General features: G+C 43.8%; 1 protein-coding gene across 6 annotated transcripts; it reads right to left on the minus strand.

Moving 5' to 3' along the window:
- Nucleotides 1-11,853: 11,853 nt before the first annotated feature.
- LOC122943227 (dimethylaniline monooxygenase [N-oxide-forming] 2-like) lies at nucleotides 11,854-120,476 on the minus strand. 6 transcript variants are annotated; one of them, XM_044300811.1, is made up of 11 exons: nucleotides 120,165-120,476; nucleotides 117,906-117,956; nucleotides 77,972-78,111; nucleotides 76,403-76,591; nucleotides 75,253-75,415; nucleotides 47,632-47,688; nucleotides 46,069-46,211; nucleotides 33,112-33,308; nucleotides 17,963-18,318; nucleotides 17,773-17,845; nucleotides 11,854-13,928 (listed from the first exon to the last, which is right to left on the minus strand). In XM_044300811.1, exons 3-11 carry the CDS (start codon nucleotides 78,101-78,103, stop codon nucleotides 13,577-13,579), a joined length of 1,662 nt encoding a protein of 553 aa, XP_044156746.1. In that variant the 5' UTR covers nucleotides 78,104-78,111; nucleotides 117,906-117,956; nucleotides 120,165-120,476; the 3' UTR covers nucleotides 11,854-13,576. The 6 variants fall into 6 exon arrangements, with proteins under 6 accessions (XP_044156746.1, XP_044156744.1, XP_044156745.1 ...); XM_044300809.1 differs by lacking the exon at nucleotides 117,906-117,956; XM_044300810.1 differs by lacking the exons at nucleotides 117,906-117,956; nucleotides 120,165-120,476 and adding an exon at nucleotides 111,476-111,592.
- Nucleotides 120,477-144,179: the final 23,703 nt, after the last annotated feature.

A 144,179-nucleotide genomic window follows, 5' to 3' on the forward strand; every position in this document is an offset into this window, starting at 1 on the left:
GCGCACCTTTCACTCTATGCCCCGCTGTGTGGCCGTACAGTAGTTTACGGCCACATATTGGGTGTTTCTGTAAACGGCAGAGTCAGGGTAATAAAGATACAGTCTTGTTTGGCTGTTAACCCTTGATTTGTTAGTGGAAAAAATGGGTTAAAATGGAAAATTAGACAAAAAAATGAAATTTTCCAATTTCATCCCCATTTGCCAATAACTCTTGCGCAACACCTAAAGGGTTAACGACGAATGTAAAATCAGTTTTGAATACCTTGAGGGGTGTAGTTTCTTAGATGGGGTCACTTTTAGGGAGTTTCTACTCTAGGGGTGCATCAGGGGTCTTCAAATGGGACATGGTGTAAATAAACCAGTCCATAAAAATCAGCCCTCCAAAAACCAAACGGCGCACCTTTCACTCTACGCCCCGCTGTGTGGCCGTACAGTAGTTTACGGCCACATATTGGGTGTTTCTGTAAACGGCAGAGTCAGGGTAATAAAGATACAGTCTTGTTTGGCTGTTAACCCTTGCTTTGTTAGTGGAAAAAATGGGTTAAAATAAAAAATTTGACAAAAAAAAGAAATTCTCAAATTTCATCCCCATTTGCCAATAACTCTTGTGCAACACCTAAAGGGTTAACAACGTATGTAAAATCAGTTTTGAATACCTTGAGGGGTGTAGTTTCTTAGATGGGGTCATTTTTGGGTGGTTTCTATTATGTAAGCCTCGCAAAGTGACTTCAGACCTGAACTGGTCCCTAAAAATGTCGTTTTTGTAAATTGCTGAAAAATTTCAAGATTTGCTTCTAAACTTCTAAGCCTTATAACATCCCCAAAAAATAAAATATCATTCCCAAAACAATTCAAACATAAAGTAGACATATGGGGAATGTAAAGTCATCACAATTTTTGGGGGTATTACTATGTATTACAGAAGTAGAGAAACTGAAACTTTGAAATTTGCTAATTTTTCCAAAAATTTGTTAAATTAGGTATTTTTTGGTGCAAAAAAAAATATTTTTTTGACTTCATTTCACCAGTGTCATGAAGTACAATATGTGACGAAAAAACAATCTCAGAACGGCCTGGATAAGTCAAAGCGTTTTAAAGTTATGAGCACTTAAAGTGACACTGGTCAGATTTGCAAAAAATGGCCTGGTCCTAAGGTGTAAAAAGGCTGTGTCCCTAAGGGGTTAATAGGGATGAGCGAACCCAGACCACAATGTTTGGGTTCGTACCATTACGGTGTCCGGTCACCCAAACATGGACATTGGCGCAAAAGTCTGTGTTCGTGTTTGTTGTTTAACCGCTTTAAGTCCGCCCATAGGATATAAACGTCCTATGGGTGGACCTCTATTTCTGAAAGCACGTTTTAAAACGTCCTTTCAGAAATAGCAGCTGCACGCTAATCGTGCAGCTGCTGATCGGGTTGCCCACTGTCAGTGACAGCAGGGCAACCCAGAGAGAAGGCAGGGACAGTGCCCAGGTGTCCCTGCCTTCCGGATCGCTGCAGACACAGCGCTCACCGAGCGCTGTGTCTGCAGAGTAGGAAGCGCTATGCGCTTCCTGTTCCGGCCTGGCGGTCATGTGACCGCCGGGACCGGAGCGTGCAGGAGCTGTGTGAGGTCTCTCACAGACCTCAATCAGCCCTGCACTGAGGCTGTACAGCGCCGAATCACGCTGTACAGCCTCTCTGGGGGGTGCATTTCCACTGTAACTGGGACTACTATGTCAGCCCCAGTTACAGGAGAAATCAACAGTGAAAAAAAAAAGAAAAAGTGAAGCAAATGTCCCCCAGAGGTCTTGTATGACCTTATGGGGGACGAAAAGTGTAAAAAAAAAAAAAAAAAAGGGTTGAAAAATAAAAAATAAAAAAAAGTTTCACATGTAAAAAAAAAGGTCCCCAAGTAAGGAATAAAAAAAAAAAAAAAAATTGAAAAAATAAAATAAAATAGACATATTTGGTATTGCCACGTCCGTAAAAACCAGCTCTATAAAAATATCACATGAGCTAACCCCTCGGGTGAACACCGTAAAAAAAAAAAAAAAAAACGGTGTCAAAACAAGCAATTTTTGTCACCTTGCATTACAAAAGGTGCAACACTAAGTGATCAAAAATGCGTATGTCCAACAAAATGGTACCAATAAAACCGTCACCTCATCCCGCAAAAAATGAGCCCCATCATAAGAAAATCTCTGAAAAAATAAAAAAACTATAGCTCTTAGAACATGGAGACACTAAAACATCATTTTTTGGTTTCAAAAATGCTATTATTGTGTTAATGTAAAACAAATAGAAAAGTATACATATTAGGTATTGCCGCGTCCGTAAAAACCAGCTCTATAAAAATATCACATGAGTTAACCCCTCAGATGAACACCGTAAAAAAAAAAAAAAAAAAACTGTGTCAAAACAAGCAATTTTTGTCACCTTTCATCACAAAAGGTGCAACACCAAGTGATCAAAAACGCGTATGTCCCACAAAATGGTACCAATAAAACCGTCACCTCATCCCGCAAAAAATGAGCCTCTACATAAGAAAATCTCTCAAAAAATAAAAAACTATAGCTATCAGAACATGGACACATTAAAACATAATTTTTTTGTTTCAAAAATGCTATTATTGTGTAAAACTTTAATAAATGAGAAAAAGTATACATATTAGGTATCACCACGTCCGTAACAATCTGCTCTATAAAAATGTCACTTGACTGAACCCCTCAGGTGAACGCTGTAAAAATAAATAAATAGAAACTGTGCTAAAACAACCAATTTTTTGGTCACCTTGCCCCATAAAGTGTTATAATGAATGATCAAAAAATCATATGTACCCAAAAATAGTACTAATAAAACTGGCACCTTATCCCCTAATTTCCAAAATGGGGTCACTTCTTGGGAGTTTCTACTGTAAGGGTGCATCAGGGGGCTTCAAATGGGACATGGCATCTAAAAACCATGTGGAGTTCCTTTTCTTCTGCGCCCTGCCGTGTGCCCATACAGCAGTTTACGACCACATGTGGGGTGTTTCTGTAAACCGCAGAATCTGGGTAATAAATATTGAGTTTTGTTTGGCTGTTAACCATCGATGTGTTAAAGAAAAAATTGGATTAAAATGGAAAATCTGCCCAAAAAGTGAAATTTAAAAATTTGATCTCCATTTTCCTTTAATTCTTGTGGAACGCATAAAGGGTTAACAAAGTTTGTAAAATCAGTTTTGAGTAACTTGAGGGGTGTAGTTTCTACAATGGGGTCATTTATGGGGGTATCCACTATGTAGGCCCCACAAAGTGACTTCAGACCTGAACTGGTCCTTATAAAGTGGGTTTTGGCAATTTTCTTAAAAATTTGAAGAATTTCTTCTAAACTTCTAAGCCTTCTAACGTCCTAAAAAAATAAAATGACATTTCCAAAATGATGCCAACATAAAGTAGACATATGGGGAATGTTAAATAATAAATATTTTATGAGGTATCACTTTCTGTTTTAAAAGCAGAGAAATTGAAATTTAGAAAATTGCGAATTTTTCACATTTTTGGGTAAATTTGGGATGTTTTCATAAATAAAGGTGAAATATTTTTACTTAAATTTATGACGATCATGAAGTACAATGTGTCACGAGAAAACAATCTCTGAATGACTTGGATAAATAAAGGCGTTCCAAAGTTATTACCACATGAAGTGAGATATGTCAGTTTTGCAAAATTAGGCCTGGTCAGGAAGGGGGCAAATGGCCCAGATGGGAAGTGGTTAAGATTTTAAATAAAGCTTGTTGAAAGGCTGCAGTTCAGCCATGCAACAATCTTTTAAGCTGTGGTCACCACAATACAGTCATGCCTAGTATTGGCATGGCTGTGATTGGCTGACGCAGCACGTGACCCTGCATGCACAAATACCGGATCACATGTTGCGCCGCCATTGTGCTCTAATTAGTGCAGGGACAGGATGCTGCTGCACTGAGGGACAGTGTAAGGGCTTTAATGTTTTTCATAACTCTATAGATGACCGATAGGAATCTTTGTGTGCGCAAACAGGGGTTCACCACCAATGAGGCGAGGTGAGGCGATTGCTAGGGTCAAGAGGGGGGCAGTGGAAAGGGGATTTTCTGTTTTTGCATTATAGTATTGGGAAGCACAGGGGGCACAGTATGTGGCGCTGTATTACCCTGTATTTTTTGTAGCTCTGTATGTAATGTTTTCCTAGTATGTCTTTAACAGTAGGGCTGGGGAGAAGGGTTTAGGGTAAGAAATTGGCATTGGGGGATTGGGATGCTGTTTGAGTTTTTGCCTTAGGCAGCAGAAAGGCTAGGTGCACCCCTGGGTGCAAAGCAACACCTTTGCTCCAGTGACACAGAAATACAATAATGTATTGGGCTGTTAAGTCTGTGGGTGACCTAAAGCCATTTTTTGGGGTTCAAAGCTCCACCTTTGCATCCATCTTACTGTAATAGGACAGTTCATCAGTCTGTTAATTGTGTCAGTGACATAAAGCCATTTTTGGAGGATGAGGAGGATGATGATGAGGAGGATCCATGTTCACAGCAAGGTGGCACCCAAATCAGCTCACAGGCATCACTGGAGCTTGGCTGGGGGATACAGCCTGGCATACATAAGCGACTACATGATGCAGTGCCTGACCTGCGCAGCAACCTCCGAGTTGTCTTTATTCTTACCAGTGTTGATTACTGGGTGGCCACCCTGCTGGATCCCCGCTATAAGCACAATGTGTTATCCTTACTTCCATCAATGGAGCATGGTCAGAGGATGCACGAGTACAAGCGCACGCTGGTAGATGCACTACTGATGGCGTTCCCACCTGACAACTGGGGCCCAATGGAAGCACGAGGTGGAGGAGGAAGTCGCCAACGCAGTTGAAGCACCACCAGAACCTTTAGAAGGGAAGGTTAGCATGGTCGAAATGTAGAAAAGCTTTGACAGCATGCCACAACATCCAGCACCACCATCTAATACGGACCGCCTTAGCAGGAGACAGTGTTTCAGCAACATGGTGGAACAGAGATGTCTACACGTCTGCACTTACTGACTGCTGAGTTTGCCCCATTTAACTTCTGGATCTCCAAATCTCCTCCAACTCTTCCGCCTATGCTAACACATCCGCCTCGTCTGCCTCTTCTGCCTACACCGCTGAGTCTGCCTCCTTCTCCACTTCAGCGCACTTTGTGCATTCTCTTTGCTATTTCCCAATGTTTTGGGGCCTCCACTAACCAAAAAACAAAACAAAAAAAATATGTAAGAAAAAAATTATAATTATAATTGTTGGCTACCTCCTTCGGCTTGTCTGCCTCTTCTACCTTTACCGCCACGTCCACCTCCTCCTCCACTCGGACCTCCAACTCCTGGCTCAAGATTGTTATGTCTTGAAGTATACCTGTAGAGTAGTAGAGAAGTATACCTGCTGCACCCAGCCATTGTTATTCTCCAGCGCACTTTGTGCATTCTCTTTGCTATTTCCCAATGTTTTGGGGCCTCCACCAATAATTTTTTTTTAAAGAAAAACAAAAATAAACGAAAAAACTAAATGTAAAAATAAAAAAATGTGTTGGCTATCTCCTCTGCCTCTTTACACCTACACTGCCACGTCCACTTTGTCTGCCCCTTCACCCACACCGCCACATCCGCCTCCTCCTCCTGGCTCAAGAATATTAAGTCTTATACTGGCAGAGTAGAGAAGTATAGTGGTCGCACCCCAAAAAATGGTTAAGGGCTGAAGCACATGGCGTGGCCTGGCCGTGCCCATATTGCAGCCTGCAAACAGCGGGTCTGCAATATGCGGGCACTGGCCGTGTGAACCCTGCATCACGAGTGCGAACTCATTCACTTGTATGGGTCCGCAATCACTTGAATAGGTGTGGAATGGAGGCACAGAAGTGCTTCCGTGGGGTTTCTCCCTGTGCAGCCGCACCTCAAAAAAATTGAATATATTCTATTCGGACAGATCACGGACGGTTCTATCAAGTTGAATGGTTCTGAATCTGTCTGTGGAATCTGCCCGGATGCTGCCTGTGCATTGGGGAACGCAAATTGCGACAAAGTGCGACAAAGTGTAAAGATTACACACAGAATTCACAGAGACATTTAAAAAAACAAAACAGAAAGAGTGTCGGCTCCCTCCTCCGCCTCCTCCCCCTCTTTCACCTACACAGCTAAATCCACCTCCTCCTCCACTCGGATCTCCACCTCATGGCTCAAGATTATTATTCGTTATATTGGCAGACTAGAGAAGTATATCGGCCGCACCCCAAAAAAATGGCTATGGGTCACACACAGAATAAACTCACAATTTTTTTTTTTTTAAAGAAACTCCCCCACAAAAACAGCCTTGGCTGCCTCCTCCGCCTCTTTCACCTACACCGCCACGTCTACATCCGCTTCATCTTCCTACTCCACTTGGAACTCTGCCTCCTGGTTCAATATTATTATTTTTTATTTTTATTCCCTATCCACATTTGTTTGCAGGGCAATTATACTGCTCTTACCCCTATTTTGGTTCCTTTTGCAGCCATTTTTCAGCCCCAAAGTTCAGGTTCCCATTGACTTCAATGGGGTTCAAAAATTTGACTGAATATCACAGATATTTAGGATGCGCAAACGTAATACAGGAAATGTAGCGCAGGTAATGTCGCTGTCACCAGCAGCGATAAAATTAGACTGAATGTCACAGATATTTAGGATATGCAAACGTTATACAGGAGATGTTGTGCAGGTAATGTTGCTGTCACCAGCGCCAAACAATTGCGATGAATGTCACAGATATTTAGGATATGCAAACGTTATACAGGAGATGTTGTGCAGGTAATGTTGCTGTCACCAGCGCCAAACAATTGCGATGAATGTCACAGATATTTAGGATGCGCTAATGCAGGCATGCTCAACCTGCGTCCCTCAAGCTGTTGTAAAACTACAACTCCCACAATGCCCTGCTGTAGGCGGATAGCTGTAGGCTGTTTGGGCATGCTGGGAGTTGTAGTTTTGCAACAGCTGGAGGGCCGCAGGTTGAGCATGCCTGCGCTAATGTAACAGAACAGATGTAGCAGAGTTTGCGTCACTGTCAGCAGCGGCCAAACAATTGTACGCAATTTAGCACAGGTTGCGCTAATAATATATATTGCAGCCAGATAAAACAATAGTCCTTAAAAGGACTTTTGGGTCTCTAACACCTTTCAACACTAAACAATTCCTGTTCCTACACTATCTGTCCCTTCTGCTGCAGCTCTTCCTGACTAAGACTGAGCTGAACCACAAGTCCTCGGGTGCTATATAGCACCCGATGACGCGTTCCGGCCAGCCAATCACTGTAATTCCAGTAACCAACATGGCTACGGCATTACAGTAAGGGCCAGTACTTCCCCGCGCGTTTATTGGCTGCGTAGAAAACACTGCGATGTGCTGAGCATCGCGATACTCGAGTGAAAATGGTATTCGGCCGAGCATGCTCGCCCAACACTAGTCAACATCAATAAAACCGAGGCCCTCCCCCTCAATATACCTCAGGCGACTCTTGGCTCCCTCAGGCAAGTTTTCCATTCCAATCTTGTGAATCTTGTGATATTTGGGTGTGGACCTTACTCCCCGTTACACGGACCTCTACAGGACTAATTTCCCGCGTATATATATAGAAATTAGGGATCTCCTAGCCAAATGGCACACACTCCCACTATCCTTCCTAGGCCGCATTGCGGCGGTAAAAATGACAATCTTACCTAAGATCCTGTACCTCTTTGAGACCTTACTTGTTCTGGTCCCTCTCAAAGATTTGAGATCCGTTCAGTCCCAGCTCCTCCGATTTATATGGGCTAGGAGACGCTATAGGATCCCTAGATCTGTACTTCTGTCTAGCAAGTCTCAGGGTGGTCTGGGAGTACCTGATTTGGTCAAATTTTATTGGGCAGCTCAGCTACACTACATTACAGCTTAGGAATGTCTGCAACCTTATTGTATCTGGATGCAGATAGAAAGACTCTGGCTGGCTCCTACACACCCTAATTCTTTGCTATGGTCTAATCCGTATAGTACATCATCAACTAGGGATCTTTTGGGTCCCATGGCATCCACTAAATCCATTTGGCGGACCTATAGTGGTAGGTTTCCTAGGTTTCCTCCTTATATCATCCTCTACTTCCAGTGAGCCTCACCACTTCAGCAATGAGACTATGGTTTCAATGCGGCATCTTCCGCTATGCGGACATTGTAGACCTATTCACTAGGGACCTTTTACCCTTCTCAGCTTTTTAGAACAAATATGGCCTCCCCTCATCGACCAACTATTTCTACATTCAAATTAGGCATTTTGCTCAATTAATCTTCTCAGGGTTCAATGTCTCCGTTCTGACAGCATTTGAACGCCTCTGTAGAAGAGGTGTCCATGTGAAATGGCTGATATCTGAGCTATACTCCATCTTGCTGAACCCCTTCCCGGAACGGATTCAAAGACACTCTTATATGGTCAGATGGGAGGAATACTTGGGAGAGTTCTACCAGACGCACTGTGGGGCCTTATATGGAGGAGAGCAGTGAATTCCTTAATGTTAGTTCTCTGCCAAGAGAACCAATATATAACATCCTGATGTACTGGTATCATATTCCTGATCTCCTAAATAGATTGAATCCCGGCGGTTGTGAGGGTCTGTTGGAGATGCGGGACACATGGGGGTATGTTACGCCATATCCTTTGGGAATGCCCTCTAATACACCCCTTCTGGACCAGAGTCAGCACTCTCCTGAGTGACATTTTTGCTTCCAGTACACCACCTGACGCCATATCCTTCTTACTCAATATCCCTCCAGCAAATATAAGGAAACATTCAGTTAAACTGTTAATACAAATACTGACTGCAGCCCGCTGCCTTATTTCCCGCTTTTGGAAATGTCCTGACTCCCCAAACGTCTCCGACCTATATGCCAGGGTGTCGGAAATCCGGACTCTGGTATATACGACTGTAATGTTCCAGGACAAAATAGACCTATTTCATGCAATATGGGAAGGTTGGGACAACTACTGGGCTACTAGGCAACCCTAAGAAGAGTCAGTGGGAACGAAGTACCCCCACCTCCCCTCCTCCCCTCCCCCTGATGTGTCATTGCTTGTATTGTCTACATCTTTCTTTGTTCTGTTATCATAGTGTTATTCACATAGGTTTCAGCTAAGGCTACTTTCACACTGGCGTTTTGAATTCCGTTTGTGAGATCCGTTTCAGGGATCTCACAAACGGTTCAAAACGGCAGTTCAACCCCAATGCAATCTGAATAGATAAGGATCCGCTCAGAATACATCAGTTTGGCTCCGTTCCGCCTCCATTCTGCTCTGGATGCGGACACCAAAACGTTGCTTGAAGCGTTTTGGTGTCCGCCTGGCGATGCGGAGCCAAACGGATCCGTCCTGACTAACAATGTAAGTCAATGGGGACGGATCCATTTTCACTGACACAAAATGGTGCAATTGAAAACGGATCCGTCCCCCATTGACTTTCAATGTAAGTCAGGACGGATCGTTTTTTTTTAAAAGAATAATGCAAACGGATCCGTTCTGAACGGATACAAGCATTTGCATTATAGGTGCGGATCCGTCTGTGCAGATACGAGACCGATCCGCACCTAACGCAGGTGTGAAAGTAGCCTTAGACGACACATACCCTAATATTAGATCAATGTAGCTACTCCCTCACGAGAGTTTCTCATATGCTGGGACGTCATTGATAATTGCTTTCTTTTTTCACTTACTTTTCAGTTTTCTTATTGGTTTCTCAAGAATCTATATTTATTTAAGAAATGAATACGACAAGACACAGGTTTCTCTTGTAACCTTTATGGGTTCTTATCTGATTTACATTGCACATAAAATGTGAAATTATAGTACATTTACTTGTTGCATATTCGTACATATTGTTTTGTTCACTTTACCTTGTACAATTGTTCATGCAGATAAAATATTATTGTTTTGTATTTCAATAAAAATACAGTTATAAAAAAAAGAATTGAAGTGATAAAGCAGATAAATACAAATGTAGAAAATTGCTAATTTTTCCAAATTTTTAGTAAATTTTGCATTTTTTAATAAATAAAGGAGAATTATAGAGACAAAATTTTTTCACTATCATGAAATACAACGTGTTGCGAGAAAACAATCTCAGAATAGCTTGGATAAGTAAAAGCATTCTGAAGTTTTTACCACATAAAGTAACACATGTCAAGTTTCCAAAAAACGGCCTGGTCCTTAAAGTAAAAAATGGCAGGGTCCTTAAGGTGTTAATGGAGTAGAGTAATAAAGTATAAAGGTCCTTCTAAAAAAATTAGCATATTGTGATAAAGTTCATTATTTTCTGTAATGTACTGATAAACATTAGACTTTCATATATTTTAGATTCATTACACACCAACTGAAGTAGTTCAAGCCTTTTATTGTTTTATTGATGATTTTGGCATACAGCTCATGAAAACCCAAAATTCCTATCTCAAAAAATTAGCATATCATGAAAAGGTTCTCTAAACGAGCTATTAACCTAATCATCTGAATCAACTAATTAACTCTAAACACCTGCAAAAGATTCCTGAGGCTTTTAAAAACTCCCAGCCTGGTTCATTACTCAAAACCGCAATCATGGGTAAGACTGCCGACCTGACTGCTGTGCAGAAGGCCATCATTGACACCCTCAAGCAAGAGGGTAAGACACAGAAAGAAATTTCTGAACGAATAGGCTGTTCCCAGAGTGCTGTATCAAGGCACCTCAGTGGGAAGTCTGTGGGAAGGAAAAAGTGTGGCAGAAAACGCTGCACAACGAGAAGAGGTGACCGGACCCTGAGGAAGATTGTGGAGAAGGACCGATTCCAGACCTTGGGGGACCTGCGGAAGCAGTGGACTGAGTCTGGAGTAGAAACTTTCAGAGCCACCGTGTACAGGCGTGTGCAGGAAATGGGCTACAGGTGCCGCATTCCCCAGGTCAAGCCACTTTTGAACCAGAAACAGCGGCAGAAGCGCCTGACCTGGGCTACAGAGAAGCAGCACTGGACTGTTGCTCAGTGGTCCAAAGTACTTTTTTCGGATGAAAGCAAATTTTGCATGTCATTCGGAAATCAAGGTGCCAGAGTCTGGAGGAAGACTGGGGAGAGGGAAATGCCAAAATGCCTGAAGTCCAGTGTCAAGTACCCACAGTCAGTGATGGTCTGGGGTGCCATGTCAGCTGCTGGTGTTGGTCCACTGTGTTTTTTCAAAGGCAGGGTCAATGCAGCTAGCTATCAGGAGATTTTGGAGCACTTCATGCTTCCATCTGCTGAAAAGCTTTATGGAGATGAAGATTTCATTTTTCAGCACGACCTGGCACCTGCTCACAGTGCCAAAACCACTGGTAAATGGTTTACTGACCATGGTATTACTGTGCTCAATTGGCCTGCCAACTCTCCTGACCTGAACCCCATAGAGAATCTGTGGGATATTGGGAAGAGAAAGTTGAGAGACGCAAGACCCAACACTCTGGATGAGCTTAAGGCCGCTATCGAAGCATCCTGGGCCTCCATAACACCTCAGCAGTGCCACAGGCTGATTGCCTCCATGCCACGCCGCATTGAAGCAGTCATTTCTGCAAAAGGATTCCCGACCAAGTATTGAGTGCATAACTGAACATAATTATTTGAAGGTTGACTTTTTTGTATTAAAAACACTTTTCTTTTATTGGTCGGATGAAATATGCTAATTTTTTTTGATAGGAAATTTGGGTTTTCATGAGCTGTATGCCAAAATCATCAATATTAAAACAATAAAAGGCTTGAACTACTTCAGTTGGTGTGTAATGAATCTAAAATATATGAAAGTCTAATGTTTATCAGTACATTACAGAAAATAATGAACTTTATCACAATATGCTAATTTTTTTAGAAGGACCTGTACATGCACCCAAAGACTATGCACTCTAGGGCAAAACTCCTATATATGATCTATGGCGGTCATTTATCAAGATGAAATACACCAAAATTAGGCGTATTTCAGGCGCAGATTGCGGAGCAACAGTTAGTTGTGTCGCAATTTACGACTCCTCCCTGGTCACGCCAGGTCTAAAAGAGTGGGTGTGGTGTGGGCAGGGAAGGGGATGGCTGGTTCAGGCGTAGAAAAAAGGTCTAAATGCAAGACAGCTAAGAAGGTGTCTTATATTTAGAATCGGTGCTGGATACGCCAAAGCTATGAAGTGGCTGGCGCCTCTTCATAACTCCAGTTGATCCACTGCCCGGTATAGTGCTTATTAAGACTGGCGTCTAAAACGCCAGTCTTAATAAATGTGTCCCTATGTCCCTATATGTCTCTGCTCTTTGAGGAGTATCCTGGATATATGAGCAAGAGTCAATTACTACCTCCTAAGGTATAACATTGGCATTTTGTCTGTCAAAATGTATTAGAAATTTGGTAGAACCAACATAAGTGTGAATACAGCCTATGTGCCCTTTCATGTGGATCAAGGAACAGGACAATTATCAGGGATGAGTGTTGATTGGCTTGTTCCCAATAATTGCTCCATTTAAATGTGCCACCAATCATCTTTCATGTGTCACATAAAATCATTGTTTGTTGGCAGCACATTGCCCTATATAAACAGGGTTGTGCTGCTAGCATCCAATGGATCGCCATGAGAAGTGGGATTACAATAATGATCATTCATCCCCAACTAAATTTCATTATCTCGCTATGATCATGCAATTATTGAAAGTGTTTGGTTTCTTCCAGATAATTGCCTAAACATCGGCCCATGGAAAAGGACCTGACGATATATAAATGTCTATTAATACATTTGGAATCTTTGAAACAGAAAACAATTTGAAGTATAATGTATATGATGGCAGGATGTATGCAGGATTGTTTACACACTGTTATCTAGATGTTAAGGTGGGGGAATGGTAATGTATTTAGTGAGGTAAAACATGATTTCTGGTGCAATTTGTGCCAAAAAGGGTACTTTTAGGGTAAACACATATTCAAGTATCTTGATGCAATTTTGGACGCCAAAACCAGGAGTGTCCTTTATACAGTCTCTCCTTTTATGGCCCACTTCTGATTTTGGCTTCTAACACTGCAGTCAGAAACCTGAACATGTGGCATTATACTTAGATTGTATTAGTAAATGTTGGTCAATGTTTAAAGGGGTTATCCGATCCTATAAACATCCTCCAAAATACCCGGGGCCCTCATACAGAACATACTTACCTGATCTTCAACGTCTCCGTCCCTCCGATCCCTGCACAGCCGCCACTGCATCTCCCCATCCCCGAGATTACAACATCGGGCAACGGGTGAGGGTGGGGGTGTGTGCAGCCAATAGCAGGCTGCAACGTTGACTTGCTCCCCTGGAGTCACGGGTGACATCACACGTGATGCAAGGGGACAGGTCAGCGTCGCAGTCTGCTATTCTCTGAAACACTGCCCCCCCCCCTTCCTCCGATGTTGTGATCTGCATGATGGGGAGATGCAGTGGTGGCCGTGCAGGCATACGGAGAGACGCAGGTATCGGAACCATGTAAGTATGTTCTGCATGGGGGACCCGGACATTTCGGGGGTGTTTACAGGATCAGATAACCCCCTTAAGTTTTCATATTAGCCTTTTAGGACAACAGCTAAAAACAACACTCCAAGGAAAACGATCCAAGGTAACAAACCCCACGGTACTAAATCAGATTTTGGATTTTGCTTTACTACTCTTGTATTTAGGGGCCTTTCAATTCGGTGCCATTGGGTAAAAATTGCTTCTCGGGCTCCGTCCCATTTTCCTGGACCAGTCAGACGGAATTGATAAGAATTGCAGGGTCCAAAAACAACCTTCCATGCCAAAACTGGATCTGTTAGGAACAACTTCCATATGTTTAATTTCACTCCTATATCGGAGGCTATGTCATCCATGTATGTGATGTAATCTGTACGACGGAAATTATTTTCAGCTGTTGCAAACCTTATTGTAGAAAGAAAAGTGATAAAGAGAATCAATAATTAATGCTCTTATAGACATCACATAAATGGAATTCCACTATGTCTGACAAAAGGATTCTGTTTGCATTTATATTTTCACATTTCAAAGGTTATAAAAGAAAATCCATTTACAAATATACAAGGGAATTTGGAGTTAACATAGGGGGCATGTAAGGGTGGCACAACCAGTGTAGTATACAAGCACAGGAACCAGGCAGGTGGCAGATTTTACACAACTTTACTTCAATAATGAAATATATAACTCTGGGTTAGGCAGTGACATAAAATCAGTCTGTGAGGATCTCCACAAACCACGGACACAGGTCTCCCCTCAGATCTCAACGGACCCCTCTCAGTGGTAACAGTCCTAGCCACCAGTCTTAACCGCTGTGTTGTCTTTCACTCCGGTCTCAGTCTCATCCGTTCTCTCTAGATGCTGCTCTTTCCTCTAAGGGATCTCTCTCTAATCTTTCCAGACTTTCTCCTCCTAACTCTCCATAACACTCCCTCACATACCTACATCCTGTCTGCACCCATCTCCATCCCCTCCTTTCTAGCACCTTCTACAATGTCTGAGCATGCTCAGTACACTCAGTCACAATATAGTAAGACAGATAACTTAAAACCAACTTCAGTTACATATCAAACATAGTGAACAGTGGATTACAGCTTATACAAACAATAGGACAGGCTGCGGTATATACTACGGACATGTTTACCCTTCTTACAGGCACCCTATTCGGAACACCCACCTACTAAGCAGATGTAGAGCAGCTACAAAGAGGGTCGTTCTGCGGGACCCGGCACATCCCTGTCCTTGAGCAATCCATTGATTTCAATAGAGACTATGTATTGCTTGATGTGCTGAGTTCCAACACAAATTACAGCTAGGGGACATCTTGTTGAGGGTTGATCAGTGAAAAACAATACCCATGTGCATATACTTATTAAAATGATTGGGTCAGAATTCAGTCTGGATCAGGGATGTAGCTATAGGGAGTGCAGAGGTAGCAATCGCTGCTGGGTCAAGGAGCCTGAGTGGGCCCAAAGACCCTTGTGCCACATTAGAAGACACCGGTATTATAGAGAGCATGTAGGTCAAAAGTTACACCTCTGGCAGGAGGGAAGGGGTTAGATCAAGAATTTGGCATGGGGGGGGGGTGCAGTTTCAATTTTTGCCTCAGGCAGCATGAAGACTATGTGCTTCCCTGCCCCTGGCCACAAAGTACTGAGGGCAGGGGGGTCAAAGCTGAACTCTTGCACTATGGCCGATGAGCCGTTAGCTACGCCCCTGGTCTGGATACTGTCTGTATGCTATTAGCCTTACGATCAGGTCCATAAATATTGGGACATCGACACAATTCTAACATTTTTGGCTCTATACACCACCACGATGGATTTGAAATAAAACAGGCAAGATGTGCTTTAACTGCAGACTGTCAGCTTTAATTTGAGGGTATTTGCATCCAAATCAGGTGAACGGTGTAGGAATTACAACAGTTTGCATATGTGCCTCCCACTTGTTAAGGGACCAAAAATAATGGGACAATTGGCTTCTTAGCTGTTCCATGGCCAGGTGTGTGTTATTCCCTCATTATCCCAATTACAATGAGCATATAAAAGGTCCAGAGTTCAATTCAAGTGTGCTATTTGCATTTGGAATCTGTTGCTGTCAACTCCCAAGATGGGATCCAAAGAACTGTCACTATCAGTGAAGCAAGCCATCATTAGGCTGAAAAAACAAAACAAACCCATCAGAGACATAGCAAAAACATTAGGCGTGGCCCAAAAAACTGTTTGGAACATTCTTAAAAAGAAGGAACGTACCGGTGAGCTCAGCAACACCAAAAGACTCGGAAGACCACGGAAAACCACTCTGGTGGATGGCCGAAGAATTCTTTCCCTGGTGAAGAAAGCACCCTTCACAACAGTTGGCCAGATCAAGAACACTCTCCAGGAGGTAGGTGTATGTGTGTCAAAGTCAACAATCAAGAGAAGACTTCACCAGAGTGAATACAAAGGTTTCACCACAAGATGTAAACCATTGGTGAGCCTCGAAAACAAGAAGGCTAGATTCGAGTTTGCCTAATGACATCTAAAAAAACCTTCACGGTTCTGTCTGGAACAACATCCTATGGACAGATGAGACCAAGATCAACTTGCACCAGAGTGATGGGAAGAGAAGAGTATGGAGAAGGAAAGGAACTGCTTATGATCCTAAGCATACCACCCCATCAGTGAAGCATGGTGATGGTAGTGTCATGGCGTAGGCATGTATGGCTGCCAATGGAACTGTTTTTCTTGTATTTATTGATGATTTTACTGCTGAAATCAGCAGGATGAATTCTGAAGTGTTTCGGGCAATATTATCTGCTCATATTCAGACAAATGCTTCAGAACTCAGTGGACTGCGCTTCACAGTGCAGATGGACAATGACCCAAAGCATACTGCAAAAGCAACCAAAGAGTTTTTTAAGGGAAAGAAGTGGAATGTTATGCAATGGCCAAGTCAATCACCTGACCTGAACCTGATTGAGCATGCATTTCACTTGCTGAAGACAAAACTGAAGGGAAAATGCCTCAAGAACAAGCAGGAACTGAAGACAGTTGCAGTAGAGGCCTGGCAGATCATCACCAGGGATGAAACCCAGCGTCTGGTGATGTCTATGCATTCCAGACTTCAGGCTGTAATTGACTGCAAAGGATTTGCAACCAAGTATTAAAAAGTGAAAGTTTTATTGATGATAATTATTCTGTCCCATTACTTTTGGCCCCTTAACAAGTGGGAGGCACATATGCAAACAGTTGTAATTCCTACACCGTTCACCTGATTTGTATGTAATAACCCTCAAATTAAAGCTGACAGACTGCAGTTAAAGCACACCTTGTGCATTTCATTTCAAATCCATTGTGGTGGTGTATAGAGTCCAAAATGTTAGAATTGTGTCGATGTCCCAATATTTATGGACCCGACTGTATATTGTTCATAATATTTCAGTGTCATTTATGTTTTTTCTATTGTTATAAACATTCTTAGGCAGCTGTTATGTCTAACCTGCATATTTAGAGTCTATCCTATGTACTTTTTCTTTCCCCTTTCTGATTTCTGTAAATATACATTTCCTATCTCCATACATGCTTACATGAGCTGCTCCCCTATTCCAATCCCTGTCATGCTATCTCACTGGAACACTGAGTGACAAGCAGCAACTGCATTCCCCTCTTCACTCTCCTTATTATCTTTTTAGTGTTTTACGCTAGACTGATTTTTCTGGGGACTGAGGAGGTTTAGAGAGAAATTGTAGAGGGAAATGGAGAATTACATAGATAAAATATAAGTCAAAATATATAGTTTCATGCATTAACATGCATTACTGATTAAAAAATATAAAGATAGGCTCAGTTTAAAAAGGTAAACACATTAAGCGCACAAATATGCCAGGATTTAATAGCCTATGATTTAATGAACCACGGACAGTGGCGTAACTAGAACTGACTGGTCACAGCAAACTTTTCAATGGGCCCCCACAGAAACTTGTTCGCAACCCCCTCTCCTGAAGCTAGTCAAGATCATTCTCTCAGACTAGACCTGACAGTCGCTTTGTCTGTTTCCTACAGAGTCATTGTATATATTGTCACTGTATATAATTACATTTTATAATATTGTTGAGGGGGCCCTGAAAATCAAATCTTCCAGTCCTCCAATTGGGCAGGCCTCCTTCTGAGTTCCAGCCCCAAAGCATTCGCTTCCCCTATAGCTACGCCTCTGACCATGCATAATTAAGTACTTCACAAAATACATATTAAAATGCTATCTTTTAACTTACCATTTCTTTCTGAGCTGTTCATCCTTTAGCATTTGTGTTTCTATCCCTTCAGAGTCTGGAAGTTTGTGTAATCCTGAAAAAAAAAATATTTCATAAGAATAATTAATTTACATTTTTTCATGCCAACTATGACTTCCTTACTTTATGCTGATATTTCCTTGTATAGGTTTCCATTGTTCCAATTTCTTACCCTTGAAAAGTTTAATGGCCCATCGAGATTGAAGTTCAGCGACAACCATAGTTGGCCCAACTGGAAGGATGAATGCAATGAATGCTATTGTAGGCTTTTCAATTCCCAGCGGGATTATTTTTTTGTAAAAAGATCCTTTGCTGTCATCTTTTTTAACAATAGATTCATCCAGAAAAGGGAAACTGTAGTCATAGCCCGTGGAAAGCAAAACAACATCAAGATTGTCCACAACAGAACCATCTGCAAAATGGACTGCTGTCTCAGTGAACCTTTTGACATGTGGCTTGATCATAATTGATCCTGACAAAATACGGCTTGGAAGTTCCTCATTCACTAAAGGCTCTTTCCATACAGATCTATGATTAAAAGTATAATTAATGATAATAATTTAAAATACAAAACTACAGTATGGGATAACATGGAGTAAAATAAATAAATAAAAAATAATAATCAGCTCATCACCTTCTTATTTGCATACCAATTCCACCGGCTGATTCCCAAAAAGGAGAGCACGGCAGAAACCCGTTACATTCTCGGTTACACAAATCCAATAAAAGACTGAATCCAGCAAACTTCTGCACAAAACGTCTTCTTTAATGTTCTATATTAAAAAGCATTAACATGATGCAAAAAAATTTAACTCATGGTAACCCAGGCTACCCATTTCAGACATGTCTCATGTTTCCTTCTTCTTAACCATAAGGAAGGACACATGAAGTGTGTCCAATATGTATGGCCTTTTTTTTATTTTTATTTAACTTTTTTGTACTATGATGGTGTTTTTTTTTATGTGGAATAATAAAGAAAAAGGAGTTTTATGTTGAGAAGTGTGCAGGATTGAGCTTTTTACTGGATGACATATAGTAGAGCTTTCAAATATCCAGTAAAGTAGATTACAGCATGTTCGAAATATTCGCCTAAGGCCTCATGAACACGACCGTATCCATTTTTGCTGTCGTCAAATTGCAGATCCGCAAAACATGGATACCCCCTGTGTGCGTTCCGCATTTTGTGGATCGATATGTCCTGCCCTCTGTTAGAAATGCCTATTATTGTCACAACACAGACAAGAATAGGACATGTTCTAATTTTTTTATTTTTTCTATTTCCTGGATGCAGAGAGCCTTTATATTGGTTTAGAACACTGTGCCTTGCAGTAACACGCATAGGTAATCTGCTGTGGTAGTGAAATAATACTGTGAGTTAGTATGACATTCGTCAGGCATCGCTCTTAGATTTCTACAGAACCTGTTCTATTAAACACTTATACAAGTAGAGCCCCCCCCCCCCCCCCCCGAGAGCGGAGAGGGTTTCAGCAGTAAGTTTGTGTTGACGTTACTGATTATTTTTCCCTCCCTCTGATCCGTCAGAACAATAACCCCCAAAAAACAGATCCTGTCTGTTGAGCATCCGCCTTCACTCGATCAGCATTTGGTCAGTTTTCCATCAGTAATGCTAATGCCAAAAAAAGATAGGCGTGGATCCAAAATAGAGATGATACATGAATGGAATATTTGCATGTCTTTTGTGTTTTATACCCACTTCTGCTTTTGGCTACCAAGATCAGAAGAAGGGTTAAATAAATTATGATGTCAGCCAGCCCGAAAAGGCAAAATAGTGGCCTAGTCAGGAAGTGGGGAGGGTGGAAACAGCATGAGAAGTCCATAGAGTGGCCCTATAACATAGTGGTGAGGTGGAAGCAGCATGTGGAGACCACAAAGTGGCCCAATGACAGAGTCTGGAGGTGGAAGCAGCTTTAGGAGGAGGCCACAGAGCGGCACAATAACAGACTGTGAAGGTGGCAAACACAAGGTGCAACAGCACACTACAAACCAAAAGTAGAGTAAAGTATATTACATTGCAAATACTATGCTAATAACTTAGAGATGCTTAGCAAAAACATTTTGTACAAAATCATTTGAGCCCGTCTGCAAAATGGTTCAATGAAGGCCATTTTGGCTCCACACAGACGTAAATCAAGGGGGCCCAGCATGCATGTGGGGCTTGCACTCTCTGGATTCATGGTCGCAGTTATGACACCCAACAGGTGAGTTTTAGTGTTAGGACCCGTCTTATAGAGGTCGCCTTGGCGTTTGGCAGACGGGCTCAAATGATTTTGTACAAAATGTATTTGCTAAGTATCTCTAAGTTATTAGCATAGTATTTGCAATCTAATATACTTTTGTACTCTACTTTTGGTTTGTAGTGTGCTGTTGCACCTTGTGTTTGTCAGATGTATATTTGCAGCCACAAGCAACGTGCACCTGCGTATTGGGATGAGATGACCCCCCCTTTTGTGTTTCTAATGTTATATATAGGAGTAGTGGCTGACTCCTGTATGCTGGGTCGTGCACTCCCTCCTGCCCCTCCCCTGCCTCGCAGGCTGATTTTAATTCGACTGAGTATATAGTCTGCTCAGCATGCATGCTGGTACTTGTAGCCCCTGGATTCAATGAAGGCCATTTTGGCTCCACACAGACGTAAATCAAGGGGGCCCAGCATGCATGTGGGACCTGCACTCTCTGGATTCATGGTCGCAGTTATGGCACCCAACAGGTGAGTTTTAGTGTTAGGACCCATCTTATAGAGGTCGCCTTGGCGTTTGGCAGACGGGCACAAATGACTTTGTACAAAATGTATTTCTAAGTTATTAGCATAGTATTTGCAATGTAATATACTTTTGTACTCTACTTTTGGTTTGTAGTGTGCTGTTGCACCTTGTGTTTGTCAGATGTATATTTGCAGCCACAAGCAACGTGCACCTGCGTATTGGGTTGAGCTGACCCCCCCTTTTGTGTTTAGACTGTAGAGGTGGCAGCATTATCAGGAGGCCACAGAGTGGTACAATGACAATGTAGATGTGGTGGCAACATCATGAGGCACAATGACAGAGTGTGAAGGAGGCGGCAGCATTAGGAGGCTACAGAGTGGCCCAATGACAGAGTCTGGAGGTGGCAGCAGCATCAGGAGGAGGCCACAGAGTGGCACAATGAAAGTGTGGAGGTGGCGGCAGCATCAGGAGCCCACAGAGTGACACAATGACAGAGCGTGGAGGTGGCGGCAGCATCAGAAGGCCACAGAGTGGCACAATGACAGTGTGGAGGTGGTGGCGGCATCAGGAGGCCACAGAGTGGCACAATGACAGAGTGTGAAGGTGGCGGCAGCAGCAGTGGCAGCAGCAGCAGTGGCAGCAGCATCAGGAGACCACAGAGTGGCAAGGTGACATAGTGTGGAGGTGACAGCAGAATCAAGAGACCACAGAGTGGCAAGGTGACATAGTGTGGAGGTGACAGCAGCATCAGGAGACCACAGAGTGATCCAGTGACAGGGTGTGGAGGTGTCAGCAGCATGAGGAGACCACAGAGTGTCAAGGTGACATAGTGAGGAGGTGGCAGCAGAATCAGGAGACCACAGAGTGACCCGGTGACAGAGTGGGGAGGTGGGTGGCAATACGAGTACCAGTTGGAGATGGTGGGTGAAAGAAGGAGTACTTGGCATCACATATGTGGCATCAGGCGGGTGACAGCATCAGAATAGTAGCTAAGGCAGGTAGCCAGAAGAAACAGGTCTCTTTTGTCAAAGTGTTGGTGTAGCACCATGGATGATCTAGTCAGATGCATCAGGCATTGGTGGGTGGAAATCCTGGCTGATCCACACCTGATTCATCTTGACAAAGGTCATTCTCTCCACATCTTGGGTGGACAGGCGTCCGCTCTGATGCCACACTACTGGCCGGGCAGGACAGCTTTTCCAGAGCAAACTCTGCTAGTTGCTGCCATAAATCCAGTTTGGCTGCCCACTAGTTCAGCGGATATTCAATGTGGGGTGGCAGGGTACTGTCCAAGTATGCCACCACCTGCTGGTTCAGGTCCTGCTCCAGGTCTAGCTGCTGCTGCTGGTGAGTAGGTTCTTCACTAGGCGGGTGAAGAAAGCTGCTCATCAGTGACTCTAGACTCAGGTTGCTGCTGATGGAGCTGTTACTGCTTCTACTCCCCCTCCCTCCCACAGCAGCCATGGCAGAGGAATGTGAGCGCAGAGGGCCCTCCTGGTCAGACCTGCGAGAGGATGGACGATGGCGCAGATAGGCAGCGGCCAACTCACTACATAGGATGTCTCTATAGTAGTTCAGTTTGTCCTCCCTCTCAGCGGGTGTAAAAAAGGCCCCCATTTTGGACCAGTAGCAAGGGTCCAACAAGGTGGAGAGCCAGAAGTCATCCCTCTGCTGAATGGTGACAATTCAGCTGTCACTATGCAAGCAAGTGAGCATGCATCGGGCCATTTGTACAAGTGACTTGGAGGGACTCCCTGCCTCCTTCTCAACTGCATAATGCCACGGTGTGTCTGGGTCCTATGCCTCATCTTCCTCATCGCCCTGTAGCTCCTCTGGCTACTCCTGCTCTTCCTCTCCTATCACTTGTGTGTAAAAACCCCCCATCTTGCTCCACATTGCTTGTGCTTTAATGTCCTCCTTCTCCTCCATTTCAGCCCCCAAAGGGCTCATGTGGCTGTGAGATCGAGGCGCTACGTCTCCCGTCCACTGACCAGCCAGAATTACCAGCATCTGTTCCAGGACATGAAGCAGTGGAATGACGTTGTTCATCCTGTAGTCCTGGTGACTGACAAATAAAGTGGCTTACTCAAAGGGCCTGAGCAAACGGCAGGTGTCACGCATGAGCTGCCACTGGCTGACATCACAGTTACACAGAGAAGTACTCCTGTCCGTTTGGATCATCAAGAAATCTTTTATGGCCTTTCTCTGTTCGTATAGTCAGTCTAACATATGAAGGGTGGAATTCCAACAAGTGGAAATGTCGCATAGCCAATGTTGGAGTATGCAGTTCTGCTGCTGCAGCTCAAGGAGGGTGTGCTTTGCGGTGTATGAATGGCAGAAGTGCATGCAAATTTTCTTGGCCATTTTTAGGATGTCTTGCAGATGGGTGGAAGACTTCAGGAACCGCTTGACAACCAGATTGAACGTGTGCCATGCAGGGTGCATGGCTCAGCCCTCCTTGACGCAGTGCCGACACCATGTTCTTCCCGTTGTTGGTCACCATGTGACTCCGTTCACCCATGCAAACGAGGTGCAGAACAGTGTGACACCACTGTGCCCTGCACATGAGGTATGCTGAAGGGGCACTGTGAATTGTCCCTGCAGTGGAGGCTGAGGACACGAAGGTGGATAAGGAGGCAGAGGCAGAAATTGTTGCAGGACCAACGGCGTGACAACGTGGAGGTGGAAGCGGCGTCACCTGGCCAAGTTGCTGGTGTGGCTGTGCAGGAACCACATTCACCCAGTAGGCCATAAAGGACATGTATTGTCCCTGATCGTAGTTACAGCTCCACACGTGCCGAGCACTTTGGCAGACACCGACAGGCTCAAGGACTGGCCCAACTTCTGTTCTACATGTGTGTGCAGGGCTGGCACTGCCTTTTTGGCAAATAAATGACGGCTTGGAACTCTCCACCTCGGCTCGGCACAAGCCATAAGTTCGTTGAAAGGTCACTTGAAAAGGGAGGGACTGCAGCACCAGCAACTTGGACAGGAGCATATTCAGCTTCTATGCCGTTGGATGAGTGCACTCATACTATTGTCTCTTGGCAATCGCTTCGGTGAGCAATTGCAGAAGGATGACTGACGAGGAGGAGGAGGAGCAGGAGCATTAGGACCAGCAGATGATGGGAAGGACAGACAGCTTCCTTCGGCTGAGGTCGTGGAGCCTTGACTGCCTGAAACCTGGTGCGTGCCACTGGGTAATGCAGCGGTTGCTGCGGCAGGCTGGACCACCACATCAGAGCCATGGTTCTCCCAGGTCACTTTATTGTGACGCTGCATATGTTGACGCAGGGCCGTGGTGCCAAAATTGGCACCCTGGCCGCGCTTCGCCTTCTGCCCGCAGATTCTACATATGGCCATGTTCACCTCCTCCAGTGGCTTAACAAAAAACTGTCACACCGCCAAGTAGAAGATTTTACACCCAACACTACACACTGACTGACTGCTACCGCCGCTGCTTCCGTGAACCCGTACACCACTACTTTCTGGGCAGGTAGGCTTTTGGGAAGCAGTTGATCTACCCTGGGCAGGTTTGGCTACTAACCTCCCACTGCTACCACCCTGCTGACTCCCCCCTTAAATTAAGGGTGACAGACACTGGGTTTGATTAAGGGGGCAGGGGAATGGATAAGGGTGACACTGGGTATGATTAAGGGGCAGGGGACTGGCTTTGGTTGACACTGGGTATGATTAAGGGGGGCAGGGGACTGGGTAAAGGTGACAGGGTATAATTAAGGGGGGCAGGAGACTGTCTATGGGTCACACTGGGTATGATTAAGGGCCTCAATCATTCCCAGTGTCACCCATAGCCAGTCTCCTGCCCCCCTTAATCATACCCTGTCACCTTTACCCAGTCCCCTGCTGCCCCCCTTAATCATACCCAGTGTCAACCAAAGCCAGTGCCCTGCCCCTTAATCATACCCAGTGTCTGTCACCCTTATCCAGTCCCCTGCCCCCTTAATCATACCCAGTTTCTGTCCCCCCTATCCAGTCCCCTGCCCCCCTTAATTAGACCCTGCCCCCATTTAATGAAAGATATTCGGTAAAAAAAAAACAAAAAAAAAACCTATAAGAACAGGTACTCACTATTTGAAGTCTTCTGCTCCCTCCCTGTCTGCAGAGCACCGGCCGCCGCCCTCACACATTGAGCGGATCCTTCCGCAGTACTTGGATGCTGCGCCCCTAAGCTCCTCCTCCATGCTCCGGAACATGACCTGGCAGCTGCAGTGGCTCAGCTCGCCAGGCTCGCCTCACACAATCTCGGGCCTGCTGTAAGAGACCGACTGCGAGCTGTGCCGGGCTGTGTCTGTGTTCATGGGTTGTGTCTGATGAACCCACCAACTCTTGGCTGGGGGTGTCTGATGTCACTTGGGACGAAGTGGATGACCGAGTCAACCATTCAAGAACAGCTGGGTTGCTGGTCAAGACATGACCGCTAGATGACACTGGGAGTTCAGGCCTCTCGCTGCAACTCCTGCTGCCACGCCCTCTTACTCTGCTGCGACCTGTGCCAGAAAAATGTAGGCCTCTGCCACGCCCCTGTGCAGGGCCTGGCACTTCTCTGTCTGACATACTGTTAGATCAAATAAATAAATAAAAAGGAAATGAAAACACCCCAAAAAAATTAGTAATTTTCTCACTTCACCACACAACGGCTTATAAGCCCTTTTTTCCCACTAATACACGCCAAAAAGGGCTGTCATTTTCTCACTTCACCACACAACGGCAAATACTTTATTTGTGCCACTAATACACACAAAAAAGGGCTTTAGAACATATAACTGCACTGCTGAACGACAAATATATTTTTCTTTTGCCACTTATACACTCCACAAAAGGGATTTGGAACATATATCTCTACACCGCTAAACGGCAAATAGGCCTTTATTTTTTTTCCCACTTATACACGACACAAAAGGCTTTAGAACATATAATTGCACCGCAGAACAGCAAATATATTTGTCTTTTGCCACTAATACACAACAAAAAGGGCTTTAGAACATATAACTGCACCACTGAACAGCAAATACAGTTTTTTATTGTGCCACTAATACACGACAAAAAGTTTTAGCACTTCACCACACAACGGCTAATGAGCCCTTTTTTCCCCATTAATAGAAGCCAAAAAATGCTTTAGAACACATAACTGCACCGCACAAGGGAAAATAAGACATATAAATATTTCCTTGTAATAAACCCTATTAATGGCTGTATCAAACAGCTCTTGCACCCCAATAACAAGAACGGTTTGCTGGAATTGCAGAGCTGTATGATGGCAATTTGGATCCCCAGTCAGTGCAGCAAGGTGTAATAGGATTGTTCCTATTACCCAGGCTGTAACCTCCCCTACTGAACCCTGTTCAACATAAATGCTGTGGAATTATTCCTCCCTATTCTATCTCTACACCTTGAATAATCTTTCCCCGTACTTGTAAATGTTTTTTTCCCCACAATCAAGTCTTTCCTAGCACTGTCCCTAGCGCCTGCTGACGTCTCTCCCTGCACTAAGTACACTGGAAAATGGCAGAATCCAAGATGGCTGAGGCTATTTTCATCACAGGGCTGGCTGATGATTGGCTGCATGCATGCATAGCATTATGGGTGATCCCGCATTCCCAGAGTTCCTTGCTCCATGTCCTCACATGTGCAGCAGCCATTTTAGGAAAAAATGCGATACGTTACCACGAAGCGTTAGGAAATTTAGATTTGGTGCAAATAAATTTTTTACGGAAATTCGGATCGAATTCCACTTCGTCAACTTTGATTTGCTCATCTCTAGTCACCACTTTACAAAGCTAGAATACCCATTATTAGAACATTGCACTATGAAAGCCTGCAGTAGAAGCACCAATCATATTGCCACTAAAAGCTAGCCAGGTTCCTTCTATATAATAGTATGAGGCCAGCACACATTATCTACAGTATCTTTCCACTTTGCATTCCAGTACCACATTCAGTGTGCATGTTTGCAAGTGAACTATAAGTGGATTAATAGGGTCTCACTTCACTTTAACTCTGTGAGGGATACTCTAAAGCTATTTGCATGCCTTTTTATGCAGAATTATTTCTTCATAACATGTCGGATGTTGTAAATATGGTTTTCACAATGTGTGTAAAGCTGATTAACAACCTCTTTGAGCATTGTAACTTGTAGTTGGTGTAACTTAAAGTGTGCTAAACTTTCAGATAAATTTTCCATGTTTGTATGCATGTGTGTTGGCATGATCATTATATGACTTGTATCTGGATTTTTAGCAGTTTTCTCCTGTGCATGTCACCCCGGGGTGCAGTGACCTGTTGGTTCACTGCTAAAGGGTTAATGCTATGGTTCACTATTAAAATAGTTCACAGTGATGCTAACAGCTCTTTCAGTGGTATAAATGGCTAAAGTAACTTTCCTATGCACTGTGTATTCCAAATGTCTAGTGTATGGGTAGGAAATAGTTGACTGGAAGTCCCTAGTGATGGTTGCCAGGCCTTGGGTTAGCCCCAAATCCTTAGGTTAGGAGTTCCTGGCAAGTAAGCTGAAGTAGAGGAGAGGAAGTGTATGCTGCTGCTGGTGTGTAAGCCAGACAAGGTAACGCAGAAGAAAACAGTTCATCTCCAGGGAGACACCATCCCTGTGAGTGAAAAGGTACCAGAAGAGCAACTGTGCTAAGAACTAACCCCTAAAGGAGAAAATAACTGACTCTATAAAAAAGGGACAATGCTTGGACAAGAAAGTTATTGAAATGTAATGCTTGTTTACCTGCCACACTACTGAACTGGACTGGACAAACGTTTTAGGACTACACCCCGCATTAGGGCATCGCAGATAGATAATAAGAGAAATTGCATGGCTTTGGTCATTTAGAAACATTGCTTGCATCTAAGAAAAGAGACTCAGGGACAACAATCATACTGCGTACCACATATTCGTAGCCTTTGGGAAAAGCCTACTCAGTGTTATATTTTGAGACTATGCCTCCTACTTCAATTTGCACTGTTACACCCATCATCCACTCTGTAGAAGAGAGACTATACCGTAATTGGCATTAATCAAGCCAGCCTGGCCTTATGTCTCAATAACCGACATGGATGGGACTCCGTTCTCCTGCCTTGCTCCACTGCTCATCTAACACCAAGGGCACCACAACCACCAACTATAAGTGGAAGAAGGGTTATGCCAAGGGAACACAAGGGTGAAGACTACTATCATTACTAAAGCTAACATGGCCACTACCACCAATACTGTCCTCCAGCTCTTCTCTCCCGGGCCGGTTGCAGAGGCACTATATAGGACAATATAGAGATATACTGTGAAGTATAGAAGTGACTAATGCAGTGATGTGATATATAACACTTACTAGGTTCAAAATCTGCTGAATCATGCTTGTCTGCTTGTTTATCTATGCACTTCCTCCCACCTTTCCATAGACTTCTATTGGATGATGTAATCTCATAGTTTATTTGGGCTGACAGCCATTCTACGTCTCACAAAATTCAGAGAGAAGGTTTAAAAAGGAGGGGGGGGGAGTCTTTGGCCATGGCATTTTTCTTTGATAAGATATATTACAAAGTTTATATGTATATATATATATATATATATATATATATATATATACAGTACAGACCAAAAGTTTGGACACACCTTCTCATGAAAAGAGTTTTCTTTATTTTCATGACTATGACAATTGTAGATTCACACTGAAGGCATCAAAACTATGAATTAACACATGTGGAATTATATACATAACAAAAAAGTGTGAAACAACTGAAAATATGTCATATTCTAGGTTCTTCAAAGTAGCCACCTTTTGCTTTGATTACTGCTTTGCACACTCTTGGCATTCTCTTGATGAGCTTCAAGAGGTAGTCACCTGAAATGGTTTTCACTTCACAGGTGTGCCCTGTCAGGTTTAATAAGTGGGATTTTTTGCCTTATAATGGGTTGGGACCATCAGTTGCGTTGTGGAGAAGTCAGGTGGATACACAGCTGATAGCCCTACTGAATAGACTGTTAGAATTTGTATTATGGCAAGAAAAAAAGCAGCTAAGTAAAGAAAAACGAGTGGCCATCATTACTTTAAGAAATGAAGGTCAGTCAGTCTGAAAAATTGGGAAAACTTTGAAAGTGTCCCCAAGTGCAGTCACAAAAACCATCAAGCGCTACAAAGAAACTGGCTCACATGCGGACCGCCCCAGGAAAGGAAGACCAAGAGTCACCTCTGCTGCGGAGGATAAGTTCATCCGAGTAACCAGCCTCAGAAATCGCAGGTTAACAGCAGCTCAGATTAGAGACCAGGTCAATGCCACACAGAGTTCTAGCAGCAGACACATCTCTAGAACAACTGTTAAGAGGAGACTGTGTGAATCAGGCCTTCATGGTAGAATATCTGCTAGGAAACCACTGCTAAGGACAGGCAACAAGCAGAAGAGACTTGTTTGGGCTAAAGAACACAAGGAATGGACATTAGACTAGTGGAAATCTGTGCTTTGGTCTGATGAGTCCAAATTTGAGATCTTTGGTTCCAACCACCGTGTCTTTGTGCGACGCAGAAAAGGTGAACAGATGGACTCTACATGCCTGGTTCCCACCGTGAAGCATGAAGGAGGAGGTGTGATGGTGTGGGGGTGCTTTGCTGGTGACACTGTTGGGGATTTATTCAAAATTGAAGGCATACTGAACCAGCATGGCTGCCACAGCATCTTGCAGCGGCATGCTATTCCATCCAGTTTGCATTTAGTTGGACCATCATTTATTTTTCAACAGGCCAATGACCCCAAACACACCTCCAGGCTGTGTAAGGGCTATTTGACCATGAAGGAGAGTGATGGGGTGCTGCGCCAGATGACCTGGCCTCCACAGTAACCGGACCTGAACCCAATCGAGATGGTTTGGGGTGAGCTGGACCGCAGAGTGAAGGCAAAAGGGCCAACAAGTGCTAAGCATCTCTGGGAACTCCTTTAAGACTGTTGGAAGACCATTTCAGGTAACTACCTCTTGAAGCTAATCAAGAGAATGCCAAGAGTGTGCAAAGCAGTAATCAAAGCAAAATGTGTCTACTTTGAAGAACCTAGAATATTACATATTTTCAGTTGTTTCACACTTTTTTGTTATGTATATAATTCCACATGTGTTAATTCATAGTTTTGATGCCTTCAGTGTGAATCTACAATTTTCATAGTCATAAAAATAAAGAAAACTCTTTGAATGAGAAGGTGTGTCCAAACTTTTGGTCTGTACTGTATATATATATATATATATATATATATATATATTGCAGGGTTTGGCTCTGGTAGACAGGATTAGCGGACGCAGTATAGAGGCAACAACAAGTTCTTTGGATCAAACAGTTCAGTATTTTATTCACACTTTAGGCAAGTGACAAAACAAGCAGCACCAACCTGTTTTCACGCCAAACAGGTAGCAAGCCTTCATCCAGACACAAGGCTCCCAAATCCCAGCACAGAGACCTCGCTTCTGAACCAAGCTGCCTATTTAAGGACAGCCAGGTGCTGCCAAAACCCGGACCGGCACTTAAAATCCAGTCCGGTATTTGACCTCAACATTAGCTGTACCTCCTCAGATATGGCTTGTCGCCGAGCCTCAGGTACCCGGTATGGTTTTAATCGGACTTTTGCCTGAGACTCAGTGACAATGTCATGCTGGATTATAGAAGTGTATCCAGGGAGGTCCGTGAACACATCCGTGTTCCGACTAACGAACTCCCTGGCCTCCTGAGTTTATTTAGAGGAGACTCAGGAAGCCGGGGAGTAAATTCACATGGGAAACATGCTCTGGCTTTCGCCGCCCTGGCTGGTGTACCTTGTAGTTTACATCTCCAATTTTCTAGAGTACCTCTTAGGGCCCCTGCCACCTAGCCAGGAACCTACTGTCCATGGTCAGCACCAGAAAATATTAGGGGCAATTGAACATCTGAAGTTAAAGAGAGAGACACAATTGGTCTTGAGCAAAGTACTTTTTCAAGCTAGGCTCCTTATACTCAGGAAATGGATAAAGGAAGATCCTCCGACAGTGGGACAGTGGCGAGAAGCCGTTGTCAATTTGATCAAAATGGAACGGGTGACTATATAAAAAAATCTGAGAAACTTGATGAAATATAGAAAAAATTGTTATATTAGGGCTGGAAATGTTTTTTTTTTTTCCTTCTCGTCCCTCTTCCTAAGGCCTCTTTCACACGACCGTTTTTTTTTTTTTCGTTTTGAGGGCCGTTTTTTGCGTTCCGTATACGGTCCGTATACGGTCCGTATACGGAACCATTCATTTCAATGGTTCCGCAAAAAAACGGAATGTGTTCCGTATGCATTCCGTTTCTGTATTTCCGTTTTTCCGTTCCGATGAAAGATAGAACATGTCCTATATTTGGCCGCAAATCACGTTCCGTGGCTCCATTAAAGTCTATGGGTCCGCAAAAAAAAGGAATGCATACGGAAATGCATCCGTATCCGTTCCGTTTTTTGCGGAACCATCTATTGAAAATGTTATGCCCAGCCCAATTTTTTATATGAAATTACTGTATACTGTATTTGCCATACGGAAAAACGGAACGGAACAACGGAACGGAAACTGAACCACAACGGAAGCAAAAAACGGAACAACGCATCCGTGAAAAACGGATCCGCAAAACACTGAAATGGACATACTGTCGTGTGAAAGAGGCCTAAGGGTGATGGGTGGGTATTTGGGATAAAATAGAAGGGAAGGGAAAAGGAAAAAGAAAAAGGTCATTATAATATTTACCAATTTGTAATATGGATTTTTATTTTGTTGAATTGAAGTGTTTTGGGTATGTATATGTTTTTATAAAAATCGAAATAAAGACAAATGTTTAAAAAAAAAAAGAATTTTCCATAACTTTGCTTATCTCTAGTTGCCACCATAATTACTACAATTAAATGCTGCGGCTATAAAGTGTAAACAAGTACTGGAAAAATTAGAACAGTCTCAAATATTACTGTATTTGTATTACTGATGAAAACAGAAATATTAGCAGTCTTAGAATAGGCACTTAGAATAGTGGAAGTAAAACCTTTACATGAGCACTGGAATGAATGAATGAATGTGGATCATCCTGTCAGAGTTACATGCTCTATAAACATATATTTAGGCCTCATGCACATGACCATATTTATATTGCGGATCTGCAGTTTGCAGATACTGGTCTTACGCATGCTGCATTTTCCTATTGCGGAACATCTGCATTTTTTATGGACCCAGAAATGAACAGGTCCGTATGTGAGCTACAGAAAATGCAGATCACATGTGGACCCAAACAACAGCCTTAGGCTACATGCACACGAACGTTGTTTGTTTCCGTGTCCATTCCGTTGTTGTTTTTTTGCGGATAGTATGCAGACTCATTAATTTTAATTGGTCCACAAAAAATGCGGACAGCACACTGTGTGCTGTCCGCATCAGTATGTCCATTCGGTAGCCCCGCAAAAAAAAATAGAACATGTCCTATTCTTGTCAGTTTTAGGCATTTTTACAATGGATCCTCAAAAAAGAAAAAAACACAAATATGGCATATGGATATCATCTTTTTTTTTGCAGATCTACAATTTGCGGACCGCAAAACACATATGGTCGTTTGCATGTAGCCTTAGGTTAAGGGTCCATGCACAAGTCCATAGAATGGGTGCGGACCCATTCATTCTCTATGGGGCAGGAATGGATGCGGACAGCACACAGTGTGCTGTCCGCATCCGCATTTCCGGAGCGCGCCCCCGATCTTCCGGTCCGCGGCTCCAGAAAAAAATTGAACATGTCCTATTCTTGTCCGCAATTGTGGTGACGTCAGATCACATGCTCCAATCACATGGTCCATCACCGTGGTGATGGAGCATGTGATCTGATGTCACCACAGGTCCTTTAGCCCACAGCTCATCATTAAAGAAGTAAAGAAGAGACCGGGAACTACGCGATCAAGAGGAGAAGGTGAGTTAATTTTTTATTTATTTTTAACCCCTCCAGCACTATTATACTATGCATTCTGTATTCAGAATGCTATTATTTTCCCTTATAACCATGTTATAAGGGAAAATAATACAGTGAATAGACTGTCACCTAGAACCCATGCGTGAAAATCGCACCGCATCCGCACTTGCTTGCTCTAGATCAATTTTTGCAGGATAACATGCTGAACTGGATAGACAATTGTCTTTTTTCAGCTTCATGAACTGTTACTATGTGTCTATATTGCAGTCTGCAAACTACGGATCCATAAAATACAGATATGTTCCATGTGTAATCCTCATTTTTCTCACTCCCATTACTAGAAATTACCATTCTTATCTGCAGTACGGACAAAAATGGGGTATGTTCTATAATTTGTGGAATGGACATGCCTATGTGGACCCATAGAAATGAATGAGCCCATGGGCAAGCCACAAAAAATGTGACGCAAACATGAATGCAAAATACAGTTGTGTGCATGAGCGCGCATGATGCCTAAATCTGGAAGTGATAATCCACCTTATGGCACCACTAGAGGCAGTTTGGGGACTTACTGCAGATCCCTCATTACTCATATATAATCTCAATATCCAACTGTGCGATAGAATGTTACATAAATAATGTCCTGTAATTTACCCCTCAGGTTGTATGTTGTACAAGTCATGGTTAAATTGGTTATTCATGAACCTCCTTGTCATCCATCGAGACATGGCTGTTGGCATTATATTGTTCATCCAGTTGTAGTAACGACGTATAAATCCCAAATCAAAAGGAAGTCCTCCTTTTCCAAGCCGTTTAATAACCCATACCCCTTGTCTAGAACTGAGATATACCTGTAAACAAAAAATAATGGACCAGGTCAAATACTGTCATGTCAAATAAAATGTGAGCTATAAGAGTTTGGAAATCAGACTTTTCTCTCTTACAAACAAATCTGTGTCCTTTACTGTAACTGCCAGCATTGCTATTTTGTTATTTTTATGCAGGGCCACCATCAGAGTAGTTCTGATTGTACTGTAGTCAGGTGCCCCAGGCTGCTGGGGGCTCAGCTACTTTGGGTATCTGACATCCGCAGCCTCATTAATATTCACTTCAGTGCAGTGAATATGAATAAAGCAGTGTCTCTTGGTCCACCTGGTTGGGGGAGGGGCCCGCTCCCAGCACATAGACTTTTTATTAAAGAAACAAAAGGAAACAAATTTACAAGCCTCTGTGAGGATTTGAACTTCAGACCCTCCATATGGTAACAGAGATGGTTCATAGGACATGGGGGAGTGTCAGAGCTACATAATTGAGCTCCTGATTCTGATAGAAGAACTGCTTCAACACTGCTTCTGAAGAGCAGAGAGGCTCCTGTGTATCTGTAAATCTGATCTCCCCCTCCTTATCAGCTTTCTGAGCTCCCTAGAAAACAAATATAGTGGAAAGTAATGGAAGTGAGGTCACTGTGGTACAGTACTGGCAGATTCCATATAAGAGAGACACCCACTGCTTGTGAGAGAAATGCATCTAGCTATGCAGCTGAAATGGGATACTATGGCTGGGGAAGACATTAAGGAAGCCCAAACACCTTTTTTTTCAGTTAACGCCCAGTGCAGTACATATACGGTGCAACTGGATGTGACTTAACGCGCCTGCCCGATCAGCGGCAGGGGTCCAGCAGTCACTGATAGCCGGACCCCTGCTGTTTGCGCCGGCATTGGTGAAATCACCGATGCCGGCGAATTAACCCCTGCACGGCGATCCCTGCACGGGAGGAAGCAGCCATCGGGTTCCCACGCTGCTGTGACGGGGACCCAATGGCAGGGAAGGCAGCTCAATGCCTTCCTTAGGCATCGTGGCTGCCTTCTGGGAGAGCCTGTGAGATCCAGCCCCCTGGATCTCACAGGCAAGCAGGCTGTAAGTGTATTACAGTATGTAATACACTTACAGCCAACGCATCACAATACAGAAGTATTGTGATGCATTGTAAAGGGGATCAGAGCCCCCAAAAGTTGAAGTCCCATAGTGGAACAAAAAAATAAAGTGAAAAAGCTTAAAAAAAAAAAGTTTTCAATTTTTTTAAAGTTTCAAGTAAAAAAAAAGCATCCTTTTCCAAAAAAAAAGTTAAAAAAAAAGTAAAAAATAGGGAAAAAATAAAAGTAGACATATTAGGTATCACCATGTCCGTATCGACTGGCTCTATAAAAATATCACATGACCTAACCCCTCAGTTGAACACTGTCAAAAAAATTAAATAAAAACTGTGCTAAAAAAAAACATTTTTTGTCACCAGAAAATCACTAAAAGTGCAACACCAAGCGATCAAAAAGGCATATGCCTCCCAAAATAGCATCAATCTAACCGTCACCTCATCTTGCAAAAAATGAGCCCTACCTAAGACAATCACCCACAAAATAGAAATAAACTATGTCTCTCAGACTATGGAGACACTAAAACTTATTATTTTTTTTGTTTCAAAAATGCTTTTATTGTGTTAAATGTAAAAAAAATAAAAAAGGTAGACATATTAGGTATCACCACATTCATAACAACCTGCTCTATAAAAAATACCAAATGATCTAACGCCTCGGGTGAACACCGCAAAAAAATAAAAATAAAAAAGCTATTTTTTGACACCTTACATCACAAAAAGTGCAATAGCAAGCAATCAAAAAGTCATACGCACCCCAAAATAGTACCAATCAAACCGTCATCTCTTCCCACATAAAATGGTACCCTATCTAAGACAATCGCCCAAAAAATTAAAGAAACTATGGCTCTCAGACTATGGAGACACTAAAACATGATTTTATTTTTTTTTCAAAAATGATATCACTGTGTAAAACTTACATGAATAAAAAAAAGTATGCATATTAGGTATTGGTGAACACTGTAAAAAAAAATGGTGTCAAAAAAGCCATTTTTTGTCAGCTTACATCGTCTTCATTTTCCATTAATTCTTGTGGAACACCTGAAGAGTTAACAAAGTTTGTAAAATCAGTTTTAAATACCTTGAGGGGTGTAGTTTATAAAATGGGGTCACTTTTTTTGAGTTTATACTCTAGGGGTGCATCAGAGGGTCTTCAAATGTGACATGGCAGCTTAAAATAATCACAGGGAAATCTGCTTTCCAAAAACCATATGGCATTCCTTTCCTTGTGCGCAATCCGTGTGCCCGTACAGCAGTTTACAACCACATATAGTGTGTTTCTGTAAACTACAGAATCAGCGCAATAAATATTGAGTTTCGTTTGGCGTTTAGTGGAAACATTGATTAAAATGGAAAACCCAAAAAGTGAAATTCTGAAATTTCATCTCCATTTTCCATTAGTTCTTGTGGAACACCTAAGGGGTTAACAAAGTTTGTAAAATTAGTTTTGAATACCTCATGGGGTGTAGTTTCTAAAATGGGGTCATTTTGGGTGGTTTCTATTATGTAAGCCTCACAAAGTTACTTCAGACCTGAACTGGTCCTCAAAAAGTGGGTTTTGGAAATTTTCGGAAAAATTTCAAGATTTGCTTCTAAACTTCTAAGCCTTCTAATGTCCCCAAAAAATAGAATGACATTTACAAAATGATCCAAACATAAGTAGACATATGGGGAATGTAGCGTAGTAACTATTTTTGTAGTTATTACTATCTGTTATAAAAGTAGAGAAACTGAAAGTTTATACATATAAATGATTTTTTTTTTTACTCAATTTTACCACTGTCATGAAGTACAATATGTGATGAGAAAACAATCTCAAAATGGTCTGGATAAGTAAAATTGTTTTAACGTTATTACCACATAAAGTGACACGTCAGATTTGCTAAAAATGGCCTGGGCAGAAAGGTGAAAAATGGCTTGGTCCTGAAAGGGTTAAGGGTTAAGTTAATCACCCTGATGCGCGCTTAACCACGCAGAACAGATGGAATTTAACTTCCATGGGTACTACTCTCTGTAGCGGAGGCAACCGTCTCCTGCTCCTCCTCCTCCTCCGCCTCCTCATCTTCATCCTCTAATTTGCACTGAGAAGACAAACTGAGGGGGGTCTGGCTATCACTCTGTGTAATGTCTTCCCCCATTTCCACCTCTTCCACATGCAAAGCGTCGTACTTATTTGTGAGCAGCGAGCGTTTGAGTAAACACAGAAGTGGGATGGTTACGCTGATAATAGCATTATCGCCGCTCAGCTCCTCGCTTGTGAATAGCAGAAGCTGACTGGAAAGGCAACAACCATGTTGCAGCTGGTATTCCACAACTGCCCGCTGCTGCTCACAAACATGCGGAATGTGGAGTTCCAGCGCCAGTGAGCTTGCAATTTCCAGCGCTGCTGCAGCGTTGACAGACTGGCTGAAGCTGTCCATGACTTACGGAAATGTGCACACATGCAGCGCACCATCACCAGTAACTTAGGCAAATTGGGGTAGGTTTTGAGAAACCCCTGAACCACTAAGTTTAAGACGTGGGATAGGCATGGGATGTATGTGAGCTTGCCGAGCTCCAAAGTCGCCAACAGGTTATGGCCATTATCAGACTCAAGTGGACCTTCCCAGTAACTGCATTGGTCAGGGCATGTGTGATGTTATGGGACACATGTTGGTGTAAGGCTGCACGGCATACCTTGAAAAATAGTGGTGGCTGGGTACTGCGTAATGCGGGACGGCCGCTGAGAGGCCTCAGTGTCCACAAGCCTACATGGCAACATTTCCAGGGCCAGTAATTTGGAAAGCTGCACATTTAGTGCTATGGCCTGTGGGTGGGTGGATGGGTATTTTTGCTTGCGTTCAAAGGCCTGGGGTAAGGACATTTGGACGCTGCGCTGGTACACGGAAGTGGATGTGGTCGCTGATGGTGCTTGCGAAGGTCCAGGTGCAGGGCCGGAGGCATCCGGGCCTGCACATGCAACAGAGGATTGACCAGCATGTAACACAGGGGAGGAGGCAGTGGTGTGACCCGCAGACACAGATTGTGGACCTAGGCCTTCGTCCCACTTATTACGGTGCCTGGATGCCATGTGGCGGATCATGCTGGTGGTGGTGAGGTTGCTAGTGTTCACGCCCAGGCTCATTTTGGTATGGCAAAGTTTGCAAACTACTATTCTTTTGTCGTCCACACTTTCCTCAAAAAAGTGCCAGACTGCGGAACATCTACCCCTTGTCAAGGGACATTTGCGCACAGGAGCGCCCCGTGGAACAGTTGCGGGCCTGTTTGGTGTGGCTCGCCTTCTCCCTTTTTCCACCCCACTGCCTCTTCCAGCCTGTTGCGGTGCTGCAGATCCCTCCACCTTCTGTACTGCTGTCCTTGCTCGCTTTCCACCTTCCTAGGTTGGGTCAGTGACTTTATCGTCCACCACCTCCTCTTCCACTTCCTCACCCTGCTCATCCTCCTGACTTGTTGACCTAACCATAACCTCAGTGACAACTGTGTCTCATCCTCTTCATCAACCTCTTGAGACAGTAATTGCCGTTGACTTATTGGCAACTGTGTCTCATCATCATCCATCTCATTAAACAGTAATTACCGTTCCCCACCATCATCTTCTTGTGACTGTGGATGCTCAAGAGTTTGGGAATCAGGGCACAAGATCTGTCCCTCTTCAAGCGTGCTTGGCGAGAGGGCCAAATCAAGGAATGGCGCTGAAAAGAGGTCCTCAGAATATCCGAGTGTGGGATCACTTGTTTACCCAGACTCTCCATGGTGGGAGGAAGGAGGATCAGGGTGAGGATTGTGTTGAGCAGACTCTTGGCTACTGAGACTGGACTTGGTGGAAGACAGGGTGGTGCTTAACCGACTGAAGCATTATCTGCTGCAATCCAACTGACCAACTGGTCGAACTGCAAACTGGGACATGAAGCTAGGTATCGTGGATGATTGTTTTTTTTGTGCAATAGCAGCAGGAACAGTTTCAATGCGCTCTGGGCCACGGTCTCTTCGTGCACCATCAGCATCACGGCCACTTCCCCGTCCGTTACTGTTCGTCTTCTTCATATTAAATGTTATATATGCTTGAAAGTATGTCACACGAACAGTAGAGTAGGATTTGGAAGTGTAAGTGCAAACAAATTTAAAAAGGTATTTGGGATGTGGAAACGTCACACAGGAGATATCCCTCACATAATGTCACTGCTGTCACCAGCGGCTAATAAAAAAAAACAGGGATTGTGGCGCAGCTAATGTCACTGTCCGCAGCGGACACCGTCTACGGAAAAAGTACAGTGGATGTCACAGATATTTTTTGGATGCGCACACTTTTGGATGCGCACAGTAGATGTGGCACAGCTAATGTCACTGTCACGGACGTTCCCGTGGTAGAAACCAGGAGATCAGAGAGACTGGCAACACGTGGGTTAAATTGACAAGTTCCTTGTGGATCTTATTGTGTCTGTGTTTTGGTGAATGCCACACCCCTCACTTCAGGTGTTGCTTGTTGGTAATTTACTTTCCCCATAAGTAGCCGCTTCTCACTCTTGGAGGTGCGGTTTATAGATTTTCTTCCTGTCTTACTAGCTGGTTGGTTGTACTCTATGATGCTTCTGGAGTAGTTTTATACTTTAAGCTAAGTCTTGTATTTTCTTATTTTATTGTGTTTGTTATTTTCCCTGTTGTTTGTATCTGGGCCTGAGACAGAGACTTCCATTCGTCCATCTGGGGAGGAATGGGTTGTCTGTGGTCCTAACCTTATTCCAGGGCCTTATAGGGAAATAAGGGCCTAGGTATACTGCATATGAATATTCCTACCTTCAAGGTCTATTCATATTGATAGGTAGTTAGGGCCCGGATTAGGGTTGTTTAGGAGGTGACCTGTTCCTTCCTTAGTTTCCAGGCCCAGTTACTGTTCCCCTTCCCTCCTGTGTTCAGTGTGGAGTTTTTCCCCCACACTGACCGTGACAGTGACTGTCCGCAGTGGACACTGTCTACGTAAAAAGTACACTGGATGTCACAGATATTTTTGGGATGCGCACACTTTGCACAGTAGATGTGGCGCAGCTAACATCACTTTCTGCAGCGGATACCGTCTACGTAAAAAGTACACTGGATGTCACAGATATTTTTTGGATGCGCACACTTTACACAGCAGTTGTGGCGCAGCTAATGTCACTGTCCGCAGCGGACACCGTCTATGGAAAAAGTACACTGGATGTCACAGATATTTTTTGAATGCGCACACTTTACACAGTAGATGTGGCGCAGCTAACATCACTCTCTGCAGTGGACACTGTCTACGTAAAAAGTACACTGGATGTCACAGATATTTTTGGGATGCGCACACTTTACACAGTAGATGTGGTGCAGCTAACGTCACTTTCTGCAGCGGACACCGTCTACGTAAAAAGTACACTGGATGTCACAGATATTTTTTGGATGCGCACACTTTACACAGGAGTTGTGGCGCAGGTAATGTCACTGTCCGCAGCGGACACCCTCTATAAAAAAAAGTACATTGGATGCCACAGATATTTTTGGGAAGCGCACACTTTACACAAGAGATGTGGCACAGTTTATGTTGCTGTCTGCAGCTGCCTAAACTATTGTACGCTATTTAGCGCAGGATGCGCTAAAAATAGATATTGCTGCCACACACAATAGTCCTTAAAAAGACTTTTGGGTCTCTGAAAAGTTTTTCTATAAAAAATATTCCCATATCACTCCCTACACTGTCTGTCCCTTCCTCAGCACAGCTTTCCCTGAATAAGCCTGAGCTGAACACGCGTCATTGGATGCTATACAGCACCCCGATTACGCGTTCCAGCCAGCCAATCACTGTAATGCCAGTAACCAACATGGCTACGACATTACAGTGAGGGCAGTACTTACCTGCATGTTTATTGGCTGTGTAGCAGCCAAGAAACGTGCAGGGAGGAGATTCGTCCGAATACCGCCATGTGTCGAGCATCTAGATGCTTGAGCCAAACTAGTGTTCGATCGAGCATGCTTGATCAACACTAGTAGCAATCTTAGTAGCTGAGCCCGCTAGGTAAGGGGAAAGGGGAAGACAGGACCCACCACAGGACACAGAAACCTGGTAAAGGTGTGTAGAGCCACTGTAACACTGATGTTTGATCTATGTTCATTAAGTCTTGACCTTTGTCCAATATACAACTTCCTACATGGGCACTTCAAACAATAAATCACATTACTCATAGTGCTGAAGTGGAAGGAAAGGACATCCCTCGGCGCAAGGAACCAACCAGGTGCGTATGTCGTATCTTCAGAAATATTTATTGCAAGCTCATAAGGGTTTCGGGGACAAATTCCCCTTCATCAGGTGAAATAATGTTGCAACATTATTTCACCTTATGAAGGGGAATATGTCCCGAAACGCGTAGTGAGCTTGCAATAAATATTTCTGAAGATAGGACATACGCACCTGGTTGGTTCCTTGCGCCGAGGGATATACTTTCCTTCCACTTCACATTAATCCTCCGTGTGGGCCCAGGCATGCTCATCTGAGGACCTCTGCATCTGTGGCTGCATACCTACCTATCCACTGGGGATTGGTTTCTTCCCCGACACGTTTACATTAGTGTTGTGCCTACATTTGCACAACCGTTCAAGGTGAGCCTCCGCCATTGGAGTTTATTCCTATTTCCCATACGTTTTCACCCTATGGTGCGCCCTGTGTGTTTTTTTTGTGCATGCAGTGAATATTACGCCTATTCAATCGATTACTCATATTGCTGGTAGGGCATGACCACATGTTCAGCTTTTTTATACAGTTTTTTTTTGCCAAAATCAGGTGCAGATCGCAAAAAGAGAAAGTATAAATGGCAGATACTACTTCTCTTTTTTGCAATCCACTCCTTTTGGCTTCATAAACTACATTAAAAAAACTTAAAGGCGTGGCTGAGACTAGTATTCTATGCTCGGTTTCTGGGCAATATATATGCATTGTCTGGGTACTCTTGCTCATTACAGAGAGCTCTAGGTATGCATAGTATGTTTGTGGAGTATTGTAGTCCAGGCAATGTCTCACCGAGTTTCTAGGAAAGATATTCAAATTAGCTAACCCCTTATTCCCTGACGAAGCCGCACCAGCAGTGAAACATGTTGGTACAGCTGACCAGACGTGGGAAAATATAATTAAGAACCGGTGTGACGCCAACCCATGTATCAATGATGGAACAGCGATAGTAATTGCAGGCAGGAAGAGAGTGTGTCAGCAGTGTGAGAATGCTGTAACGAGCCAAGCCGTTACATTCAATCAAAGGAATCTAAAACAGCCGTGCAGTATCATGGTTGTGCACAGGGGTGGATTGGCCATAAGACCCTACAGGGAAATTTCCCGGTGGGCTGATGCCTAGGATGGCCCCTTAAGCCCTCCTCACAGCCACCAGCCGTGTACACAATGATCTGATTCTCTCCTATGCACCTGGCCAGCAGCCGCAGGTGACCTCCTGAATTCAACTGTATTGACATCTTCAGGAAAGGGATACAGTTCAATACTGTGGTGCAGGTGGCAGCATTCTGTGCTGCACTTTGGTATTTGGTTCAGCTGTGGCAATATATTGCTCTGCACTATCCTATTACTGGCCCTGCATACATATGTTGGCCCTGCCTAAATATGTTGCCTTGCCGTCTGTTAATTTGGACCCACCTGCCACATGGGGCCACTTTTATGTTTTTTTCCAGGGCAACGTTTAGTTCCCAATCCGTCCATAGTTGTGCACAATAATAAGAGCTCACTAGGGGCTGCAAGTACATTGTCCAGCAGTAGCTGGCCTCTAAAACAGCCTGTGAGGACTGTGAAATTATAGTGCTCTGGCACGTAGAACAGCATCATATTTGAGAAAACACATGATACATTAGCAGCAGGGACACACTCCCTAGACACAGGGGGGAGCATTGAGGGCCTAAAATACTGGTCCATCGCTTGTAAGTCAGCTAATAATTTAAATCCATTATTCCATTACTGAAGCCCTTTTTTTTTGTTGTTTTTGAAAATATATAGTAAATAAAGGTTACGTTTTAAAACTGTCAGCGAGAGGATCCCTAGTGGAAATGTTTTGGCCATTCTGATTCTGTACCTTATTATTGATTATCCCTAGGATCCTAATCAAGGGATTACATATGTTCTCTACCACCAGAGGACAATCTAATTATGAAAATACACTGATTAAAAAGTTTGAAGCTACCACTAAAAATGTAGTGGATAAAAGAAATTGGGGAAATATATATATAAAGCACAGGGTAGTCTGTATAAACATGCTAGAGATGAATAAATCAATTCAATCAATTTGGAATTCATTCTGGATTTTCCCCAAAAACTGGATTCTAACAAACCCAAATATTTAGCAGTTAATTCCACGCAAATCAAGATACAGATAGAGAGAGAGAGAGAGAGAGAGAGAGAGCAATCCACACATGAAAAACATGTACCATTTAGCTTTCTTTCAGAAAAAATAAATACAAAATGAATGTTTCGCAACTACAGCATAGTTTACCAGGCTTCTCAGCTAACTAGGTTAATAGATCATCCAGGACAAAAACCTTTTTTTCAGACCAACGCAAACAGAATTGGCTTCCCTAGCTGAGAGGCCTTGTGGGACCATTGAGAGGGTACCAGTTCTATTATGGAGACCACTTAGCATATCTGATGACTATTGTAGGCTAGGTAGTCTCTCTCTCTCTCTTTCTCTCTCTCATCAATAAGATATAAATAAATATATCTACATACAACTGGCTTGCTCTTTTGATTAGAAAAACAGTAGTGAACTCCTGGCATTTACAGAGACATGATCAGAAGTATGGACATTTGTTTAGGGATATTCTTTTGTTTGCATATTAAAACAAAGAGAAGTTGGGTGCATATGAAAAAGGAATTTTTTCCTGCTTGCATTGTTAAAACTGTAGTGTGCTAGTTAAAGTTACACAGTGTAGAAACAAACCTGTGTGTGTTATGTTTGTTGCTTTTGAAACACTAAACTTTATTACCAACAAAACATCACCTAGAGGCAGAGACTTTCGCCTAGCAGTCAATCCGGTGACATCACCGGAACTAATGGGAGGTCTTTAGTGTTGCCCTAGCCCAGGGGCGTAGCTAAAGGCTCACGGGCCCTGGTGCAAGAGTTCAGCTTGGGCCCCCATTCCCTTAGTGCTTGTTGGCAAGGGGCAGGGGAGCACATATCCTTTCTGCTGCCAGAGGCAAACATTGAAAGGGCACCCCCTCATGCCAAATTCTTGACCTAACCCCTTCCCTCCAGCCAGTGGTCTAACTTGACCAGCATGCACTTTCTATAATGCCAGTGTCTTATGTGGCACAAGGGTTTTTGGGCCCCTCAGGCTCCTGGGCCCGGTAGCGACTGCTACCTCTGCACCCCCTATAGCTACGCCTGTGCCCTAGCCTGTAAAACAGCATAGAGAAGTGCTACAGACCGTCCATTAGTGAAGATGACGTCACCGGGAACACTGCTAGGTGGAAGCCTCCGCCTAGCAGTGTAAAAATGTAAACAAAACAGCCCTGGCTCTGAGCAATGCACTGCAGGGAAAGGGGGAGCATCGGACCTTAAAATCCTCTGATGCTCTCCTTAAACGTGCTGAATGGGTGAAAAAAAAAAAAAAAGGTTATGTCCGGGTTCAGAGCTGATGCCTTTAAATGACAGTAGGTAAAAAAAAAAGGTTAATATATGATAAAGCAAGGAGAAACTACAAACTACTGTGGCATGGAATTTTTTTTATATGACACATTATGTATATGATTTTTTTTATCAGAATAATTTTTATTGGTTATTAATAAAACTATTAATAAAATACAAATTTGTATACAATGACCAAGATCCTGTCAGTCAGTTACATGGACAGAAACTTAATGTTGTGATGATACAGAACAATACAAAAATACTGTTAAATAACTATATAACTTCTTACCCAACTCCCCCCCCCCCCCCCTTGCATTGCCCTGCAGAGAGATGATTACATTCACTTTACTCTCATTTTTATTTAGTAAACATATCTCAAAAGAGTCACAACCATGTAAATTGATAGTAAATTGAACACACGATCCTCACTAGTATATAGCTTAAGCTAAGGTAAATGTCCCAGTAGGGACAGTTGTCCTCTATCTATATGATTTAAAATGGCACATGATAGAGCATGTTGGGGCAAGGGAAAATGAGGAGGTGAATAGAAGAGCATTATTGCACAAAGAGGTTTATTGGATTGTCAGAAACATTGGAACATTGTAATGTTAGTGGTTTACCACGTACCGCACACATGAAATGTCACATGATGTGGGAGGAAGTCAGAATGATGATAGACTCTGTGCCTCTCACATGTCATGCTGAATCTTGCATACAAAGAAAATTAGATACAATACAAGAAACGTTGAAGACTTATCACACCCAACGTTTCGTGAGTATGGATTATTTTACTCACCTGAAAGCGATGTGAACAGTTAGCTGCTAAATTGGATTGATTGACTTAATACGGAGTGAGGTGAGACTCCTGGCAGACATTGTGTAAATTATGGTGAATGTGGATCTGTATTCTATTTAGCAATGATTAATGTATCTGCCCTACAATGGATGAAAACTCCTGAAAAGCATTCAGCATTCATGACGGGAATGTATAGTGATTACATCATGGACAGACCATCACAGTGTATTGACATCCCGGGAGAGCCGTTTACCTTACTGTAGGTAGGTTGTGATGTACATTGCAGAGCCCACACTAGAGATATACGTAGGGTTGTGCCCTGTACGTGTATACTGCACTGAAGATATAGACTGGTATAATGCAAATGTATGCACTGTATTATGTACATGTGTGCACTTTAAAGAGGCTCTGTAACCCGGATCGGCCCTACGCTACCAGGCATATAGCTTGGTAGGGTTGACCCAGCTAAGTAAAACCATACCTTTTTTACGTCCTTCGGTAATACGGTTCCAGAGAAATATGAACTTTTAAAGTTATGCAAATAAGCCATTTGTGCACCAGGAGAAGGGCTTTGATGACTGCTCCAGCAGCACCCCTGGTGTTCCACTATGACGCCCCTCTGCTTTTAATCACGCTCCCCTTTCCATTAGATTGACAGTGTTAGACCTCTTGGGTCTAGTGCTGTATCCCGCACCTGTGCACTCCCTTTGTAGAACGACGTGTGAGCACATCTTTATCTTCATCTGGACGAGGGAAGATGTACAGTGCACACACACCGTCATGTTACTGCACCCGGAAGTGGCGGCGTGGCCTACTTCAGAGTTGCTTAGGTCTGTAGTGAAAGCACATAAGCACATGGGAGAGCATAAATAGCAGTGCTCTGTAGACCTCATGGCAGAGGATGGAAGAATGATCTGAGAGCTGCTGCTGGAAAAAGATTCAGCAATGGCATGTATTCCTGCAAATACACATCGAGTCACATTATTATGACCACCACCAGAGTATCAAGAGTGACCGCCATATGCATCTAAATGGGCTGGGAGTGACTCCATAAGGTCCTGGTAGCTATAGTAATCTGGAGCCATACTGACTGCAGTGTATCCCACAACTGCTGGAGGGTAAACCTCAAAAATAAAATTAAACCATGATGGATGATTGTGCAATGCCTCCTGTTCGTCGACATGCCAGTTTATCCGATGTGTAAATGGGCCCATAAACTATAAATTCATTTATTATAGTGGAGTGAAATATACCTGTGCGGCTCTTGTGCATAATTCAGTAGCGATATCAACTCCAGTGTTGCCCATTCCAATTATTAATACTTGTTTTCCATCAAACCCAATGGGTTTCTTGTATTCTCGGCAATGTAGTACTTGGCCTTTAAACTTTTCAATACCTAAAAGAAAGAGAGGTGAAAAGGTAAACATACTTAGGGATTTTAACCCCTTGTACCTCGGGCCAGTTTTCACCTTAAGGAAAAAATTTGTTTTGCAAATCTGACATGTGTCACTTTATGTGGTAATAATTTTCGAACGCTTTTACTTATGCAAGCCATTCTGAGACTGTTCGCGTGACAAATTGTACTTCATGACAATGGTAAATTTGAGTCGATATATTTTACCTTTATTTATAAAAAAAATCCTAAATTGACCACAGATTTAGAAAAATTAGCAATTTTCTAAATTTTAAATTCTGTGCTTTTAAGACAGTGATACCTCATAAAATAGTTATTACTTTACATTTCAATATGTCTATTTCATGTTGGCATCATTTTGTAAATCTAATTTCATTTTTTTGGGATGTTAGATTGCGTACAATTTTAGATGCGACTTATTAAAATGTTTTAAGAAAATTTCCAAAACCCAATTTTTTGTGGGTTTTTGAAATTTTGACTTCAATTTACTTCATTTATGAAGTCACATTGTGGGGCTTACATAATAGAAACCACCCATAAATGAATGAATTTAGAAACTACACCCTCAAGGTATTCAAAACTGATTTTATAAACGTTGTTAACCCGTTTGGTGTTCCATTTTTTTCCAGGATATGGCCGAACCCCTGCATTGATCGGGTGTTCAGAGCTCTGGTGCCCGTCCCATCATCATGATGTACTATTTGGTTCAAGTCACTTCCTGCTGTGATGTACTAGTATATCATATGTCGCCAAGGGGTTCGAACCATTTAATAAATAAAATTAAAAAATTTGAATGTTTACAAAATAAAAGTTGCCCTACTGATCCTCCACCTCCACAGCTTTACATAAATTATTGGACACCACAGGAAAATGTAGAATGCCCCACCTCCCAAATTAGGGTGCGCTAATGGGTCATAGTTAGATCTGGCATTGTTTTCTGTCACTTTAAAAAAAACTTCCATCAAATATAGTTTTTTGGGCCACACTATAGGTATGCTGCATTTTCGGTAGAGATGAGTGAATTTCTTGAAGTTAATTTCAGGTCAGATTTTGATGAATTGATCACAAGTCCGAATTGATTTAACCCAAATCAAACGTGCTCCAGTTGTCCTTAAAATTGGTGTACAACACTCTGAGATTTCCTAGGACAGCAATATAAATGTCAGAGTGACAGCAACATACACTCACCTAAAGAATTATTAGAAACACCTGTTCCATTTCTCATTAATGCGATGATCTAGTCAACCAATCACATGGCAGTTGCTTCAAGACAATCTCCTGAACTCCAAACTGAATGTCAGAATGGGAAAGAAAGGTGGGCTACAACAGCAGAAGACCCCACCGGGTACCACTCATCTCCACTACAAATAGAAAAAAGAGGCTACAATTTGCACAAGCTCACCAAAATTGGACTGTTGAAGACTGGAGAAATGTTGCCTGGTCTGATGAGTCTCGATTTCTGTTGAGACATTCAAATGGTAGAGTCCGAATTTGGCGTAAACAGAATGAGAACATGTATAAATCATGCCTTATTACCACTGTGCAGGCTGGTGGTGGTGGTGTAATGGTGTGGGGGATGTTTTCTGGGCACACTTTAGGCCCCTCAGTGCCAATTGGCCATCGTTTAAATGCCACGCGCTACCTGAGTATTGTTTCTGACCATGTCCATCCCTTCATGACCACCATGTACCTATTATCTGATGGCTACTTCCAGCAGGATAATGCACCATGTCACAAAGCTTGAATAATTTCAAATTGGTTTCTTGAACATGACAATGAGTTCACTGTACTAAAATGGCCCTCACAGTCACCAGGTCTCAACCCAATAGAGCATCTTTGGGATGTGGTGAAACGGGAGCTTCGTGCCCTGGATGTGCATCCCTCAAATCTCCATCAACTGCAAGATGCTATCCTATCAATATGGGCCAAAATTTCAAAAGAATGCTATCAGCACCTTGTTGAATCAATGCCACGTAGAATTAAGGCAGTTCTGAAGGCAAAAGGGGGTCCAACACCGTATTAGTAAAGTGTTCCTAATAATTCTTTAGGTGAGTGTATATAGCTATGGGTAAACGCATGGTTGACTGTGTTAACCACTTCAGCCCCGCTAGCTAAAACCCCCTTAATGACCAGGCCACTTTTTACACTTCTGCACTACACTACTTTCACCGTTTATTGCTCGGTCATGCAACTTACCACCCAAATGAATTTTACCTCCTTTTCTTCTCACTAATAGAGCTTTCATTTGGTGGTATTTCATTGCTGCTGACATTTTTACTTGTTAAATTAATCGAAATTTAACGATTTTTTTCATCCATATATAAATTTTTCGCTATATTTATTGTTCTACATGTCTTTGATAAAAAAAAATGGTTTGGGTAAAAGTTATAGCGTTTACAAACTATGGTACAAAAATGTGAATTTCCGCTTTTTGAAGCAGCTCTGACTTTCTGAGCACCTGTCATGTTTCCTGAGGTTCTACAATGCCCAGACAGTAGAAAACCCCCACAAATTACTCCATTTCGGAAAGTAGACACCCTAAGGTATTCGCTGATGGGCATAGTGAGTTCATAGAACTTTTTATTTTTTGTCACAAGTTAGCGGAAAATGATGATTTTTATTTTTATTTTGTTTTTTCTTACAAAGTCTCATATTCCACTAACTTGCGACAAAAAAAAATTCTAGGAACTCGCCATGCCCCTCACGGAATACCTTGGGGTGTCTTCTTTCCAAAATGGGGTCACTTGTGGGGTAGTTATACTGCCCTGGCAATTTAGGGGCCCAAATGTGTGAGAAGTACTTTGCAATCAAAATGTGTAAAAAATGGCCGGTGAAATCCGAAAGGTGCACTTTGGAATATGTGCCCCTTTGCCCACCTTGGCTGCAAAAAAGTGTCACACATCTGGTATCGCCGTACTCGGGAGAAGTTGGGCAATGTGTTTTGGGGTGTCATTTTACATATACCCATGCTGGGTGAGAGAAATATCTTGGCAAAAGACAACTTTTCCAATTTTTTTATACAAAGTTGGCATTTGACCAAGATATTTTTCTCACCCAGCATGGGTATATGTAAAATGACACCCCAAAACAACTTCTCCTGAGTACGGCGATACCAGATGTGTCACACTTTTTTGCAGCCTAGATGCGCAAAGGTGCCCAAATTCCTTTTAGGAGGGCATTTTTAGACATTTGGATCCCAGACTTCTTCTCACGCTTTCGGGCCCCTAAAAAGCCAGGGCAGTATAAATACCCCACATGTGACCCCACTTTGGAAAGAAGACACCCCAAGGTATTCAATGAGGGGCCTGGCGAGTTCATAGAATTTTTTTTTTTTTTGGCATGTTAGCGGAAATTGATTTTTTTTTTTGTTTTTTTCTCACAAAGTCTCCCTTTCCGCTAACTTAGGACAAAAATTTTAATCTTTCATGGACTCAATATGCCCCTCACGGAATACCTTGGGGTGTCTTCTTTCCGAAATGGGGTCACATGTAGGGTATTTATACTGCCCTGGCTTTTTATGGGCCCTAAAGCGTGAGAAGAAGTCTGGAATATAAATGTCTAAAAAATTTTACGCATTTGGAATCCGTGAGGGGTATGGTGAGTTCATGTGAGATTTTATTTTTTGACACAAGTTAGTGGAATATGAGACTTTGTAAGAAAAAACAAACAAAAAAAAATATATATATTTCCGCTAACTTGGGCCAAAAAAATGTCTGAATGGAGCCTTACAGGGGGTGATCAATGACAGGGGGGTGATCAATGACAGGGGGTGATCAGGGAATCTATATGGGTGATCACCCCCCTGTCATTGATCACCCCCTGTAAGGCTCCATTCAGACGTCCCAATGTGTTTTGCGGATTCGATCCATGTATCCGTGGATCCGTAAAAATCATACGGAAGTCTGAATGGAGCCTTACAGGGGGGTGATCAATGACAGGGGGGTGATCAATGACAGGGGGGTGATCAATGACAGGGGGGTAATCAGAGAGTCTGTATGGGGTGATCAGGGGTGATCAGTGGTTCATAAAGGGTTAATAAGTGACGGGGGGGGGTGTAGTGTAGTGTAGTGTTTGGTGCTACTTTACAGAGCTGCCTGTGTCCTCTGGTGGTCGATCCAAACAAAAGGGACCACCAGAGGACCAGGTAGCAGGTATATTAGACGCTGTTATCAAAACAGCGTCTAATATACCTGTTAGGGGTTAAAAAAAAAATCACATCTCCAGCCTGCCAGCGAGCGATCGCCGCTGGCAGGCTGGAGATCCACTCGCTTACCTTCCGTTTCTGTGAGCGCGCGCGCCTGTGTGCGCGCGTTCACAGGAAATCTCGGCTCTCGCAGGAGGACGCGTATATGCGTCCACCCAGAAGAGCAGGGCCGCCGGCAGGACGCAATCCTGCGTACGGCGGTCCTGAGGTAGTTAAAAAAAGTCTGTTTAAAAACACACTGCACACTGCAGATTTATACTGTATTTTTTGCCCTATAAGATGCACCTGCCCATAAGGCGCACCTAGGTTTTAGAGGAGGAAAATAAGAAAAAAATATTTTTCATTAGACCTCAGCTCAGACACCAATGTTCATCAGACCTCAGAACAGACCCCCAATGTTAATAAATCCCCCAATGAGACTTCAGATCTGACCTTCATGTAAATTACCCCCAATCAGACCTCAGATCAGACCTCAATAAGTCCCCCAAGCAGACCTCAGATCAGACCTCCATGTGAATGACCCCCATGCTCAGATCAGATTAAAAAAAATATATATCAACTTACCTCTTCACATCCAGCAGTCTTCTTGTTCTTTCTGCCACATGCTGCTCTGTGACCTGACACACACTGTGTGAGGTCACAGCGCAAAGATGTCATCACGCTGTGCACAACCGCACAGCGAGAGGCCAAGGGCCAGGAAGCAGTGAGTACAGAGCCAGTGAAGCACTGCATTCACCCCTTCCCGGTCCTCCTGTATTATGAGCATTACCATAATATAAGCGCTCATTAGTATTCGCTCCATATGATGCACTGACATTCCCCCCTCCCACTTTGAGGGAAAAAAGTGCATCTTGAAGGGCAAAAAATATAGTAATTGTCCCATACTCATGTCTAGAGATGAGCAAATCAAAGCTGATGAAGAGGAATTCATTTCGAATTTCAGGAAAACTTTGATTCGCAATGAATGTGAATTTCCTCGCGCTTCATGGTAACGAACCACATTTTGCTAATATGGCAGCTACACGTGTGATGACTGAGGACATGGGGCAAGGAGCTCTGGGAAGGCGGGATCACCCAGATTGACATGCCTGCATGCAGCCAATCAGCAGCCAGCCTGCCCTATGATGTCACAGCCCTATAAATATGACTGCCATCTTAGAGTCAGACATTTTCCAGTGATCAGAGTGCAGGGACAGACATGTGAAGGCGCTAGAGACAGCAATTGGAAAAATGATTGTGGAAAAAAAGACAGAAAAAACGATTTATAAGTGCAGGGAAAGGATAGGGCGGAATAATTTCACAGCATCTTAGTGCAGGGAGAGACGTCAGAAGGCACTAGTGACATTGATAGGAAAGTGATTTATAAGTGCAGGGAAAGGATAGAGAGGAATCATTTCACAGCATCTTAGTGCATGGAGAGATGTCAGAAGGCACTAGGGACATTGATAGGAAATTGATTTACAAGTGCAGGGAAAGGATAGAGAGGAATCATTTCACAGCATCTTAGTGCAGGGAGAGACGTCAGAAGGCGCTAGTGACATTGATTGGGCTGCAAGTGCTATGTTGAAAAGCCTTTACTGGCTTATATCTTAGTATCTTTAGTATCTTATATCAGTACTACAAGAAAAATATTTTCTTAATTCACTTCTGCAGTTATTTCTGGTGAAAGCGTACAGGGGTGTATTTCCATAAAAAAAGAAAAATATATATGCACTGCACTGTTGCAGTTATTTCAGGTGAAAGCATATAGGGGTGTACTACAGTAAAAAATTGAAAATATATACGCACTGCACTCGGGGTAAAGGGTATAGGGGCGTAGTACTGTAAAAAAAGAAAAATATATATGCACTGCACAGTTGCAGTTATTTCTGGTGAAAGCGTCTAGGGTCGTATTTTATATTAAAAAAAGAAAAACATATACGCACTGCACTGTTGAAGTTATTTCAGGTGAAAGCGTATAGGGGCAAATTACAGTAAAAAAACTGAAAATAAATATGCACTGCACTGTTACAGTTATTACTGGTGAAAGCGTATAGGGAGCGTATTACTGTAAAAAGAGAAAAAGATATACATACTGCACTGTTGCAGTTATTTCTGGTGAAAGTATCTAGGGGCGTATTTCATTAAAAAAAGAAAAATATACAGTGGATATAAAAAGTCTACATACCCCTGTTAAAATGTCAGGTTTCTGTGCTGTAAAAAAATGAGACAAAGATAAATAATTTTAGAACTTTTGCCACCTTTAATGTGACCTATAAACTGAACTTTGGGGCTGCTTTGGGGCTGTTTTTCTTCAGCTGTAACTAGGGCCTTAGTTAACCCCTTAGGGACACAGCCTTATTTCACCTTAAGGACCAGGCCATTTTTTTAAAATCTGACCAGTGTCACTTTAAGTGCTGATAACTTTAAAACGCTTTGACTTATCCAGGCCATTCTGAGATTGTTTTTTCGTCACATATTGTACTTCATGACACTGGTAAAATGAAGTAAAAAAAATATTTTTTTTTTTTGCACAAAAATTACCTAATTTACCAAAAATTTAGAAAAATTTGCAGATTTCTAAGTTTCAGTTTCTCTACTTCTGTAATACATAGTAATACCCCCCAAAATTGTGATGACTTTACATTCCCCATATGTCTACTTCATGTTTGAATTATTTTGGGAATTATATTTTATTTTTTGGGGATGTTACAATGCTTAGAAGTTTAGAAGCAAATCTTGAAATTTTTCAGAAATTAACAAAAACTCTATTTTTAGGGACCAGTTCAGGTCTGAAGTCACTTTGCGAGGCTTACATAATAGAAATCACCCAAAAACTACCCCATCTAAGAAACTACACCACTCAAGGTATTCAAAACAGATTTTACATACGTCGTTAACCCTTTAGGTGCTGCACGAGAGTTATTGCCAAATGGGGATGAAATTTGAGAATTTAATTCTTTGCCTAATTTTCCATTTTAACCCATTTTTTCCACTAACAAAGCAAGGGTTAACAGCCAAACAAGACTGTATCTTTATTGCCCTGGCTCTGCCGTTTACAGAAACACCCAATATGTGGCCATAAACTACTGTACGGCCACACAGCGGGGCGTAGAGTGAAAGGTGCGCCATTTGGTTTTTGGAGGGCTGATTTTTATGGACTGGTTTATTTACACCATGTCCCATTTGAAGCCCCCTGATGCACCCCTAGAGCAGAAACTCCCTAAAAGTGACCCCATCTAAGAAACTACACCCCTCAAGGTATTCAAAACTGATTTTACATACGTCATTAACTCTTTAGGTGTTGCACAAGAGTTATTGGCAAATGGGGATGTCCTTTGAGAATTTCATTTTTTTGCCTAATTTTCCATTTTAACCCATTTTTTCCACTAACAAAGCAAGGGTTAACAGCCAAACAAGACTGTATCTTTATTGCTCTGACTCTGCCATTTACAGAAACACCCAATACGTGGCCGTAAACTACTGTATGGCCACACAGCGGGGCGTAGAGTGAAAGGTGCGCTGTTTGGTTTTTGGAGGGCTGATTTTTATGGACCGGTTTATTTACACCGTGTCCTGTTTCAACCCCCCTGATGCACCCCTGGAGTAGAAACTCCCTAAAAGTGACCCCATTTTGGAAACTTTTTTTAGGGTAAATATGATTTTTGGTTGCTCCATATTACATTTTTGTGAGGCAAGGTTACCAAAAATTGAAATTCTGAAATTACATCCCCATTTGCCATTAACTGTTGAGGAACACCTAAAGGGTTAATAAAGTTTGAATAATCAGTTTTGAATACCTTGAGGGGTGTAGTTTCTTAGATGAGATCACTTTTAGGGAGTTTTTACTCTAGCGGGGCATCAGGGGGGCTTCAAAAGGGACATGGTGTCAATAAAAAAGGCCATCAAAATCGGCCTTCCAGAAACCATGTCGGTCCTTTCCTTTTGCGGCCTCCCTTTTTACTGATACAGCAGTTTACAACCACAAATGTGGTGTTTCTGTAAACTGCAGTATCAGGGTAATAAATGTTAACTTTTGTTTGGTTGTTAACCCTTGTTTTGTTACCGGAAAAAATGGTTTTTGAATATAGTATCATTTTTGATGCAAACATTTTTTTTGGGTGTCTCTAAAGTCTAAGTGTAATTTGTTATTTTTTTTTGCATCCGATTATCTTATGTGGGGGCTCATTTTTTGAGGGATGAGACAACGGTTTTATTGGCACTATTTTGGGGGCTATATGACTTTTTTATCGCTTGCTATTAAACTTTTTGTTATGTAAGGTGACAAACAAAATTATTTTTTTGCACCTATTTTTATTTATTTTTTTGACCATGGGGTATTTTTATAGAGGAGATTCTTACGGACGTGGCGATACCTAATAAGTCTACTTTTTTTACAATTATTTAGGTTTTTGACTATATTATCCTTTTTGAAACCCAAAATTTTTTGGGGTATCTCTAAAGTCTAAGTGTCATTTTTTTTAAATCTGATTATCTTATGTGGGGGCTCATTTTTGGCGGGATGAGACAACGGTTTTATTGGCACTATTTTGGGAGCTATATGACTTTTTGATCACTTGCTATTAAACTTTTTATTATGTAAGGTGACAAAAAAAAACTTTTTTTGCACCTTTATTTTTTTATCTGGGGGGTTAGGTCATGGGGTATTTTTATAGAGGAGATTATATCCGACGTGGAGAAACCTAATATGTCTACTTTTAATAAATTATTTTAGTTTTTTTGTTTTTTTTTTATCCGATGTCAGTGCTAAATTGGGATACAAATTTAGTACTCCATGGAAGTGTGATACTCCCTGAAGCAACCGTCAACGCAGAGGCCCGGATGATCGGGGCAAGTGTCACACAGAGTGGTGGTGTCCTTCCATATCCCCCTCTTGTGACACACTATGTATCTTTTTGGGGTTCGTCCCTTCTTTCCAGTATAGGGGACCACACCTGGAAAGTGTTGGCCAGGGACGATCCGGGCGCCTCCAGTTCCCGAGGTACTCTGGCCTGCTCTTTCCCGGTCTGAAAAGATCAGGTCCTTGAGGACTGCCTCATAGAATTGGAGGAATGTCCCTGTGCTGCCAGTGCTTCGGGATAGTACAAAAGAGTTGTACAGACGTGGACAAAATTGTTGGTACCCTTTGGTCAATGAAAGAAAAAGTCACAATGGTCACAGAAATAACTTTAATCTGACAAAAGTAATAATAAATTAAAATTCTATAAATGTTAACCAATGAAAGTCAGACATTGTTTTTCAACCATGCTTCAACAGAATTATGTAAAAAAATAAACTCATGAAACAGGCATGGACAAAAATGATGGTACCCCTAGAAAACACAGAACATAATGTGACCAAAGGGACATGTTAATTCAAGGTGTGTCCACTAATTAGCATCACAGGTGTCTACAACCTTGTAATCAGCCATTGGGCCTATATATATGGCTCCAGGTAATCACTGTGTTGTTTGGTGATATGGTGTGTACCACACTCGACATGGACCAGAGGAAGCAAAGGAAAGAGCTGTCTCAAGAGATCAGAAAGAAAATTATAGACAAGCATGTTAAAGGTAAAGGCTATAAGACCATCTCCAAGCAACTAGATGTTCCTGTGAGTACAGTTGCACATATTATTCATAAGTTTAAGATCCATGGGACTGTAGCCAACCTCCCTGGACGTGGCCGCAGGAGGAAAATTGATGACAAATCTAAGAGACGGATAATCCGAATGGTAACAAAAGAGCCTAGAAAGACTTCTAAAGAGATTCAAGGTGAACTTCATGCTCAAGGAACATCAGTGTCAGATCGCACCATCCGTCGTTGTTTGAGCCAAAGTGGACTACATGGGAGACGACCAAGGAGGACACCATTGTTGAAAACGAATCATAAAAAAGCAAGACTGGAATATGCCAAACTACATGTTGACAAGCCACAAAGCTTCTGGGAGAATGTCCTGTGGACAGATGAGACAAAAATCGAAGTTTTTGCCAAGGCACATCAGCTGTATGTTCACAGACGAAAAAATGAAGCATATCAAGAAAAGAACACTGTCCCTACTGTGAAACATGGAGGAGGCTCTGTTATGTTCTGGGGCTGCTTTGCTGCGTCTGGCACAGGGTGTCTTGAATCTGTGCAGGGTACAATGAAATCTCAAGACTATCAAGGAATTCTAGAGAGAAATGTACTAGCCAGTGTCAGAAAGCTTGGTCTCAGTCGCAGGTCATGGGTCTTGCAACAGGACAATGACCCAAAACACACCGCTAAAAACACCCAAGAATGGCTAAGAGGAAAAAATTGGACTATTCTAAAGTGGCCTTCTATGAGCCCTGACCTCAATCCTATTGAGCATCTTTGGAAGGAGCTGAAACATGCAGTCTGGAAAAGGCACCCTTCAAACCGGACACAACTGGAGCAGTTTGCTCATGAGGAGTGGGCCAAAATACCTGCTGAGAGGTGCAGATGTCTCATTGACAGTTACAGGAAGCGTTTGATTGCAGTGATTGCCTCAAAAGGTTGCGCAACAAAATATTAAGTTAGGGGTACCATCATTTTTGTCCATGCCTGTTTCATGAGTTTATTTTTTTACATAATTCTGTTGAAGCATGGTTGAAAAACAATGTCTGACTTTCATTGGTTAACATTTATAGAATTTTAATTTATTATTACTTTTGTCAGATTAAAGTTATTTCTGTGACCATTGTGACTTTTTCTTTCATTGACCAAAGGGTACCAACAATTTTGTCCACGTCTGTACATGGCAACCTGTACCAAGTAGACCGCAACTTTTTTGTACCATGCCCGGGTTTTGCGCATGGCATTATATGGCTTGAGGACTTGATCAGAGAGATCAACTCCTCCCATATACCGATTGTAGTCGGCGATACAATCGGGCTTGAGGACCGTTGCCGCGGTACCTCGCACAGAGACGAGGGTGGTGCTGTTACCATGGATTGTGGACAGCATAAGGACATCCCTCTTGTCCTCATACCTGACCAGCAACAGGTTTCCACTGGTAAGTGCACGGGTCTCACCCCTGGGGATAGGTACCTGGAGGGGGTGGGCAGGGAGGCCACGTTGATTTTTCTGCACGGTCCCACAAGCGAACGTGGATCTGGCGGCAAGGGACCTGAACAAGGGAATGCTGGTATAAAAGTTATCCACGTACAAGTGGTAACCGTTATCCAGCAGTGGGTACATAAGGTCCCACACGAGTTTCCCGCTAACACCCAGAGTGGGGGGACATTCTGGGGGTTGAATACGGCAATCTCGCCCCTAGTACACACAAAATTTGTAAGTGTACCCTGAAGTACTCTCACAAATTTTGTATAGCTTCACGCCATACCTCACCCGCTTTGTGGGAATATATTGGCGGAAACTGAGTCTCCCCTTGAACGCAACGAGAGACTCATTAACCGCGACCTCTCTTCCAGGTACGTTGGCCTCCATGAATTTGGCCCCAAAGTGATCGATAACCGGCCGTATCTTATACAGACGGTCATAGGCAGGATCACCTCGGGGGGGGGGGGGGGGTTTAGGAGATGCTGCATTATTGGAATAATGCAGATATTTCCGGATGGCCTCAAACCGGGCAAGTGGCAGGGGGGGGGGGGTCTGGGGTCTGAAAGATGGAACAAAGAAAGTTTAGGGTAAAAGTTATTATATTTTTTTTTTTCCTAACTAACTTTTCCCTTCTTTCCCTGCCTAATGGTGCCTCTCCCTCACTGACCCTAACCTATCTGGGTGGCGATGGGACCAGGAGGGTGATGGATGGCTATTAGGGGGACGGTGCTGCCGGGTGCTCATGCAGAACGAGGAGGGGAGAGAGGAGCGCAGGAAGTTTGAATCTCGCGCCTCTCTCCCTTGCACCAATCAGCACCCTGGACAGCGGCATTCAGCACTAGGGCCAGCACCGCCTCTCCAAATCTTCGTACTGCGATTGGTGGAGTATAATGACGCCAAACAGTCGCAGTCTTTTTCCGGTTCATCGGGTCACCGGAGACCCGAATGGACCGGAAATGCAGAAAACCGCAGGTCTGAATTGACCTGCGGTTTTCTGTGATCGCCGATACGGGGGGGTCAAATGACCCTCCCCTGCGTTGTTACGGGATGCCGGCTGAATGATTTCAGCCGGCATCCCGTTCCGATTAACCCCTGCGGCGCCGGAATTGCGAATTAAAGCCATGATGTACCCGCTCGCTCCTCAATGCGCCTGCGCCGGGTGTAGATGTGACGTCATCAGTGCAGGTGCATTGAGGATGGAGCGGCCGAGCGAGTGGCCGCCTCTCAGTGCGCCTGCGCAGATTGAAGAGAGGTACGGCTGCGGCGCAGGCGCCAGATATTGAATCAAAACAGGCAGGGCCAGCAGAGAAAGATCCCGTCCGCTGGCCCTGTCAATCAACAAGCAGAGGGGGCGTCATTACCATCGGAGGATGCGGCTGCTACCAGCAAGTAGCTGCCCTACTTGCTGGTAGCAAGGTAATTTACATATTTCAAAAATCGATTTTTAACAAATTCTACTGAACGAAAATCATTAATTAGCTTATGTATGATGAGATCGCAGTGTAGGGATTATTAGTAAAGAAAAAAAAAAACTGTTTAATGGGGTGACAGAAGCCCTTTAAGGATTCGGGATCCATGCCGTACCGGTACGTCATGGGTCCCTAAGGGGTTAATAGATTTCAGTTTGTTTTTCAATTGAGTTGTACAGTTTATAGGTCACATTAAAGGTGGAAAAAGTTCTGAAATGATTTATCTTTGTCTCATTTTTTTACATCACAGAAACCTGACATTTTAACAGGGGTGTGTAGACTTTTTATATCCACTGTATATGCACTGCACTGTTGCAGTTATTTCAGGTGATAGCGTATAGGGGTGTATTACTGTAAAAAATGAAAAATATATACACACTGCACTGTTGCAGTTATTTCAGGTGAAAGCATATAGCAGTGTTTTTCAGTCCAACCAGAAAAATATATTCTGCAGTTAATTGTGGTGAAAGTGTGTAGTGGCCTATTTCAGTAAAAAAAAAGAATAATATATTTGTCGTTTTTAGGGTTGTTTCAATTTCTGTTTAATTTGTTTAGTTCAGCTAAGTATGTCAGGCAGAGAAGTGCCAGGCTATGCACAGAGGAGTGGCAGAAGCCTAAATGTTTCTGGCGCAAGCAGAGGTCGCAGCAGAGTAAATGGGCGTGGCAGCAGGAGTCACTGCGAGAGGCCTGAGCTCCCAATGTCATCTAGCGGTTGTGTCTTGACCTGCAACCCTGCGGTTCTTGATTGGTTAACTCGGTCATCCAAGTCATCCCAAGTGACATCAGACAACCCCAGCCATCAGTCGGTGGGTTCGTCAGACACAACCCTTAGTTGTCAGCAGCTACTAGCGACCCAAGATCTGGAGGAGACATCCGCCGCTTCCTCCGCTAAGTGGGCAAGTAGTGATAAGGAGAGTGGCGTGGGAGGTGGTGTTGCGAGCGGTCAGGCTCCTGACCCAGAGACCGTTGAGGAGGACATCAGTGACATGCAGACACTACTCGAGGATGATGAAGCCGATCGCACTTGTGAGCCGGGTGCAGAAGGGGCTTTATAATCATCAGGAGAAGAGGGTGGCAGCTAGCCCCTGAGCCAGCTGAGGAGCCAGCAAGTCGATAGGGTAGCTGGGAGTCAGCAGGATGGCAGCAGTGGAAGTTCGGGAGCCAAACGTGCCAGGGGTAAACCACCTGCTTTGCAGCAGCCTACCTGCCCGGGAAGTAGTGGTGCAGGGGTACATGGAGGCAGTGGCGGTAGCAGTCATTCAGTGCGGACTTTTGGTGGGAAAATCAGGTACTCGGCAGTGTGGCAGTATTTTGTGAAGCAACCGGAGGAGGTCAACATGGCCATATGTAGCATATGTGGGCAGAAGGTGAAGCGTGGCCAGGGTGGCAATGTTGGCACCACAGCCCTGCGTCAACATATGCAGTGTCACCATAAACTGGCCTGGGAGAACCATGGCTCCGAAGTGGCGGTCCAGCCTGCTGCAGCAATCACTGCATCACCCAGTGGCACGCAACCGGTTTCAGCCAGTCAAGGCTCCTTAACCTCGGCCGAAGGGAGCTGCCTGTCATTCCCTTCTTATACTGGTCCAGATGCCCCTGCTCCTACTCCTTGTCAGTCATTCCGTCAGCAATTCTTTATTGAATAGATTTCCAAGAGGCGCAGAAGCTGAATGTGCTCCTAAGTTGCTGGTGCTGCAGTCCCTCCCTTTCCAAGTGGTGGACTCTGCACCTTTCAGAGAACTGATGGCTTGTGCTGAACCGAGGTGGAGAGTCCCAAGTCTTCATTTCTTTGCGAAAAAAGGCAGTACCATCCCTGCACAAATATGTAGAACAGAAGGAGGACCAGTCCTTGAGCCTGTCGGTGTCTGCCAAAGTGCTCGGCAGTGCCGACATGTGGAGCTTTAACTACGGTCAGGGCCAGTATATGCCCTTCACGGCCCACTAGGTGAATGTAGTTCCTCTACAGCCACACCAGCAACTTGGCTAGGTTATGCCGCTTCCGCCTCCACATTGTCACGCCGTTGTTGCTGCGACAATGTCCGCCTGTGCCTCCTCATCCTCCAACATGTCCTCAGCCTCCACTGCAGGGACAAGTCACAGTGCTCCTGCAGCATACCACATGTGCAGGGCACGGCGGTGTCTCGCAGTTCTGCACCTCGTTTCCCTGTGCGAACGGAGTCACACAAGGGAGGAAATGCTCTGTGTGATTCATCAAGAAATTGAATCCTGGCTTTCTCCACGACAACTCAAAATCAGAACCATGGTGACTGACAACGGGAAGAACATAGTGTTGGCGCTGAGTCAAGGAAGGCTGAGCCATGCGCCCTGCATGGCACACATGTTCAATCTGGTTGTCAAACGGTTCCTGAAGTCTTCCACCCATCTGCAAGACATCCTAAAAATGGCCAGGAAACTTGCACTTCAACCACTTTAACAACTTGCATGCACTTCAGCCACTTGTACACTGCAAAGCACACCCTCCTTGAGCTGCAGCGGCAGAACGGCATCCCCCAACATAGGCTGATATGCGACGTTTCCACTCGTTGGAATTGCACCCTCCATATGTTGGACCGACTATACGAACAGAGAAAGGCCATCAGCGATTTCTTGATGATGCAAGCGGATAGGAGTACTCCCCTGTGTAACTTCGATGTCAGCCAGTGGCAGCTCATGCGTGACACCTGCCATTTGCTTAGACCCTTTGTGGAATCCACGCTATTTGTCAGTCGCCAGGATTACGGGCTGAATGATGTCATTCCACTGCATCATGTCCTGGAACAAATGCTAGTAATAATAGCTGGTCAGGGGACAGGAGACGTGGCGCCTAGATCTCACGGCCAATATGAGCCCTGTGGGGGCTGAACTGGAAGAGGAAGAGGAGGGGGAGGAGGACATTGGAGCACAGGCAATGTGAAGAGAACTGTGTGGTTTTTCTACTCAGCGGACAGGACAGGAGGAGCAGGAGCATCCATAGGAACTTCAGGGCGATGAGGAAGACGAGACAAAGGATCCAGACACACCGTGGCAGTATGCAGTGGAGATGGAGGTAGGGAGTCCCTCTGAGTCACTTGCAAAAATGGCGAGATGCATGCTCACTTGCTTGTTTAGTGACAGCCGAATTATCACCATTCGGCAGAGGTATGACTTCTGGCTCTCCACCTTGTTGGACCCTTGCTACAGGTCCAGAATGGGGGCCTTTTTTACACTCACCGATAGGGAGGACAAACTGACCTACTACAGAGACATCCTATGTAGTCAGTTGGCTGCTGCCTATCTCCGCCATCGTCCATCCTCTCGCAGGTCTGATCGAGGGGGGGGGGGGGGGGCTTCTGTACTCACATTCCACTGCCGTGGCTGCTGGGGATGGGTTTGGTGGCAGGAGCAGCACCAGGTCTATCAGCAGCAGCCTGAGTCAACAGTCGCTGATGAGTAGCTTTTTTCTCCCACATAGTGAAGAAACTATTCACCAGCAGCAGCGGCAGGTAGACCTGAAGCAGGACCTGAACCAGCAGGTGGTGGCATACTTGGACAGCACCCTGCCACCCCACATTGAAGATCTGCTGGACTAGCTAAATTGGATCTGTGGCTGCAACTAGCAGAGTTTGCCCTTGAAAATATGTCCTGCCCGGCCAGTAGTGTGGCATCATAGCTGATGTTTAGTGCGGTGGGGGAAATAGTTACCCTAAGGAGAACTCGCCTGTCCACCCAAAATGTGGAGAGAACTGACCTTTGTCAAGATGAATCAGGCGTGGATCAGCCAGGATTTCCAACCACCAATTCCTGATGCATCAGACTATATCATCCATGGTGCCACACCAACACTTTGATTAAAGGGACCGGTTTCTTCTGACTACCTACCTTCGCTACTACTCTGTTGCTGCCAGCCGCCTGATGTCACACATTTTATGCCAAGTGCTCCTTTTAGCCACCTTCATTAGTGGGTACGGGTATTGCCACCCACCGCTCCACTCTGTTAATGGTTAACTTTGTGGTCTCCTGATGCTGCTGCTGCTACTGCCATATCCACACTATGTCACCTTGACACTCTGTGGTATCCATCTGCTGCTACTTCTGCTGCCATATCCACATTATGTCACCTTGCTACTCTGTGGTCTGATGATGCTGCTGCCATCTCAAAACTATGTCTCCTTGCCACTCTGTGGTCTCCTGATGCTGCTGCTGCTACTTCCATTTCCACATTATGTCATCATGCCACTGAGTTGTATCCTCCTGCTGCTACTGCTGCTGACATATCCACATGATGTTACATTGCCACTCTATGGTATCCTCCTGTTGCTACTGCTGCTGTCATTTCCACACTATGTCACCTTGCCACTCTGTGGTCTCTTGATGTTGCTGCTGCTACTGCAATCTCCACACTATGTCACCTTGCCACTGAGTATGGTATCCTCCTCTTGCTACTGCTGCTGACATATCCACATTATGTCACATTGCCACTCTGTGATAGCCTCCTGTTTCTACTGCTGCTGCCATATCCACATTTTGTCACCTTGCCAATCTGTGGTATCCTCCTGCTGCTACTGCTGCTGACATATCCACATTATGTCACCTTGCCACTCTATGGTATCCTCCTGCTGCTGCTGCCATATCCAAATTATGCCACCTTGCCACTATGTGGTCTGATGATGCTGCTGCCATATCCACATTATGTCACCTTGTCACTCTGTGCTCTGATGATGCTGCTGCCAAATCCACATTATGTCACCTTGGCACTCTGTGGTATCCTCCTGCTGCTACTGCTGCTGCCATATTCACATTATGTCACCTTGCCACTCTGTGGTATCCTCCTGCTGCTACTGCTGCTGCCATATCCACATTACGTCACCTTGCCACTCTGTGGTCTTATGATGGTGCTGCCATATCCACATTATGTCACCTTGCCACTCTCTGGTCTGATGATGCTGCTGACATATCCACATTATGTCACCTTTTCACTCTGGGGTATCCTCTTGCTGCTACTGCTGCTGCCATATCCATATTATATCACCTTTCCACTCTATAGTATCCTCCTGCTGCTACTGCTGTTGCCATATCCACATTGTCACCTTTCCTCCTGCTGGTACTGCTGCTGCCATATCCACATTATGTCACCTTTCCACTCTGTGGTATCCTCCTGCTGCTACTGCTGCTGACATAGCCACATTATGTCACCTTGCCACTCTGTGGTATCCTCCTGCTGCTGCCAAATCCAAATTATGTCATCTTGCACTCTGTGGTCTGATGATGCTGCTGCCATATCCACATTATGTCACCTTGCCACTCTGTGGTATCCTCCTGCTGCTACTGCTGCTGACATATCCACATTATGTCACCTTTCCACTCTGTGGTATCCTCCTGCTGCTACTGCTGCTGACATATCCACATTATGTCACCTTGCCACTCTGTGGTATCCTCCTGCTGTTGCCAGATCCACATTATGTCATCTTGCCACTCTGTGATCTGATGATGCTGCTGCCATATCCACATTATGTCACCTTGCCACTCTGTGGTATCCTCATGCTGCTACTGCCATATCCACATTATGTCACCTTGTCACTCTGTGGCCTGATGTTGCTGCTGTTATATTCACATTATGTAACCTTGCCACTCTGTGTTATCCTCCTGCTGCTACTGCTGCTGCCATATCCACATTATGTCACCTTGCCACTCTGTGGTATCCTCCTGCTGCTACTGCTGCTGACATATCCACATTATGTCACCTTGCCACTCTGTGGTATCCTCCTGCTGCTGCCAGTTCCAAATTATGTCATATTGACACTCTGTGGTCTGATGATGCTGCTGCCATATCCACATTATGTCACCTTGCCACTCTGTGGTGTCCTCCTGCTGCTACTGCTGCTGACATATCCACATTATGTCACCTTGCTACTCTGTGGTATCCTCCTGCTGCTGCCGCCAGATCCAAATGATGTCATCTTGCCACTCTGTGGTCTGATGATGCTGCTGCCATATCCACATTATGTCACCTTGCCACTCTGTGGTCTGATGATGCTGCTGACATATCCACATTATGTCACATTGCCACTCTTTGGTATCCTCCTGCTGCTACTGCTGCTGCCATATCCATATTATGTCACCTTGCCACTCTGTGGTATCCACCTGCTTCTACTGCTGCTGCCATATCTACATTTTGTCACCTTGCCACTCTGTGGTCTGATGCTGCTGCTGCCATACTCACATTATGTCACCTTGCCACTCTTTGGTATCCTCCTGCTGCTTTCATACCCACATTATGTCATCTTATCACTCTTTGGTATCCTCCTGCTGCTACTGCTGCTGCCATACCCATATTATGTCACCTTGCCACTCTGTGGTCTGATGATGCTGCTGCCATCTCCACACTATGTCACCTTGCCACTCTGTGATCTCCTGATGCTGCTGCTACTGCTATCTCCACACTATGTCACCTTGCCACTCTGTGATATCTTGCTGCGGATGCTGCCATCTCCACACTATGTCACCTTGCCACTCTGTGGTATCCTCCTCATGCTACTGCTGTTGCCGCCACCTCCACAATTTGTCATTGGGCCACTCTGTGGTCTCCTCATGCTGCTTCCACCTCACCACTATGTCATAGTTCCACTCTGTGGACTTCTCATGTTGTTCCCACCCTCCCCACTTCATCACTGGTCCACTATTTTGGCTTTTGGCCTAACTGACATCATCATTTACTTGACCTTTCTTCTGATCTGTCAGAAGAAAGGAAAATGAGACGCACAATGGATCCCGACTGTGTAGCAGCTGTAAGGCTTGTATGGTCCCATCAGAATTGGCTTATGATTTGGTAGCCAAAAGCAGGAGTAGGTAGAAAACACAGAAGACATGCAAATATTCCATTCATCTCTGTTTTAAATCCACTCCAGTTTTGTTGGCATTAGCAATACTGATGGATTATTGAGCAAATGCTGACCGAGTGAAGGCGGATGCTCCACACACAGGATCCGTTTTTTGTGGGTTATTGTTCTGACAGATCATCGGAAAGGCAATTTAATCAGTGACGTCAACACCAACTTACTGCTGACACCCTTTCCGCTTTGTCAGGGAGGCTCTACTTGTATAAGTGTTTAATAGAGCAGGTTCTGTAGACATCTAGGTGGAATCAGCTGACCAGTGTAAAAGAAGTGCGCTTCTTCTTGACGCTAACATTAAGGCTGAGTTGATACTTCAGTTATTTGGTAATTTTTGGTCCTGTGACTGCCGAAATAAGTAAAGTATGCAGTGATTCTAGGAGCGGCACCTGTCATCTGCATGTCATAAGGACAGTATTATTTCACTACCAAAGCAGACTACCTATGCATATAACTGCAAGGCAATAGACATTTTTTTTTGTGTCCAGTTTGCAAAACTGAACAAACCTGATCAGGCATCAATGTAATCAATGGTGCCTCACCCCTTTCTTTTGTTACTGAAAAAAACATCCCAGGCCTGTTTCATACTTGCGTTGCAGTATGCATCCATTCCGTTAGGATCCAGTTGTGTGAAATCAAAACGGAACAAACCAGTTTACACATATGAAATAAGGCAGCGGGAGTGGAAGCAATGCTTTGCCCTATTTCTGTTGGCGATCGAATAAAACCATTGAGACAGATGTGAAGACAAGAATTGGATAGGTGCCATGTGTGGAAAGCAGACCTTCACAAACATGGAGTTCTCAACAGGACCTAACCTTATTGCTGTTGTGCTGTGTCACCACTGCCATGCAAAACATTAACCCAGTGGGCCATGAAAGAAAAGTACTGTCCCCAGCCATAACAGCTGCTCCAGGAGTCCATGGTGGCAATTTTCCACAATTCCTAGGTGTAGCCCACAGGGGCATAGCTAAGGGCCCTTGGGCCCTGGTGCAAGAGTTCTGCTTGGGCTCCTGCTTTCCCCTGATGCTTTGTGACCAGGGGCAGGGAAGCACATTGAGTTTGTGCTGCCAGAGGCAAAATTTGAAACGTCCACCCCCACCACTCTTGACCTAACCCCTTTCCTCCAGACAGAGGTATAACTTGGCCAGCATGCACTTTCTATAATACTGGTGTCTTCTTATACACCACAAGGGTCTTTGGGCCCTTCAAGCTCCTGGGCCCAGTAGTGACTGCTACCTTTGCATCCCCTATAGCTATGCCCCTGCCACCAAGTGAGAGTACACGGTGGCCTGGATGTTTTTTTTTTTTTAAATAATGGAAGACAAGTGTATCCATTTTCTTCTGAAGAAGGAGTCTCTAAAATGTCCTATGTGTTGAAACCAATAAAGTCCATTCTTTTACTTCTGGGTGAGCACTGGTGTCCATGCATTCTACTGGTGTGCCCCACATTTTCTACACCATATACGCACTATTCTTTGACGTCCGGGCCAAGACCCTGTGACAATTACTGGACAACTGCTTCTGTTTGATTCAGCCACTCACAGATGTTCATACTGCTATAAGGGTTGTGTCTTTTCACAATCACAGAAGGTGAGAACAACCTCTACCTCCTGTTTTAACTGACTTTGGCTTCTGGTCCAGAGTATACTACCCTATAGAGCACCCGGTCCTCTTTTTGATCTTTTTTGAATACCACATAATGGAAAACCCCAAAAATTCTCAACTGGACAAAGAAGAGCATATTTTGGCATATGCAAGCACACTGGAGAGAATGGATTTTTTGGAAGACAAGACAATTTTTTATCAACTTTGGGGAAGACAAGAAACTCATAGACAATTTTTGGCTATATCCACACATGACTGTGTGAACTTTTTTGCATTTTTCATTCACATGTGGCAGAAAAAAATCGGCACCTAAACCTGGCCTATGATGCAGATTTTTATAGTGGATTCAATGCATCTAGTAAAATCTTTGTGTAATCTGCAGCATTTCAGCAACAAGATCACTGCAAAAAATGCACCACAAGGTGTATGTTTTTTTCTGCTGAAGATTGTAAGCAGAAACACTGCATTTTTTGCTGCAAAAAATCTGCAGCTTATCAGTCACAAGTGAACCTGGAGCTCAAGCACAATTTTCATTAATTTGTTGAGGACAAGAAAGAGACTTTTAAACTACTGGTGAAGACCTGGAACTCAAAGACAATTATAATTTTTTGGAGGAAAAGACAATTTTAAACGATTGCTTAGAAAAAAAATAAAAAATCACAATGTACTTGATGGCACAGGTTTCTGATAAATGGATTTTCTAACATGATGATGATCATATGTTGGGAGAGCCATAGTACCTATATTTCCATGCCTAGCTTCCAGAGAACTTAGGGTGATGATCTAGCAATGATTTGGCATGCAGGTATATGGATGTTTTGGAAGACAAGACAAATTTTAATATTTTGAAGTAATAAACTTCTCAACTGGACAAAGTTCAGTACAACATGTGACAGGTCAGGCACATGACAGATACATAGATTTTCTGGAAGACAATTTTTATTACATTTTCAGAAAGAAATTTGCACTTATGTGCATTAAAAAGGGTCTTTTAAAGTTATATTTGTGCAGTGCAGCAGTCTATATATGATCAGCTCCAGTCTTAGCTGCAGACACTATTCTGTCCCTAATGATAAAATTTGACTCATCCTATCAAATTATTGGCTGAGCTCTAAACGGTTTTTCAGAGTTACCATACAGCCTGATAGACCAGCCAACATACTCCCTCCTGATTGTCTGTTAGGCTTACTGCAAAGCATTGTGGGAAAGCCCACCAGCCACAGGCATGTGATCCTCCATCTTTATCCTCTCTGCCCTGTTTCACTCACTAGTGTACTAAATCTTTAATGTAAAATGGCAGGCACTTTTTTTGTGCAATTTGTCTGAAGTGAATCACCAAGACTTTTTATTCTCTTGGGAGAACTGTTTGTTAAATTTGTGATGAATCTTATTAATTGAGACTCGGTTCATTCATCTCTAATTTTGGGCAGAACAAGCTTTTTATCCCAAAAAAGTGAAGACAAACACTTCAAAATAATTATCTGTAGCTTATTTTATATAAATACACAGATTAATCTCACCCCAGTGAGCTCCATAAACCATTGTAAATGATAAACTTCTGGCTGCCTGCGGCCACCACTAGGTGGGGCTCAGAACATATGGATTTATATAGCTAGAATATAACTTAATAGGAGCTGTATGAATCTCTGTGCAGTGTTCTCTCCCTAGTGGAAGCTGCAGGAAGTTTTTTGATTATGTTGAGAAGTAGTGAAAGCATCTTCCAGCCAGGATGTCCGCGGATGACTCCCTTTAGAGCAGCTCTTCTGGTGCGTGTCACTACCGAAGGGGAAGGTTGGATAACTTCATTTTTGGCCGGCCTTTCTCTTCCTCCCTCTCTTGTACCTGCCTCATATCAGGCTCCGGTGGAGCGGAGCGATGCGTCTCCCCCCCACCCATTTAGGTCACAGTCCACAATCTACTGTAGTGCCCGGTCTCCCTCCCCGCTCACTTGCCACTCTCCCCCTTACGTTTGGTGGTGGTAGGGAGCGATGCGCGTGGCCCTCTCTTGTGGCTCAGCCCCTTCCTCCTCCTGCCACCCAGGCTTCCCTGCAGCTGTCGCATGCATGGGAACCAGCAATGGGCGGTAACATGGGCGCCCAGGCTAGTTCTTTATCGGCTGCTGAGCACTCCACCACCAACATTTCCCCCCACCTCTAATGATCCCCCAGCATTTCTACCACCAGAGTCTATAACTGGGGTAGATACCATAGTGCCCCTTGCAGCAGGGGTAACCTGCGTCCCCCCACAGGAGGCCCCTGCAGTTCCCGGCCCCCCTCCTCCCCACAGCTGCTGTCCCTTGAAGCCGTCAACATAGTTCGCCTGTCACGGCGTGGTGTGGGAGGGGAACTCCACACCAAACACAAGAGAGTGGGAGAAGGTACCAGGCCCGCAAACTAAGTAAAGGGAAAAAGTCACCACCTAATAAAATCCCAACCTGATCCCTGACTGCTAACAGAATGAACTGGCCCCGATGGTAGGACTGTTCATCTGCAGGAACCTAAGCCTGGCTCACCCTAGAAGGCACTGAAGATAGTGATAGGGCCACAGACGACCTGTTCCTTCCCAGCTGAAGGATCATAAGTCTGCCTCAGGTCTGGTACCAAGAGACAGGGAAATAAACACAATACAAAAGTAAAGACACTTAACTCCGGGTAAATGGAAAGCAGGAACTCAGTTGAGATCCAGACACCAAACGATCCACAACCAGTATGAGCTATCAACTGCAAGTACTAAGCAGGGAGTAGTAATGGTCACATGATCCACACCTGAAAAGGAGGTGTGGACATACCAGCATAACAGTGAAACCAAAAGAAGCTGTCAGATCACTCATGTGCAGCAAGTTTTTCAGATCTTCTACCACCTGTCACAGATGTGACATCGACTTCCTCATTATCGGTGGAGTGCAGGAGTAGGACGCGTCATGGTTCTCGAAGGCGCCAGTCCCGTCGCCATTCAAGGGATTCCGGGAGAAGACGGCGCTCCAGATCCTCAAGATGACGCTCACCGTCATCTTCGGATGTTTCATCGGGCGAATCTGGGGAGTCTGATTCGGTGTCACAAGCAAGACGTAATAGGTGGGAGCCTGTCCGTTCTTCCAGGGCCTCCAATGTGGTTTTTCCTCCGGCCTGCCAGTCGCCGGTTTCAGCTGTGATCACATCTGCCCCTTCTCCAGTACCTCCAGGACCTGCTTTGTCTGGTGAGTGCCCAATATACGGGGGCGTGGGGGGAGGGTGGCCAGGGTTCTGAACAGTGATTGTCAGTTCCCAGTGTTCGCCAGCGAACACATGTGGGCTGCCATCTTTAGTAAGGTAGACTCACCTGTCCAGCGATGCACAGGTAAGCCCTTACCTGTGCCTGTGTCGGGAGGCAGTCTGAAATCAAATGCAGCCACCGGGAGCAGGCAGTTCCAAGAACAGCCGCCGGGGGCCTTCATATCATATCTCGGAACTGCCTGCTCCTGGTGACTGCATTTGATTTCAGACCGGCTCCCGGCACATGCAGAGGTAAGGCCTTACCTGTGCATCGCCGGACGTGTGAGTCTATGTTACTAAAGATGGCAGCCCGCATGTGTTCGCTGGCAAACACTGTGAACTGACCATCACTGGTTCTGAAGTCGTTACGGCTCTTAAGGCCGTCTTAGATAAATTGCAGTCTGCTGATCCTCAACCGCCCTCCTCTGCCCCTTTACAAAAACGCCCTCCAGTTGTAGGCGGATTGCACAAGGACTCTTTCTTCTGTAGTGTCAGCCCGCTTGGGGCTCATTTGGTAGAAGAGGTAAAAGAAAAACATGTGCCAATCTTTACGTTGATACCGCCCTTAGTGACGGTAGACCAACACATGGTTGACAAGGATCAACGAACGCAAGAAAAAACATACGAACGTTGTCCCCAGGTCGCTAGGACCATGAATAATTGACTCCAAGCTTTTGCAGTATTAGCTTTTGCAGTATTAGGTTTGCTGTTCGTAGCTTTTTATTTATCAGGACACCACGGAGGACCACATGTCAGTACCTACAAGGCTCAAGGGGGCTCCGCGTGGTGGAGGTATGATGAGGAGTTCCGCCGCCGGCTCTTACTCCAACTTGGTATAGGATGGGGGGTTAAGGCCACTGATGTCTGGCTCCGCCTTATGCTATCCCAAAGGCCTCCCTTTCCTGGGTCGGCCACTGGTTCAGGATTCGTTTCAGCGCCGGGATCGGTGACCATCCACTGCCCTGGTGCCTGTTGGCTGTTCAACGAGGGTCACTGCTGGTTCGCAGGCCTTTGCAAGTACAAGCATGAGTGCTCCTCTTGCGGAGACTCCCACACTACCGTTCGTTGAACCCGCATTCAGCCAAATCCCAGAAGCCCTCTGCGACCTGTGACCCAAAGGGCCCCAGTGATCGTCACTGAGATGTCCCATTGGCTAGACCTCTACCCCAATAAATCAGATGCTGTCCAGATCAGCTACGGTTTCACATTCAGGTTTTTCATACCTTTTTGTTTTGAGCAGGCATCCTGTTTTTTCACATAACCTTAAGGGGTTGATGGTTGGCCCTCGGCCTACCAGCAGTCCTGGCCATTCATAAAAGCCAAAGTTTTTTCTGTTTAGTACGCAAGCGCAGACACCACAGCTGCACTGCAGCGGTGGCTGTAACACCTTGAAACGAGCAGGGTAAAAAGAGAAAGAAAATTCAATATAGCCAGGAGACATTATTGAAAATGAAAGTATGTTAGTAAGTTACTTACAGTATATTAACATTTTACACAATATAAAAGCCATGAGGTGAGGCGAGACAGCCTCTTTAAGAGGTTAACTCATGGTACACAAGGCTTTTACACAAATTTGGCCTTAGATTAAATTTTCCATTAAATATAATTCAGACATGATTGAAAGTTAACTAGAGAAGTTTACCTTTGAGACTAAGGCAACGAGGTGTAAAACCATGAAACAAATGACAGTCTTTGACATGGAATGTTAAAGTGGTATTCCCATCAGAGACAATGGGGGCATATCACTAGGATATGCCCCCATTGTCTGATAGGTGTGAGGCCCACCTCTGGGACACAAATTTACAATGAGAATGGAGTGGGGAGAGTTGTGGCTGGAGGACCACGTGTCAGTGGTTTGGAGCAGTTTTAAGGCTCTGGTTTTATGATGTTATGATAAGACGAATAAAAAAAGCTGTGGTCGATCACCACCCAACATGAAGGTGTTATGCGTGTTTCTTGTGGGTACGTTGAGTTTAGATAAAGAGGGATTGATGGTTGGCCCTTGGCCTACCAGCAGTCTGGAGAGCACCTTACCATGTAGGGAGGGTGACTGGGGACTGTGGGTGGTCCTCCTCGGCCTGGGTTGTCCCTGCGGAGAATTGGGTTCCCCTCCTTAAGCCATGGTTGAGGAAAAGCTTCCCTTCTCCTTCTCTCCTCCTCATTTTAACCTCTTTCTTCTCATCCCAGGCTAGTTTAATAAAGGGGGGTTTAGGAGTGGCCCCCCCACTTCACCTTCCCTCCCCCCTCCTTTTTGCCTGTGGCTGGCCCCTTTAAGTGGGGAAGTGGCATGGTAAGGGTTAATGTAAGCTGCCCGTATATCCGGCTTCCTGAGAGTGTTTTAGCCCTGCCTGTAGGTTATTTAAACCCCCTCTCCTTCCGGCTGGTCTCTTGGATGGGGAGAGACGTTGTCCTGCCCTCCCTTATGATATGTCCCTGGCAATTTGGTTGCTCATATCTCTTTCTATTTCCAGTTTGGAGTTGGTTTACTGGTTCTGTAAATTCACAACTGGCGGTTTGGAGACAGAAGACATGGTGAAGTTTAAAGGGCGGACATGCCCGCTGGGAGTCCAGTGGCCGGCATACTGCGCCACGTGTCAGTGGTTTGGAGCAGTTTTAAGGCTCTGGTTTATGATGTTATGATAAGACGAATAAAGAAAGCTGTGGCCAATCACAACCCAACATTAACGTGTCATTCGTGTTTCTTGTGGTACGTTGAGTTTAGATAAAGGGGGAGGGTTTGATAGTTGGCCCTCGGCCTACGAGCAGTTCTGGCTATTCATTAAAGCCAATGTTTTTTCTGTTTAGTGCGCAAGGGCGGACACCGAGGCTGCATTGCCGTGGTGGCTGTAACAAGAAATACGTCTTTTTTTTCTGTTGGCTTCTTCTTTTCTCTCAAGAAAATAATTGTGCCAGCTCCATCTTATGCTTAATTACAGTGGTATTCTAGGAGAAAATATCTCAAGGTTGTATATAGCAGAGCCTAAAGGTTGTGATGTTCCATTTCTTATTTTTATTTTTTTGTGAAAAATTCCATATCCCAATATTAATCCAGTCCCTAGACCAGGGCCCAATATTAATGCAGGTCCCACACCAAACCGCTATATAAGTAAGGATACCATACTTCAAAATTAATTTAAACTCCAGACCAAACACTAAAATGAATCAGACCTCATACCCCTACATATATTGAAACTCCAGACCAGTTTCAAAAATATATCCAGACCCCAGGCCAGATCCTTTAATAAAAACAGATCACAGACCAGAACCCTTAATAAGTATGGATTCCCAGACCAGTCTCTATTCAATTCAGACCTCAAACAAGGAACCTACATTTACTGCACATTGCTCCTGGATCAGGGTATTTTCACACTAGCGGCAAGGAACTCCGGCAGGCTGTTCCGGAGGGTGAACAGCCTGTTGGATCCTTGCTGCCGCTAGTGTACCCGTGCCCTCGGACTACCGCTCTGGCCCCATTGACTATAATGGGAGTGGGACGGAGTTCCGGCGGCAGCACGGCAAACATGCAGAGAGGCGGCCAGAATAAAACTACGGCATGTAGTATTATTCCGGCCGCCTCTCAGCATGTTTGCCATGCTGCCGCTGGAACTCTGGCCCGCCCCCATTATAGTCAATGGGGCCGGAATGGTAGTTCGGAGGCACGCATGCACTAGCAACAGCAAGGATCCGACAGTTTGTTCACCCTCCGGAACAGCCTGCCGGAGTTCCTTGCCGCTAGTGTGAAACTAGCCTTAGTCCTCTTCAGCTTTAGACACCACCAAACTGGGTTGCTATGTCATTCAGCATCAGGACATTGTATGCAAGGCATACTGAACGTTCGGACCCTGAACAGCGTCAGGATGCAGTATGGTGGTGGAGCTGAAAAGGATCTGACCCAGGAATGAGGAGGCTAAGTAAATCCCAGAGTTACCATAGTAACTGGGGTGATATAGTCCCAGTTAAGTTAATGAATAAAAATGTATTCATTCAAACTACGCAGGTCTCAGCTACTACAATAACTCAGTCACTGAAACTGCCACTGTGCATCATTGTACTGTAGTTTCTCAATTTAGTGCAAATTCTCTACAATGGGACCCATAGTCTCTGGAGCTTCTTCGGTGCTGCCAGTGTCATAATATGGATCCTCCATGAAGTACTTTATTCTCCTGTAGAACATCTGAATTCCACCACAATATTCCAAGTCATGAAGTATGCAATACAATTTTAGGGACACAGGAGTACGGCAGTGTGAATGTGAAGGTGGTGCAATTTGTAAGAGAGGAGCTGGTGTACATATATAATTGCCAAGTAAGCAAATGAAAAATAATCTGCCAGTTACGGCCAAGTTAACACTTCAGTTAATTGGTTAGTTATTTCCATCAGATATTGTAAGCCAAAATAAAGTGGAGCCTACTCAAAGACCAGGTATAAAGGAAAGATCTGCACCTGTTCTGTGTTTTTGACCCGAATGTGGTGTTGGCTCACAATAACTGATGTAAATAACTGACCAAATAACTGAAGTGTGAACTCAGCCTTATTGGGACAAAATGGACATTTTGTGATACTGTAAAAAGTTTACAACTACCGGGAAGGTTGTTGAAGGACCTCACAGGCTGTACATGCTGACCAGAACAAACCATAACGGCATCAAATATGTCTGTCTTTTTTTCTCCATTGTTTTCTGTGGTAACTAACCACTGCCCAGTGACGAGGAAGTCAGAATGCTTCTCTACTCTGCAAACGGTTGTCTAAGTTCAAGACACAGACAAATGGAAAGTTAGGAAGTGAGAAATACTATGAACAATAGGCTTAATATATATAATGGTAGATATATATATAATTACCCAATGGTAGTTAATCTGAGGGCTCGAGATGCCTGCATTCTATGCACTACCACATACAGGCTCATATGGCAGAAGAAGGTCTCTCACCAAAAAGTCCTAATATGTATGAGCATTATCTATTATCATATTTCTATTTGATCTGGGTCCTATTGAATTAATGTGCATTAATAAAATGATCTTCTGAAAAACAGCACATTGAGTGCCGTGGATTTTCCTACATTAATTAATAATTTATATGTAAGAAGTAAAACTGTATACAAATATGTGTATTTTACTAAATAAATGTATTTTATTTTAATATTATAGTACAATTATTTTGTCATGTCAAACACAACACAAATGTGACAATACTACAACCACAGGAAACTGTTATTTTTATGAAAATGCAAGCAAAGCAAAATGCTAATCCCAAAGCAAAGTAAACTATACAAAATTAAAAAACAAAGGTGAAAACAACTAAAATGCACTTTATAACATTAGCACTCATGCACAAGACCATATTTTTCATCCATGTGCCTTCCACATTTTATGTGGATAGCACACTCATCCTTTACTTTTAAGAGGCCATGCACACTTTATATTTTTTGAGGATCAGTGCGGCCTTTCCACAAATGATAGAACGTGTCCTATTCTTGTCTGTGTTTCAGAGTTTCGGATGAGAATAATCTTTTTTATTGATAGTAAAAGAAAAATTGGCAGACAAAAAAAAAAACGGACACGACCATGTGCATGAGGACTCAGTGTGACCTAAGGCTCGGTTCACATTTGTCAGGTTGAATGATGGATACAAATGGAACACCTTTTGTTTTTATCTGTCATCTATTGACTATGATGTTAATAAAATCACGTATCCATTATCTTACACATATTATTTAAGTTATTATTTCTTACCTTAAATTTGATGTATTTCAACAGTTTAAAATGTTCTGCATAGAGCTTAATGTATTCAAAGTATTTGTGATGTGGCAAGAAGTTTGGAAAATCATCCGGCATCGGAAAGTCGCTAAGACACATTATTTCTTTAGAAACATTGGTTACCAACGACTTGTAGATACTAGCTCTTCCATCTTCCACTTCATCCTGAAATAGTTTATTTTTTACTATTTTTTTTTACCCATATCCTGCCATTATTTAGATATTATTATTGAATGGGTTGTCCTATGATCAATCCTCTGTTAGATCAGGGAAACTTTTTTTTTCATATCTCTCTGTCTAGACATTGGTATTAAACACTTCACCTCCTGATATACTTTTTACTCCACTCTCAGAAACACACAATAACAGGAATTACTTTGCCACCTGTGTGCGAGAGGACCTGGGTAATGGGACTGAGCTAGTGGACACGTGTGGTCATTGCCACAAGAGCAGGAGTTGCTAAAATGGCAACAAAAGATCATGATGGAGTGCCATAAGAAGTATGTAACAGCATTATCTTTACTCAGGGGCAATATGTTTTCTTCAATCTGGAAGAGAAAATGAATATGAAACTGTAGGACATTCTGTTGAGTGCAGTTGTAACACCCAAATACTGGATGTACATAATACAGGGTTGGTAATTCTCCAACAGAAACAAATCTCACTCGCTCAAGGATTTGTTTCACAGGAAATCTTTACTCACATAGAGCTCTGGACAGGTGCAACCTACACCAGAAGAATGGTGATAGTGAAGGCTTTATCTGAGCTCCTTTATTCCAGTAGAAGGGGAGGTTCTCAACCAGTCTTTCTTCTCCACATAATCAGTCTCTAATGTCAAAGGGCCCAACACAGTCTCTTTCAGTGGCCCTCTGTCCTCTAGAGCAATTTACCCAAACCTTATCGAATTACATTATTTTCTGTGTTCAATTTTTATCTTAACATGTTCCACTGCTTCAAGCCAACTACCACCCTCTCTTGCAGCTATTTACTTGCAGCTCCTTTTCTGCAGTTTCACTTGTCAGGACCTGGATGCCTCAGGTATGCAACTTTGCATACTACATCAACTTCTTATAGGCACCAAACATACTTATATGATTTTCAGCCCTGCTCCCCTAACAAAAAACAAACAAAAAAACAACAACTGAGAGCTATGCACCTGCATCTGCGCGTTTCCCCAAACATGTCACCAACGTGTCCCAAAGATAAGAACGGGAAAGTGACGAGCATCTGAGAAACTGGCTTCAGGGTTGAAACTCCCATTCAATCCACCCAGGAGGCTCTACACTGAACCATAAAATAGTTACTAGCCCCAAATGCTGATAGGAGAGCCCACTTGCCCAATTATATACAGCTTAAGAAAACATAATACAATAAATACAGTTCTTTAAAGGTACAGATACAAAATAAAGTGACTTGCCATCAATACACATTACAAAAGAGAAGGCACATATATTATGCATATAACAAACAATGAAATAATACCACCTGAGTGGGTCTGAGAAGTAAGTAAGTAAGTATAAGAAGTGCTGGTGGCTAAGTACTCACAGTAAACCTCCAGAGGCCTCCAATATCATTACTTTGTTCAAAGCAAGTAGGTTCAAGACCTTCCTCCACACATGCCTTGATAGCTCCCAAACCGCTAATTCCAGCTCCAATGATAGCAACTGTTTTGACCATGATTTTATCTACAACATGAAGAAAGTAAGTTGTAAGTTGGCTGTATGTTTATCTGTTTTTCTTCTTTTGGACATTTAAGGTATTCTCTGGCCTTGGAGCTAACTCAGGTAACTCCTACCAATAATGGGTGCCCAAACGAGAAAAAAATTACACTCTTATGTCCACAGTCCCTCCATTCCAGTGTCACGGCTACTGCAATTTTATGAAATGAAGGTCTATGAAAAATAAGTATTTAATGCATGGTATACATTTCTTTTGGCAGGGATGACTACAGTTTTCCAGCTAAAAACATGCAAAAAATATACTTGTTTGTTACACATATGATTAAAAAAAACATTGATGTATTCAGCATAGGCAATAGGAACACTCTTGGTTAGAGTTGAGCGAACACCTGGATGTTCGGGTTCGAGAAGTTCGGCCGAACATCCCGGAAATGTTCGGGTTCGGGATCCGAACCCGATCCGAACTTCGTCCCGAACCCGAACCCCATTGAAGTCAATGGGGACCCGAACTTTTCGGCACTAAAACGGCTGTAAAACAGCCCAGGAAAGGGCTAGAGGGCTGCAAAAGGCAGCAACATGTAGGTAAATCCCCTGCAAACAAATGTGGATAGGGAAATTAATTAAAATAAAAATTAAATAAATAAAAATTAACCAAAATCAATTGGAGAGAGGTTCCATAGCAGAGAATCTGGCTTCCCGTCACCCACCACTGGAACAGTCCATTCTCAGATATTTAGGCCCCGGCACCCAGGCAGAGGAGAGAGGTCCCGTAACAGACAATCTGGCTTCATGTCAGCAGAGAATCAGTCTTCATGTCATAGCAGAGAATCAGGCTTCACGTCACCCACCACTGTAAGAGTCCATTTTCATAAATTTAGGCCCAGCACCCAGGCAGAGGAGAGAGGTCCCGTAACAGAGGATCTGGCTTTATGTCAGCAGAGAATCAGTCTGCATGTCATAGCAGAGAATCAGGCTTCACGTCAGCCACCACTGCAACAGTCCATTGTCATAAATTTAGGCCCAGCACCCAGGCAGAGGAGAGAGGTCCCGTAACAGAGGATCTGGCTTCATGTCAGCAGATAATCAGTCTGCATGTCATAGCAGAGAATCAGGCTTCACGTCAGCCACCACTGCAACAGTCCATTGTCATAAATTTAGGCCCAGCACCCAGGCAGAGGAGAGAGGTCCCGTAACAGACAATCTGGCTTCATGTCAGCAGAGAATTAGTCTGCATGTCATAGCAGAGAATGAGGCTTCACGTCAGCCACCACTGCAACAGTCCATTGGCATATATTTAGGCCTAGCACACAGGCAGAGGAGAGAGGTCCCGTAACAGACAATCTGGCTTCATGTCAGCAGAGAATCAGTCTGCATGTCATAGCAGAGAATGAGGCTTCACGTCACCCACCACTGCAACAGTCCATTGGCATATATTTAGGCCTAGCACACAGGCAGAGCAGAGAGGTCCCGTAACAGACAATCTGGCTTCATGACAGCAGAGAATCAGTCTGCATGTCATAGCAGAGAATGAGGCTTCACGTCACCCACCACTGCAACAGTCCATTGGCATATATTTAGGCCTAGCACACAGGCAGAGCAGAGAGGTCCCGTAACAGACAATCTGGCTTCATGTCAGCAGAGAATCAGTCTGCATGTCATAGCAGAGAATGAGGCTTCACGTCACCCACCACTGCAACAGTCCATTGGCATATATTTAGGCCTAGCACACAGGCAGAGCAGAGAGGTCCCGTAACAGACGATCTGGCTTCATGTCAGCAGAGAATCAGTCTGCATGTCATAGCAGAGAATGAGGCTTCACGTCACCCACCACTGCAACAGTCCATTGGCATATATTTAGGCCTAGCACACAGGCAGAGCAGAGAGGTCCCGTAACAGACAATCTGGCTTCATGACAGCAGAGAATCAGTCTGCATGTCATAGCAGAGAATGAGGCTTCACGTCACCCACCACTGCAACAGTCCATTGGCATATATTTAGGCCTAGCACACAGGCAGAGCAGAGAGGTCCCGTAACAGACAATCTGGCTTCATGTCAGCAGAGAATCAGTCTGCATGTCATAGCAGAGAATGAGGCTTCACGTCACCCACCACTGCAACAGTCCATTGGCATATATTTAGGCCTAGCACACAGGCAGAGCAGAGAGGTCCCGTAACAGACAATCTGGCTTCATGACAGCAGAGAATCAGTCTGCATGTCATAGCAGAGAATGAGGCTTCACGTCACCCACCACTGCAACAGTCCATTGGCATATATTTAGGCCTAGCACACAGGCAGAGCAGAGAGGTCCCGTAACAGACAATCTGGCTTCATGTCAGCAGAGAATCAGTCTGCATGTCATAGCAGAGAATGAGGCTTCACGTCACCCACCACTGCAACAGTCCATTGGCATATATTTAGGCCTAGCACACAGGCAGAGCAGAGAGGTCCCGTAACAGACGATCTGGCTTCATGTCAGCAGAGAATCAGTCTGCATGTCATAGCAGAGAATGAGGCTTCACGTCACCCACCACTGCAACAGTCCATTGGCATATATTTAGGCCTAGCACACAGGCAGAGCAGAGAGGTCCCGTAACAGACAATCTGGCTTCATGTACAGCAGAGAATCAGTCTGCATGTCATAGCAGAGAATGAGGCTTCACGTCACCCACCACTGCAACAGTCCATTGGCATATATTTAGGCCTAGCACACAGGCAGAGCAGAGAGGTCCCGTAACAGACAATCTGGCTTCATGTCAGCAGAGAATCAGTCTGCATGTCATAGCAGAGAATGAGGCTTCACGTCACCCACCACTGCAACAGTCCATTGGCATATATTTAGGCCTAGCACACAGGCAGAGCAGAGAGGTCCCGTAACAGACGATCTGGCTTCATGTCAGCAGAGAATCAGTCTGCATGTCATAGCAGAGAATGAGGCTTCACGTCACCCACCACTGCAACAGTCCATTGGCATATATTTAGGCCTAGCACACAGGCAGAGCAGAGAGGTCCCGTAACAGACAATCTGGCTTCATGTCAGCAGAGAATCAGTCTGCATGTCATAGCAGAGAATGAGGCTTCACGTCACCCACCACTGCAACAGTCCATTGGCATATATTTAGGCCTAGCACACAGGCAGAGCAGAGAGGTCCCGTAACAGACGATCTGGCTTCATGTCAGCAGAGAATCAGTCTGCATGTCATAGCAGAGAATGAGGCTTCACGTCACCCACCACTGCAACAGTCCATTGGCATATATTTAGGCCTAGCACACAGGCAGAGCAGAGAGGTCCCGTAACAGACAATCTGGCTTCATGTCAGCAGAGAATCAGTCTGCATGTCATAGCAGAGAATCAGGCTTCACGTCAGCCACCACTGCAACAGTCCATTGTCATAAATTTAGGCCCAGCACCCAGGCAGAGGAGAGAGGTCCCGTAACAGACAATCTGGCTTCATGTCAGCAGAGAATTAGTCTGCATGTCATAGCAGAGAATCAGGCTTCATGTCAGCCACCACTGCAACAGTCCATTGGCATATATTTAGGCCTAGCACACAGGCAGAGGAGAGGTTCATTCAACTTTGGGTAGCCTCGCAATATAATGGTAAAATGAAAATAAAAATAGGATTGAATGAGGAAGTGCCCTGGAGTCCAATAATATATGGTTATGGGGAGGTAGTTAATGTCTAATCTGGACAAGGGACGGACAGGTCCTGTGGGATCCATGCCTGGTTCATTTTTATGAACGTCAGCTTGTCCACATTGGCTGTAGACAGGCGGCTGCGTTTGTCTGTAATGACGCCCCCTGCCGTGCTGAATACACGTTCAGACAAAACGCTGGCTGCCGGGCAGGCCAGCACCTCCAAGGCATAAAAGGCTAGCTCTGGCCACGTGGACAATTTAGAGACCCAGAAGTTGAATGGGGCCGAACCATCAGTCAGTACGTGGAGGGGTGTGCACACGTACTGTTCCACCATGTTAGTGAAATGTTGCCTCCTGCTAACACGTTGCGTATCAGGTGGTGGTGCAGTTAGCTGTGGCGTGTTGACAAAAGTTTTCCACATCTCTGCCATGCTAACCCTGCCCTCAGAGGAGCTGGCCGTGACACAGCTGCCTTGGCGACCTCTTGCTCCTCCTCTGCCTTGGCCTTGGGCTTCCACTTGTTCCCCTGTGACATTTGGGAATGCTCTCAGTAGCGCGTCTACCAACGTGCGCTTGTACTCGCGCATCTTCCTATCACGCTCCAGTGCAGGAAGTAAGGTGGGCACATTGTCTTTGTAGCGTGGATCCAGCAGGGTGGCAACCCAGTAGTCCGCACAGGTTAAAATGTGGGCAACTCTGCTGTCGTTGCGCAGGCACTGCAGCATGTAGTCGCTCATGTGTGCCAGGCTGCCCAGGGGTAAGGACAAGCTGTCCTCTGTGGGAGGCGTATCGTCATCGTCCTGCCTTTCCCCCCAGCCACGCACCAGTGATGGACCCGAGCTGCGTTGGGTGCCACCCCGCTGTGACCATGCTTCATCCTCATCCTCCTCCACCTCCTCCTCATCCTCGTCCTCCTCGTCCTCCAGTAGTGGGCCCTGGCTGGCCACATTTGTACCTGGCCTCTGCTGTTGCCAAAAACCTCCCTCTGAGTCACTTCGAAGAGACTGGCCTGAAAGTGCTAAAAATGACCCCTCTTCCTCCTCCTCCTCCTCCTCCTCCTGGGCCACCTCCTCTTCCATCATCGCCCTAAGTGTTTTCTCAAGGAGACATAGAAGTGGTATTGTAACGCTGATAACGGCGTCATCGCCACTGGCCATGTTGGTGGAGTACTCGAAACAGCGCAACAGGGCACACAGGTCTCGCATGGAGGCCCAGTCATTGGTGGTGAAGTGGTGCTGTTCTGTAGTGCGACTGACCCGTGCGTGCTGCAGCTGAAACTCCACTATGGCCTGCTGCTGCTCGCACAGTCTGTCCAGCATGTGCAAGGTGGAGTTCCACCTGGTGGGCACGTCGCATATGAGGCGGTGAGCGGGAAGGCCGAAGTTACGCTGTAGCGCAGACAGGCGAGCAGCAGCAGGATGTGAACGCCGGAAGCGCGAACAGACGGCCCGCACTTTATGCAGCAGCTCTGACATGTCGGGGTAGTTGTGAATGAACTTCTGCACCACCAAATTCAGCACATGCGCCAAGCAAGGGATGTGCGTCAAATTGGCTAGTCCCAGAGCTGCAACGAGATTTCGCCCATTATCACACACCACCAGGCCGGGCTTGAGGCTCACCGGCAGCAACCACTCGTCGGTCTGTTGTTCAATACCCCGCCACAACTCCTGTGCGGTGTGGGGCCTGTCCCCCAAACATATGAGTTTCAGAATGGCCTGCTGACGTTTACCCCGGGCTGTGCTGAAGTTGGTGGTGAAGGTGTGTGGCTGACTGGATGAGCAGGTGGAAGAAGAGGAGGAGGAAGCCGAGAAGGAGGAGGTGGCAACAGGAGGCAAAGAATGTTGCCCTGCGATCCTTGGCGGCGGAAGGACGTGCGCCAAACAGCTCTCCGCCTGGGGCCCAGCTGCCACTACATTTACCCAGTGTGCAGTTAGGGAGATATAGCGTCCCTGGCCGTGCTTACTGGTCCACGTATCTGTGGTTAGGTGGACCTTGCTACAGATGGCGTTGCGCAGTGCACACTTGATTTTATCGGATACTTGGTTGTGCAGGGAAGGCACGGCTCTCTTGGAGAAGTAGTGCCGGCTGGGAACAACATACTGTGGGACAGCAAGCGACATGAGCTGTTTGAAGCTGTCTGTGTCCACCAGCCTAAATGACAGCATTTCATAGGCCAGTAGTTTAGAAATGCTGGCATTCAGGGCCAGGGATCGAGGGTGGCTAGGTGGGAATTTACGCTTTCTATCAAATGTTTGTGAGATGGAGAGCTGAACGCTGGCGTGTGACATGGTTGAGACGCTTGGTGACGGAGGTGGTGGTGGTGGTGTTGGTGGTACATCCCCTGTTTGCTGGGCGGCAGGTGCCAACGTTCCTCCAGAGGCGGAGGAAGAGGCCGAGGCGGCAGCAGCAGAATAGGCCGAGGCGGCAGCAGCAGAAGAGGTAGCAGGGGGAGCCTGAGTGACTTCCTTGGTTTTAAGGTGTTTACTCCACTGCAGTTCATGCTTTGCATGCAGGTGCCTGGTCATGCAGGTTGTGCTCAGGTTCAGAACGTTAATGCCTCGCTTCAGGCTCTGATGGCACAGCGTGCAAACCACTCGGGTCTTGTCGTCAGCACATTGTTTGAAGAAGTGCCATGCCAGGGAACTCCTTGAAGCTGCCTTTGGGGTGCTCGGTCCCAGATGGCGGCGGTCAGTAGCAGGCGGAGTCTCTTGGCGGCGGGTGTTCTGCTTTTGCCCACTGCTCCCTCTTTTGCTACGCTGTTGGCTCGGTCTCACCACTGCCTCTTCCTCCGAACTGTGAAAGTCAGTGGCACGACCTTCATTCCATGTGGGGTCTAGGACCTCATCGTCCCCTGCATCGTCTTCCACCCAGTCTTGATCCCTGACCTCCTGTTCAGTCTGCACACTGCAGAAAGACGCAGCAGTTGGCACCTGTGTTTCGTCATCATCAGAGACATGCTGAGGTGGTATTCCCATGTCCTCATCATCAGGAAACATAAGTGGTTGTGCGTCAGTGCATTCTATGTCTTTCACCGCTGGGGAAGGGCTAGGTGGATGCCCTTGGGAAACCCTGCCAGCGGAGTCTTCAAACAGCATAAGAGACTGCTGCATAACTTGAGGCTGAGACAGTTTCCCTGGTATGCATGGGGGTGATGTGACAGACTGATGGGGTTGGTTTTCAGGCGCCATCTGTGCGCTTTCTGCAGAAGACTGGGTGGGAGATAATGTGAACGTGCTGGATCCACTGTCGGCCACCCAATTGACTAATGCCTGTACCTGCTCAGGCCTTACCATCCTTAGAACGGCATTGGGCCCCACCATATATCGCTGTAAATTCTGGCGGCTACTGGGACCTGAGGTAGTTGGTACACTAGGACGTGTGGATGTGGCAGAACGGCCACGTCCTCTCCCAGCACCAGAGGGTCCACTAACACCACCACGACCATGTCCACGTCCGCGTCCCTTACTAGATGTTTTTCTCATTGTTATGGTTCACCACAACAACAAATATATTATTTGGCCCAATGTATTGTATTCAAATTCAGCGGGATATAAATTTGAGGCCTAGTATTTAGGCGCTGGGTGACCGGTATGGATTTAGTGACAGAATTAGACTTGGAAATGCACAGAAGCGTGTGTGTGTGAAGTTATTCTGAATGACCCAATGTGCACCTTGAATATTATATACCCTTTTAGGGATAGATTTCAAATAGCTCTGATATAGCAGAAACCACTAAATTATGAAATTGTTAAATTGGGAATTGTATTTAAACCCAGAACAAAAAATGTGCTTTGACGGACACTAAATAACTTTCCCAGCCACAACAGGACAGCGTTAACGAGAGATTTAGCAGGATATAAATTTGAGGCCTAGTATTTAGGCGCTGGGTGACAGGTATGGGTTTAGTGACAGAATTAGACTTGGAAATACACAGTAGCGGGTGTGTGTGAAGTTATTCTGAATGACCCAATGTGCACCTTGAATATTATATACCCTTTTAGGGATAGATTTCAAATAGCTCTGATATAGCAGAAACCACTAAATTATGAAATTGCTAAATTGGGAATTGTATTTCAACCCAGAACAAAAAATGTGCTTTGACGGACACTAAATAACTTTCCCAGCCACAACAGGACAGCGTTAACGAGAGATTTAGCAGGATATAAATTTGAGGCCTAGTATTTAGGCGCTGGGTGACAGGTATGGGTTTAGTGACAGAATTAGACTTAGAAATACACAGTAGCGGGTGTGTGTTAAGTTATTCTGAATGACCCAATGTGCACCTTGAATATTATATACCCTTTTAGGGATAGATTTCAAATAGCTCTGATATAGCAGAAACCACTAAATTATGAAATTGCTAAATTGGGAATTGTATTTCAACCCAGAACAAAAAATGTGCTTTGACGGACACTAAATAACTTTCCCAGCCACAACAGGACAGCGGTAACGAGAGACTTAGCAGGATATAAATTTGAGGCCTAGTATTTAGGCGCTGGGTGACAGGTATGGGTTTAGTGACAGAATTAGACTTGGAAATACACAGTAGCGGGTGTGTGTGAAGTTATTCTGAATGACCCAATGTGCACCTTGAATATTATATACCCTTTTAGGGATAGATTTCAAATAGCTCTGATATAGCAGAAACCACTAAATTATGAAATTGTTAAATTGGGAATTGTATTTAAACCCAGAACAAAAAATGTGCTTTGACGGACACTAAATAACTTTCCCAGCCACAACAGGACAGCGTTAACGAGAGATTTAGCAGGATATAAATTTGAGGCCTAGTATTTAGGCGCTGGGTGACAGGTATGGGTTTAGTGACAGAATTAGACTTAGAAATACACAGTAGCGGGTGTGTGTGAAGTTATTCTGAATGACCCAATGTGCACCTTGAATATTATATACCCTTTTAGGGATAGATTTCAAATAGCTCTGATATAGCAGAAACCACTAAATTATGAAATTGCTAAATTGGGAATTGTATTTCAACCCAGAACAAAAAATGTGCTTTGACGGACACTAAATAACTTTCCCAGCCACAACAGGACAGCGTTAACGAGAGATTTAGCAGGATATAAATTTGAGGCCTAGTATTTAGGCGCTGGGTGACAGGTATGGGTTTAGTGACAGAATTAGACTTGGAAATACACAGTAGCGGGTGTGTGTGAAGTTATTCTGAATGACCCAATGTGCACCTTGAATATTATATACCCTTTTAGGGATAGATTTCAAATAGCTCTGATATAGCAGAAACCACTAAATTATGAAATTGTTAAATTGGGAATTGTATTTAAACCCAGAACAAAAAATGTGCTTTGACGGACACTAAATAACTTTCCCAGCCACAACAGGACAGCGTTAACGAGAGATTTAGCAGGATATAAATTTGAGGCCTAGTATTTAGGCGCTGGGTGACAGGTATGGGTTTAGTGACAGAATTAGACTTAGAAATACACAGTAGCGGGTGTGTGTGAAGTTATTCTGAATGACCCAATGTGCACCTTGAATATTATATACCCTTTTAGGGATAGATTTCAAATAGCTCTGATATAGCAGAAACCACTAAATTATGAAATTGCTAAATTGGGAATTGTATTTCAACCCAGAACAAAAAATGTGCTTTGACGGACACTAAATAACTTTCCCAGCCACAACAGGACAGCGGTAACGAGAGATTTAGCAGGATATAAATTTGAGGCCTAGTATTTAGGCGCTGGGTGACAGGTATGGGTTTAGTGACAGAATTAGACTTGGAAATACACAGTAGCGGGTGTGTGTGAAGTTATTCTGAATGACCCAATGTGCACCTTGAATATTATATACCCTTTTAGGGATAGATTTCAAATAGCTCTGATATAGCAGGAACCACTAAATTATGAAATTGCTAAATTGGGAATTGTATTTCAACCCAGAACAAAAAATGTGCTTTGACGGACACTAAATAACTTTCCCAGCCACAACAGGACAGCGGTAACGAGAGATTTAGCAGGATATAAATTTGAGGCCTAGTATTTAGGCGCTGGGTGACAGGTATGGGTTTAGTGACAGAATTAGACTTGGAAATACACAGTAGCGGGTGTGTGTGAAGTTATTCTGAATGACCCAATGTGCACCTTGAATATTATATACCCTTTTAGGGATAGATTTCAAATAGCTCTGATATAGCAGGAACCACTAAATTATGAAATTGCTAAATTGGGAATTGTACTTCAACCCAGAACAAAAAATGTGCTTTGACGGACACTAAATAACTTTCCCAGCCACAACAGGACAGCGGTAACGAGAGATTTAGCGGGATATAAATTTGAGGCCTAGTATTTAGGCGCTGGGTGACCGGTATGGATTTAGTGACAGAATTAGACTGGGATATGGCCAAAAAATAACCACACTATTGCTGGTTAAATGCACTTGGTGACGGGCGCAGCTTGCCCCTGATTTAGTATATGGCCAAAAAATGAACAGACTATTGCTGGTTAAATGCACTTGGTGTCACAGCTTGACGCACCACACTACTGAGGGTTAAATGCACTTGGTGACGGGCGCAGCTTGCCCCTGATGTAGTATATGGCCAAAAAATGAACAGACTATTGCTGGTTAAATGCACTTGGTGTGACAGCTTCACCCTGATGTAGGCTTTAGCCAAAAAACAACCACACCATTGAGGGTTAAATGCACTTGGTGACAGGCGCAGCTTGCCCCTGATTTAGTATATGGCCAAAAAAATGAACAGACTATTGCTGGTTAAATGCACTTGGTGTGACAGCTTCACCCTGATGTAGGCTTTAGCCAAAAAACAACCACACCATTGAGGGTTAAATGCACTTGGTCGCAGCTTGGATGCACTTGGTCGCAGCACCGCACAAGACACAAAATGGCCGCCGATCACCCCAGAAAAAAGTGACTGACAAACGGTCTGGGCAGCCTAAAAACAGTGAGTGAGCATTTGAATTTCAGCAGCTCAATGATGCACAGCTGCAGATCGATCGATTAATCAAGTGAAGTCCTTTGGAGGAGTTAATCTGCCTAATCTCGCCCTACTGTCGCATCCGCAACCTCTCCCTACGCTAATCAGAGCAGAGTGACGGGCGGCGCTATGTGACTCCAGCTTAAATAGAGGCTGGGTCACATGGTGCTCTGGCCAATCACAGCCATGCCAATAGTAGGCATGGCTGTGACGGCCTCTTGGGGCAAGTAGTATGACGCTTGTTGATTGGCTGCTTTGCAGCCTTTCAAAAAGCGCCAAGAAAGCGTCACAAAAGCGCCAAGAAAGCGACGAACACCGAACCCGAACCCGGACTTTTACGAAAATGTCCGGGTTCGGGTCCGTGTCACGGACACCCCAAAATTCGGTACGAACCCGAACTATACAGTTCGAGTTCGCTCATCCCTACTCTTGGTGTATGTGCTGAACTTAAATGAGAAGTGTTATGTGAGCAAAGCCTAAACTGTACTTTAAAGGGAACCTGTCACCACCAAAATGCCCCTAAACGACTTGTGCAGTGGCGGGTATACTTCTCTACCCTGTCAATATAACAAATAATAATCTTGAGCCAGGAGGTAGAGGTCCCAGTGGAGGAGTTGTTGGACGTAATGGTGTAGGTGGCAGAGGCGGAGGAGGAAGCCGACACTGTTTCTGTCTTGTTTTTTTAAATGTGTCTGTCAATTCTGTGTGTGAACTTTAGCCATTTTTGGGGTGCGGACGGTATACTTCTCTACTCTGCCAATTTAAGACATAATAATCTTGAGTGGAGGAGGTGGCAGATGTGGCGGTGTAAGCGGAATAGGCAGACAAGGCAGTGTAGGTGGAAGAGATAGAGGAGGTAGCCAACAATTTTTTTAATTTAATTAAATGTTTCTTAATTTTAGTTTTTGTTTATGAAGGCCCAAAAACATTGGGAAATAGCAAAGAGAACGCACAAAGTGTGCTAGAATATAAAAATAGCTAGGTGTGGTCAGTATACCTCTCTAATCTGCCCAGACAAGTCCCGTGGGATCTATGCTTGGTTTATTTTAATGAACGTGAGCTTGTCCACATTGCCAGGGACAGGTGGATGCACCTATCTGGGATCGCCCCCCCTGCCATTCGGACAATACACTGGCCACAGAGCAGACCTGCACATCCAAGGCTTAAAGGACAAACCAATTTGGAAACTCAGAAGTTAAATGGGGCAGACCCTCAACGTTTGCACACATACTGTTCCACCATGTTGCTGAAACGCTGTCTCCTGCTAAGACTGTCCATATCAGATAGCGGTGCTGGATGTTGTGGAATGCTGACAAAGCTTTTCCACATTTCGCCATTGGTGGTGGTGCCCCAGCTGTGGTGGCGATTTCCTTTTCCTCCTCTGCCACGTGCTTCCACTGAGATCTCGCTGTCAGGTGGGAATGCTATCCGTAGCACATCTACCAGCACGTCTACCTGTAGCACGTCTACCAATGAGGGCAACTCAGCGTTTTTTGCGCTGGTGCTGCTGCATGTAGTCGCTCATGTGTGCCAGGCTGCCTAGAGGCAATGAAAAGCTGTCCTCAGTGGGGGGTGTATCATCTGTGATCATTGTATCCCAGACATACCAATAGGATGATTTGGGTGCCTCCCTGCTGTGACCATGGATCCTCCTCATTATCCTTCTCCTCCTCCACAACTATGCCCTGGCTGGACAGTTATGTACCTGGCCACTGTTGGTGCAGGAGCTCACCCCCTGAGCCACCTATGGACGACTGGCCTGATAACCATGGGAATAATCCCTGTTCCTCCTCCTCCTGTGCCACATCCATCTTCGCCCAAAGCGTTTTTTCAAGGAGACATAGAAGTGGGATAGTAACACTGAGGACAGCGTCATTGATGCTGACCATGTTGGTGGAGTACTTGAAACAACCCAATGCGGCACACACGTCCCGCATGGAGGCCCACTCGGTGGTGGTGAAGTGTTTCTGCTCCGCAGAGCGTTCCGCAGAGCAGCTTCCACCACCTTCCACAGCCACAGAGCGAGTTCCACCTTGTAGGCATGTCGCACATGAGGCGGTGAGCGGGAAGGCAGAAGTTACTCTGCAGAGCTTACATGCAAGAAGCAGCAGGCTGAGAACGCTGAAAGCGCGCAAATGGCTCGCACTTTCTGCAGCAGCTTTGGCCTTGGGGTTTTTCACCAAACATAAATAGCTATGTCACCGACGCAATTATCAGACAGAATTATTGTATTAAGTGTCACAGGGGAAATTTTAGGGTTTTGCTACAAAACAAATAGCTATGTGTCACCAACACAATTAACAGATGGATTAACTATTGTATTTCCGTGTCACTGGTGCAAAGAAGTAGTATTTTACCTACCAAATAACTACAGGTCACCCACATACTGAAAAGCACGATATATGCTACTTTTACATCTGCGTTTTTGCTGGATCCGTTATGGATCAGCAAAAACACTTCTGTCATCATAACACAACCGGCTACGTCTGTTATGAACTGATCTGGTTGTATTATCTCTAAATAGCCATGGCAGATCCGTCTCTAAAACCATTGTAAGTCAATGGGGGACAGATCCATTTTGTTTTGTGTCAGAGAAACTTGATCTGACTCCATTGACTTACATTGTGAGTCGTTACAGATCCGTCTTGCTCCACATCCCAGGACGTACTATTAAATGCTGTTCTCAGCGCTTTTGTGTCCGACATGGGAACGCAATAAAACAGAACGGAATGCATTCTGGTGCACGCCATTTGCTTCAGTTCAGTTTTTGACTCATTGACAATGAATTGGATACAAAACAGAAGTGTTTTCCTCTGCTATTGAGATCCTATGACGGATCTCAATAGCGGAAAGGGAAAGTGTAGATGTGAAAGTAGCCTAAGTACTGTATTTCTGTGTCACTGGTGCAAAGGTGTTGTATTGCACTGACCAAAAATGTCTACAGGTCTCCCTCGGACTGAACAGCCAGATTAATATGCAGCCTTTCAACAAGATGCCTTCCCAGATGCCTGAGTGTCAAGGTCCTTGTGTCCTGCAAAGGTTGCTGATATCTCTGCTTGTGTGCCTGTCCTGTGCTTGTGTTTCTGGACTGGCTATCTGTTTGATCCCTGCCTGCTTGCCTTGACTCTCCTGTTGCTAACCCAGATTGACTGACCTGTACCTATGCCACCTGCCCTCTCCTATTGCTTGTTTGACTTCATCTCTGCCTTAAATTTTAGTCCTGCACTGTTGCTCTTGGTTACGACTCGGCCTGCTGACTATGTCTGTATCTCTGGTACCTTGCTAAGGTACCTCCTGGTCTGCCTGGACCAGCTGCCTCGTGTGCAAATCCTCCTCAAGAGGTAGCGACCTGGTTTCCCCTCAGGAAAGTCTATCCCCACCATCAGGGGTACTGTGAAGAACAAGGGGTTCACTTAGACAGCGCCCTTAGAGCAGGTAGGACATGTGTTACAGTGGATTCACACAAGCTGGTTCGTAACATTAAAGTTGACCGTGGCATGTGGAGGGTACAGGTGCCCTCCGCATCTCCATAGGGTCCCCGCGCTGCAGGGATGGGGACCAGATGGCAGAGAAGCCTTCCATAGGCATCGGGGCTTGCCTTTGACGGAAGCCTGTGAGATCCAGCCCCTGAAAGGGTTAGAAAACCGTATAACTGTCTATTTTGTAAACAAATAACTGTAATCACTAAAACCAGAATACCTCTTTAATAATACAGACCAACTATACAGTGTGGTCTTTGTTAGTTTAATTCAAGCTCAATGCTCCATACGGCTGCACAATACTCTAACACAACACGGTCACATCACCACCGCCTCACGACCCGCCTTGTTGTCATACCTTTACACAACTGGCACCCACCATGTATGGAGCACGTTCAGCTTGTGAGTACACTGAATATGTACAGGCAACGCATGCCATTTCAAGAAAAAGGGTTAAAAAAAACTGTGACCAACCCCTATCCAACAAAGCTGTGATTGTGCACGTACTTCATGTTCTCATAGGTCCCTTGGTTATTTTTTTATTTTATTTTTTTATGTTTGAAATGGTACTATTGCTATATATTGTGTGTTTTTAGTGTACATAAATGAAATTGTCATCATGGTTTATTTAGAATTACAAGACAATTGCATTAGATAAAATCAGAACTGGACTGGAAAATGAGGAGATTTACTTTTCTCACAGCATGCCAAACCCTGTTAATCTCTTAATCTTGTTATTGGTTTACAAAGACTGAATTTAAATGTAGAGAATATGGCCCGGTGCCACAAAGGTGGCTTTTTACATAACTGATATGGATCGGATCATGTTTCCTGTTGCATATTCAGAGTGCATTCACTCCTGCTGTGGATAGGGAGAAAATCCGCCAATGCAAAATATGCCCGAAATGGGTTGGTTTTTGTGGCAGCATTTCTGCTGGTATCACAGTAGGACCTCCACTACTTTCAGTCTTTGCATTACAAGTGTGCCTTCACACGTGGCAGAACATTTCTGAGAATGAAAATCAGTTCCACTCATCTGAAAGGAATTGCAGAAATCCATGTGCTTCTAGCCAAAACAATTCAGATGAACGGTACAGATTTTAATTCATGGGGGGGGTGGAGCCAACTGCTTCCTGATTAGGACATTACCTTGAGCTCTCCTAACAGCTTGGACTTCCACCATTTTAATGGGGGTCAAAATTATCACCCAACCTATTACCTGGGCGGATTGCTCCTCTACACACGCTGTTGAGCTTTTTGAGCCCTCTCTTGACTGGATCGGACCAGCACATCAAACGGGGCCTACCAGAACACTAAGCAGTGGCCTTGATTACTGCAGAGGTGCCATAGGATTCCTGGCAAGGTCATATCACTGACCCACAACTGGAGAAAGAGCAGGAGTGAGGTATTGTTCTTCCTTGGTATCCCGATGATCCTGTGGGGTGATATACCTCAGTACAAGTTGAGGACACGGCGCGTCTGTATGAACTGTAGCTGTGACTTATAATGGCAAGTTGAGAGGGAGCCTAAAACTGGGCCCTGTAGACCATGCTGTCCTCTCACTGCTCCATAGGTTTACACCATACAGGAGGACACTTGCTCTCACGGACCCTCTAATGGGGACAACTCTCCGATATAGTGAGCTCTCCCCCCTGCTTGCGCAGGCTTAGGGTGCATTCACGCGAACGTGGTTTGGTTCTACATCCGAGCACCATTTTTTACAAAAAAAATCGCTTTGTGATGAATTACTTCGTCACGAGACGCATTTTTTTTAAGTAGCTGGTGCAATAACAGGGAGCTGCTCCCCATCATTGTACCCCTTTAGATGCCGCATTTATACATGATTGCAGCATCTGACAGTAAACAGAAAATTAACAGGATTTTTTTTTTTCATACTTCCTGCCTCCATTTGCTTGCGTCATACTTTACCATGCATGGGATTTCGGCCAAGATTTTCAATCAAGATGGTGGTGGCCAGACCGTCACAAGTAAATGGAGGAGGTAAGTATGATTTTTTTTATTTTTTACACTATTTCAGGTTAACCCCTTAACGACCCAGGACGAAAATGCTCGTCCTCAATCGTCGGCACTTAGCGCTCGAGGACGAGCGCTCTCGTCCTGCAGTCGTTCCTCCCCCCGCGTGCAGTCCCCCCGATCAGCAGAAGAGATCCGGCGGTTACTGACAGCTGGATCCCTGCTGCATCCACCAGCATCGGCGATAACGCTGATGCGTTATGAGGTGGATTAACCCCTCATATGCCGCGGTCAGCACTGACCACGGCATATGGGAGGTTTGTGCTCCCTCACCTCATGCATCGGGTCCCCTTGCTGCTGTGGCGGGGACTCATTGGTTGCCATGGCAGCCCCAAGCCATTCCAAGGCTTGGGGCATGTCATGTATGGAAGCCTAAGAGGCCCAGGCTGGGTCTCCTAGGCAACTGTTAGCATCTTACAGTGTAAGACACTAAGGCCCCTTTCACACGAGCGAATATTCCGTGCGGGTGCAATGCGTGAAGTGAACGCATTGCACCCGCACTGAATCCGGACCCATTCATTTCTATGGGGCTGTTCACATGAGCGGTGATTTTCACGCATCACTTGTGCGTTGCATGAAAATTGCAGCATGCTCCTCTTTATGCGTTTTTCACGCAACGCAGGCCCCAAAGAAGTGAATGGGGTTGCGTGAAAATCGCAAGCATCCGTGAGCAAGTGAGGATGCGGTGCGATTTTCACGCACGGTTGCTAGGAGACGATCGGGATGGAGACCCGATCATTTTTATTTTCCCTTATAACATGGTTATAAGGGAAAATAATAGCATTCTGAATACAGAATGCATAGTACAATAGGGCTGGAGGGGTTAAAAAATATATAAAATAATTTAACACACCTTAATCCAATTGCTCGCGCAGTGGGGCATCTCCTTCTGTCTTGATCTTAGCTTTGTGTAGCAACAAGGACCTTTGGTGACGTCACAGTCATCACATGATCCATCACATGATCTTTTACCATGGTGATGGATCATGTGATGACTGGAGTGATGTCACCACAGGTCCTGTTGCTACAAAAAGCTAAGATGAAGACAGATGCCGGGCTACGCGAGCAAGTGGACTAAGGTGAGTTAAATTATTTTAAATTTTTTTAACCCCTCCAGCGCTATTTTACTATGCATTCTGTATTCAGAATGCTATTATTTTCCCTTATAACCATGTTATAAGGGAAAATAATACAATCTACAGAACACCAATCCCAAGCACGAACTTCTGTGAAGAAGTTCGGGTTTGGGTACCAAACACGCGCGATTTTTCTCACGCGAGTGAAAAGCGCATTACAATGTTTTGAACTTGCGCAGAAAAATCGCGGGTGTTCCCGCAACGCACCCGCACATTTTCCCGCAACGCCCGTCTGAAAGAGGCCTAACAGTTCAATACAGCACAATACAGATGCATTGTGCTGTATTGAAACAAGGATCAGACCCTGTCCCATAGTGGGACAAAAAAGAAAGTGTAAAATTAAGGTTTTACAAAAAAATTAAAAGTTTCAAGTAAAAAAATAAAAAAGCATCCTTTTCCAAAAATAAATTTTAAAAAATTGTAAAAATAAATAGGGAAAATATCGACATATTAGCTATTGTCGCGTCCGTATCGACCAGCTCTATAAACATATCACATGAACTAACCCCTCAGATGAACACCGTAAAAACAAAAAAATAAAAACTGTGCTAAATAAAATAAAAATGTCACCTTACATCACAAAAAGTACAACAGCAAGCGATCAAAAAGGCACACGCCCACCGCAAAATATGAGCCCCTATCTGAGACAATCGCCCAAAAAATAAAAAAACTATGGCTCAGAATATGGAGACACTAAAACATCATTTTTTTGTTTTAAAAAAGCTGTTATTGTGTAAAACTAACATAAAATAAAAAAAGTATACATAGTAGATAATGCCGCGTCCGTATCGACCGGCTTTATAAAAATATTACATGACCTAACCCCTCAGGTGAACACCGTAAAAACTAAAAACTGTGCTTAATAAACAATTTTTGGTCACCTTACATCACAAAAAGTGTAATAGCAAGCGATCAAAATGTCATATGCACCCCAAAATAGTGCCAATCAAACCGTCATCTCATCCCGCAAAAATCATACCCTACCCAAGATAATCGCCCAAAAACTGAAAAAACTATGGCTCTTAGACTATGGTAACACTAAAACATGATTTTTTTTGTTTGAAAAATGAAATCATTGTGTAAAACTTACATAAATAAAAAAAAAGTATACATATTAGGTATCACCGCGTCCGTATCGACCGGCTCTATAAAAATATCACATGACCTAAACCCTCAGGTGAACACCGTAAAAAAATAAAAATAAAAACAGTGTAAAAAAAGCTGTTTTTTGTAATCTTACATCACAAAAAGTATAATAGCAAGCGATCAAAAAGTCAAATGCACCCCAATATAGTGCCAATAAAGCCGTCATCTCATCCCACAAACAATGAGACCCTACCTAATATAATCGCCCAAAAATTTAAAAAACTATGGCTCTCAGACTATGGAGACACTAAAACATGATTTTTTTTGTTTCAAAAATGAAATCATTGTGTAAAACTTACATAAATAAAAAAAAAGTATACATATTAAGTATCACCGCGTCCTTATCGACCGGCTCAATAAAAATATTACATGACCTAACCCCTCAGGTGAACACCGTAAAAAAATAAAAATAAAAACAGTGTAAAAAAAGCTGTTTTTTGTCATCTTACATCACAAAAAGTATAATAGCAAGCGATCAAAAAGTCAAATGCACCCCAATATAGTGCCAATCAAGCCGTCATCTCATCCCACAAAAAATGAGACCCTACCTAATATAATCGCCCAAAAATTTAAATCAGACTATGGAGACACTAAAACATGATTTTTTTTGTTTCAAAAATGAAATCATTGTGTAAAACTTACATAAATAAAAAGAATTGTATATATATTAGGTATCTATTCCTACTACAGTGGTCAATAAGACCTAGAATCCCTTTAGGGGTCTCTAACTAATGTTAAAATTATTATTTTTATTAGTACATATTTAAAAAGGTTTGCACCTCACACAAATTAGGAGAAAAAAATATATGTAAAAAATCAGTATGATATAAACAGTGGATGGAGTATAGAATTTATCATAGTGAGTACACTCACAGTGAATCTCTATCCCTTTTATTTCTGACATGTCCCATCGTATTCAGCAGATCGTTAACCCATTTGTGATGGTCGGTCCAAGTGACTTACATTCAATGTAACCAGAAGGGGATAAAAGATATATTTTTTTCTACACTCCATCAGATGGGCCAAACTTTTTGAAATCAAACAGATGGATCAAATTGCCAATAGTCTGTGAATACATAATATCAACTGAAAAATATATGTATCTTACAATTGGTCAAATTAATACAGGCCTCCATTTGTCTATAGGTCAGATCCCATGTCCACCAAACTTAGTATCATCTTCCCAAAGTTATTATGTGGAATTGGGATCCCCATGTTCAGACCATATTTAACAGTTTGTTATGGAAATTGTGAGTTGACTGGCCTATACATTTGACTATTGGCTAGTTGGCCATCTTGTATATTGGGGGTGGTACTTTTCTTTAATATATTAGGGTCTTGTTGGACTAATCCTCTTTACTTGATGTGAAGTTATAATTTTTGTGAAAATTTATTTTTTATACTTTCTATTGTCACTCTATATTCAGTTTAGATAAAGGCAGCATATGAAAAACCTTCATTTAGGCCTTCTGGTCTGGAGTTTGTGTATCCATCTGGCCTCCTCCTGTAGAAGTTTGACATCTAAGTTGCCTCTTCGTGGTCCCAGAGTTATTTTCTTCAGTCCCCAAAATTTAAGGACCTCCAAGTTTCCCCCATGGGCATATGAGATGTGCCTATAGAGCGACGTGTCCTTGCCTGTATTTATGGCACTGATGTGGCCAGATATTCTTCGCCTCAGCTCCTGTGTGGTTTTACCCACATACAGCTTCGGACAATTGCAGGAAGCAATATAAATGATGCCACTACTACGGCAGTTAAAGAACTCTCTTATTGTGTACTCACGTCCATCCATGGGGTTTTTGAATTTTTTAACTCTGGGGAGGTACTTGCAAAAGATGCAATTTCCACAGGGAAAGGAGCCAGTGATAGTGGATTTTAACCAATTTGTATTTGTCGTCAGTTTTTCAGGAAGGAAACTGTGGACAGAGAGTGCAGCTGAGGGCTGAACCAATTGTAGCGATCAGTAAGACGCAGCAACATTGTTGCAGCACGGTTACCCTTGATTAGGGAACAGATAGTGGAGGCCTTTACAGCTTTGCACGTAGGAATCAGGTGGCGTGGCTCCGCTCAGAGAACGCCACTTAGTACTAATCAGATCAATAAGTGTGTGTGTATATACCACCCTTAGGACAGACGGGTGGACTAGACCCGTTCTGCCCACTGGGATCCCTCCTGAACGTTTTGTGACAGACGGGTGATCCCTCCTGAACGTTTTGTGACAGACGGGTGGATGAGACCCGTTCTGTTCACTTGGATCCACGTGGAACGTATGTGAAACACTAACACTACTCCTATTGAACAATTCACCCCTATGCTGTCCGTGGAGACCTATGAATAATAAAGTGACTGTGGTAGACACCACAAGAGGAACCAGCTGACTTGTCACCACATACAGATTTTTTTACATATTTTTTTTCTCCTAATTTGTGTGAGGTGCAAACCTTTTTAAATATGTACTAATAAAAATAATAATTTTAACATTAGTTAGAGACCCCTAAAGGGATTCTAGGTCTTATTGACCACTGTAGTAGGAATATATTAATGTCCCGAGGGTCTCTAAAAGGGACTTTGTATATTACAATATATTAGGTATCACCGCATCCAAGACAACCTGCTCTATAAAAATACCCCATGATCTAACCTGTCAGATGAATGTTGTAAATAACCAACAAAAAAAAAACTGTGCCAAAAAAGCTATTTCTTGTTACCTTGCCTCACAAAAAGTGTAATATAGAGCAATAAAAAATCATATGTACCCTAAACTGGTACCAACAAAACTTCCACCCTATCCCGTAGTTTCTAAAATGGGGTCACATCAGGGGGGCTTCAAATGGGACATGGTGTAAAAAAAAAAGTCCAACAAAATCTGCCTTCCAAAAACCGGATGTCATTCCTTTCCTTTTGCGCCCTCACTTCAATGGGTGCGCCTCACTTCAATGGGGCCGCAAAAGATGCAGACAGCACTCCATGTGCTGTCTGCATCCGTTGCTCCGTTGCATGGTCCGCAAAAAAAATATAACCTATTCTATTCTTGTCCATTTTGCGAACAAGAATGGGCAGTTATATTAATGGCTGTCCGTGCCGTTCCGCAAATTGCAAAACGCACACGGACGCCATCCGTATTTTGCGTATCCGCAATTTGTGGACCGCAAAAGACACAACGGTTGTGTGCATGTAGCCTTATAGAGATGTTTGGCGCTTATTCCACACCCTGGAAAGAGACTATACTCATTATTTTTCCCCGCATAACTCTTACCGCCACCCAGCTTCTTTGTAAAATTAATCTAATCTAGACATGTCTTTTCAGATCACTTTCCCATCTCTTTGAAAACGCACATTCAGTCACTGCCAAAATACTCCCCTACATGGTGTCTTAATGAAACTATTCCTAAACGCCCTGCACCCCAGAAACTATTGGCTGATAGACTGTCTGATTTCTCAACAACTAGTGATACTGGAGATATCCCCATAACCTCGTTATGGGAATCCCATAAAGCTTATTTTAGAGGAGATTTTATTTCTCTAGCTTCATATGTTAAAAAGCAAAGGGACAGGCAGACCCTTGATCTCCTGGACCACATTGCTAGTATTGAAAGACAAAGGAAGAAATCTCTTGTCACAACCAATGCTGTCACCTTGCAATCTGTACAATTAGAACTCAAAAACACACTCAACCTACAATCTGTCAGGGTTTACCTTTCTTCTCAGTACAAATACTATGCACATGAGGAGAAACCCACAAAATTCATGTTAGCACAAGTAAAAGCTCGTAAAGCAAAATCATTCATCCCAGAAATTCACTTGCCACCGGACATTAAACATTACACCACCTCCGATATAGAAGAATTAAGGAAATGCTATTTTTAACTATATAACCTAAACCGGGTTGAGGAAGAAAGGGAAGTTAGAATATTCAGGCGCAATAGTAATGCTATACGCAAAAGAAACGGCGAAGGAAAGAAGTAGCTAAAAAAAACTTTACGTTTAAATAATGTGAAATATTCAATGATGTTCCCGGCTAAATTGAGGATAGAATGGGAAAGCAAGAACAGTTTTTTTGACACAGTGGAGGCGGCTGAAATATGGATCAAAGAAAAGATAGGGAGTTGAGGGGTAAATTGGGCTGGGGGCTGTCTGGGAGGAGGTATGCTTAGATTGAGAACCAGGATGGAGGTAGCCTGGCTCATTCAGAAGGGAGTGGGGTTGGGAAGGGTAGGTTTTTTTTTTTGTCTTTTTTTGTTTGCCTTTCTCTCTCCCGCTCCCCGCAGGGGTTCTCCAACGCACCTTGGGAAAAGATGGAACATAAAATAGGCCTGTATGAGAATTGTCTCTTGGAATATCAGGGGTCTGAGTAGGGGTGTAAATAGAGTGGCGGTGTTTGATGGAATACCCAGTGACAGAACCCTACCTGCCATAGTCTGTTTACAGGAGACACATTTGACAAGTGAGACAACAAATGGGCTGTTTAGACTGTGGATACAGCATTCCTTTCATTCAGTCTATTCATAATACGCTAGAGGAGTGAGCGTATTAATTCACTGTGATATTGAGATTAAAATAGGGAAAACAGCTATAGACGAGGAGGGCCGATATGTCTTGATTGACTGCTTATTGGAAGGGAGACCATGGATAATAGCCAATGTTTATATACCACCACCTTTTAAAACAGAGGTCCTATCGAAAATTCACGACTTTGTGCTTAAGGTAGGGGATAAACCACTTTTAGTCACGGGTGACTTTAATAATGTTATGGATAGTAAAATAGATAGATGCAGGGTAGTCAATGTTCAAAATGTTTGTACGGGATCTAAATTTAAAAATTGCACGGAGGAAATGGGTTGGATTGATATTTGGAGAGTAATGCACCGTAAATTTAAAAAAATACTCTGGTTTTTCAAAGACCCACAGGAGTTTATCACGGATAGACTTAGTTTTCACTAATAATAAAGGTTTGTTTGAAATTGAACAGGTTAGATATGGACAGCGTGGGATTTCGGATCATAACCGAGTTATTATAAGTTTAAAAACAAGAAATAAAAAAACAAGAGGTATGCACATACATTTAGGATGGATAAATATAATGGGAATACATGATAGGATTTCAAAAGAGATAGCAGAGTTTTTTTTTATATGAATGAAGGCTCAGCAGCAACCAATATGAAAATATACAATAATTTTCAAGAAAGGGATAAGAAAAATAATAATGCACTTGGAACAAGAGGTGGGAAAATATGAAAAAAAAATACATTGAAAACCCCATAGATAGAAACTACGAAGACTGGATAGAGAAAGTATTTTGAAGATATATATATATATATATATATATAGTAGTAAGATAAATAAGAATGTGGGGCAAATACAACAGTTTCTAGAAGAAATAACTATCTCTAGGCTAACAATAGACCAACAGGAAAATTTGGAAGCCCCCCTAAGGCCCCTTTCACACGGGCGTCAGTTTTTTTGCCCGGATAAGAGGCGGGTGCGTTGTGGGAAAATGCGCGATTTTTCAGCGCGAGTGCAAAACATTGTAATGCGTTTTGCACTCGCGTGAGAGCAAAACGCATTACAATGTTTTGCACTCGCGCTGAAAAATCGCGCATGTTTGGTACCCAAACTCGAAAGTCTTCACAGAAGTTTGGGCATGGGATTGATGTTCTGAAGATTGTATTATTTTCCCTTATAACATGGTTATAAGGGAAAATAATAGCATTCTGAATACAGAATGCATAGTACAATAGTACTGGAGGGGTTAAAAAAATATAAAAAGTTAACTCACCTTATCCTCTTGATCGCGTAGTTCCCGGTCCCTTCTTTACTAGCTGTGGGCTAAATGACCTGTGGTGACGTCAGATCACATGCTCCAATCACATGGTCCATCACCATGGTGATGGAGCATGTGATCTGACATCACCACAGGTCCTTTAGCCCACAGCTAGTAAAGAAGGGACCGAAAACTACGCGATCAAGAGGATAAGGTGAGTTAACTTTTTTATTTTTTTAACCCCTCCAGTACTATTGTACTATGCATTCTGTATTCAGAATGCTATTATTTTCCCTTATAACCATGTTATAAGGGAAAATAATACAGTGAATAGACTGTCACCTAGAACCCATACGTGAAAATCGCACTGCATCCGCACTTGCTTGCGGATGCTTGCGATTTTCACGCAACCCCATTCATTTCTATGGGGCCTGCGTTACGTTAAAAACGCAGAATATAGAACATGCTGCGATTTTCACGCAACGCATAAGTGATGCGTGAAAATCATGTGAACAGCCCCATAGAATGAATAGGTCGGGATTCAGTGCGGGTGTAATGCATTCAACTCACGCATCGCACCCGCGTGGAATACTCACCCGTGTGAAAGGGGCCTAAAGGTTTTTGAAGTGGATAAAATACTATCCAGGATCGCAAAGAACAAGACCCCAGGAGTGGGTGGCATCCCGTTCAAAGTCTTTGCTTAATATAAAGAAATATTAATACCAAAATGATTGACAATGTGGAATGATTCGAGGAAGATGGGGAAATTACCAGATTCACTGAGAGAAGTATGGACTTGGCTATATAGACTTGAGGTTCTACTATCTACAACTAAAATATGCACTACGTGCATCGATAGGAAAACATACACAAATAGATACTCTCCCGCAGCCGTTAGTTAATATTTCTAAATTGATACCATGGGGAAAATGAGTCTCTAAAATATATGAATGTTTATTACAATGAAAAACTAAGAAGAGAGTAGCTACTAGTTTAAAGCTTAAATTGCGAGATGCTATAAACCCCCAGCGAGAAGAGTTTTGGGATCTGGCTATACAAGAAAAAAATTGGGTCTCAAAGAATTTTTCCTATAGGATTAGGCTACTTTCACACTGGCGTTTCTGGGTCCGCTTGTGAGATCCGTTTCAGGGCTCTCACAAGCGGCCCAAAACAGATCAGTTTAGCCCCAATGCATTCTGAATGGATAAGGATCTGTTCAGGATGCATCAGTTTTCCTCCTTTCAGCCTCCATTCGGCACCGGACCTGAACCCAATCTATATGGTTTGGGGTGAGCTGGACTGCAGAGTGAAGGCAAAAGGGCAACAAGTGCTAAGCATCTCTTGGGACTCCTTCAAGACTGTTGGAAGACTATTTCAGGTGACTACCTCTTGAAGCTCATCAAGAGAATGCCAAGAGTGTGCAAAGCAGTAATCAAAGCAAAAGGTGGCTAGTTTGAAACCTAGAATATGACATATTTTCAGTTGTTTCACACTTTTTTGTTTTGTATATAATTCCACATGTGTTAATTCATAGTTTTGATGCCTTCAGTGTGAATCTACAATTTTCATAGTCATGAAAATAAAGAACACTCTTTGAATGAGAAGGTGTGTCCAAACTTTTGGTCTGTACTGTATATATATATACATATTGCCTTTATGCCATTAGCCCCCATTATCAGCCCTTATGCCTCATTAGCCCCCATCATGCCTCTCATTAGCCACCATATGCCTCATTACCCCCATAATGCCTCTCATTAGCCCCCATTATGCCCCCAGCAGCCTCATTTTTTATTTTAAAAAAAAAACGCTTACCTCTCTGCTCCTGGATGCCGCCGCTCCTCGCCGCCCGTGGCTCTCGGCTGTGCGCAGCCCTGCCGAAGACCAGGAAGCGGTAAGTACAGAGCGTTCACTGCTTCCTGGTCCTCCGGTACTAATGAGCGCTATTTCATTTGATGTAAATAAACACAGCACGTGGGATTACTGCACAGGAGCCATGTTGGTAACATAACATAAAAAGACAGGAGCAACTGCCACAAACGGAAAACAGGAAACAGGAAGTGGTGCACCAACATAACATCCATAACATCTTCCCCTTTTTTAGTGTTAATAAATGAACATTGTAAGTTTTGAAGAGAGATTATAATAACGCATTTGATACTCTATAGGTTAAGTCTCATAGGTGGTTTTGAACATCTGCCACTACGGTTGACGACTGGTCCTTGTAGTCTATTAGCCCTCTCGGTAGTTACTGGGCTCTTATCACCTCCTACTGGCATGTCCTGCGCGTGGCTGCTGGTAGATGTACTAGCTTGCTCAGGATTGCCAGTAACATTGGTCTTTGGCCCCATCTCTGTACATTCCTCACAGTCAATGGGCACACATGTCCCTGTTATACCAAGCGAGACTGACTTATCAATGAGATATTGCGACGTAGGTTTTTCTGCCACTGGTAAATCCACACGATTGCGACGAAAGAGAGTTCCGTCAACGTCCACTAGATACGAGTGTGGTGCAACTTTTTTTTAAACAAGTACCCATTCTCCAACGACATGTTCGATCCCCAGGTAAGGGTTTTATACGGATTTGTTCTCCAGTAATAAACTCTGGCAGATCCCTGGCCAATGTATCATATTGAGCCTTTGACATTTGTCTCTTAAACTTTAACTTTTCTGTAACACCTTGTACCACACAAGGTTCCAGAAGCTTATTCGCTTCTGGAGGAAGTCTTCAGCCTCCTTGACATCAGCTTTTGTGCCGGATTACTATCCATACCTTCGGTTGGAGTGTTTCTCCAATGCAAAATGGCCTTCCACGAGTCTTTACCATCACTATGTGTTCTCTTACATAAGTTCTTCACAATCTTTACAGCTGCTTCAGCTTTGCCATTTGCCTGTGGATGACGTGGTGAGGAAGTAACATGCTCAAACTCCCATTCCATTGTAAATCTTCTAAATTGCAAGCTTGAAAACTGAGGACCATTATCAGAGATCACTTTATCTGGTTGGCCATAACGGGCAAACTGAGCCTTGCACCGCTTAATTGTGGTTTCAGTGGACAAATCAGGAAGGTTGATTTCCCAAAATTCCGAATAGTGGTCATCTAATATCAGGTATTCTTTGCCTACGTAGTTGAATAAGTCTAAACTGATGATCTGCCATGGACGTGTCGGTATCTCGTGCGACATCATAGTTTTCTTTTGTTAGAAGTGGGCATATTCATTGCAGATATGACAATTACTGACAAAATCTTTAATTTCACCTTGCATGTGAGACCAGTAAAGAGTATCACGAGCTTGTCTGTAGCATGCTATGGATGTTATGTTGGTGCACCACTTCCTGTTTCCTGTTTTCCTTTTGTGGCAGTTGCTCCTGTCTTTATGTTATGTTACCAACATGGATCCTGTGCAGTAATCCCGTGTGCTGTGTTTATTTACATCACATGAAACATGGTATCAGAAGTATCTGGATCTGCGCTGCTTCTGCATATTTGCAGCTGAGAGCCTGCCAGCCTTGCAGCGTTATCATATCTCCTGTCCGTGGATTTAAGCATTTGACGCAAGCAATAGCAGCATCACGGTGGCTAACAGCATTCTGCTGGCTGAGCCAATGAGGGTAAGCGGCAACGTTTGTGATAACTGGGACACCTTCAAAACTGAGTTTGATGACTACTGCCTCGCCACAGGGTTAAAGGAGAAGCCTACAGTAGTGCAGGCCGCCACTCTGAGGAGGGTGATGGGCCGTGAATGCCTCTATGTTTACAAGCATAATCTAAACCTTACAAAGCAATTTTGAGCGTGGCATGGTTGTTGGTGCCAGACGGACCGGTCTGAGTATTTCACAATCTGCTCAGTTACTGGGATTTTCATGCACAACCATTTCTAGGGTTTACAAAGAATGGTGTGAAAATGGAAGAACATCCAGTATGCGGCAGTCCTGTGGGCGAAAATGCCTTGTTGATGCTAGAGGTCAGAGGAGAATGGGCCAACTGATTTAAGCTGATAGAAGAGCTGAAGACTGAAATAACCACTCGTTACAACTGAGGTATGCAGCAAAGCATTTGTGAAGCCACAACACACACAACCTTGAGGAAGATGGGCTACAACAGCAGAAGACCCCACCGGGTACCACTCATCTCCTCTACAAATAGGAAAAAGAGGCTACAATTTGCACAAGCTCACCAAAATTGGACTGTTGAAGACTGGAAAAATGTTGTCTGGTCTGATGAGTCTCGATTTCTGTTGAGACATTCAAATGGTAGAGTCCGAATTTGGCGTAAACAGAATGATAACATGTATCCATCATGCCTTGTTACCACTGTGCAGGCTGGTGGTGTAATAGTTTGGGGGATGTTTTCTGGGCACACTGTAGGCCCCTTAGTGCCAATTGGCCATCGTTTAAATGCCACGGGCTACCTGAGCATTATTTCTGACCATGTCCATCCCTTCATGACCACCATGTACCCATCCTCTGATAGCTACTTCCAGCAGGATAATGCACCATGTGACAAAGCTCAAATCATTTCAAATTGGTTTCTTGAACATGACAATGAGTTCACTGTACTAAAATGGCCCCCACAGTCACCAGATCCCAACCCAATAGAGCATCTTTGGGATGTAGTGGAACGGGAGCTTCGTGCCCTGGATGTGCATCCCTCAAATCTCCATCAACTGCAAGATGCTATCCTATCAATATGGGCCAACATTTCTAAAGAATGCTATCAGCACCTTGTTGAATCAATGCCACGTAGAATTAAGGCAGTTCTGAAGGCAAAAGGGGGTCCAACACCGTATTAGTATGGTGTTCCTAATAATTCTTTAGGTGAGTGTATATTTGGCTGCTGCAAGCAAGAAGAGAGTGAATCAATAGACAATTTAGCAATAAGGCTTAGAGAAAAATCTGCAAGCTGTGAGTATGGCTCAGTGAGAGATGAACTTATTTGTGATAAACTGGTTCTGGATATCATCAATGAAAACACACGCCGCCACTTGTTGAGGAAACGCGATTTAGATTTGCAAACAGTGCTTGAGATATGTCACACCGCAGAACTGACAAGCATATGAAAGCTATGGAGCAGGATAAAACGACTGACAATATCAATATAGCCTCTTCACAGCAGCACAAGTTTCAACACAAGAGTCACTCACACAACTCACCTGAGCAGAAGCCTATATCATGCAAGTATTGTGGCAGTCTGTATTTCCGTGTGAAAGAAAAGTGCCCTGCATATGGGAAATGATGTACTGCTTGCGGTAAACAAAATCACTTTGCAAGGGTGTGTCTCTCCCATGAGATGAAAGTAAGGAAGCTACACACAATTCAGCAAGTGCCTGATTCTGAGGATGCACAACTGTGTAGAACTGATATGCTTTACTCCTCAGAATGCATTGGTGCTGTAGACACAAAAGGCAAGATATGGTTTGTAAACCTCAATTTAAATAATATAATCCAACCTTGTCAGCTGGATTCAGGTGCAACATGTGATATAATGAGTTTAAAGGACAAAATGAAACTGGCGCCCAAAACACCCCTTCAGCCTAGCAGCACTATAATAAAGCTGTATTCAAGGGAAATATTGAAATCATTGGGACTTTTCCAAACAAAATGCAGCAGACGAGATTGTGTGCACAAATTGCACTTTGAGATTGTGGAAGCTGATCAGTAACCGCTATTATCTGGTTCAACAATTAGCCAGCGAAATCTCTGACGAGGCCGCTGACAAAACAGCAAATTCTTCATGCCTACAGTGATGTATTTGAGGGCCCGGTAGTATCTGTTCCAGGGAGGTGCGCTTTGAACTTGACCCTGCTATTCAACCAGCTCAATGTGCCCCACAGAATGTACCAATAGCTATTAAGCCATAGGTCAAAGCACAACTGGACAAGTATGAAGCTGAGGAACATCTAACCTCAGTATCAGAACCCACGGATTGGATAAGCAACATGGTGGTTATCAGAAAGCCTGAAAAGATCAGAATCTGTATTGATCCCAAGTTCCTGAATATGGCCCCTAATCGGTCACACTACCTAATGCCTACGCTCAATGACATTCTGTACAAACTTCCAAAAGCGTGTATTTTCACACTAGTCGATGCAAGAGATGCCTTTTTACAGTGCAAACTAGATGAAAAAAGCAGGTGCATGACTACTTTCTGGACTCCTTGGGGGAGAAAGAGATGGCTTAAACTTCCATTTGGCACCAGAGGTCTACCAGCATAAACAACATGAACTATTGAGTGGGCTTCGTAGAATTGAGCCAATAGCTGATGACATTCTTATAGTTGGTTGTTGTAACACTGATGAAGAAGCTGAGCGGGACCATGACGAAAAGTTAATAGCGCTACTAGATCGTTGCAGATAGGGGATGCACAGGTGAAGCCAGCAGGCTTGATTAGGGTGTGCCCAAGCACACCCCGTGTGCACGCCTATGAGACAGGGCATAATGTACATAAGAATTAGATTGATATAGATATTAATGATGTTACCAAAGTCTAATATAAACATCTAATATAAATTCACAAGATGTAATTAATTGTTAGTAATATAATATATAATCATAAAGACCTGAGGAAATACGTAAGGGATTTCAATGTTCATCACATATTCTGTGAAATGAAAACAAAGATGTTATAGACTAAAATAAAATATAATAGGTGAATAATTCACAAAAAACAATTACCGTAAGCTCATATTCACGATTCAAGCCCTTTGGATCCAGAGTCTGCAGTCTGTGGATCCAGAAGGCTTCATGTTTTTTTAACATCTGAATCCTGTCGCCACCCTTCCGTGGTGGTAACACTTGTTCAATTATCTGAAAACATCATTGGGAGACATTGTAGCGACATTGCTCAAAATGAAAGGGAACTGGCAATATCAAATTCTTTTTCCATTGAATTATGTTTACAAAATCTGTCTTTCATCCGAGTTCCTGTTTCTCCAACATATAATAGCTCACACGGACACTTCAAAATATAGATTACGAAATTGCTGTTGCAAGTAAAAAAAACATTAATAGGAAATTTCTCTCCTGTATGTGGATAGAAAAAATATTCTCCCTTTATGATGCTGGAACAATTAATACACTGCAAACAGGGGAATGTGCACCTTTTGGGTGTAGACATTGTCAATCATTTGTCGTGGTAGGATTTTATTACTACCTATATCAGCCCTAACTATAGTATCTCTGATATTTTTTGATCTCTTGTAGCATACCATTGGAATTCATTTATTGTTGGATATGCCTTCTTCATAATGCCCCAATGTTTGTTAATGACACTTCTGAATTTATTACTCCAAGGGTGATACTTCACCACAAAAGGGATTCGCTTCTTTTTTTAGTTGTGCTGCCATGGGAGTTACACTGTCAAATTTGTCCCTTTCTTGTCGTAGCAGAGATTCTGGATATCCTCTCGTTAAAAAATTTTTTGTCATATAATTAATTCTAGTCTTCCTAATATTGTCTCGGACGCCAATATTAGGGAGAGAAGAATTAATGATATGACAAAAAAAATTCACAGAATATGTGATGGACATTGAAATCCCTTACGCATTTCCTCAGGTCTTTATGATTATATACTATATTACTAATAATTAATTATGTCTTGTGCCTTTATAGTAGACATTTGTGACATCATTAATATCTATATCAATCTAATGAGTATAATGTCGTACATAATAAGAGTCTAAGACACATCCAGCTATCCTCTTAATGCTGTTTCCAAACCATTTTGATTGGGTTTCCATAAATTTCTAACCTTTTTTTTTAATGAACCAGACACTCTCTTCTCTTCACTCTCTTTGGTTTATATTTGTTGTTACCTGCATGTAACCTTGTATATTCCCGCATGTAATCGTAGCAGGTAGGGGTGGGCGATATGGCCTAAAATCTATATTGCGATATAATTTTAAGCATGTGCGATATGCGATATATATTGCGATAGATTGTTTTCTATATGGGGGGGGGGTGTTTAAATATATATTTTTTTAACTTTTTATTTATTAACTATTGGCCTCATTAAGGGCTAGAACAACCCTTGTCATATTCCCCTAATCGAGCTCTATTAGGGTGAATAGGACTTTACACTCTCTGACCATGGCGCCAGCCTCTCATGTGCTCCCCCAGCCTCTTATCTGCCCCCCCCAGCCTCTGATCTGCCCCCCCAGCCTCTGATCTGCCCCCCCACCCAGCCTCTGATCTGCCCCCCCCAGCCTCTGATCTGCCCCCCCCAGCCTCTGATCTGCCCCCCCAGCCTCTGATCTGCCCCCCCAGCCTCTGATCTGCCCCCCTTCCCCAGCCTCTGATCTGCCCCCCTTCCCCAGCCTCTGATCTTCTCCCCCTGCCTCTGATATGTCCCCTCTGGTAACGCAACGCAACGTATTAATCATTGGTGGCAGTGGCCACAGGGTCCCCCTCCTCCCCCCCATCATTGGTGGCAGTTTGCAGTTCCGATCAGAGCCCCAGCAGTGTAATGCTGGGGCTCTGATCGGTTACCATGGCAGCCAGGAGTCACGCTGCTGAAGTCCTGGCTGCCATGGTATGTTAGTGAGCAGAGAGCAGCGCATTATACTCACGTGCGCTGTGGCCGCCGGTCGCTCCTTCTCATAGGTCTGTGCGGCGCATTGCTAATGCTGTTAAGCATTAGCAATCCGCCGCACAGACAGAAGAAGCAGCGACCGGCGGCCACAGCGCACGTGAGTATAATGCGCTGCTCTCTGCTCACTAACATACCATGGCAGCCAGGACTTCAGTAGCGTGACTCCTGGCTGCCATGGTAACCGATCGGAACTGCAAACTGCCACCAATGATGGGGGGGGGAGGAGGGGGACCCTGTGGGATATGGCCGGCACATTCATTGGTAGCGCAGTGGCCACAGTCCCTCCCCTCCTCCTCCTACTCTGTCCTCATTGGTTTTCAGCGGCAGCCGCGCACAGTGGGGAGGGAGAGACTCCCTCCTCCTCCTCCCTCCTCCTCCATCCGCTGTGCCAGCTCAGGAGAAAATGATCATATCGCGGTCCGGCGATATAGGCGATATGGCGAAAATCCATATCGTGGCCCAAATTCATATCGCATATCGCCTATATCGCCTATACCGCCCACCCCTAGTAGCAGGTATAGTTACTTCCTTTGTTTATATGTTTCCTTGACAACCTGACGTCACGGCTGGTGATGTCAGGTCCGGCGGGCTATCTAATTCCCGTTAGTTGTACACTTACTTGTTTGACAAAGACTCGATTGTTGAGTCGAAACGCGTCACATTTGCTTCCTCTATGTAGCAATAAAAAACAAGCATCACATCTACTTTTGTGAGTGATGGTCTTTTTCCTTCACACCTGGAAGTCAAGACAGATTAAATCAGTCAGTTCTCAGACTGTATTGCCTTCCCATCCATTTCCCCCCAGAAGGCAGAGGACCTGTCCAAACCCTTTACAACGCGAGAGGTCTTAAATTCACTTAAATCTGCACTGCGAAATCTGCACTGTGAACGCATTGCACCCGCATTGAATCCGGACCCGTTCATTTCAATGGGTCTGTGTAGATGAGAGTTGTTTTTCAAGCATCACTTGTGCGTTGCATGAAAATCGCAGCATGTTCTATATTCTGCGTTTTTAACGCAACGCTGGCCCCATTGAAGTGAATGCGGCTGTGTGAAAATCACATCGCATCTGCAAGCAAGTGCAGATGCAATTTGTTTTTCACGGATGGTTTCTAAGAGATGTTGTTTGTAAACCTTCTGTTTTTTATCACGCTTGTGAAAAACGCATCAATGCGCATTTCACCCACGCAATAAAAACTGAACAACCGAACAAAATCTCAGGCAAAACTGAATGAACTTGTCTGCGAAATCGCGCATTTATAACTGAACGCATCTGGACCTAATCCGTATCGCTCGCCTGCAAGGGGCCTTACTCCCTGACTTCATTGACCCACATCAAGTGGGCTTTGTACCTCAAAGGGAAGGAAAAGAGAACACAGAATATTATAACTGATGCCAAATCCAATAACATACCTGCAGTGCTATTAGGTACTGATGCTGAGAAAGCATTTGACCGAGTTGATCGGTCTTTCATTAAACAAGCGTTACTAAAATACCAAATTCTGGTCAAATTTATCTCTGCAATATTCTCCATGTACTGGAACACTTCTGCACAAGAAGCAGTTAATGGCCAATTCTCAAAGCCCTTTTCTATTTGTAATGGGACGAGACAGGGGTGCCCATTTCGTTCTCACTATTGAAACGCTCCTACCAAAAATATACGTTCTTGCCCCCAGGTTAGTGGTATACATTGTGGGGGGAGTGAAAACAAAGTTGCTGCCGACGGCCGCAGACGACCTACTGTTTATGCTATGTGACTCAACACAAGTTTTATCTTATTTGCAACCCCTTTTTAAAACTTTTGGACTTATGTCAGGCTTTAAAATCAATATGTCCAAATCACTAAACCTTAATATCTGCATTTCCTCAACTGCCTTTGACTGGTCAAAACCGACTTTGAAATATGTAGGTATACATATATCCTCTCAAACTTAATTATATTCCTTTGCTACAATACATGTCTCAAACGCTCACCTCTTGGTACATCCCCTTCTACTCATGGATCGGACGCAAGAATCTAATCTCTAACTACATTATGACTAAACTGACTTACCTGTTCCACACTCTACCTATACACATCCCTACTTTATTCTTTTGTTACAGTTAGGAAACTTTTTACGAAATTCATATGGCAATCCAGATTCCAGATTCCTTCTCTACACTCATCTGGCCCCAAACTCTAGGCGGCATGGGATTGCCGGATGTACACTTATAATATAAATCTGTTCACAATTGTTGATTGGATTCATCAACTGAAACATAAATATTGGGTTGCCATTGAGGAACAAATGGCCCAACTACCCCTTAGACGCCTAATCCTCTATAATTGTCCTCCAGTTTTGCCACCCAGCATTTCCTGACTATTCACTGTCACGAACCAGTGAGTGTGAACCCACTGTGCCACGTGTCCCACCTCCTCTAAGGGCGTTGTCAAGGTGTACCCCTCGATTCTTCACAGTACCCCTGATGGTGGGGATAGACTTTCCCGAGGGGAACACCAGGTCGCTACTAGTGATGAGCGAGCACCAAAGTATTTAGGTGTTTGGCCCGAACACATTGCTATATTTGTGTGCTCGGCCGAGTATAATGGAAGTCAATGGGAGACAACCAGGCACCCCTTGCTCGGAAGAGAAGAGAGTGTCTGGTTCATTAAAAAAAAGGTTAGAAATTTATGGAAACCCCACCAAAATGGTTTGGAAACAGCATTAAGAGGATAGCTGGATGTGTCTTAGACTCCTATTATGTACGACATACAATAGACAACCACACAAAGGCTATATGCCAAAAGCCAGGTATGCACAAGTCATCAATCTATCCATGAGACAGATAACAGCCAGCATACTTGTTACGGTTACTCCCCGGCTAGCTGGAAGCTGGACCGCTTGGATAGTCTGGATCTCTGTTTAGGGAGAGAGAGAGGAGCCGCTTCGTCTCGATATCCAGAAGGATCCTGTAAATGTAGAACAATCCCACTAGCTATCTTACAGCTAGGATAACCTTCCCTCCACAAACGAGTCGAGGCTGCGATTTGAGGGTCAAGGTAGAGCGAAGTTTATTGACCAGGATCTCCTTTTATACAATCCTGCCCTGGAAAGGGCTACATTTACATGATTACCACAATACCCAATCACATACGTGGTACAACCCCCAAGTCTCCTCCCCTCAGATATGCCTTTAACATAATTAACCAACACACAGTGTTACCCAAGTTCTGGATGTACCCCAAAACCAGGGGGTACATCTTTAAATTCGGTATCCTCAGACAGTCCTAGTGTAGGGGAACAACATATCCAAAATCCGGCTCCTTCGGTCAAAGGGTTCGGGAGTTACGGGTCCCTGAAGTCCTGACCGACCGCACAGACTTTCCAGCCGAAAATGGTTCCCCAAGCTTTGGTCTTGCAGCCGGTCTCCGCTCGTGCGCCAAAACCCCACGAAACCCCTGCCCCCCTACAGCCACCACGGTGTCCGCCGGATTCTCCATGCGAGGTTTAGTCCTTCAACCGAACGGCCGGTCGGTAGCTCCAGCCCGTTGTCCTGGAGGACTCAGCAGTGCTCGCCTGTCTGCGCATCCGCCCTTAGTTCCAGGCGACTGCTGGCAACCACCGCTGTTCGGGCGCAAGATGGCTGCGACCACGTGCAAGGTCCCTAAATGGCGGCTACCCATGCCCAACACAAAGGATTCATGCTGAACCCTGCGAATGGCTGAAAATAGAGCTGGGAGGCAAAATAGCACTTAATTGCACACAGTGTAACTAACAGTTTTGTAACAGTAAAATAGCACTTAATTGTACACAGTGTAGCTAACAGTTTGTACTAACAGTTTTGTAACAATACTTTACTATGGCAGTCTCGTGCACTATGAGATATTCCAAATCAGCTCTCACCTGACTGAGAACCAGTAAACCTCAAAGTAATTTTGCATCTGTTGGATGGCTTGGGTGGACCTGCACACCTAGATCGATATCATGAGGGCGACAAAAAGTTTTCAGATTGTTCTAACATAATATTCAATAACCTTTTTATACAGTTTTGTCATGTAAAACTCATTTGCATAAACATGGGCATATGGGAAAGACATGCAAATGAGCATAATCTGTCATGAACAGCACCCTCTATTAGTTGCATAGTATTATGACAAGACTATTCGCTGAGATCATATTTGCTATATTGCTCTAAGGTATGCTGGCTGTTATCTGTCTCATGGATAGATGGATGGCTTGTACATACCTGGCTTTTGGCATATAGCATTTGTGTGGTTGTCTATTGTATGTTGTACATAATAGGAGTCTAACACGCATTCAGCTGTCCTCTTAATACTGTTTCCAAACCATTTTGATGGGGTTTTCATCATTTTCTAACCTTTTTTATGAACCAGACACTCTCTTCTCTTCCAAACAGGGGGTGCCTGGGGTTCTCCCATTGACTTCCATTGTATTAAATTGTATTCGAGCACCCAAATTATTTGGCCGAGCACTTGGATCTGCCGAGCATAGCGATGCATCGAGGCGAACAGCAGTTCAGCCGAGCATGCTCGCTCATCACTAGTCACTATCTCTTGAGGAGGGTAGGCACACGAGGCAGCTGGTCCAGAGGGACCAGGAGATAACTAAGTAGGTTCCAGAAGTACAAGCATAGTCAGGCAGGCGGGGTCGTTACCAGGAGCAACAGCGCAGGACCGAAGGATGAGGCAGAGGCGTAGTCAGACAGGCAGAAGGTCATGGTAGGCAGCACAGGAACAGGTCACACAATCCGGATTGGCAATAGGAGAGTCAAGGCAAACAGACAGTAATCAGATGATTAGCAGAATCCAGGAACAAGGTAATAGGAGCACATGTGAGTATCAGGAGCTAGCAAACACAATGACCTTGACATTGAGGCATCTGGGAAGCGGGCTGAGCCACTTTAGTACCTGCAGGAGAGCCTGGGTTGGTCACCGAGGTCACATGACCCAACTCATGCAGCCCAGGGAGTGATGCACGCCGTCCCTAAGGCAGTGTAACAAGAAACCAGCAGCAAGCATGCTATGGCCAGGGCTGAGTGGAACCTGTGGAGCAGAATCCTCAGCACCACAGCACGTACAGCGACAGAGCCAAGGACTGCAGCAGTGGATGGAAGGATCACCTCTGAGCACAATGCCCAGGACCACGGCGGTAGCGGGGGAACAGCGGCATACAGAAGCCGCTGTTACATTCACATTACACACATGGACCATATGGAAATCACTCAACCTTATCCATAAGTTTGTATCGGAAGCCATAACATTGCTACAGGTCTGAGATATAGTAAATCCAAATATAGGGTTACTTCAACCCAAGGTTTAATCCTGATGCTAGAAGAAACTAAAACGATTCTTAGAACCCCTTCATTTAACTGTCTGCCCCCACTCCACCCTTCAACGGGCGCTTAAATCCTTACTGAGATAGGCTGACTAATAGATCATTATCCCAATTTGAATCTATGGTACAACAAACAGCAGGGGCGGATTGGAAAGTTAAACTTTGCGCCGTTTTGTAGTTGGGAGGGCAGGGCCAGCAATGCTAATGTGTGGGTGTCAAGCTCATCAGGTGGAGAACATTGCTGCTCATTCCTGCATGGTTCTGGAGTCAGTCCAAGCTCTTTAGTTTAATCAATCAAAAGGAAGGATCCAGCAGGTAAAATCCAAATAAGGCTATATTTCTTCATTTAAAATTGGAGTACAGCACAGTTTTCTGTACCATTCCCATAACATATTGCAGCACATTGTACCACCCCAACAGAGCCAAATACCACAGTCCATCACAAATGACTGCTGCCAGCAGCACAAAATACATCCTCAAAAACTTCAACCGGCCGTTAGTGGGGCCCAGACGGCCCCCTAGGCATTGGCCCACCAGGAAATTTTCCTGTAAGGTCTATGGCCAATCCGCCCCTGACAAACAGCACCTCCTAAAAAACTCCCCTCATACTTTTATCATACTCTCTAGAGATGAGCGAATCGAATCCCGCAAAGTGGAATTCGATCCGAATTTCAGGATAAATTCGATTTGCCTCGGAGCTGAATTTCCTCGTGCTTCGGTAAGCAAATTGATTTAACGTGAAATAGTGTAAAAAATAAATTAAAAAAATTCTTACCTCATCCATTTGCTCGCGACAGACCACCAGCTGGCATCTTGATTGAAGATCTCGGACGAAATCCCATGCGTGGTGACGTATGACGTCACTATGTCGTCCGGCGTGATGAGGCAATCTCGCGCCATGTGAGATTTCACGCCAGGTCTTCAAGAAAGATGGCGGCGGCTGGCCCATCATGAGCAAATGGAGGCGGTAAGTTTGATTTAATTTAATTTTACACTTTATTTTAATTTTTACACTGTTTTTACACTCATGTATGATCGCGGCATCTGAGAGGTACAATGATGGGGGGCAGCGCTATCGCAGCTCCCTGTCAATGCACTCACGACTTACAATTTTTTTTGTAAATTTCGGCGAATCAGCCTAATCGAACTTTTGAAAAATGTGCTCATCTCAAATACTCTCTTATCCACAACCAAAGCATCAGACCTTTCTTATATAAAAGCATGGGAAAGTGACTTACAGCAGGGGCGTAGCTATAGGGGATGCAGAGGTAGCAGTTGCTACCGGGCCCAGGAGCCTGAGGGGGCCCAAAGACCCTTGTGCCATATAAGAGGACACTGGTATTATTGAAAGTACTGTACATGCTGGTCAAGTTACACCTCTGGTTGAAGGGAACGGGTTAGGTCAAGAATTTGGATTGAGGGGGGTGCCGTTTCAATTTTTGCCTCAGGTGGCATGAAGGCTAAGTGTTTCCCTGTCCCTTGCCAGAAAGTACTGAGGGAAGGGGGGCCCAAGCTGAACTCTTGCACCAGGGCCCATGAGCCTTAAGCTACGCCCCTTGACTTACAGACAATGTTCTCTGAAACCCAACTTAAAACACTCCTGAGATCTTCAAAGATTACATCCCGATGTGCATGTATAAAGGAAAGTGGTTTCAAAATCTTGGCCAGATGGTATATGTGGGAGGGAAAATACTCAAGATAGACAATTCATACCTTGTTACATGCCGGAATTTGTAAAAAAAAGTTGTGTTTCGTTCTTCAATGCTTTAAAAATAGAAATAACGATTGATTATTGTATGATATTACAGATGGACTCATTACTCTATAACCAAGGATGCTCTTGTAACTATGATTTAGGCCTCATGCACACAACCGTATTTTGTTTCCGTGTCCGATCCGTATTTTTTGCGGATAGGATCCGGACCCATTCATTTCAATGGGTCCGCAAAAAATGCAGACAGCACACCGTGTGCTGTCTGCATCAGTATGTTCGCAAAAAAAAAAGTGCATGTCCTATTTTTTTCTAGTTTGCGGACAAGGATAGGCATTATTACAATGGATCTGCAAAAAAAACTGATCCGCAAAAAAAAACAGATGCCATACGGAACGTCATTTGTTTTTTTTTTGCGGAACGCAAAACACATACGGTCATGTGCATGTAGCCTTATTGTATGTGATAATGGATACCTGCTAGGAACCCTGTAAACATACATTGTTTATATAGAGAAACATCGTCAGAACTTACTGACATTATAAAAAAATATGCAACACCTCTCTGAGATGCTCGCTGAAAGACAGTCTAGTGACAAACATAAACTATCCAATAGTACTCTTCCGGCAGTACAACAACCTTATACCAATGAGTAGATTTTGCTTCACGTTTTTTGTTTTTTATTCTGCCCCCCCCCCTTTCCATTTTTTCCCTCTCCATTTTTGCTATATGTTTTGTTTTTCAATGCTTTTAAAATAGAAACTACTGATAATTGATAACAGTTTACTGAAGAAAATAGTAGGAAGTCTTTGCAATAAGGACAAGTGCACACAGCTATAGTTTTCCTTCACCCCAAAAAATAGAACATGTCCTATTCTTGTCCGTAGACATTTTTGCAGGAGCAAAATAAAATCGCGACATGCACTTTGCTGGTATCCGTGTTTTGCAGATCCGGGATTTGCAGACCGCAAAACACTTACGGCCGTGTGCATGAGCCCTAAGTCTGCACATAACTTGACATGCAGTGTCGATTTTTACGTCCGCAGAATATCAATTTATGCTGTAGATTTACACTACAGATTCCATCCTTTGCTCTGGAGAAAGTATGGAATCGCTGACAAATCTGCAGTCAAATCTGTGACAAAATTGGCATGAAACCTATGCGGATTTGGCTGCAAATTCATTGCCGATTTTGACAAAGATCCATAGCAATATCCGTGTAATTTTTTTTTGCTATAAAATATGTCCCTCGTGGACTTACCCATCATACGTCAGTACCCTGACTCTTTAGGGTACATCTACATGGTGACATGCATGTGGGATGCAACTGACTGCAATACACAAATCACAAAAAAATCCAATACTGCTGCATTTTTTTTTTTGCAAAACCCCATTTATTCTCATGGCAGCCCCGCTACTCTGCGATCCACGGTCTCATGACGGCTGTTGCAAAAATTACCAAAATTGCCATGCAGATGTAAGGCTACATTCACACTAGCGTTCGAGGCTCCGCTTGTGAGTTCCGTTTGAAGGCTCTCACAAGAGGCCCCGAACGGATCCGTCCAGCCCTAATGCATTCTGAGTGGAAGGGGATCCGCTCAGAATGCATCAGTCTGGCACCGTTTGTCAGGCAAACGGATCCGTCCAGACTTACAATGTAAGTCAATGGGGACGGATCCGTTTGAAGTTGACACAATATGGCTCAATTATCAAACGGATCCGTCCCCCATTGACTTTTAATGTAAAGTCTAAACGGATCCGTTTGCATTATCATGAACAAAAAACGGATCCGTTCTAAACGGATCTAAGCGTTTGCATTATAGGTGCGGATCCGTCTGTGCAGATACCAGACGGATCCGGACCTAAACGCAAGTTTAAAGTGAAAGTAGCCTAACCTATCATCGAAAGTGTATGCATGCTGACAGGTGTCTATATAAGCCATGATATTATTTACTAATATTAAATTGCTTTAAACCGTGTCTAGGTATATAGCGCGGACACACTGTAATATACATTCTGTAGTAGAAGCTAGAGAGTATCGGAATTATTTTATATAGAGAGGATAAATTACAACGCAAGCGTTGTATCCATTCAAAACCCTTTCAAAACCTTTCACAAAATATATTTTCTATATAATAAAGCAATGCATTTCCTAAACTGAGATATCTAAAGATTTTCAAAGCCAAGTTATACATTTCGATCTATGCATTATCCATCTAAAATACAATTTTCATGGTACATTATACTATACTTTATATTACCTTGAAATCTTCCTGTAATTTTCTCCTTTTCCTTTGTTATTTTTTACACGAATCCAAACAAGTTCTGTCAGCTAGTTAATGCAGGGAAGTAGAAACTGAGAGTTGAGGGAGGATAATAACAACAGATATATACCATGAAAGTCCTGGAAGGGCACACTGAGTTGCTTTAACCCTTTAAGTACACAGTCAGTTTTGACCTTAAAGGGGTTATCCTATGACTAATGTAAAAAATGAAAATCTGACATCATGTAGTACATGAGTCTCTTTCTAACAAAGCTAGAACCTGCCCTGTACCTCACAGGGATCCAGAGATCTCACCTTTCATTGCTCTGCTGGATTTATATCAATCTGGCATCTTAAGGGGAGTGTCTTTTATGCTGTAGATAAGGGGGCGTGTCCGTGCTCTCCCTATCACATCTCAGGAGGCAGTTGAAGGCTGAAACTGAGCATGTTTGGGCTTCTCTTTGAGCAGGTCAAAGAAATAAGAATAAAAACAAACAGCAGGTGGCGCTGTACACATACATTTTATTGAATAACTCAGTAGCTTGGCAAAATCTTTAATTCTATGCAATTACAAAAGCATTTAGAGTATTTTTTGGTGGGACAACACCTTTAATGCCCCAGTTTTTTTAATCTGCATTATGTAATAACTTTGCAGTGATTTTTCTTATGCAAGTGACTCTGAGATTGTTTCTTTGTTTTGTTTGTGACATGTACATCATGTGAGGGGTACATTATGGTCAATTTGATTGGGTTAAATTATGAAAACCTCTGAAATTTGCAGAATATTTTGAAAAAAATAGCAATTTTCAAAATGTGAATTTTTCTGCTTGCAAGACAGACATACCACACGTTAATTAATAACTAACATTATTTTTAAGGACATTAGAAGACTTAGAGTCTAACAGCAATTTTTCTAATTTCCAAGCCATTTTTCAAAGCCTATTTTTAGGGACTGATTCAGGTCTTAAAGGACCTTAGAACAACTTAGAACCCCCCCCCCCCTCCCCCATAATTCATTACCACATTTTTAAACTGCACTTCTTAAAGCATTCAAAACAACATTGAAGAACATAGGGTGCTTGTTAACCCTTTAGGCACTTCTCAGGAAGCAAAATGAAGGTGACAGAAATCAGGGAACATGGCGCAACTATTATGATTTTTTTAGGTTTGCAGAGGCCTTGGTGTGCAGAAATTTAAGAAGTAAACCTACAAAGACCCCATTTTGGAAACTACATACAACAAGAGGGGGAGGAAGAGTCAGAAGAAGTTTATTGTGGTTGGTATGTGGAAACTACATGAAGTATAAGTAATAGTCTGCTGTGCAGTGTTGTATGTGATCCGCATTGTCTGGATGTTGTCAGATTAGATAAACGAAAAAAACTATTGGATGGGTCAGTGGAGCGCCCGAGGTCAAGGTAATGCAGGCTATACCAATTCAGATTTAAATGATTTGATTACAGATACATTAGTACTGTGGCACAATGCAGATATTCAATTCGCAAGGCTACCCCCCTTTTGTTTACGGACCCCTGCAGGACTGCAGAGAGCCCGTGTCCCACAAAAGGGGGAGTGGGAAAATGGAGGACCAGTGTGTCAAACAGAAAGCAGTGTAAAAAAATATATATATATAGGTGAAGGGAACACAACCTGTATGGTCGCATAAACAGTGTGCACCTACATTTATGATCTGTCGACAGCTATGCAGTCCTTCAATCAACAAAAGTTAGGACAAGATATCTTGTACATTGGAGAAATAATCATAACAATCTTGTGTACTACTCACGTCATTGGGGGGGTTTGGCGCAAGATAACCTCAAGACACTTAACGCCAAGAGACACCCCCTCGCCGAGATCGCCTGTAGTATGGTAGTTCTCAGATAAGGATGACCCTCTGAGCTGCTCATATAATACGGTAAGACTTTAATGTGCATATAAATAGGCTTGACGCGTTTTCCCTTACAGTAGAAACTCCCAAAAGGTGACCCCAATTTTGGAAACTAGGGGATAAGGGGCCAGTTTTATTGGTACTTTTTTGGGGTACATATGATTTTTAATTGCTCTATATTGCGTTTTTTGTGAGGCAAGGTAGCTATAAAAAAGTTTTTTATTTTTTACAACATTCATCTGACAGGGTAAATCATGTGCTATTACGGACGCAATGATATCAAATATGTGTACTCCCTTTGTTTGTTTGCTTCAGTTTTACATAATAAAGCATTTTTGAAAAAAAAAAAATTTTTTGTGTCTCTATTTTCTGAATGCCATATTTTTTTTTATTTTTCTGCCGATCGTCTTGTGCAGGGGCTCATTTTTTGCAGGAAGATTTGATGTTTTTATTGGTACAATTTTTGGGTACATATGAATTTTTGATCATTCATTATTACACTTTATGGAGCAAGGTGATCCAAAAAATTGGTTGTTTTAACATAGTTTTTATTTATTTATTTTTACAGCGTTCACCTGAGGGGTTAGGTCATTTGAGACTTTTTGTAGAGCAGATCGTTACGGACGTGGCAATACCTAATATGTACAGTCAGGTCCATAAATATTGGGACATCGACACAATTATAACATTTTTGGCTCTTTACACCACCACAATGGATTTGAAATGAAAGAAACAAGATTTGCTTTAGGACGTTAAGGACCTAGGACGAGTATACTCGTCCTGGAGCACTGATACTTAGCGCTCCAGGACGAGTATACTCGTCCTGGCTTTAAACTGTCACCATGTCTGCAGACATCCCCTGCGATCCCCCGCCCGCCTCCCACTGAATATTCATTGGTGGTCAGTGATTTATACCAGAGTGTCAGCACATTAAATTTTGAAATTGTATCTCTATTTTTCAACAATTCTTGTGGAACACCAAAAGGGTTAACAACGTTTGTAAAATCAGTTTTGAATACCTTGAGGGGTGTAGTTTCTACAATGGGGTCATTTTTGGGTGGTTTCTATTATATAAGCCTCACAAAGTGACTTCAGACCTGAAAATTGGGTTTTTGAAAAGTTCTGAAAAATTTCAAAATTTGCTTCTAAACTTCTAAGCCTTGTAACATCCCCAAAATATAAAATATCATTCCCAAAATGATGCAAACATGCAGTAGACATATGGGGAATGTAAAGTAATAATTATGTTTGGAGGTATTACTATGTATTATAGAAGTAGAGAAATTTGGTATTTTTTATAAATAAAAATGCATTTTTTTTACTTAATTTTGCCAGTGTCATGAAGTACAATATGTGCTGAAAAAACGATCTCAGAATGGCCTGGATAAGTCAAAGCGTTTTAAAGTTATCACCACATAAAGTGAAATTGGTCAGATTTGCAAAAAATGGCCTGGTCCTTAAGGTGAAAATGAGCTTGGTCCTTAAGGTGTTAACTGCAGACTGTCAGCTTTAATTTGAGGGTATTTACGTCCAAATCAGGTGAACAGTGTAGGAATCACAACAGTTTGCATATGTGCCTCCCACTTGTTAAGTAACCAAAAGTAATGGGACAATTGGCTTCTCAGCTGTTCTATGGCCAGGTGTGTGTTATTTCCTCATTATCCCAATTACAATGAGCAGATAAAAGGTCCAGAGATTATTTCAAGTGTGCTATTTGCATTTGGAATCTGTTGCTGTCAACTTTCAAGATGAGATCCAAAGAGCTGTCACTATCAGTGAAGCAAGCCATCATTAGACTGAAAAAAAACAAAACAAACCTATCACAGAGATAGCTAAAACATTAGGCGTGACCAAAACAACAGTTTCAAACATTCTTAAAAAGAAGGAACCCACCGGTGAGCTCAGCAGCACCAAAAGACCCGGAAGACCACGGAAAACAACTGTGGTGGATGACCGAATAATTTTTTTCCCTGGTGAAGAAAACCCCCTTCACAACAGTTGGCCAGATCAAGAACACTCTCCAGGAGGTAGGTGTATGTATGTCAAAGTCAACAATCAAGAGAAGACTTCACCAGAGTGAATACAGAGGGTTCACCACAATATGTAAACCATTGGTGAGCCTCAAAAACAGGAAGGTCAGATTAGAGTTTGCCAAACGACATCTAAATAAGCCTTCACAGTTCTGGAAAAACATCCTATGGACAGATGAGACCAAGATCAACTTGCACCAGAGTGATAGGAAGAGAAGAGTATGGAGAAGAAAAGGAACTGCTCATGATCCTAAGCATACCACTTCATCAGTGAAGCATGGTGGTGGTAGTGTCATGGTGTGGGCATGTATGGCTGCTATGGGAACTGGTTCTCTTGTATTTATTGATGATGTGACTGCTGACAAAAGCAGCAGGATGAATTCTGAAGTGTTTCGGGCAATATTTTCTGCTCATATTCAGGCAAATTCTTCAGAACTCATTGGACGGCGCTTCACAGTGCAGTTGGACAATGAGCCAAAGCATACTGCAAAAGCAACCAAAGAGTTTTTTAAGGGGAAAGAAGTGGAATGTTATGCAATAGCCAAGTCAATCACCTGACCTGAATCTGATTGAGCATGCATTTCACTTGCTAAAGACAATACTAAAGGGAAAAGGCCCCAAGAACAAGCAGGAACTGAAGACAGTTGCAGTATAGGCCTGGCAGGGCATCACCAGGGATGAAACCCAGCGTCTGGTGATGTCTATGCGTTCCAGACTTCAGGCTGTAATTGACTGTAAAGGATTTGCAACCAAGTATTAAAAAGTGAAAGTTTGATTTATGATTATTATTCTGTCCCATTACTTTTTGTCCTTTAACAAGTGGGAGGCACATATGCAAACTGTTGTAATTCCTACACCGTTCACCTGATTTGGATGTAAATACCCTCAAATTAAAGCTTGTTCGTTTCATTTCAAATCCATTGTAGTGTTGTATAGAGTCAAAAATGTTAGAATTGTGTCGATGTCCCAATATTTATGGACCTGACTGTATACTTTTTATTATTTATTTAGGTTTTGCACAATAATAGCATTTTTGAAACAAAAAAAAAATGTTTTGGTGTCTCCATAGTCCGAGAGCCATAGCTTTTTATTTTTGCGGCATGAGGTGACGGTTTGATTGGTACTATTTTGGGGGCATACGCCTTTTTGATTGCTTGGTGTTGCAATTTTTGTGATGTAAGGTGACAAAAAATTTCTTTTTTTATTGTTTTTATTAAAAAAAAATTACGGTGTTTTCCTGAGGGGTTAGGTAATGTGATATTTTTATAGAGCTGGTTGTTACGGACGTGGTGAAACCTAATAGTATACTTTTTTAAAATCTATTTAACTTTAACACAATAATAGCAGTTTTAAAGTGAACAAAACATATTTTAGTGTCTCCATTGTCTGATAGTCATAGTATTTTTTTATTTTTTGACCGATTGTCTTAGGTAGAATCTAATTTTTATGATCACTTCATGATGATTTAGTGTCTCCATAGTCTGAGAGCCATAGATTTTATATTTTTTGTTAGGCTGAGTTCACACAGGCAAGATTTCAGCGCCGGTGCAATGCAGGAGGTGAACGCATTGCACCCGCACTAAATCCGGACCCCTTCATTTCTTTGGGGTTATGCGTTGTATGAAAATCGCAGCATGCTCTATATTCTGCGTTTATCACGCAGCACAGGCCCCATAGAAGTGAATGGGGCTGAGTGAAAATCGCAAACATCCGCAAGCAAGTGCGGATGCGGTGCGATTTTCACGCATGGTTGCTAAGATGACAGTCTATTCACTGTATTATTTTCCCTTATAACATGGTTATAAGGGAAAAAAATATCATTCTTTAATACAGAATGCTTAGTAGGTGGTCAATTGAGGGTTAAATAATAGTTAACTCACCTTCTCCTCTTGATCGCGTAGCTCCCAGTCTCTTCTTACTTCTTTAATCATGAGCTGCTGGCTAAAGGACCTGTGGTGACATCACATCACATGGTCCAATCACATGGTCCATCACCGTGGTGATGGACTATGTGATTTGACCATGTGATCTGACGTCACCACAGGTCCTTTAGCCGGCAGCTCCAAGGCCTAAAGATAAAGCTCAGGCCATGTGTCCAATTTGGAGACCCAGAATTTAAATGGGGCAGACCCATCAGTCAGTATGTGCAGACCTGTGGACATGTACTCTTCCACCATGTTGACTAGACGCTGCTTCATGCTAAGATGGTCTGTATCAGATGGTGGTGCTGTATGTTGTGGAGTGCTGACAAAGCTTTTCCACATTTTGGCCATGCTAACCCTCCCATCTGAGGTGATGGTGGTGCCCCTGCTGTATTGTTGACTTCCTCCTCCACCTCCGCCTCGTGCTTCCACTGAGAGTACGCTGTCAGGTGGGAATGCCATCATTAGTGCGTCTACCAGCGTGCACTTGTATTCACGCATCTTCTGATCACACTACAGTGGCGGAAGTAAGGACAGACCGTTGCCCTTGTAGCAGGGATCCAGCAGGGTGGCCACCCAGAAATCAGCACTGGTAACAATCCGGGCAACTCGACAGTCATTGTGCATAGACAAGCTGTCCTCAGTGGGAGGTTTATTGTCTGTGTTCTCTGTATCCCCCAAGCCATGCTACAGTGGATACCCGTGAGCTGCTTTGGGTGCCACCCTGCTATGAACACGGTTCCTCCTCATCATTATCATCATCATTCTAATCATCCTCCAAAGCCACCTGTCATGGTGCGCTCTGTGCGGAGGCGGGGACGGCCGGGGCGCCCGCCGTCGCCCGTCGCCATGGTAACCGCAATTTGGCTGCTCACTCAGCGCTTGGCTGTATTGGAACACAGGAGTCATGTGACGCTGGCCACGTCACATGACTCCACAAGCGCCCTATTTAAACAGGCAATCTGCCTGCCACAGATTGTCTGTTATTGAGGTCCTTTCTGCGATTACTTACCTGGTTTGTTTATTCTCCTGCTCGTGTTATACTTCCTATCCGTCTATTCCCTTGATCTTGGCGTTGCCTCCTGGTTCTGACTTTGGCTTCCTCCTGACGATCCTCTGCTTGCTCCTCTGGGACTTTGCTGCTCTCTTGGTTATAGACCCGGTTCGTTTTGACTGCTCTGTTGTGTGTTTGTCCATCTTCCCTGCACTTATCCTAGTTGAGGGTTTGTCGACCAGTTGTCCCTTGTCACTAGGACTTGTGAGGCAAGTAGGCAGGGACAGGGGTACGGGTTGAGCTCAGTGGTCCCTTCCCCCACTCCCTGTGTGTGTGACAGAATAACAGTCCCAAATTGCCACTGTTACCAGGAATCCTTTGGTTACCCTAACGGAGCATGTTTCTAATTTGACTCAGATGGTTCAGGAATTGGGGGAGAAACTCAGTTTACAGGAGTCAGGACACAGTGCCTCCACTCAACATTCAAGCCAGTTCAGGTCAGGGTTGTCCGTGAATTTTAAAGACCTATTAGTAAACTATCAGCTTCCTGAGACATTGGACGAGACTATGACACTCGCTGTTCGACTTGACAGACGTGTTAGGGAGAGGCGGCAGGAACGTTTTCTTTTTCCCCAGGAGACGGTCCAACCAGAGGTCTGTCCTATGAACAGAGCCGATATCTCTTCTGAGGAACCCATGCAGGTCGGGTTGACTCGTAGAGATCAGCGTCGCCAACATGGGGCTTGTTTCTATTGTGGAGACTAAGACCATTAGATTAACCAGTGCTCTAAGAAGCCTTCCTCCAGTAAATAGATCAAGACGGGGGAGCCTAAGAACCAGCTATATCGAAACGTGGTAAAGAATAAGGTATTAGTACCTACTACTATCTCTATGGGTAATAACAAATGTTCTGGTAATGCTTTTATCGACTCTGGTTCTGATGCCAACTTTATTGATCATAAATTTGCACTAGCATTGGGCATTCTGATTTTGACACTACCCACTCCCAGCCACATCATGGCGATCGATTCCATCCACCTGGTGGGCGGTACCGTGAAGTATTGCACCTCTGAGATATCCTTGACTGTGGGGGTGTGTCACTCCAAAATATTCTCCCTGTTAGTTCTTGAGAACCAGTAGAGGTGGAACTGGGGTTGCCTTGGCTTCAGTTACATAATCCCATTATCGACTGGACCAAGGGAGAACTGGCGACTCGTGCTTGTCTGTGGTTCAAGCTGGGGTCTTAGCAGAATCCGATACATTGCCTCTACTCATTAAGGACTATATAAATGTGTTCTCCTTATCTGACCCCGAGTCTCTACCACCCCATGGGTCTTACGATTGCGCCATTGAATTGGTAGAGGGTGCCAGGTTTCCTAAGGGACGCATCTATAATCTTTCTAGGCCGGAACGCAAAGCCATGGAGGATTATGTTAAGGAGAGTCTCATTAAGGGGCACATTAGGTCTTCTGTATCTCCTATGGGGACGGGATTTTTATTTGCCAAAAAGAAGGATGGAGGCCTCAGACCTTGTATCGATTATCAGGAATTAAATAAGATTAAGATTAACCCACACAGCCTTATTTCACCTTAAGGACCAGGTCATTTTTTGCAAATCTGACCAGTGTCACTTTAAGTGCTGATAACTTTAAAACGCTTTGACTTATCCAGGCCGTTCTGAGATTGTTTTTTCGTCACATATTGTACTTCATGACACTGGAAAAATTAAGTCCCAAAATTATTATTTTTTGCATAAAAAAATACCAAATTTACCAAAAATTTGGAAATATTTGCAAATTTTAAAGTTTCTCTACTCCTGTAATACATAGTAATACCCCCAAAAATTGTGATGACTTTACATTCCCCATATGTGTGCTTCATGTTTGAATGATTTTGGGAATGATATTTTATTTTTTGGGGATGTTACAAGGCTTAGAAGTTTAGAAGCAAATCTTGAAATTTTTCAGAAATCCAATTTTTAGGGACCACTACAGGTCTGAAGTCACTTTGCAAGGCTTACATAATAGAAACCACCCAAAAATGACCCCATTCTATAAACTACACCCCTCAAGGTATTCAAAACTGATTACAAACTTTGTTAACCCTTTAGGTGTTGCAAAAGAGTTATTGGCAAATGGGGATGAAATTTGAGAATTTAATTTTTTTTGCCTAATTTTCCATTTTAACCAATTTTTTCCACTAACAAAGCAAGGGTTAACAGCCAAACAAGACTGTATCTTTATTTCCCTGACTCTGCCGTTTACAGAAACACACCATATGTGGCCGTAAACTACGGCCACACAGTGGTGCGTAGAGTGAAAGGTGCGCCGTATGGTTTTTGGAAGGCAGATTTTGCTGGACTGTTTTTTTGACACCATGTCCCATTTGAAGCCCCCCTGATGCACCCCTAGAGTAGAAACTCCAAAAAAGTGACCCCATTTTAGAAACTACGGGATAGGGTGGCAGTTTTGTTGGTACTAGTTTAGGGCACATATGATTTTTGGTTGCTCTATATTACACTTTTTGTGCGGCAAGGTAACAAGAAATAGCTTTTTTGGTATCGTTTTTTTTTATTGTTATTTACAACATTCATCTGACAGGTTAGATCATGTGGTAATTTTATAGAGCAGGTTATCACGGACGCGGCGATACCTAATATGTATACAATTTTTTTATTTATGTAAGTTTTACACAATGATTTCATTTTTAAAACAAAAAAAAGTTTTAGTTTCTCCATAGTCTAAGAGCCATAGTTTTTACAGTTTTAGGGCGATTATCTTAAGTAGGGTCTCATTTTTTTCAAGATGAGATGACGGTTTGATTGGCACTATTTTTGGGTGCATATCATATTTTTCATCGCTTGCTATTACACTTTTTGTGACGTAAGATGACAAAAAATAGCTTTTTCTACACCGTTTTTATTTTTATTTTTTTACGGTGGTCACCTGAGGGGTTAGGTCATGTGATATTTTTATAGAGCCGGTCGATACGGACGTGGCAATACCTAATATGTATACTTTTTTTTAATTTATATAAGTTTTACACAATGATTTGATTTTTGAAACAAAAAAAAATGATGTTTTAGTGTTTCCATAGTCTAAGAGCCATAGTTTTTTCAGTTTTTGGCCGATTATCTTAAGTAGGGTCTAATTATTTGCGGGATGAGATGACGGTTTGATTGTTACAAATTTGGCGTACATGCGACTTTTTTGGTCACTTTTATTTCCTTTTTTGGGGAAGTAAGGTGAGCAAAATTTCAATTTCATCATAGTTTTTTATTTTTTATTTTTATGGCGTTCACCGTTCGGAAAAAGTAACATAACCGTTTTATAGACCAGGTCGTTACGGACGCGGCAATACCAAACATGTGTAGGGAATTTTATTTTTCTCAGGAGAAATGCATTTTTGGGGTACAAGAGATATTATATCTCGGGTATGTTCTCACTCCTCACGCCTTTAAAATGCATCCTAGCAAGGTATTAGCAATTATAAATTGGGTAAGTCCATCGTCCTTAAAGGCCTTACAATGTTTTTTGGGGTTCGCTAATTATTACCGTAGATTTATAAAGAATTTTTCGGTAATTACGAAACCCTTGACCAACCTCACCAAAAAAAAGGGGCGGACATGGATAACTGGTCTGTTGAAGCTACTGAAGCATTTGAAACTCTTAAAAAGGCCTTCAGTAGCGCTCCTGTTTTTTTCAGCCGGATCAAGACAGACCTTTCATTGTGGAGGTAGATGCCTCCGAGGACGGAGTGGGGGCTGTCCTCTCACAAGGCCCCCCTACTGTTACCAATTTAACTCCTTAAGGACACAGCCTTATTTCACCTTAAGGACCAGGCCATGTTTTGCAAATCTGACTAGTGTCAATTTAAGTGGTGATAACTTTAAAACGCTTTGACTTATCCAGGCCATTCTGAGAGTTTTTTCCATCACATATTGTACATGACACTGGTAAAATGAAGTAAAAAAATAAATTTTTATTTCTAAAAAAATACCAAATTTGGAAAAAATTTGGAAACTATTTAAAATTTCCAAGTTTCAATTTCTCTGCTTCTATAATACATAGTAATACCTCCAAAAATACTTTACATTCCCCATATGTCTACTTCATGTTTGGATCATTTTGGGAATGATATTTTAATTTTTGGGGATGTTACAAGGCTTAGAAGTTTAGAAGCAAATATTGAAATTTTTCAGAAACTTTCAAAACCCCAATTTTTAGGGACCAGTTCAGGTCTCAAGTCACTTTGTGAGGCTTACATAATAGAAACCACCCAAAAATGACCCCATTCTAGAAACTACACCCCTCAAGGTATTCAAAAATGATTTTTATAAACTTTGTTAACCCTTTAGGTTTTCCACAAGAATTAATGGAATTTCTGAATTTAGATTTTTTGGCAAATTTTGCATTTTTATCCAGTTTTCAGTAACATAGCAAGGGTTAACAGCCAAACAAAATGCTATATTTAAATACGGTTTGGGAGATCCGCTCACCTCTGTAACCCTCAGGGTAGGTGCACCAAACAAGATTTGAGATCACCCCTCAAAAAAAGTGGTTAAATTGTAAATTAAGTATGGATGGGCACTCATATAAGGAGGTATAGGACACACTTTAATATTAAAATAATTAATAATAAAAAATACAGTTCATACATAAAAATATTCTATTGAATACTACACAATCCTGGCTTTGAACTGAAGCTGGCAGTCCAAACAGCCAAATTGTATAACTGATGGTTACCCCTAGTTATAGGAAAAACCAAGGCTGTTCGGACGGCAAGTTCCTGCCAAGCCAGGCAAATTGATTATACAAAATACGTATAAAAAAAGCTTAACACATTTGGCTAAACAGAATAAAAATTCATTCAGTATAGTCCTATATGGGGGGAAGCAAAAATAGATGCTTATTTGACCTGCATTTTCGTATTTATCTCAATAGGTTTTTGACCTGCATCCTGAGATGTTATTTCACGTATGTAGCAATCTCTATAGGAAAGATGGGCTTCCTTCTTTAACTGTTGCTATATTTGTATCAAAGTTCTGTCTTTAAATGTAGATGATGTTTTTCCTCTTACTGCTTGGATATGGTAGTTTAACAGACTGAACCCACTGTGTGGGCTTACCTTCACCTGTGTGCCTCTGTTTGTTTGGTGGGTTTGCGGTCCACAGTATATGCCGGCGTCCCGGCTCTGAAGTTCACCGCGTCCCACGTGTCTCTCAGCTGGCTTGCAGGGTTTGAATCAGTAGGAGGATCACCCGACGCAGGTTAATGACGTCTCAGGGTTTCTGTCCTTACGGAATAAGACCGTTCTTTTTTCTTTCTTTGTTCTTTAGTGCACTCTTTATTCGTAGGTCATCTGTAATTCAGGGTATTCCGTCAGACGCGTTTCGAGGAGACGCTGTCCTCTTCCTCAGTGGCATACCCCAAATCTTACAACTAGAGTTGAGCGAACACCTGGATGTTCGGGTTCGAGAAGTTCGGCCGAACATCCCGGAAATGTTCGGGTTCGGGATCCGAACCCGATCCGAACTTCGTCCCGAACCCGAACCCCATTGAAGTCAATGGGGACCCGAACTTTTCGGCACTAAAAAGGCTGTAAAACAGCCCAGGAAAGAGCTAGAGGGCTGCAAAAGGCAGCAACATGTAGGTAAATCCCCTGCAAACAAATGTGGATAGGGAAATGAATTAAAATAAAAATTAAATAAATAAAAATTAACCAAAATCAATTGGAGAGAGGTTCCATAGCAGAGAATCTGGCTTCCCGTCACCCACCACTGGAACAGTCCATTCTCAGATATTTAGGCCCCGGCACCCAGGCAGAGGAGAGAGGTCCCGTAACAGAGAATCTGTCTTCATGTCAGCAGAGAATTAGTCTGCATGTCATAGCAGAGAATGAGGCTTCACGTCAGCCACCACTGCAACAGTCCATTGGCATATATTTAGGCCCAGCACCCAGGCAGAGGAGGGAGGTCCCGTAACAGAGAATCTGTCTTCATGTCAGCAGAGAATTAGTCTGCATGTCATAGCAGAGAATGAGGCTTCACGTCAGCCACCACTGCAACAGTCCATTGGCATATATTTAGGCCCAGCACACACACAGGCAGAGGAGAGAGGTCCCGTAACAGAGAATCTGGCTTCATGTCAGCAGAGAATCAGTCTGCATGTCATAGCAGAGAATGAGGCTTCACGTCAGCCACCACTGCAACAGTCCATTGGCATATATTTAGGCCCAGCACACACACAGGCAGAGGAGAGAGGTCCCGTAACAGAGAATCTGGCTTCATGTCAGCAGAGAATCAGTCTGCATGTCATAGCAGAGAATGAGGCTTCACGTCAGCCACCACTGCAACAGTCCATTGGCATATATTTAGGCCCAGCACCCAGGCAGAGGAGGGAGGTCCCGTAACAGAGAATCTGTCTTCATGTCAGCAGAGAATTAGTCTGCATGTCATAGCAGAGAATGAGGCTTCACGTCAGCCACCACTGCAACAGTCCATTGGCATATATTTAGGCCCAGCACACACACAGGCAGAGGAGAGAGGTCCCGTAACAGAGAATCTGGCTTCATGTCAGCAGAGAATCAGTCTGCATGTCATAGCAGAGAATGAGGCTTCACGTCAGCCACCACTGCAACAGTCCATTGGCATATATTTAGGCCCAGCACACACACAGGCAGAGGAGAGAGGTCCCGTAACAGAGAATCTGGCTTCATGTCAGCAGAGAATCAGTCTGCATGTCATAGCAGAGAATGAGGCTTCACGTCAGCCACCACTGCAACAGTCCATTGGCATATATTTAGGCCCAGCACCCAGGCAGAGGAGGGAGGTCCCGTAACAGAGAATCTGTCTTCATGTCAGCAGAGAATTAGTCTGCATGTCATAGCAGAGAATGAGGCTTCACGTCAGCCACCACTGCAACAGTCCATTGGCATATATTTAGGCCCAGCACCCAGGCAGAGGAGGGAGGTCCCGTAACAGAGAATCTGTCTTCATGTCAGCAGAGAATTAGTCTGCATGTCATAGCAGAGAATGAGGCTTCACGTCAGCCACCACTGGAACAGTCCATTCTCAGATATTTAGGCCCCGGCACCCAGGCAGAGGAGAGAGGTCCCGTAACAGAGAATCTGTCTTCATGTCAGCAGAGAATTAGTCTGCATGTCATAGCAGAGAATGAGGCTTCACGTCAGCCACCACTGCAACAGTCCATTGGCATATATTTAGGCCCAGCACCCAGGCAGAGGAGAGAGGTCCCGTAACAGACAATCTGGCTTCATGTCAGCAGAGAATCAGTCTGCATGTCATAGCAGAGAATCAGGCTTCACGTCACCCACCACTGCAACAGTCCATTGTCATAAATTTAGGCCCAGCACTAGTGTTGAGCGGCATGTCCCATATTCGAATTCGCGAAATTTTGTGAATATTCGAAAGAATATTCGTAAAATATTCGCGATTATTCAAATTCGTTATTATTTCGCATATGCGATAATTCGAATTATCGCATAATACATATGCTATGCAAAATTCACATGTGCGCTAATGAAATCGCCTTACGAAGATTCGCAACTCAATTCAATCACTAATGTATGAATGCAATGCCCTTTGCCTCTGTTCTGGGACAAGTGTAGATATTCGCATGTGCGCTAATAAAATCGCCTTACGAAGATTCGCACCTCAATCACTTTCTAGGGAATGTGAGACTTTTGGGAATCAATCGAGATACAGTGGGGGGTGATGACAGTAGTTGACAGAGTACAGATCAATGTAATCTGTAAGGTGGAAAGTAAAATAAAAAATACGAATATTCGTAAATCGAATTTTACGAAGTTCTACGTATTCGCGAATATGGTGCTATACTATATGAATGCACAGGCCTTTGCCTCTCTGTTCTGGGGACAAGTGTAGATATTTGCATTTGCGTTAATAAAATCGCCTTACGAAGATTCGCAGCTCAATTCAATCACTAATGTATGAATGCAAAGCCCTTTGCCTCTGTTCTGGGACAAGTGTAGATATTCGCATGTGCGCTAATAAAATCGCCTTACGAAGATTCGCAACTCAATTCACTAATGTATGAATGCAAAGCCCTTTGCCTCTGTTCTGGGACGTGCCGATATTCGCATGTGCGCTAATAAAATCGCCTTACGAAGATTCGCGCCTCAATCACTTTCTAGGCAATGTGAGTAAGATCTGAGCTGTTGGACCTTTGGGAAACAATCAATTATATGTGTACTGTAATTTTGTGGGGGGGGGGGGGGAAACAAAAAACGAATATTCGTTTTTACGAATATATAGCACTATATTCGAAATATTCGCGAAATCGCGAAGTTGCGATATTCGCGAAAAAAATTTGCTTTTCGAATATTCGCGCTCAACACTACCCAGCACCCAGGCAGAGGAGAGAGGTCCCGTAACAGAGAATCTGGCTTCATGTCAGCAGAGAATCAGTCTTCATATCATAGCAGAGAATCAGGCTTCACGTCACCCACCACTGTAAGAGTCAATTTTCATAAATTTAGGCCCAGAACCCAGGCAGAGGAGAAAGGTCCCGTAACAGACAATCTGGCTTCATGTCAGCAGAGAATCAGTCTTCATATCATAGCAGAGAATCAGGCTTCACGTCACCCACCACTGCAACAGTCAATTGTCATAAATTTAGGCCCAGCACCCAGGCAGAGGAGAGAGCTCCCGTAACAGAGGATCTGGCTTCATGTCAGCAGAGAATCAGTCTGCATGTCATAGCAGAGAATGAGGCTTCACGTCACCCACCACTGCAACAGTCCATTGGCATATATTTAGGCCTAGCACACAGGCAGAGCAGAGAGGTCCCGTAACAGACAATCTGGCTTCATGTCAGCAGAGAATCAGTCTGCATGTCATAGCAGAGAATGAGGCTTCACGTCACCCACCACTGCAACAGTCCATTGGCATATATTTAGGCCTAGCACACAGGCAGAGCAGAGAGGTCCCGTAACAGACAATCTGGCTTCATGTCAGCAGAGAATCAGTCTGCATGTCATAGCAGAGAATGAGGCTTCACGTCACCCACCACTGCAACAGTCCATTGGCATATATTTAGGCCTAGCACACAGGCAGAGCAGAGAGGTCCCGTAACAGACAATCTGGCTTCATGACAGCAGAGAATTAGTCTGCATGTCATAGCAGAGAATGAGGCTTCACGTCAGCCACCACTGCAACAGTCCATTGGCATATATTTAGGCCCAGCACCCAGGCAGAGGAGAGAGGTCCCGTAACAGACAATCTGGCTTCATGTCAGCAGAGAATTAGTCTGCATGTCATAGCAGAGAATCAGGCTTCACGTCAGCCACCACTGCAACAGTCCATTGTCATAAATTTAGGCCCAGCACCCAGGCAGAGGAGAGAGGTCCCGTAACAGACAATCTGGCTTCATGTCAGCAGAGAATTAGTCTGCATGTCATAGCAGAGAATGAGGCTTCACGTCAGCCACCACTGCAACAGTCCATTGGCATATATTTAGGCCTAGCACACAGGCAGAGCAGAGAGGTCCCGTAACAGACAATCTGGCTTCATGACAGCAGAGAATCAGTCTGCATGTCATAGCAGAGAATCAGGCTTCACGTCAGCCACCACTGCAACAGTCCATTGTCATAAATTTAGGCCCAGCACCCAGGCAGAGGAGAGAGGTCCCGTAACAGAGAATCTGGCTTCATGTCAGCAGAGAATCAGTCTTCATATCATAGCAGAGAATCAGGCTTCACGTCACCCACCACTGTAAGAGTCAATTTTCATAAATTTAGGCCCAGAACCCAGGCAGAGGAGAAAGGTCCCGTAACAGACAATCTGGCTTCATGTCAGCAGAGAATCAGTCTTCATATCATAGCAGAGAATCAGGCTTCACGTCACCCACCACTGCAACAGTCAATTTTCATAAATTTAGGCCCAGAACCCAGGCAGAGGAGAAAGGTCCCGTAACAGACAATCTGGCTTCATGTCAGCAGAGAATCAGTCTTCATATCATAGCAGAGAATCAGGCTTCACGTCACCCACCACTGCAACAGTCAATTGTCATAAATTTAGGCCCAGCACCCAGGCAGAGGAGAGAGCTCCCGTAACAGAGGATCTGGCTTCATGTCAGCAGAGAATCAGTCTGCATGTCATAGCAGAGAATGAGGCTTCACGTCACCCACCACTGCAACAGTCCATTGGCATATATTTAGGCCTAGCACACAGGCAGAGGAGAGGTTCATTCAACTTTGGGTAGCCTCGCAATATAATGGTAAAATGAAAATAAAAATAGGATTGAATGAGGAAGTGCCCTGGAGTCCAATAATATATGGTTATGGGGAGGTAGTTAATGTCTAATCTGGACAAGGGACGGACAGGTCCTGTGGGATCCATGCCTGGTTCATTTTTATGAACGTCAGCTTGTCCACATTGGCTGTAGACAGGCGGCTGCGTTTGTCTGTAATGACGCCCCCTGCCGTGCTGAATACACGTTCAGACAAAACGCTGGCTGCCGGGCAGGCCAGCACCTCCAAGGCATAAAAGGCTAGCTCTGGCCACGTGGACAATTTAGAGACCCAGAAGTTGAATGGGGCCGAACCATCAGTCAGTACGTGGAGGGGTGTGCACACGTACTGTTCCACCATGTTAGTGAAATGTTGCCTCCTGCTAACACGTTGCGTATCAGGTGGTGGTGCAGTTAGCTGTGGCGTGTTGACAAAAGTTTTCCACATCTCTGCCATGCTAACCCTGCCCTCAGAGGAGCTGGCCGTGACACAGCTGCCTTGGCGACCTCTTGCTCCTCCTCTGCCTTGGCCTTGGGCTTCCACTTGTTCCCCTGTGACATTTGGGAATGCTCTCAGTAGCGTGTCTACCAACGTGCGCTTGTACTCGCGCATCTTCCTATCACGCTCCAGTGCAGGAAGTAAGGTGGGCACATTGTCTTTGTAGCGTGGATCCAGCAGGGTGGCAACCCAGTAGTCCGCACAGGTTAAAATGTGGGCAACTCTGCTGTCGTTGCGCAGGCACTGCAGCATGTAGTCGCTCATGTGTGCCAGGCTGCCCAGGGATAAGGACAAGCTGTCCTCTGTGGGAGGCGTATCGTCATCGTCCTGCCTTTCCCCCCAGCCACGCACCAGTGATGGACCCGAGCTGCGTTGGGTGCCACCCCGCTGTGACCATGCTTCATCCTCATCCTCCTCCACCTCCTCCTCATCCTCGTCCTCCTCGTCCTCCAGTAGTGGGCCCTGGCTGGCCACATTTGTACCTGGCCTCTGCTGTTGCCAAAAACCTCCCTCTGAGTCACTTCGAAGAGACTGGCCTGAAAGTGCTAAAAATGACCCCTCTTCCTCCTCCTCCTCCTCCTCCTCCTGGGCCACCTCCTCTTCCATCATCGCCCTAAGTGTTTTCTCAAGGAGACATAGAAGTGGTATTGTAACGCTGATAACGGTGTCATCGCCACTGGCCATGTTGGTGGAGTACTCGAAACAGCGCAACAGGGCACACAGGTCTCGCATGGAGGCCCAGTCATTGGTGGTGAAGTGGTGCTGTTCTGTAGTGCGACTGACCCGTGCGTGCTGCAGCTGAAACTCCACTATGGCCTGCTGCTGCTCGCACAGTCTGTCCAGCATGTGCAAGGTGGAGTTCCACCTGGTGGGCACGTCGCATATGAGGCGGTGAGCGGGAAGGCCGAAGTTACGCTGTAGCGCAGACAGGCGAGCAGCAGCAGGATGTGAACGCCGGAAGCGCGAACAGACGGCCCGCACTTTATGCAGCAGCTCTGACATGTCGGGGTAGTTGTGAATGAACTTCTGCACCACCAAATTCAGCACATGCGCCAAGCAAGGGATGTGCGTCAAATTGGCTAGTCCCAGAGCTGCAACGAGATTTCGCCCATTATCACACACCACCAGGCCGGGCTTGAGGCTCACCGGCAGCAACCACTCGTCGGTCTGTTGTTCTATACCCCGCCACAACTCCTGTGCGGTGTGGGGCCTGTCCCCCAAACATATGAGTTTCAGAATGGCCTGCTGACGTTTACCCCGGGCTGTGCTGAAGTTGGTGGTGAAGGTGTGTGGCTGACTGGATGAGCAGGTGGAAGAAGAGGAGGAGGAAGCCGAGAAGGAGGAGGTGGCAACAGGAGGCAAAGAATGTTGCCCTGCGATCCTTGGCGGCGGAAGGACGTGCGCCAAACAGCTCTCCGCCTGGGGCCCAGCTGCCACTACATTTACCCAGTGTGCAGTTAGGGAGATATAGCGTCCCTGGCCGTGCTTACTGGTCCACGTATCTGTGGTTAGGTGGACCTTGCTACAGATGGCGTTGCGCAGTGCACACTTGATTTTATCGGATACTTGGTTGTGCAGGGAAGGCACGGCTCTCTTGGAGAAGTAGTGCCGGCTGGGAACAACATACTGTGGGACAGCAAGCGACATGAGCTGTTTGAAGCTGTCTGTGTCCACCAGCCTAAATGACAGCATTTCATAGGCCAGTAGTTTAGAAATGCTGGCATTCAGGGCCAGGGATCGAGGGTGGCTAGGTGGGAATTTACGCTTTCTATCAAATGTTTGTGAGATGGAGAGCTGAACGCTGGCGTGTGACATGGTTGAGACGCTTGGTGACGGAGGTGGTGGTGGTGGTGTTGGTGGTACATCCCCTGTTTGCTGGGCGGCAGGTGCCAACGTTCCTCCAGAGGCGGAGGAAGAGGCCGAGGCGGCAGCAGCAGAATAGGCCGAGGCGGCAGCAGCAGAAGAGGTAGCAGGGGGAGCCTGAGTGACTTCCTTGGTTTTAAGGTGTTTACTCCACTGCAGTTCATGCTTTGCATGCAGGTGCCTGGTCATGCAGGTTGTGCTCAGGTTCAGAACGTTAATGCCTCGCTTCAGGCTCTGATGGCACAGCGTGCAAACCACTCGGGTCTTGTCGTCAGCACATTGTTTGAAGAAGTGCCATGCCAGGGAACTCCTTGAAGCTGCCTTTGGGGTGCTCGGTCCCAGATGGCGGCGGTCAGTAGCAGGCGGAGTCTCTTGGCGGCGGGTGTTCTGCTTTTGCCCACTGCTCCCTCTTTTGCTACGCTGTTGGCTCGGTCTCACCACTGCCTCTTCCTCCGAACTGTGAAAGTCAGTGGCACGACCTTCATTCCATGTGGGGTCTAGGACCTCATCGTCCCCTGCATCGTCTTCCACCCAGTCTTGATCCCTGACCTCCTGTTCAGTCTGCACACTGCAGAAAGACGCAGCAGTTGGCACCTGTGTTTCGTCATCATCAGAGACATGCTGAGGTGGTATTCCCATGTCCTCATCATCAGGAAACATAAGTGGTTGTGCGTCAGTGCATTCTATGTCTTTCACCGCTGGGGAAGGGCTAGGTGGATGCCCTTGGGAAACCCTGCCAGCGGAGTCTTCAAACAGCATAAGAGACTGCTGCATAACTTGAGGCTGAGACAGTTTCCCTGGTATGCATGGGGGTGATGTGACAGACTGATGGGGTTGGTTTTCAGGCGCCATCTGTGCGCTTTCTGCAGAAGACTGGGTGGGAGATAATGTGAACGTGCTGGATCCACTGTCGGCCACCCAATTGACTAATGCCTGTACCTGCTCAGGCCTTACCATCCTTAGAACGGCATTGGGCCCCACCATATATCGCTGTAAATTCTGGCGGCTACTGGGACCTGAGGTAGTTGGTACACTAGGACGTGTGGATGTGGCAGAACGGCCACGTCCTCTCCCAGCACCAGAGGGTCCACTAACACCACCACGACCATGTCCACGTCCGCGTCCCTTACTAGATGTTTTTCTCATTGTTATGGTTCACCACAACAACAAATATATTATTTGGCCCAATGTATTGTATTCAAATTCAGCGGGATATAAATTTGAGGCCTAGTATTTAGGCGCTGGGTGACCGGTATGGATTTAGTGACAGAATTAGACTTGGAAATGCACAGAAGCGTGTGTGTGTGAAGTTATTCTGAATGACCCTATGTGCACCTTCAATATTATATACCCTTTTAGGGATAGATTTCAAATAGCTCTGATATAGCAGAAACCACTAAATTATGAAATTGCTAAATTGGGAATTGTACTTCAACCCAGAACAAAAAATGTGCTTTGACGGACACTAAATATCTTGCCCAGCAACAACAGTACACCGGTGGGTAACGAGAGATTTAGAGGGAATTAAATTTGAGGCCTAGTATTTAGGCGCTGGGTCACCGGTATGGATTTAGTGACAGAATTAGACTTGGAAATACACAGTAGCGGGTGTGTGTGAAGTTATTCTGAATGACCCTATGTGCACCTTCAATATTATATACCCTTTTAGGGATAGATTTCAAATAGCTCTGATATAGCAGAAACCACTAAATTATGAAATTGCTAAATTGGGAATTGTACTTCAACCCAGAACAAAAAATGTGCTTTGACGGACACTAAATATCTTGCCCAGCAACAACAGTACAGCGGTGGGTAACGAGAGATTTAGAGGGAATTAAATTTGAGGCCTAGTATTTAGGCGCTGGGTCACCGGTATGGATTTAGTGACAGAATTAGACTTGGAAATGCACAGAAGCGTGTGTGTGAAGTTATTCTGAATGACCCTATGTGCACCTTCAATATTATATACCCTTTTTGGGATAGATTTCAAATAGCTCTGATATAGCAGGAACCACTAAATTATGAAATTGCTAAATTGGGAATTGTACTTCAACCCAGAACAAAAAATGTGCTTTGACGGGCACTAAATAACTTTCCCAGCTACAACAGGACAACGGTAACGAGAGATTTAGAGGGATTTAAATTTGAGGCCTAGTATTTAGGCGCTGGGTGACAGGTATGGGTTTAGTGACAGAATTAGACTTGGAAATACACAGTAGCGGGTGTGTGTGAAGTTATTCTGAATGACCCTATGTGCACCTTCAATATTATATACCCTTTTAGGGATAGATTTCAAATAGCTCTGATATAGCAGAAACCACTAAATTATGAAATTGCTAAATTGGGAATTGTACTTCAACCCAGAACAAAAAATGTGCTTTGACGGACACTAAATATCTTGCCCAGCAACAACAGTACACCGGTGGGTAACGAGAGATTTAGAGGGAATTAAATTTGAGGCCTAGTATTTAGGCGCTGGGTCACCGGTATGGATTTAGTGACAGAATTAGACTTGGAAATACACAGTAGCGGGTGTGTGTGAAGTTATTCTGAATGACCCTATGTGCACCTTCAATATTATATACCCTTTTAGGGATAGATTTCAAATAGCTCTGATATAGCAGAAACCACTAAATTATGAAATTGCTAAATTGGGAATTGTACTTCAACCCAGAACAAAAAATGTGCTTTGACGGACACTAAATATCTTGCCCAGCAACAACAGTACAGCGGTGGGTAACGAGAGATTTAGAGGGAATTAAATTTGAGGCCTAGTATTTAGGCGCTGGGTCACCGGTATGGATTTAGTGACAGAATTAGACTTGGAAATGCACAGAAGCGTGTGTGTGAAGTTATTCTGAATGACCCTATGTGCACCTTCAATATTATATACCCTTTTTGGGATAGATTTCAAATAGCTCTGATATAGCAGGAACCACTAAATTATGAAATTGCTAAATTGGGAATTGTACTTCAACCCAGAACAAAAAATGTGCTTTGACGGGCACTAAATAACTTTCCCAGCTACAACAGGACAACGGTAACGAGAGATTTAGAGGGATTTAAATTTGAGGCCTAGTATTTAGGCGCTGGGTGACAGGTATGGGTTTAGTGACAGAATTAGACTTGGAAATACACAGTAGCGGGTGTGTGTGAAGTTATTCTGAATGACCCTATGTGCACCTTCAATATTATATACCCTTTTAGGGATAGATTTCAAATAGCTCTGATATAGCAGAAACCACTAAATTATGAAATTGCTAAATTGGGAATTGTACTTCAACCCAGAACAAAAAATGTGCTTTGACGGACACTAAATATCTTGCCCAGCAACAACAGTACAGCGGTGGGTAACGAGAGATTTAGAGGGAATTAAATTTGAGGCCTAGTATTTAGGCGCTGGGTCACCGGTATGGATTTAGTGACAGAATTAGACTTGGAAATACACAGTAGCGGGTGTGTGTGAAGTTATTCTGAATGACCCTATGTGCACCTTCAATATTATATACCCTTTTTGGGATAGATTTCAAATAGCTCTGATATAGCAGGAACCACTAAATTATGAAATTGCTAAATTGGGAATTGTACTTCAACCCAGAACAAAAAATGTGCTTTGACGGGCACTAAATAACTTTCCCAGCTACAACAGGACAACGGTAACGAGAGATTTAGAGGGATTTAAATTTGAGGCCTAGTATTTAGGCGCTGGGTGACAGGTATGGGTTTAGTGACAGAATTAGACTTGGAAATACACAGTAGCGGGTGTGTGTGAAGTTATTCTGAATGACCCTATGTGCACCTTCAATATTATATACCCTTTTTGGGATAGATTTCAAATAGCTCTGATATAGCAGAAACCACTAAATTATGAAATTGCTAAATTGGGAATTGTACTTCAACCCAGAACAAAAAATGTGCTTTGACGGACACTAAATATCTTGCCCAGCAACAACAGTACAGCGGTGGGTAACGAGAGATTTAGAGGGAATTAAATTTGAGGCCTAGTATTTAGGCGCTGGGTCACCGGTATGGATTTAGTGACAGAATTAGACTTGGAAATACACAGTAGCGGGTGTGTGTGAAGTTACTCTGAATGACCCTATGTGCACCTTCAATATTATATACCCTTTTTGGGATAGATTTCAAAGAGCTCTGATATAGCAGGAACCACTAAATTATGAAATTGCTAAATTGAGAATTGTATTTCAACCCAGAACAAGAAATGTGCTTGAACGGACACTAAATAACTCGCCCAGCTACAGCACTAGGGACAGATTTAGCTGGATATAAATTTGAGGCCTAGTATTTAGGCGCTGGGTGACAGGTATGGGTTTAGTGACAGAATTAGACTTGGAAATACACAGTAGCGGGTGTGTGTGAAGTTATTCTGAATGACCCTATGTGCACCTTCAATATTATATACCCTTTTAGGGATAGATTTCAAATAGCTCTGATATAGCAGAAACCACTAAATTATGAAATTGCTAAATTGGGAATTGTACTTCAACCCAGAACAAAAAATGTGCTTTGACGGACACTAAATATCTT

This window comes from Bufo gargarizans, chromosome 7, assembly GCF_014858855.1.
Source record: "Bufo gargarizans isolate SCDJY-AF-19 chromosome 7, ASM1485885v1, whole genome shotgun sequence".
Classification (NCBI taxonomy): Eukaryota; Metazoa; Chordata; class Amphibia; order Anura; family Bufonidae; genus Bufo; species Bufo gargarizans.

What these genes read in the sequence shown, in the direction of transcription:
- LOC122943227 (XM_044300809.1), bottom strand. Translation starts at nt 78,103, where the DNA reads ATGGTCAAAACAGTTGCTATCATTGGAGCTGGAATTAGCGGTTTGGGA. An exon ending in TGAAATACATCAAATTTAAG is followed by an intron (nt 75,416 to 76,402) that starts GTAAGAAATAAT and finishes TCTTGAACTTAG; the next exon opens with ACAACCGTTTGCAGAGTAGA. An exon ending in TATGCACAAGAGCCGCACAG is followed by an intron (nt 33,309 to 46,068) that starts GTATATTTCACT and finishes TTTTGTTTACAG; the next exon opens with GTATATCTCAGTTCTAGACA.